The sequence below is a fragment of the Amphibalanus amphitrite genome, unplaced genomic scaffold, assembly GCF_019059575.1.
Source record: "Amphibalanus amphitrite isolate SeventyFive unplaced genomic scaffold, NRLGWU_Aamphi_draft 000115F_arrow, whole genome shotgun sequence".
Classification (NCBI taxonomy): Eukaryota; Metazoa; Arthropoda; class Thecostraca; order Balanomorpha; family Balanidae; genus Amphibalanus; species Amphibalanus amphitrite.
In genome coordinates this window covers 913,520-1,057,698 of record NW_024881610.1, presented here as the reverse complement: position 1 = coordinate 1,057,698, position 144,179 = coordinate 913,520, and the positions used below count along the sequence as shown (strand labels likewise).

The 144,179-nt window shown below is 49.1% G+C and overlaps 2 protein-coding genes across 6 annotated transcripts; one reads left to right on the top strand and one right to left on the bottom strand.

Annotated features, from left to right (window-relative positions):
• The first annotated feature begins 39,055 nt into the window (after positions 1–39,055).
• Positions 39,056–58,691, top strand: LOC122381165 (glucose-6-phosphate 1-dehydrogenase-like). Of its 4 annotated transcripts, none has more exons than XR_006256480.1 (13): positions 39,056–39,580; positions 40,612–40,709; positions 45,136–45,282; positions 45,627–45,844; positions 46,217–46,378; positions 46,559–46,684; positions 46,995–47,088; positions 47,298–47,423; positions 47,642–47,732; positions 47,990–48,195; positions 48,418–48,578; positions 48,950–49,586; positions 49,966–50,055. XR_006256480.1 is itself a non-coding variant. In XM_043365022.1 (13 exons), the coding sequence occupies exons 1-12, from the start codon at positions 39,451–39,453 to the stop codon at positions 49,050–49,052; spliced, it is 1,662 nt and encodes a 553-aa protein (XP_043220957.1). In that variant the 5' UTR covers positions 39,056–39,450; the 3' UTR covers positions 49,053–49,064; positions 58,661–58,691. The 4 variants fall into 4 exon arrangements, 1 of the variants encoding a protein (XP_043220957.1); XM_043365022.1 differs by lacking the exon at positions 49,966–50,055 and adding an exon at positions 58,661–58,691 and having other exon boundaries at positions 48,950–49,064; XR_006256481.1 differs by lacking the exon at positions 39,056–39,580 and adding an exon at positions 40,031–40,088.
• On the bottom strand, positions 53,472–143,791 carry LOC122381164 (cytokine receptor-like). 2 transcript variants are annotated; one of them, XM_043365020.1, is made up of 18 exons: positions 143,568–143,791; positions 129,624–129,837; positions 93,539–93,726; positions 93,057–93,201; positions 90,625–90,757; positions 81,757–81,965; positions 71,923–72,074; positions 68,955–69,144; positions 67,533–67,838; positions 65,443–65,591; positions 59,775–59,952; positions 58,578–58,724; positions 58,051–58,238; positions 57,405–57,663; positions 56,769–56,936; positions 55,936–56,369; positions 55,455–55,589; positions 53,472–55,218 (listed from the first exon to the last, which is right to left on the bottom strand). In XM_043365020.1, the coding sequence occupies exons 2-18, from the start codon at positions 129,721–129,723 to the stop codon at positions 54,469–54,471; spliced, it is 3,831 nt and encodes a 1,276-aa protein (XP_043220955.1). In that variant the 5' UTR covers positions 129,724–129,837; positions 143,568–143,791; the 3' UTR covers positions 53,472–54,468. The 2 variants fall into 2 exon arrangements, with proteins under 2 accessions (XP_043220955.1, XP_043220956.1); XM_043365021.1 differs by having other exon boundaries at positions 81,757–81,944; positions 143,568–143,775.
• Between the last annotated feature and the right edge of the window lie 388 nt (positions 143,792–144,179).

The following is a 144,179-nucleotide window of genomic DNA, read 5'->3' as shown; positions in this document are numbered from 1 at the left end:
CCTGCCTTGCGCTTGCCATACGTGCTGGATGCTAACGTCGCGGACGCCGTCGGCGAGGACGCCACGCTGGAGGATTTCTATGACCAACTGGGCCTGGACCCGCTGGACTTTCTCGCGGGGCTAAGCGCATCGCAAGGGCGCTCCTATGAGTCGTGCGACTCATGGGGAGACTGCGTTAACTTTACGAAATCGTTTGATTATGATGTCGGAGGGATGTGTCTCACCTCAAAGGCTGCATCATCTGGCTTTCATTTTAATTTGGTCCACAATTTAGCTTACGCATATGGTATTTCCGACTATATATTGACTTTCGACATCATACTTCATGGTCAGCCTGATTTCTACGGAGCCGCCTTCGCAGACGAAACTATCCTCTACTTATCGTCCGTTCAGAGAGGGATAAAGGTATCCATAAGAACTGACCGAAGAATCGAAGTAAATCTAAAACGGGATCCTTGCAATGACAATCCAAAATACAGCAAACGGCTGTGTGAGCGCCAATGTTACTTCAACTGGCTAAACTGCAGTGTCCTCGACTCAGTCGACCTCAGCAAGCCGCGCTGTCTGGCCGCCGACGGCTTATGGATCGACGAGCTGCAGCCGCTGTCGAAGTTTGTCGAAGCTGTGGATGGTCTCGACGCATGTCAGTGTCCGAAAGAGTGTGTGACGGACGAAATCCATATTTCTATGGCGCCCGACTACTACGTGGAGGAATTTGACAACATCACTAGCGTCACTCTGGAACCGTCTTCTACGATGAACATCCTTGAGACCTACGTCACATACACCTTCTCCGATTTGATGGCGGACACCGGCGGCTTCCTGGGCCTGCTGCTAGGCTCGTCGCTTCTCTCCGTGTGCGAGCTGCTTCCTCAGATGACAAAGTGGGCCTGCACCAAGTGCCGCGGTGAGCGCCAAGACCCCGAATATCGCCGAGCGCTGAGCTCAAAAAAGGACCGCGTCACGCTCCCTGCGTTGACCGCCCGTCGGGGAGGTGAAATTGTGGTGCGCATCTCGACGAGAGTGAGCGGAGCCAGTCAGCCAGTCCATTAGGTACTAGCAGCCGTTTTCACGACGGGCTGTCCGTCGAGTGCACCTAATTTGACCAAATCTGCACCTAATTTCTTTTACATAAAATATCTTCATTTTATGAATCTATTTCAGTGTTTTAATCGATGATACTCTTCGATAATATGACAAAGCACACATATAAACAATTAATGTAACCCTAGCTAATAGCTACTAAGAGACACACTGAACCTAACTTGATATAATATGCACCTAATCTGCACCAGATGTGCACCAAAAGTGTACCAGATGGCCGTCGTGAAAACGGCTGATATGTACGCTGCACAGTCTATCTTTAAAGTACCGCGCCACGGTGCGGCGGTGCCATCAAGCCCGGCAGACGGAGCGCTGCTAATGTTGAAAGTCACCGAAATCATTTGACTAGGTGTTCGATGAGGATGTTGGAGCAGAAGGTCTCCTTCTCCAGGAAGGAGAGGGCCAAGCCGAGTTTGTTCGCTGGGTCACTGGCCCACTTCCTTTCTCCGTGTATCGGTACTTTCAAGAGAGACCCCTCAGCATGCACATTATTTTTCTAATTCCCGTTTGTATTCACATTTATGTATAGATTAGCACGGTGCAAAGGTAATTTCGGCAGTTGGCAGAATGTCATTGTTTTCGAAGCCCAAACAAAGTTGCCTTCGGACAAAATAGCGAAGTCACTAGCTTGTCCGTGAACACTTTATTGATAAAAACTCGCAATTATCTGCGAAAGGTTTATTATGCAACGGAGGACAATCAGACATCAGTGATGGTTATTGATGTAGGGCAAAAGCTTGACCAGGAATTAGCTATAGGCTATTAGCTATAGAACCTATCCATATAAATGGAATGCACGGCCTCCTCATATCACTTAAACACTTTTAAACTATTTATTTGTGTATGTACCTGTACGACTGTACAGGTCTCGCGAGATTAAGCGGTAGGTTTTGCACTTTTACATTTCCGGTAATATCTCAGAAACTAATCGATCTACGATGAAGCCATTTTACACGATCATGGCCGGCTTGTTACCCAACAAGTCGATTGCATCTTCAACACTTAAAAGCTTAACACGCGCAGTGGAAGGGGGGGGGGCGGATTTCGCCCACCCCTCCTGTTTTTCGCCAATAACTCGCGCCGCAAGTACAATATCAATGTGAAATTTCGGCTACCTGTCCAGAATTGAATAGCGGATCTTCTCGTGCAAGAAGTAAGAAAATCGGTTCACAACTTTTCTAGTAATAGCGGTGTAAAGTCAAACATCGTGCCGCCGCGGCGGCGCGGCGGCGCGGCGGCCGGCGCTAGCCGTTACGCGCCGCCTGAATTGTAGACTGTGCCGGGGCGGGACGGTTCCGTCTTTACATCGCGCTCCTTACCGCTGATTATTTTAGATTCGCGTCAAATTCGGTGAGAAGACTGAGAATTGTACAGACAATCATATGGTCAAAGAATTTTGAAAATCGGCCGGTAACAACTTGAGTTATGAGTGTGTAAACACAAAATTGTGATTGCCGCGTTTCCCGCGTCGGCCGATGCCGCTTCAGCCGGCGACATCTTACCCTTAGCAGGCTTCTAACTGCCATATTTATTGTTGGATTGTCTAGAAATTCACCATACATACTCACAAATGTTTGCTCTTTCGTATAGTGAAAGTTTTAAAAAAATCGGCCGGTAACTTTTTGAGTTATCGGCGTGTAAACGCAAAAAAGTCGCTAATATGGCAGATTTGACCACATTTGACCTCATTTGACCTTGAAGATATTGACCTAGGGTCACGAAATTCACACACAATAGAGTTCCCCATTGCCCCCACCTACCCTCCAAATTTCGTCTTTCTAGCTCCAGTGGGAGCTGAGATCTTAGGGGGGGGGCGACATCCGCCCCCCCCTTCCACTGGGCGTAGTACTCGCAACCCTTCCACTGCGCGTGTTAAGACGACGACGATATAGCTTGAAGTACACTAAATTTTCTAGGTGCAAAACGTACCGCTAAAACCCACGAGACCTGTACCTGCAAAGCTCAGGCATGCGCAAATACGTCTATCCGATAGTTGAGCTTTTTATTTCAATAGTGATCACGAAAAAACTGTAAGTCTAATCTTTGATCGAAATGGATCCCTCTAATGAACATGGACTCGGGATCTATGATTTCGTATGATCTGGTGATCCTGTGTACGCGATGATAATACGCAACTACTATTGTGTGTACTTTAATTGTGAAGTTAAGTTATATTAGATCTCTAATAAATCCATTTAAAGATATATCTTTTTCAGCATATCTCAGCATGCCAAGATCCTTAGGGATCATATCTCTCGTCTATTTTTCCGTCGGCCCGACATCGGCGCCCAGCTCGCGGCTGATGGCCAGCCCGGCCAGAGCGGCCACGCGCAGCCGTGCCGGCGTCACCCGCAGCAGCTCGCAGAGAATGGCCACCGCCGCTCAGACAGACAGACAGACAGACAGACAGACAGACAGACAGACAGACAGACAGACAGACAGACAGACAGACAGACAGACAGACAGACAGACAGACAGACATTTGCGAAAAACCATGGGGGGCCCATCCGACCCCCCCCCTACACATGCGAGGGTTAACCCTCGCCCCGCTGGGGGAGGGGCAATTTGTCCCCCCTGTGGTTTTTCCTGAATAGCAAGAAAACGGCGGTTTCAGTACCTTAGCGGGCACTGAAACCGCCTCAAATTTTCAGTACCTTACCGGGCATCAATTTGACACCCCCACACAAAATTTCAAGTCTTAGGTCACCTTAGATCAGGAGTTATTGAGGTCAAACTGAGGTCATGTTCGAGCAAAAATGAGCAAAGATCATGAAATCTCGAAACGCTCACCAAAGCTGCAGTTACTTAGCAATTTCAAAGTTCTTTATATGGTCATGTAGTGGAAATACGGCGCTAAAAAATTGTTATCTCGGATTTTCAAAACCTTTGGATTTCGACCCCCAGAATTTCAAAAAAAATGATTTTTTTTTAGAAAAAAAGGCAAAACAATCCCAAAATTTGTTATTTTCGAAAAAAAAACGGAATATGTGTGATAGTCCCTAAGCTCTTCTATCTACAGACCAATTTTTAGATCGATACTTCTTTTTGGGCCAAGTTATAGCCAAAAAACTGTTCAAAATTAATGACGTAAAATTTTTGAACTCAATTTTTGACAACTCTAGGGCACGTAGCGCAAAACAAAGAACACCATTGAACTCCTCGTTACGAGCTGCATCGAATCAATACTCATGTTATGCAAAAATATCAACTTTGAAATTTGACCTAATTTGACCTGACCTTGACCTGACCTTGACTTGACCTTTAACAGAACATAATCTAAACTGACCCCAAAGGCTGCCTGACCCACATAATCGCATTTGACATAAAATGGACCATAAAACATGTATCACATTATATTTTCATTTTGTGACCCTCAATGACCTGACCTCTGTGACCTGACCTGGTATCAGTGACCTCAAATAGCAAAATATGTGTGTGACGAACAATATTGATATTCAACCGATGATATTCATTGAAATGTGTTTTACTGGATTTTACAACGCATTTCTTGAAATGCCTGTAAACGGTGAAAATTCGACTTTTGACCTGACCTGTGACGCCATCGGTTTGACCTAGGTCAATGAAATTAGGTCACAAGGTAGTTCCCTGTTGGGGCTATCCAACGCTGTTTGCCGCTTGTCGCTATGTTGCGTGGTTCTCGAGATCTTAGGGGGGGGAAATTACCCCCCCCCTAAGATCTTGAGAACCACGCAATAGAGCGACAAGCGGCAAACAGTGTTGGATAGCCCTACCTAACATGGAACTACCTTATGACCCAATTTCATTGACCTACTATGGACGTCAAACCCCTTGAGACCCCACTTTTTTGCGATAATTTGTAAATGCGTCAACTCTCGATGACAATATTCTGGCAATGTGTGTTTCAGAACCTGCCGAAACTTTTATTACAAAGGTATTTTGACGCCAAACGATTATAAAAGGTACTTCTCATTCACTCGTAATGTTAAATTTCACGGAACGTATCTGCTGTTTGGGTAGAGGCTACGCGCTCATGGGGCGGAGCCACGTAATGACGTCAGCGCTAAGCTCCGCCCTACCCCTCCGGCGCTCCTTGCCCGGCGACTGGTCACTCGCGTCTCTCGCTCCATTCAGGCTTGATAGTGGGCGGTAGCTGGTAGCGGTAGCGGGCGCTGGTAGATGGCATTTAGAGCAGATGGCGCTGGTGGCGGGGCTCGAGTGTGGCCGAGCGCAAGCCTCTCCCCGGGCCTGAATTGACCTTAGCATTACGAGTGAATGAGAAGTACCTTCCATAATCGTTTGGCGTCAAAATACCTTAGTAATAAAAGTTTCGGCAGGTTCTGAAACATACATTGCCAGAATATTGTCAACGAAAGTTGACGCATTTAAAAATTATCGCAAAAAAGTGGGGTCTCAAGGGGTTTGACGTTCATAGTAGGTCAAACTGATGACGGCACAGGTCAGATCATATGTCGAACTTTCACCGTTTACAGGCATCTCAAGAATTGCGTTGTAAAATCCAGTAAAATGCATTTCATTGAAAATCATCGATGGGAAAATGTTCGTCAAACACATATTTTGCTATTTGAGGTCACTGATACCAGGTCAGATCACAGAGGTCAGGTCACTGAGCGTCACAATTTGAAAATATCATGTATTTAGCCATGAAAATATCATTTATATGCCAAATACTATTATGTGGGTCAGGCAGCCTTTGGGATCAGTTAAGATTATGCTCCGGTGAAGGACAGGTCATGGTCAGGTCAAGGTCAGGTCAAATTAGGTCAAATTTCAAAGTTGATATTTTGCATTAAATGGGTATTGATTCGATACAGCTCGTCACGGGGAGTTCAAAGGTGGTTTTTGTTTTGCGTCACGTGGTCTAGAATTGCTAAAAATTGAGTTCAAATATATGACGTCATCAATTTTGAACAGTTTTTTCGCTATCACTTGGCCAAAAAAGGAGGTATCGATCTTAAATTTGGTATGTATAGAAGAGCGCAGGGACTATCACATATATTCCATTTTTTCGAAATTCGGAAAAACTGTGGATTTTTTGCGTTTTTCTAAAAAAAAAACCAATTTTTTTCATTTTTTTGTCAAAAACCCAAAATTTTGCAAATCCGAGATGACAGTTTTGTAGCGCTGTCTTTTGTGTACATGAACATATGAAAATTTTGAAATTGCTTAGTAACTGTAACTTTTGTGAGCGTTTCAAGATTTCATGTTTTTTGCTCATTTGTTGCTCGAACATGACCTCAGTTTGACCTCAATAACTCCTGACCTAAGGCGACATAAGACTTGCAATTTTGTGTGAAGGTGTCAAATTGATTTCTAGGAAGGTACTGAAAATTTAGCGGCGCTACGCGCCGCCGTTTTTTGCTGTTCAGGAAAAATCACAGGGGGGAGGGGCAAATTGCTCCCCTCCAGAGGGGCGAGGGTTAACCCTCGCCCATGTAGGGGGGTTGGTGCAGCCCCCCCCTGAGGTTTTTCTTAGCTACACGCCGAACCGTTTCAGATAGCCTGCTCAGATTTTCAGTACCCTCTGGGGCATCCTTTGCGCAACTTTTGGTATTTTTTGTCAAGGTCATGTCAGGTCACGGAGTTATGACGTCATAAAGGGAACAACCTCCGGCCAGATTTACGCTAGATTGGAGATTGCTTCACATTGGTATAAATGCCGACTGACCTGACACACTGATGGATTGTTTTAGAATCACAACTGGCTGATTTGACATTGGCACAATGTCCGTTGACATTTTGAAGGTAAGGTCAGTGACCTCGTTTGACCTGTAATGACTTCTTGCACTTGTATGCCTTTTCGGGGTATAATGATGCCCTGAATTCGAATTTGCTATCCATTTCAGGCATCGTCGGTTATTTCTTGTAGTTCATTTTGGGTCAGGGTCAGGTCAGTGAAGTCACACGCCTGACGTGACCCAATGCACAAATGACCTTGCAGACTTTTATGCTCGCAACGCATCATTTTTAGAGTTATGACATCGAAATACACACCAAACGATAGAGAATTAATCAAGGATCACGATAGTGAAGGTTTAAAGTCGATATCTCTTACCGTTTTGCCGCAATCGGCGCGGAAATCTGAAAGTTAGTTTTTTCCGAAAATCTGACCTTTGACCGGTCATAAGTAGGTCAAATGCTGACCTAGGACCAACAAATATACCACCAATCGCGAGACCTCGTTGAGAGCAATCCGTTGGTCTTTTCTGCTAAGCTCTACGACGCTCCGTTTTCAAACGCCAGGGGGGGGGGGGGTTGCACCAACCCCCAACCCCCTGCATGGGCGAAGGTGGCAAAACACCGTTTACGGGCGAGGGTTAAGAGATACCTAAGCATATTTGCTGTAGGTTTTGTATCTCAGTTTGCGTTTGCTGCCCTTATTAGCTGGCATATCTGTGTACTTACAAAAAGCAGTTTACCAACTTTTGAGTAGGTATAGGCAATAGGCATATTCACGAGTGTCAGACTGCTATTACTTTTTCTCGCATGCATGTTGTCAAACTAAGCCTTTGGGACAGCTGAATTATACATGAACAATAAGCACGGTAATTGGCAGTCTTTTGTTTTTTTTTTGTTTTACCGATGTTGCCTAGCAACGACAATCGCAATAAGGTACACCAGTGTAGCCTTCAGCCAAGCACACACACTTGGTCAGACTGGTGTGCTCCACGCCGGCACGCGATTCACACGACGACTGCTTGGTAAGCCAACAACACTTTCACTGTCTTTTGACACCGTATAATCTGTTTGGGCACAATAAAACCGGCAGGCGGTGGAACTCACGACCACTTTCCGCGCGGGGGGGGGGGGGGGGGGGGGTGGTGGCATTTTTTTACCCCCCCACCCCCCGTATCTCCAAAAGTACTGGACGGATCCGTAAAGTTCAAACGGCTTTAGATAGCCCTGTCGAATTTGCCTGACGAAACCTAATTTCATTGACCTTGGGGTCACCGTTGACGTCACAGGTCAGGTCAAAGATTAAATGTTTCACCGTTATAACATCGAGCAAAACGCATTTTGTCGAAAATCAGCGATAGGTCGTCATTTGCCTAGTACATTTGTTGCTATTGCCTGATAATACCAGGTCAGGTCACAGGTCAGGTCACCAAGGGTCAGCACATGAATCCAACTTTACTAGGGTTGTGCGATGCATGTTTTATGGCCATTTTTGCATTTCCATTTCAATGGTGTTGGTTATAAGACCATCAGGTACGGTTTAGGTCATTGTCTGGTGGAGGTCAGGTCAATCATCATCATCATTCATCATTCTTTATTATGCACCGCTTTTACAGCGACAAATACAAATATATAGGGGAAGTTGGGGGAACGCCGAATACTTTTTTTTTCTGACGCCCGTGGCACGCAAGGTAGACAACATAAGCTATTCTTGTTGGCGTCATTCGACAGGCCAGTCTTTTGCCTTTCAAACATACCAGGCGCATTTGATGAATTCGCATACCGTTAAGCGCACAAACTAAAAATATCAAAGAAGTGACTTTTTCGGCGTTGCCCCGGACTGCGGGGAAAGCCGAAAATGGGAGAAATGATCTACGGACGGGAATGCCGAAATTGATGTTTTGCTATTTTATCTCTAATTTTATCCAGAATTCGTCAAAGGTGACACGCGTTTTAAGAGCTTGAGGACGCTTGGTGCACACTGGAAGTTATAATTGTGTGATATAATAAGAAAAGGCCAGGTAAATCATTCCTTATGGTAACAGGCCGTTGTGTCGGTTAAAAGTGTAATTTGTGTGACTAAAAATACGCGTTGCTATTCTACAGCGGTAAAGTTCACGTAGCGTGCTTTAACGCGCGTAATTGCACGTTTTCGGCATTACCCCAGCCAGCCATACTTTCATTTGCAGGCCCATAACTTTCAACGTGCTGTATAAATTTCAAATAGGCAGCACACTTATGCAAAGACGTGCTGAAGATTACTTGACCGAATTGGCCAGACAAACGGTAGCATAATGAGTAGGAAATGCAGCTTCGAAGACGCATGTAGTACAAAGGAAACCTACCTTGAAAACGCTCTTGGCGCCCTCACAGCCGAAGTATTCCGAATGACGACTGGTAACAAACATGCGATAATTGGTAGTCACTTAAGCTTCAGAGCATCACTGACAGGTGGCATCCATGTCGTACGGTTTTCGAAATATCTCGAATTTCGGCTTTGCCCCAACTCATGGTGTGTCAAAAGTGGAAATAGCCGGTACGCCGTCTGGCAGCCCGGCAGCCCGCCGCCATAGGGAAATTCATGCTTTTTGTCGCTTTTTCGCTCCCTATGAGTCACTTGATCTAATTAGAGCTTAACTAGGAACGAGGTGGGTCACTTGGACGTATTCGGGAGCCGAATACGGTGTTTTGGAGCCAATACCTGGGAAACCCTGCCCGCCCAATGCGAGTTTTTAAGAGTCTGCATGCCCAAATTAACGTTAAGCGCGGCCGTTTTCGGTTGGTTTTCCCCGACCCTGTGGCGAAATCGCCTTATTTATTCAACCAGGGTGGGCTAATTCGCTTAACTAGGAATTAGGCGTTGAAGAGAATTATTCAAGGAATAGAGCTGTGCAAAAATATTTTTTTGTATTGTTAAAACTGTATCCGCCCTCGAACGATAAATATTGTTGACCCATCAGAAACACATCACCTGGAATGCGTTTGGACTTGGCTAGATCTAATATTAGCGAGTATCTGCTAATGCAGTTTCTTGGCTTACATAGAACGCACACAAGCATACATACTTCCTGCCCTTGGTTATTCCTCACTTGAATGAAAATTTTGCTATAATAACTATTCCAGGCAGTTAACAGGTTTTAGTGCAGTGCCAATTCGGAACCGTTCAGCGCCGCCAGTCTCCCAGGCGGCGCGTAACGGCTGCCGCCGGCCGCCGCGCCGCCGCTCTGGCAGGGTGTTTGACTTCATATCTCTGTTGCTAGAAAAGTTGTGGACCGATTTACTTGATTCTTGCATGAAAAGATCCGCCATTCAATTCTTAGCAGATAACGAAAATTTGACGTCAATTGCACGATCCGCTGCCCATATTGTGGTACTGCCATCTATTGACAAGGCTGGCGAACTAAAGCCGGGCGGCTATTTCCACTTTTGACACACCATGTCTGGCATTGCCCCAACTTCCCCTACATGTGTGTGTGATCACAAATGATGGGAGACTGAAAAGCTGGTATATCAGGTATAGGTGCTCAATGTGAGCACGCGAGGAGCCTCAATAGGCGCCTGGAGGCCTCACATGTTCCTTGAAGAACCAGCTGAATGCTATCCGCCAAGCCGTCCTCCAACCGCGAAGCCCGCACACGGTCAGGGTCCACCGGCCCGCCAGCCGTCAGCTCCATTACTGCTCGAAAGTCCCTGTTGTACATTTCAAACACTTGTAGGAGGAATGAGCCCTCAAGGTCTCTGCACTCAAAACTTTTTTACTACCTCCTGGAGGGTTCATTTTCATCAAACCAGCAAGATAAGAGTATATTGAAAGGGTAACTCTTTGCTACCATTATGTGCATAGTAACGGTACGTGGTTAATATGAACTTATTCGCCAGCAAAGAGTATTATTACCATGTAAATATCAATATTACTCTTGCGATCCAGAACATCACGAAAACTCTTTCCTTCTGGGTATCGTGACTCGTGTACAGATAGTCGTTTCATGCGTGGATCTTGTTTACCCTCGTGAAGATGATATTTGAAATGGAATCACTCAGCCAATCAGAAACGAGATCGGCCGTTTGCGGTTTGAAGGCCGCGCGCATCTGTCAGTTTTCGGCCGTTGGTCTCCGAGAGCGGATGTGAGCAGTGTCGGTGCCGCGCGGCGTGGCCGTTGGTGATTGTGCTTGTGTGTTGTTCATCGCCTATAGAGCCTCTGTGGACATTTTATTGTAAGTACCAATGTGCTAGAGCATTGCATGCCGTTGAGTGGTGCTAATTTGACCTGGTTAACAGGACCCCGTGCACGGCCACGTGGCCTAGGTTGTGAGTACGTACATTAATTTTGTTGTGATGCTACAGGTTTATGCATTTTGTTGGTGACTTTGAAAAAGCCTTGCACTGTAGTGATCCATGGTCTCATTATCTCATGCAGACGGGCGACCACCCAGGAACGCCGTCGCTCTCTTCAAATATTGTGCGCTGTGCCTTATCCAATATGAGGGCGCTGAATGTCTTGTATTCACATTCAAAGTGCATTCAAGTTGTATCGTGGTGTTTATTTACCGCTTGTGCATTGCTGAACGCTTCGTATAAATTCGTATGCATAAGTGAAGAGTCTCACAATGTTCATGGCTGGTGTGCCCCTCGTATTGTTTGTACGGAAGCCAAATATACATTGTTGCTCTTGAAGCATGTTTTTTTAGTTGGTGAGCTCCAGTTAACAGAAGCTTCGTGAAGCTTCTGAAGCAAGCGTCTGTGAGTCTGTTACCATCCTCTGGGGGGTTTACACTAAAGGAAAGAGTAAACATTACCATGTGACAAAGGGTAGGCCAGAAGAATATACTCTCTGTAGGAGGGTAAAGCACAGAGTAGATGATGCGTTACTCCCTAGAAAAGGGTTCCGTTTAAGATTTACCCTTTCAAAGAGTGTAACCCAAAAAATGTTACACTCTAGACAAGAGTAAATCAAAAGAGTTTACCATTCAGAAGATGGTAAAAAACGTCTGTGTGTCATGTTACCCCTCCCTGGCGAGTTTACTCTTCATGAAAGAGTAAAATTTACCATCTGGAAGGTGGTAAAAAACGTCTGTGTGTCAAGCTACCATGCTATGGCGGGTTTACCCTTCAGGAAATGGTAAAAAAGTTTTCAGTGTGGGGCACATGGCCAGCTTCGCTAGGGAGGTGATCATGGTCTGCTTTAAGCGGTGCTCCGCTACCATCGCTGACCTGAGAGCAGAGAATATTGCGCCTCTCAACAACTCTCGAACCGGCGCCAAACCAGCGGCCGTCAGGAGGGCAGAGTGATGTGCGAAGCGGGGCAGCCCGAATGCCACCTTCACACATTCGGCTTGATGGACCACCTTCACACACCACCTCGGATGGACGAAGAGGAGCTGTGCTACACCCGTACATCAAAGTAGGCAGGACAACAGCCTTCCATAGGTAAGCTTTGTCTTCCGGGCTTAAGCTTTTGGCCAGTATGCCAGATGGTGCTAGGCCATAAAAGGCAGCTCGAGCCCTTTTGAAACGCTGGTCGACGTGTCGGGAAGCCGTGGAGCGGGCGTCGAGCGTCACGCCGAGGTGCTGAGTGCTCGGAATAAGGCCGTGTTTGGAGCGGTTGGCCAGCTAGCTTCCACGTTGGTGACTGCGCCAGAAGCTCGCCACCGAAGACGATGGAGTGGCTTTTTGTCTTCTGATGGTCTGGATGGACGAATTCTAACGTTAGACTTTAATTCTAACGTTAATTCTAACGTTAGACGCCAGTCCCGCGCAAAGTCACAGACCTGGACCAACAGTGCACTGAGATGAGCGGCGTTCGTTGACAGCAGGAGCAGGTCATCAGCATAACACACTCCCGGCACGTGGTGCTGATGAAGGTAAGCGCCGTCGCCGCTGCGGTCCAGCGTCGCCAATAAAGGACGCAAGAACACATTCGCAGAGGTCGGCGAGAGGATAGCGCCTTGCCTGGTTCCTCGTAAAACCTCAAAGGTTTCGGAGATGGTGCTACCAAATGTAACTCTGGCGGATAGATGCCGTTGTCAGGTCAAAAAGGCCAAATTTAAAAGTTGATAGTTTTGCATAAAATGCGTATTGATTCGATGCAGCTCCTCACGGCGAGCCTAATGGTGGTCTTTGTTTTGCGCTAGATGATCTAGAACTGCTAAAAATGAGTTTGAAAATTTGACATCATCAATTTTAAACTTTTTTTTTGCTATAACTTGTCCAAAAAAGGGGTATCGATCTAAAATTTGGTATGTGAATAAAAGTTGGTAGGGGCTATCACATATATTCCGTTTTTTCGAAAATAATTTTTTTTCTAATTTTTGGGTTATTGAAGGTCGATTTTTGGGGGCAAAATTATAAAATCTCAAAATTTCGAGATAACAGTTTTTAACCCGCGCCGAGCCGGGGGGTTGTTTGAACACCCCCTGCGGTTTTTCGTAGATATCTCAACATGTGAAAATTTCAGACCCAGGTCGCCTTAGGTCAGGTCACCAGGTCACGCCAAGTGACCTCACCTCAGAAAAAATAATAATGCTCGTCATAGCTACACCAAGTGATAGATGGCCTTGAAACTTTCAGGGATTGATTAGAGCAACATAATCTATAAAATGTGTATCTCGGAATTTTGATATCGGTGACCTAAGGTCAGGTCAATTTTGCGGCCTCTCCATTATAAGTCAATGGGAGAAAATTGAAAAGCGTCTGTTTTGCACGAACGCTATTCTATACACTCTTAAACATCGAGATGTAGGTAAGATTGACACACTGAACTGGAAAATGGCAACTGTGACCCCTCGTTATGTCCCCGAGGTCATCTCAGGTCACGAACAGAATCTAATAGTTGTTCGCTAATAACTTCTGATAGAGGCGCGCTAGAGCGCTGAAAACGCCTTAGATGTGTTCGGCTCGACGTTGCGGATCGACTGATATGAAACATGACCTTTTCCGGTCAGGTCATGACCTTGACCTGAGATCAAATTCCAAGTTGACCTTTCAAGATAAAATTATAGTTCATTCGACGCGTCTGGACGAGAGGAACACGATGCTGGCAAAAGCAATGCCATTGCTCTTTTGAGTCAAAAGTTATTGCCAAATAACGCTTTTCGTAAAAACGGCTATTTTTGGAGTTTTGACCCTCGCCCCGTTGGGGGGGGGGCAATTTGGCCCTTCCTGTGGTTTTTCCTGAATAGCAAGAAAACGGCGGCGCGCAGCGCCGCCAAATTTTCAGTAGCTTCCTGGGCATCAATTTGACACCTTCACACCAAACTTCACACCAAGTCTTAGGTCACTTTATGTCAGGAGTTATTGAGGTCAACCTGAGGTCATGTTCGAGCAAAAATGAGCCAAAAATATGCAATCTTGAAACGCTCACCAAATCTACAGTTACCAAGCAATTTCAAAGTTCTTTATATGGTCTAGTAGACAAAAAGCAGCGCTACAAAACTGTTATCTAGGATTTTCAAAATTTTGGGTTTTTGACCCCAACAAAATCAAAAAAATATGTTTTTTTTTGAAAAACAAAAAAATCCAAAAAAAATCCGAATTTCGAAAACACCGGAATTAATGTGATAGTACCTGCGCTTTTATATATTACATACTGAATTTCAGATCGATATCTCGTTTTTTGGCCAAGTTATAGCGAAAAAACTTCAAAAATGATGACGTCAAATTTTTGAACTCAATTTTTAGCAAGTCTAGACCACGTAGGGCAAAACAAAGACCACCATTGAACTCCCCGTGACGAGCTGCATCGAATCGACACCCATTTTATGCAAAAATATCAACTTTGAAATTTGACCTAATTTGACCTGGCCTTGACCTGACCTTGACCTGACCTTGACCAAAACGTGACCTAAGCTGGCTCCAAAAGCTACCTGACCCACATAATCGCATTTTTCATGTAAAATGGACCATAAAACATGTATCACACGACACTTTCATATTGTGACCCCCCAGTAACCTGGCCTCTGTGACCTGACCTGGTATCAGTGACTCATCATCATTGACCTAGGTCAATGAAATTTGGTCACAAGGTAGTTCCCCGACGAGGCTATCAAACGCCGTTTGAATTTTTGAAAATCGGCCGGTAAATTTCCGAGATCTTGGGAGGGGGGCGAAACACCCCCCTCCCCCTACGGGTGGTAGGGTCCGCCGATAGCCCTATGGGGCGCGGGTTAAAAGTAGCACACGCCTGGTTCGTCATAAACGGTCTCAAACTTAACCCAAAGAAGACTGAGATCCTTCTTATGAAAGCGTGGCAGCGAAAAACACCAAACTTCTCGATTGATTTCAACGGCACCACCTTAGTCCCCTCAGACAAAGTTAAAATACTTCGTGTTATGGTAGACGCCCATCTCACATGGGAAGCGCACGTGTCACTTGTTGTGAGACGTTGCTACGCGACGTTGCGAGGCCTATCAAAAGAAACACACTGTCTTTCATATGATGTCAAAAATTATTGATCGAAACGCTAGTCTTCCCTCATATTATTTATTGCATCACTGTGTGGGGCGGTTGCGGTGTAACACAACAAAAACGTATTCAGAAGATTTTAAATTATTGCTCTCGCATTGTGCTCTCCGTTCGCAAATCGGAGCACGTCTCCCCATTACGTACAGAGCTAGAGTGGCCAATAGTCAACACACGTGTGCGCGAGAGGGACCTGTCCATGCTCCGACACCTTTTGAGCCATCAGCAGTCACCCCAATGCTTGCGCAACCAATTAAGATCTCGAACTTGTGTATCTGTTAGGGACACGCGAGGCACAGCCGCCGGACAACTGGAACTGCCGCGTGTCCGCACAGAGATGGCTAAGCGATTTTTTCAGCTACAGGGCGCTGTCGCTATGGAACGAGGCCTCGGCTAACGTGAGGGATGCCAGCGTAGCCAGTTTTAAGCGGAATGTGGAGAGCTGGCTGCAGACGCGAGGCCGTGCTCGACACTCGAATTGATTTTAGCATAGTTGTATACATCTTACTTCTTGTTCATTTTCGTCGTGTTTTATTCGCTTGCTTTTACTAGGTACCTTGTATTGACTCTTGATCATAAAAGCCATGCTATGGAGATCATACGAAATAAATGAATGAAATGAATGAATGAAAGTTCAGATAGCCAAATTGAACAGCATCTGGAGAAAACAAAGGCCGCGATAGTCAGTTGAACCTTTTTTCATGTTTTTGAGTGTTACAAACATACAGAACAGTACACCAGTATAACGCCTTTTGGGGCGACTAACGGAGCGAGCGAGAGGGTGAGCCTTGCACGTGCGAAATTTCGAGGGGGTACCTCCAGCTAACTTGTGCACGGCACCCTACTAACCGGTCTCTAGTAGAGCACTTCATGGGCCGGATTAATCCGTTATCCACGGATAAATCCGTGGACCGGATAGGATTGGATCCCAAATTTGGAAAAATAGAACGGATCTGGGCGGGCCGGATTTGGGGATTGAATGTTGAACACGGATCAGAACGGATAAAATAAAATTGTAGCATTCAATATTCATGTTAAGATTTAGGTAACTTAACTTGTTAGGCACTGCAGCAGAAGTATTAATTGATTTACATGAGATTTATAAGCATACCTTTGTGAGCTATAATAGTCTGTAAGGTATATGGCAGCACCAACCAATTTTTTAAATATAGATGGTCACAACACCAGTATAGCGCCTTATGGGGCGACTAACGGAGCGAGCGAGAGGGTGGGCCTTGCACGTGCGAAATTGCGAGGGGGTACCTCCAACTGACTTGTGCACGGCATCCTACTAACCGGTCTCTAGCGATGTGCCGAATTTGAGCACAATCGGCCCAGCCGTTCTCGAGATCTGGAAGCGGCACCCTGCACGTGCGCACGTGCAAAATGGGTCCCAACTGACTTGTGCACGGCACCCTACTAACTGCTCCGTAACCGTGTACCAAATTTGAGCGCAATCGGTCCAGCCGTTCTCGAGATCTGGAATCGACCCCTGCACGTGCGCACGTGCAGCAGCACCCCAACTCTGGCACATGGATATGCATTGCCAAGTGGGTGCCTACCTACTTGCCAACTTTCAGCGCAATCGGCCAAGTAGTTACCGAGATATTGCAACAATTACAAAAGTGACACCTCTTCGTTTTGCACGTGGCACGTGCATAAGGGGTCACCTACATGCATCGGGAATAGTCCAATACTTGGTAGAAGGAATGAAGCTACCCTACAAAAATTACCGCGTGTAAATCGGTCAAGTGGTTGCTGAGATATAAGCGTCGCAAAACCGTGACCACGGCCGGCCGGCCGGCCGGCCGGCCGCTCATACTCAGAAATTTCCGTTAATCTAAGGAAAGACTCCGCTCGCTTCGCTCGCTCCGTAATAAAATCTGCAGACTCAGCCATGTTCCTAACCGAGGAAGCGAGAACAAACGCCATGGCATCATATCCACCATGGCTCGCTGGTTCCTGAATAAGATACGAATCATGTAAAAAAATGTGTTAATAACTCACTTGTCCTGAGAACAGTCCCCATATAATATGTATAAAAACGATAATGCGTTCTCGAATTTTTCAATCTTCCAGACAGCATCAAACACTGCGCAAGGTTAGAAACACATGCGCAATAACAGATGCTTTTAACCAGCTGAATAAAACGCTGCAAAAAAAGTTTTAAACTTGGCGCAATGCCTCGTGGATGATTTTTTTAGAAATAAAAACGATCCAAGACGATATTAAATTCTGATGTTATCAACATTTTCAGTGTAAATGACGCCAAAAATATTTTCTTATCAGAAATTCAACTTAAAGGGTAAACGAATCAATATTACGTCATCAGCTCGCCTACTTCATAAAGAGAGAGCGGATCTTTAAAAAATCAATCCTTGCTTGCTTTTTTGCGCCACTATCGTCAATTTTGTCTGTGTATTGTGTTGTGTCGTCTTGTTGATACGACAAAATGCCGGTTTAACTCAAGATACCTATAAGAAACAGGTAGATCCGATGTTTGAAAGTAAAGCCCCAGTCACAAATTTGACGCACCTGTGACATTTCCTGACACCCACGTGACTATTGTATTAACTTTTGTGTTTTGCGATGTTTTGACCTTATTTAAAGTACTGAAAGCTCAAAATGTATGATTAATGTTGTTTAAAGCAGCATATTAATAATTATGATTGTTAATTATCGATAAGCTGCTTATAGCAGGTCACGTGATTGCTACCAGATTATGTGCTCAGAAAGCATCTTTTCAACTTCGATTTTGAACAATTTTTACCTCCTTTGAGGCCAAATGATGGACGGTTTGAGGCGCACGATGAAATGCTGAATCTATTGATGCCAAAATTTGTTCGTTTTTTGCATTTTTAGACTAGTATATCCTGGCTCAAACTTTGACCAGTTTGTGTGTAAACCCTATGGTGAAGGGAAAACTTCACGCCCAGCAGACCTCATTACAGTGCTGCCAAATCGTGTTTGGTGGGGGTCGGTTTAACTTATCTTCCTTTCATTTTAGGACCAAAGTCAGGCTCAAGGCTATTTAATACCTACCTTTTCCAGCTGGGTTTTCAGTGTCAAATTCTTTGTAGAGTGTGTCAGACCACATTCCAAGGCTAGTTTCCAAACAATGTGTTTTGAGGTGTTTTGATTCTGCCTTTTCCCATATAGAATGTTGCCAATGTCATGAAACTTTATTTATTCATTGTATTATACTTATTATTACCTACCATTTGACTTACTAATTGATTGTGGTTTTGCTATATGAATAAGTACTCTTCCTTTTATAGACCACAGTAGATTCTTAACAATTCTAATGATAGCCAATCTTGTGAAATGCTGAGGTCCATGACCATGTCAATGTGTTACCACCCCTATCCTTAGCAATGCAGCTTTTACCACAAAATGTATTTTGCAGTGGCTAAGATTGCTGTTATTACAATTTGATAGCTTCCTAGTGTCCAACGTTTGGATCTTATGGCTATGCTGATAGTCTCACAACCGGTTTGTAATGAAACGGATTATTATGGATATTTTTTGGATGTATGGCTGAGATACGGGCCATGGGCGGGCCGGATTTTGAAATTCAAAGAAACACGGATAATGGGCGGATCTGGATATGACTTGCCGGATATGGGCCCGGCCGGATCCTGAAAAGCCTATCCGTGAAGTGCTCTAGTCTCTAGCGATGTACCAAATTTGAGCACAATCGGCCCAGCCGTTCTCGAGATCTGGGAGCGGCACCCTGCACGTGCGCACGTGCAAAATGGGTCCCAACTGACTTTTGCATGGCACCCTTCTAACCGGTCCCTAACCACGTGCCAAATTTGAGCGCCATCGGTCCAGCCGTTCTCGAGATCTGGAATAGACCCCTGCACGTGCGCACGTGCAGCAGCACCCCAATTCTGGCACATGGATATGCATTGCCTAGTGGGTACCTACCTACATGCCAACTTTCAGCGCAATCGGCCAAGTAGTTACCGAGATATTGCAAGTTGCAACAATTACAAAAGCGACACCTCTTCGTTTTGCACGTGGCACGTGCATAAGGGGTCACCCACATGCATCGGGAATAGTCCAATACTTGGTAGAAGGAATGAAGCTACCCTACACAAATTACCACGTGTAAATCGGTCAAGTGGTTGCTGAGATATAAGCGTCGCAGAATCGTGACCACGGCCGGCCGGCCGGCCGCTCATACTCAGAAATTTCCGTTAATCTAAGGAAAGACTACGCTCGCTTCACTCGCTCCGTAAAAACATCACGGAACGTAATAAGCGCAATGTCCGGCGGTCTGCGTAGCACCACCGTTCTTGCGCCGTATTGCGCCTTATAAGGTTGTAAAACCATTATGAACGGCGACCCCCACACACCGCGGATCAGCATGGCGTGTCAAATGCATGATTATTCAGACACCAAAGATACCCCAAAGTCTACTTTTCTTGGCAGGTGTGTTCCCGGAGCGGCGGCTGCTTCGTCTGACGACGATGTGTCGGATTCCGAGCAGCGGCGAGCTGGCGGGCCACTTGGCCGTGCTTGTGCTGACAGTCACCTGGCTCGCCCTGACCGGCCTGAAGGTCGCCGAGTACATGAGTGAGCCGACCGCCACCAGGAACATGTGGAAGAACGTCTTCTACCTGCCGCCGTTCACCGTGTGCCCTGCCTCGCGCTTGCCATACTTGCTGGTCCCTAGCGTCACCGACGCTGCCGGCCAGGGCGCCACGCTGGAGGAACTCTATGACCAACTGGGACTGGACTTGAAGGACTTAATCGTTGGGCTCAACGTATCGGAAGGGCGCTCCTATGTGTCATGCGACTCATGGGGAGACTGCGTTAACTTTAAGAAATCGTTTGATTATGGAGTGGGAGGGATGTGTGCCACCTCGAAGGCTACATTTGTGAAAGGAATCCAGTTAAAATTGGCCCAAAATTCAGCTTACGGATATGGTATTTCTGATTATGCATTGACTTTCATCATCATATTTCATGGTCAGCCTGATTACTTCGGAGATTTCATCGATGCCAGCCAAGGCATGAGAATAATCTACTTATCATCCCTTCAGCGAGGGCTTAAGATGTCCATCAGAACTGACCGAAGAATCGAAGCAAATCTGAAACGGGATCCTTGCAATGACAATCCAACATACAGCAAACGGCTATGTGAGCGCCAATGTTACTTCAACTGGCTAAACTGCAGTGTCCTCGACGCAGTCGACCTCAGCAAGCCGCGCTGTCTGGCCGCCGATGGTTTATGGATTCAGCTACTGGATCCTCTGTCGAAATTCGCCGAAGCTGCGGATGGTATCGACGCCTGCCAGTGTCCGAAAGAGTGTGTGACTGACACAATCCATATTTCCATAGAACCAGACTACTACGTGGAGGAACATGACAACATCACTAGCATTTCTCTACTCCCGTCTACGACGATGAACATCCTTGAGACCTACGTCACATACACCTTCTCCGATTTGATGGCGGACATGGGCGGCTTCCTGGGCCTGCTGCTAGGCTCGTCGCTCCTCTCCGTGTGCCAGCTGCTTCCTCAGATGACCAAGTGGGCGTGCACCAAGTGCCGCGGTGAGCGCCAAGACCCCGAACATGGCTTGGCGCTGAACTCCAAGAAGGACCGCGTCGCCACTCAGGCGCTCCCTGCGCCGACCGATCGTCGCCGAGGTGATATTGTGGTGTGCATCTCGCCGAGAGTGGACGGAGCCAGTGAGCCAGTCAAGTACTAATATGTGTACACTGCACAGTCTCTCTTTAAAGGTAGTGTGCCACCTTCGAATGATTTCCCATTTTATTTTTCCTAGGATAAGAAGCGTCTGTTTTTACCTAATATCGCAAAAAAATCAAAAATGGGCCTAAAATAGTGCTTTTTTTCGCCTAAAAGTTTATCAGTTTTTCGATATGTATAACAACTGTAGTGGGCTGACCTGCAAACAGGCGTCGGCAACAATCACGAATGCGGCGCACATGTGACAATAAGCAAAGGTCATTATAGAGTTACGACGTACGGGAATGAGTTATCAGCTGTCTAATCGTGGACAACACAATGTCGAATTTAAACTGTAAGCCTGTATTGGTATTGTTTCTTTAATTTGGCCGTCGAACATCAATTTATGGTTTGAAATATTATTTTATGTAAAATAATTGATATGAAACAGCCGTCTCTAAAGTTATGACCCAATCTCACCACATGAAAGTGGCAGAAATGACAATGATCAGCTGACGCATTTTTCTTGGCCGAAGTCAGAGCGCGCGGCCCGATGCACCACCACCGCACCACAAAGTATGAGCAGAAGCCGCGCCCAAAGCCAGGGCCCCGGTAACGTGAGGTAGCCGAGTCGGGGCAGCGTGTGCTGACCCAAGCCGTGGCCGCGGCTTTGGGCGCGGTCTACCGCATCCCCGCGGGCAGCCCCAGGCTATCACATGACACCGGGAGGACGCACGGCCCCGGCTTGGGTCAGCGCACGCTGCCCCGACTCGGCTACCTCACGTTACCGGGGCCCTGGCTTTGGGCGCGGTCTACCGCACCACCTAACAGGCGTGTTCGAAACCGCAGGAGATGATGATGAACGGGTTTATCGAAACTTGATTGGATGAGCCTATCGGTAATAGCGATTTCAGTGTGTGCATTTATTGTTCATAGTGGTGTGAAATGTGGTTGGGGTACGACCGACAACCCGTCGGGGCGAATTTCGCACTGGGGTACTCAAAATTTGAAGAATTTAAGACGTTTCCATGAGTTTTGAAGGTATGGATAAGTTCTAAAAATCCGGTTCTCGTTATCTGGGCCATTAACTCCATACGGTCCAGGAAAGTTGGCACACTACCTTTAAAGTACCGCGCCAGGGTGCGGCGGTGCCATCAAGCCCGGCAGACGGAGCGCTGCTTATGTTGAAAGTCACCGAATCATTTGACTAGGTGTTGGATGAGGATGTTGGAGCAGAAGGTCTCCTTCTCCAGGAAGGAGAGGGCCAAGCCGAGTTTGTTCGCTGGGTCACTGCCCCACTTCCCTTCTCCGTGTATCGGTACCTACTTTCAACAGAGACCCCTCAGCATGCACATGGTCTCCCTAATTACCGCTTGCATTCACATTTATAGATTAGAACGGTGCAAAAGTAATTTCGGCAGTTGACAGAATGTCATTGGGTGCGTATTATTAAGGCCAGGGTTCATAATGTCCAGGGCACGATGTGTCCAGTGTTCGTTCAATATGGCCAGTGCCTTGAATTGGCCAGTGCTCATATTGTCCAGGGATTACATGGTCCAAATGTGGCCAACTGGCTGCAGATAGCGTAAATTCAAAGAGACCAGGGTTCATAATGTCCAGGGCACGATGTGTCCAGTGCTGGAAATGTCCAGGGTTCATAATGTCTAGGGCACGATGTGTCCAGTGTTCTAAATGGCCAGGGTTCATAATGTCCAGGGCACGATGTGTCCAGTGTTCAAAATGGCCAGTGCATTGAATGGGCCAGAGTTCATAGTGTATTACATAGTCCACCCAACCCAACCAAACCTAACCTAACCTAACCTAACCTAACCTAACCTAAGTTAATGATGTTTGCCTACCGGGGATAAGGAAATAGTTTCTCGCATGAATAGATTGCAAGCAATAGTAAATCAAATATTTTTAGGTTAAGCGGTTATGCATCAGGCTTCAGGCCGAACAGATACATAACCACTTCAGGCGTTCGGCCTGAAGCCAGATACATAACCACTTATCCTAAAAATACGAGGGGGCATCGAAAAGTTCTGATCATCACCATGAATTAGATGCGATAGAAATATGATTTTTTTTTACATGATGTTCATTACTCCTTCACAAGTCACCACACACGACCGCAAACTTATTGCATCGTTTCTTGAGCTGCCTCAGGCGGTCATTGTAGGACCTTCGCATTGTCCCGTAAATCACTGCTCCACCTCATCAATGACGTCATTTCTGGCCTTTAACCCGCGCGGGGCTGGGGTCTCCAGCCGAACGCGCGGGGCTGGGGGGGTAAATTTTACCCCCCCTGTTATCTCCCGAACTAATGGTCCGATTTGGAAAATTCAAACGCCAATCGAAAGATCTCATCACGAGCAACTAAAAACATGTACTTAATTTTAAGTTTGAGGTCAAGGTCAAGGTCAGGTCAAGGGTACAAATTGCAAGTTCCTACAGTATCGGCCTTGCAACGTAGTTGCCGAAGAATGGAGTCATGGACTGAGACTGATCGCCCAAAACGTGTTCTTAGGCTACCAAGACAATATTCGTTGCATGCAATATCATTCAGAGGTCAAGGTCAAGGTCAGGTCAGGTCAGGTCAGGTCACCAAAAACAAAATATAGAAAAGGGCATGTGCGACACATGTTTTATGGGTCATTTTACTTATATAATTCAATATGCACACTCAATAAGTGATATGGACCACCTCTGGATGAATTTCAGGTCGAGGTCAGGTCAAGGTCAGGCCAAGTGAGGTCAAATTTTGAAGTTGGTTGTTAAGGCCTAAAAAGGTGTCTCTCTGATGCAGTTTTTCACGGCGAATCGAATGGTGCTATTTTTGTTTCCGTACGAGGTCTAGAACTTCCAAAAAAGTCATTTTTCAAAATTTTTGTGTGTCGTGACGTCATACAATTTTGAATAACTCGCACGTTTTTGAACCGATTCTTCTCAAACTTGGTATGTAGGTGCACATAGACCACTTCTCTGACATATATTCCGGTTTTTTCGATACACTCAAAATTTTGGATTTTATAGCTATTTTCCCAAAAAAGTCAGTTTTTTGGGAAAAAATTGGGCCAAAATCCAAAATTTTCAAAAATCCGAGATAGCCAAAGCATAGAGATCTTATATACATATGTGTATAAGATCTCTATGAGCCAAAGTAGAATTACGTATATCCTTTTTTGTTACGTCTTGATTCCTTTAAAAATGAAGATGTTAGCGGCGTTTGAACTTTTGCCGTTTTTGAGGCGAAAATGGCGAACATGACGTCACTAAAACGTCAATTTCTCAAACATTTTCCGACGGATTTTGCTCAAATTTTCAGGGAACGTGTCAAATTGATGTAAGAAAAGGTACTGAAAGTTTGGTGGCGCTGCGCGCCGCCGTTTTTGAGATATTGCAAAAATTCGCGAGGGGGGGTAAAATTTACCCCCCCAGCCCCGCGCGGGTTAATCACCGGCCATACTGTGGATTCTTCATCTCCTGTAACAATCAAGAGTCAATTAATACCCGGTCAGGTGAATTTCTTAGCTGCGGTAGGATTTAATGTCCACATCATGTTGATTCTTAAATCGCAGCTCAGGACGAATGGGCGGGTGCGCTGTCGGTGCGGATAAAACATCTTTCTTGGGCTTTTTTGCGGCGATTCTGCTTGAGGCCATCTCGCAACTTCTTCAAAAGTGTGCAGTAGTGCTTGCTTATCATTATCCGACCATTATCAAGACAGTCAGTAATGACTATCCTACGCCAGATCCAGAACACTGATAGCATTGACCTTCTATGTCGGCTTCTGCATCCTCGCTTTTAAGGACACATGTGCCGTGCTTTAACCCGCGCCCCGTAGGGCTACCGGCGGACCCTACCACCCGTAGGGGGGGGGGGCCGTATCGGCCCCCCCCCCTAAGATCTCGGAAAGTTACCGGCCGATTTTCAAAATTCAAACGGCGTTCGATAGCCCCACCCGGGAACTACCTTGTGACCAAATTTCATTGACCTAGGTCAAACCGATGACGTCACAGGTCAGGTCAAAGGTCAGATTTTCACCGTTCACAGGCAATTCAAGAAATGTGCTGTGAAAGCGAGTAAATTGGTAATTTATTGAAAACCATCGATGGTACATTGTTCGTCAAACACATACTTTGCTATCTGAGGTCACTGATACCAGGTCAGGTCACAGCGAGGTCAGGTCACCGGGGGTCACAATATGAATGTGTCGTGTGATACATGTTTTATGGTCCATTTTACATGACAAATGCGATTATGTGGGTTAGGCAGCCTTTGGGGCCAGCCTAGGTCACGTTTTTGTGAAGGTCAGGTCAAGGTCAGGGCAAATTAGGTCAAATTTCAAAGTTGATATTTTTGCATAAAATGGGTATCGATTCGATGCAGCTTGTCACGGGGAGTCTAATGGTGGTCTTCGTTTTGCTCTACGAGTTCTAGAATTGCCAAAAATTGAGTTTGAAAATTTGACGTCATCATTTTTGAACAGTTTTTTCGCTATAACTTGGCCAAAAAACGAGGTATCGATCTGAAATTTGGTATGTAGATAGAAGACGGTAGGCACTATCACATATATTCCGGTTTTTTTCGAAACTCAAAAAACTTTTTGGATTTTTTGGCGAATATATCCAAAAAAATGCTTTTTTGATTTTTGGGGGTCCAAACTCAAAAATTTCAAATATTCGAGATAGCAGTTTTGTAGCCCTGTCAATTCTACACCTTTTATGTCCTGATCATTTTTCTGTATCTTCAAAGCTGTAGTCCTGACAGGTCTTCTCGCGAAGGTCTTTTTTCGGTCGAAAATGACAGAACATGACGTCACTCTGACGTCATTTGTGGCCAACCTATCATAGCCTCTGGAAAAATTTTTGGTCAGAATGTGTAAAATTGATGCCCGGAGGGGTCCTGAAAGTTTGGTGGCGATATCTCCAGCCGTTTAGGAGATATCGACCGAAAAGGACAGGGGGGGCCGTTTCGGCCCCCCCCCCTACGGGGCGCGGGTTAACCCTCGCCGGACCTATTGGTTTTCTACCTCGCCGTTTCGCCCCTGGTGGAGCTAGCGCGTCGCAGAAAAAACGAGCGTGTGCGCCGTTACGAGACACAGAGCTTGGTACCCGATTTTAAGGTCCTAGGTCAACCGGTGACCTCTGAGGTCAGGTCAAGTGCCCCAAGGTACGGTTCAGTTTTTGGTGAATAACTTCGCAAAAAACGGCCGCAGAGCGCCGATTTTGGCAGCATCGTGCTCGCCTCGCTCAGGCGCGTCGAATGGTATACTTCTTGTCCGGGTCAGGTCAACTTGGGGTGTTGACCTAAGGTCAAGGTCAGGTCAGCACCCCCAGGTCACGAAGTTGGTCGAAAGAGGTCATGTTGCATATCATTCGATTCGGCAGGTCTTCTTGAGTCCATTGGTGGCTTTCCCGACTCGCTAGCTCAATTTGATCAAGAGTTATTGACAAAAACTAATATGACCTTGATGACGTCATAAATGACGTCACGCAAGGTCAACATTGCAAAAGTGACGCATCTAACCTTGCAAGGAGTGCATCAAATCACGATTCTGTGTGCTTGAGATAGTTGGAGATCGTTCCCGGCGCCAGAATAGCAGTTTTCATTTTTCCCCATTAACTTATAATGGTGAGGTCACGAAAATGACCTGACCTCATATGACCTTTAGGAAAAATCCGATATATACAAGTTGTGAGACTCATAATGGATACTAGATCCTGCAAGTTTCATTTCCCTGTGACATCTCCTCTGGCAGTGAGGGCGTTGCGAAGTTGCGACATCTGAAGACCGTGCAGACTGCAGAGGTTCACTTATGACGTCATAGGTCAGTGACCTGACCTGACCCAAAAATGCGGTTGGTGTCAAAATATTCGGCTTGAATCAAAAGTCAGGTATGCCAAGTTTTAGCTCTTTATCGCCAGCGTGCTCGGAGCTATCGCGAAAAAAACCTATGGGGGCGGCACCCGCCCCCCCCCCCTCGGCCGGCGAGGGTTAACTTCTTGATCATCTTTTCGTCTCTGGATTACACACAATACACATAGACCCAGCATTCGTCACAAGTTATCAAACGATCGAAGATGTCTTCAATTTCCTAAAAAAAGCCTAGTTTTCGTTTCGAAAGGCCAAGACGCATTTTTCTCTTGAACAAAGTAGACACACGAACTTCTAAGCGGGCTGACTCCTTCATCGTCTGTACGAGTTCTCGTAGTTCTTCGCTGATAATATCTTCAGGCACTGCCAGCATCAAGACCTTTCTGTTGCACAATCATCTGAAAGGTCACACGACGATCTGTAAGGATGAGGTCCTCCACTTCCTTCACAGTTATCACCTTGTCAGTCACTGGTAGTCATTCACTTCTTGACTCCCCTGCAAGGGCCATGCAACCAACTTGAAAATTATTTCTTCATTTTCGGTAAGTGCATGAGATGGGCTTTCCTCGCCATAAACTATTTCACGTTCTTGATGTATTTTCTCAGTGTGATACCGTTTCAAATGTATTAGTTAGGTGACGGTTCGGTCCTCAATGGACCCAATACTCATCTTTTTTACTTCTTAGTCTCTCCTACATAAGATAAAACCACTTTTCATGATTTTCTTTGCGGGAACATTGTTCTTGAGAACCAAATAAAATACCTACCAAAAATCATCCAAATCGGTCTATATCTTCTATGTGATGATCCGAACTTTTCGATACCCCCTCGTATTTGATTTAACATTGCCTGTAATCTCTCCTAAGGCATAGCCTTCGGCACTGCACTGCTTCGCAATGAGCTGGTTCCGCGTTTTTTTTTTTACATAATGACGTCACTTTCAGTGACTATGTAATCCCTGGATATTATAAACTCTGGCCCATTCAAGGCACTGGCCATTTTGAACACTGGACACATCGCGCCCTGGACATTATGAACCCTGACAATTTCAAATGCTTGGCACATCGTGCCCTGGGCATTATGAACCATGGGCTCTTTGAATATACCCTATCTGCAGCCAGTTGGCCGGATTTGGACCATGCAATCCCTGCACATTATGAACTCTGGCCCATTCAAGGCACTGGCCATTTCGACACCGTGCATAACGTACCCTGGACATTATGAACCATGGCAAGAATGAATGCTCCCAATGTCATTGTTTTTGAAGCCCAAACAAAGTTGCCTTCGGACAAAATTACGAAGTCACTGGCTTGTCCGTGAACACTTTATAGATAAAAACTCTTTATATGCGAAGGCTTATTATGTAACGGAGGACAAACAGACATCAGTGATGGCTATTGATGTAAGACAAAAGCTTGACCAGGAATCAGCTATAGGTATCCGTTTGATTGGTATGCACGGCTTCCTCTTATCATTTTAAACACTTGTAAACTCTTTATTTGTCGACTTGTACGACTGTACGTCTAAAGCTCAGGCATGCACAAATGCGTCGATCCGATAGTTGAGTTTTTTTTATTTCAATGGTTATCACGAAAAACTGTAAGTCTAATCTTTGATCGAAATGGATCCCTCAAATGAGAATGGACTTGGGATCTATGATTTCGTATGATGTGGTGATCCTGTGTACGCGATGATGATACGCAACTACTATTGTGAGTACTTTACTTGTGAAGTTTAGTTATATTAGATCTCTAATAAATCCATTCAAAGATTCATCTTTGTCAGCATATCTTAGCATACCATGATCCTTAAGATTCGCTTCTATTTTTCCAGATTCATTTAGGTATCAGTCACGTTGCACATTGCACATTACCCATCTCTGCGATTCATAAGTTTGTTCTCAGCACATGAAATGCAGTACCTGGATCACATAAATATATATTTTGTACACCATTTGCTACAATAATAATTGCAAAACCCACTTGTGACGATGATTAGCCCCTGCAGGTGCGGGACCTTAATCAGTTTGGGCGTGTGACCTTGAAAAGGTCGGGTAATTAACCTCGATCAGCTCTGGTATTTACATAATTATTTGACTTTATTGAACAGCTCAAGTGTTTTACCAGAGACATTGAGCATTTCGGGTAGTTGACCTCAGTCGGCGCCTGAGCCGCGGCCAGGTCGATTTCGGCTCTGTCCCAGCCGTCGCTGGCACGGCGTGGTACCGCCCACCGCATCGGCACAGTGTGCCTTTCAATCTATTGTCCGACATTCCCCGAAAGCCACCACTATCGATCCGGTGTGCCAGCCGGCAGCCACTCGACTGGTGTCACGCGTGCTGTTCGTGGCATGGCCAGGGTGCCGACAGGCGAGCTAAATTAGTCGGGCCATCGCACGCAACAGTAAAGGGGCGCAGTTTTCCCTGGTGCTTTGGTCCAATAGTAGGCGTAAACATAAATTGATTGATTATATTGCGTCACAAGGCTATGCATTGAGCAGACAAATTTAGGGCAGGTGGCTTTGAAGAGCAATCAGGTAGGTGTTGTGCTTCGGGTTGTGTTCACAAAGAGACAAGCTAGCAGAGAAGAACGAGAAAGAGGAAGCAGCCGCGTCAGGCCGCATGGCGACAATCAGCTGTCAGCGGTCGGGGACAGGAGATCTGTTCCGATCGACGAACCAACAGACCCGCGGCAAACACAGCAGGCACAGTTTTCAAAGGAGGACACAGCGGACCCGAGACCACCAATGAAAACGCCAGGCGACAGGTGGGTTCACTGCTAATGACTTATTTGTTCTGTGATTTACTTAACCCTCGCCGGACCTATTGGTTTTCTACATACGCGCCGGCCGAGGGGGGGGGGGGGGGGCGGGTACGAACCCCCCTCGCCGTTTCGCCCCTGGTGGGGCTACCGCGTCGCAGAAAAAACGAGCGTGTGCGCCGTTACGAGACGCAGAGATTGGTACCCGATTTTAAGGTCCTAGGCCAACCGGTGCCCTCTGAGGTCAGGTCAAGTGCCCCAGGGTACGGTTCAGTTTTTGGTGAATAACTTCGCAAAAAAACGGCCGCAGAGCCGCGATTTTGGCAGCATCGTGTTCATCTCGCTCAGGCGCGTCGAATGATACACTTTTTGTCTGGGTCAGGTCAACTTGGGGTGTTGACCTCAGGTCAAGGTCAGGTCAGCACCCCCAGGTCACGAAGTTGGTCGAAAGAGGTCATGTCGCATATCATTCGATTCGGCAGGTCTTCCTGAGTCCATTGGTGGCTTTCCCGACTCGCTAGCTCAATTTGATCAAGAGTTATTGACGAAAAACTAATATGACCTTGATGACGTCATAAATGACGTCACGCAAGGTCAAAATTGCAAAAGTGACGCATCTAACCTTGCAAGGAGTGCATCAAATTACGATTATGTGTGCTTGAGATAGTTGGAGATCGTTGCCGGCGCCAGAATAGCAGTTTTCATTTTCCCCATTGACTTATAATGGTGAGGTCACGAAAATGACCTGACCTCATATGACCTTTAGGAAAAATCCGAGATATACAAGTTGTGAGACTCATGATGGTTACTAGATCCTGCAAGTTTCATTTCCTTGTGACATCTCCTCTGGCAGTGAGGGCGTTCGAAGTTGCGACATCGGAAGACCGTGCAGAGGTTCACTTATGACGTCATAGGTCAGTGATCTGACCTGACCCAAAAATGCGGATGGTGTCAAAAGATCCGGCTTGAATCAAAGGTCAGGTATGCCAAGTTTCAGCTCTCTATCGCCAGTGTGTTCGGAGCTATTGCGAAAAAAATCCCTATGGGGGGGGGGGCGGCACCCGCCCCCCCCTCGGCCGGCGAGGGTTAAAGTTTGTAGGTGGTAGATCAACTATTACTTATTACAACGAGCTAAACAAATAATAAATATGTAACTCTTGAACAATCGTTAAAATCCCACAAAAAATGATTTTGACGTGCATATCTCGTATGTAGTTACGTTGACTATTTATTTCAGATGTGTTCCGGCATGCAAAGTTGATGAGACTATTGCAAAAGGTTATCCGTTATCTACTGCCCATCATCAGCAATGACTTCAGGCAATGAACGAGGTTAGTAAGCATTGTCATACAGCATATCCTCCATTCCACAGCATTATCAAGTTTGGCGTGCTCCGTAAATGCAGCATAGGTACCTCCTCATTTTTAGCTTCATTCGATAGGTAGTATAATAAGTCAGGGTTTCATTGCCCCAAAACCATCTACTATTACTATCCTAGTCAGCATACGTGATGAGGGTGAATGTGTGAATGATTGCGGTGACTGTTGTCATATCCCATTCGATTTGTATATGTACAGTCTGTCTTAAAAGTACCGCGCAAAGTGACGGTGGATCCGTCGAGCCCGACTGAGGAAGGGCCTGCTAAATTTGGGTCACCGAAGCAATTGACATCCTCGTCCATTCCCTAGGTCAATTGGTCGGTGACTTTCAAATTAAAGCAGGCCCTTTCTCCGTCAGGCTTGATGGATCCACCGTCACTTTGCGCGCGGTACTTTAACACGCGCACTGCAGGGGGGGGGTTGTTTTCAACCCCCCCTGTGGTTTTTCGCAAATCGCGAGAAAACGGCGGCGCGTAGCGCCGCCAAATTTTGCATACCTGTTCTCCCAACTTTTGCACACCTTGAGTAAAAATTTTGACCCCAGGTGACCTATGGTCAGGTCACCAGGTCAGGTCAAGTGACCCTACCTCGAAACGTAAATTTCGAAGTTTGCAATCCCACCAAGCCCACAGTTGTTGAGATATGATCTTGAAACCCACAGGAAATAGTAAAGTCATCACGAGCTACAACTTGTATATCTCGGAATTTTTATATCGATGACCTAAGGTCAGGTCATTTTTGCGACCGGCCCATTATAAGTCAATGGGAGAAATTTCAACTTACTCTGAATGCCATCCTATGACTTCAATACGCTCAGGATCATAGTATTACAGGTCCCTGTTGGTGATTTCACCGAAACATATCACTTATGACCTTTGGAAGGTGATCTCCAGGTCATCTTAGGTCACCTGAGGTCACCAGCGGTTTTTCTTCAATAACTTGAGATTGAATAGAGATAGAGACTCCATTCGACGTTTATCGTGTTTTTCTCGTCAATGCGGATCGAATGATATGCAACATGACCTATTTCGGTCAGGTCATGACCTTGACCTGAGGTCAAATTTTCAACTTGACCTTTCGAGGTCATATTATATATCATTCGATGCGCCTTGACGAGCTAAGAACGATGGCGTTCGAATCGATCCTCTGTCTTGTGTGCAAGACAAGTTATTCAAGAAAAACTACCGCGAAATTCCTGTTGTGAAAATCGTAACATTTTGTCTTCGGTGACCTCTGGTGACCTCGTTTTTGACCTGACCCAAAAATGATCTTTGTATTTCTTGTAGATCTCATCTCAACCTATCCAACGCCGTTTACCGCTTGTCGCTACGTTGCGCCGTTTTTGAGATCTCAGGGGGGGTTGTTTTCAACCCCCCCCCCCCCCTGCAGTTCGTGTTCGGCTCAGACCCGCTGCAGTGCGCGTGTTAAGAGTTAAGACAGACTGTACAACGTCTTGGACATAGAATAGCCGTGTTTCCGCGGACATGTCTGTAATGTGAAATAAATAAATAAATAAATCTACCATAGGTGGTGCTATGCGTGTCACTGCGTGCGATTTACATCCACAACGAGCGCTGCCTTGATTGGAACGATCGGTCGTGCTGCGTACATTGAGTATGTTCAAACGAAATTTATTTAGGAGCGTTCATTTAAATCCAAATTCTCAATCATTGGTCATAACCTAGATGGACTTATGCATTAGAGACATAGATCAACTGAGCGTTCAAGTTCAACAGCGTTTATTTTGAATGACAGTGTCTCAAGGCATTAGTGAAAACTTATGCCATGAAAAAAAAAACGATTAGTTACTCACCCAGTTATGAAAATGATAACGTTCCCGGAGGGTCCTTTGCGAAAAAAGCTCGACCACGCTAATTGAAATTTCGAACTGCGAAGTTCCAGTGCAATGATAACCATAGTTGATAAGATAGTTATAACCAGTAAAACGCCTTTTGGGCGAAGAACGAGCGAGCGAGATAGTGAACCCTGCACGTGCGGAAGGGCGAGAGGGTACTTCCAACGGGCTTGCGCAAAGCACCCTGCTAACCGGTCGCTAGCGGTGTACCAAATTTGAACTAAATCGGCCCAGCCGTTCCTGAGATCTGGAAGCGGCATTCTGCACGTGCGCACGTGCAAACGGGGTCCAAAATGACTTTTGCACGGCACCCTACTAACTGGTCCCCAACCGTGTACCAAATTTGAGCGCAATCGGCCCAGCCGTTCTCGAGATCTGGAAGCGCCCCTTGCAACGTGCGCACGTGCAGTAGCACCTTAACCGTAACTGACATGGGAATGCATTGCCTGGTGGGTGCCTACCTGTATGCCAAGTTTCAGCGAAATCGCCCCAGTAATTACCGAGTTATTAAAATGGGAACAAATTTGACACCTCTTATTGTTGTATTTTGCACGTGCACTGGGGGTGACCCACATGCATCGAGAGTATCCTATTTTTGGTAGAAGGGATGCTGCTATCCTACAAAAATTACCGCAAGTCAATCGCCCAAGCGGCTGCTGAGATATGAGCCTCTCAAAATCACTACTTTTGCAAAACAGCTTGAACGCCCTTGACTTTTCACGTGGCACGTGCCACGACGGTCACTGAGGTGCATCAAAAGTAGTCAATTACGGGGTAGAAGGGATGGGGCTACCCAGCAAAAAAGACCGCAGGCCAATCGGTCCAGCGGTTGCTGAGATATAAGCCTCTCAAAAACGTTACAGGCCGGGCCGCTCATACTGAGATTTTCCCGTTATATTGAAAAGACTGGCTTCGCTCGCTGCGCTCGCTCGCTCGTAACCACTGATAAGTCGATATTCATTTGCATTCTTTTAACTTCATTCATCACTAGTGACGCTGGCAAATGACACTGAGGTCATTTGCTTTGGTGGTAACCGCAACATCTCGTACTTTACGCATAACGGCAAACGTCAAGGCTAGGCCATGTTAACCCTCGCCCGCACATGGGGGGGGGGGGGTTGCCACCCCCCCCCCCCAGGTAGTCTTTCTGCTCTGCACTCACTTTTTTAGAGCTAGAAGGCTGAGTTTTCGTATAGCTGCTCCTCTATCCTTTCTTGATGTCCACTGAAAATTTCAAGTTTCTGTGATTTTGGTTTCGGAGATATGACCTTGCTTTTCAGGTCATGTCATGACCCAAATGGCCAATTCTCAACATCTTGCGTTTGCCATGGGCCTTATGAGCTTTTGACACCCTGATTTCGGCCTTTTTTGCCAGTCTTACCTCCCACCTATCATGGAACATGTTGTTCGACGATGTACAGGGGGGGCATTCCACGATAGATCGTACCACTTTTTTCCAATTTGACACCCTCATCTCTCGGAATTTGACGAAAATTGGTCTCAGGGGTAATCAGGGGCTCTGAATCTACCTGTAACAATTTCAGGCTTATCAGATAAGTATTTTTTGAGTTATGGCGTATAACATTTTTTGGGTCTTGCTTTGCAGCGCTAAGTTTGGCGGGCTGTAACTCTAAGACTAAGATTCAAATGCCAAATGTTAGATAACATTGAACTTGCAATGAAACAGAGATTAATATGTATTTTGGAAATTTCGAAAAATACGCTATTTTTGATATATGACATCGAGTTTTCTTTCATTTGTATTTCTTGGACTTTGGGACCAAATTTTTTTGAATTTTTATTTCTTTAAAAAAATATTTAGCTCATTGTTAAGAAGTGTGCAAAAAATTAGGAAGGTGTTCTTTCTATAAATGTATTTATTTTACGTCACGATAACGGTTTCGAATAGTGATTTTGGGACGGGAGCTTACAAATGGCGTGGTAAAGCTGCCTAGTGACATCACGGGTTACTGAAATTTCAATTGAAGTCTTAGTCATCTGAAAAAATGAAAAGAGGGTTCATCCAACCCTCTTTCCTATAAGCGCGAGCGTGAAAAAGGCTGCTTGGTTCTGACATTGTTTTGGACGCCAATGACCATAGCTGTCCGAGATAAAAGTTACAGGACGCATACATGGTGTCCTCCAGAGGTCTCACAACTTATATATCTGGGAATTTTTGAAGGTCACATGAGTCACGTGACATCACTGTTATAAGTCAATGGGGAAATATAAAATCTGTTATTTTGGCGCCGATAATGATCTAAAACTATCTCACGTACATGGTATCGTGATTTCATGCACTCCTTGCAAAGTCCAATGCTTCACTTTTGCATTGTTAACCCTGCGTGACGTCATTTATGACGTCACTAGGGTCGTACGAGTTTTTCGTCAATAACTCCCGATCAAATTGAGCTAGAGAGTCGGAAAAGCCACCAATGGACTCGGGAAGACCTTCCGAATCAAATGATATGCCATATGCCCAGCCCAGCCCAGCTATGCCCTTTGCCCAGCTTCGTGACCTGAGGGGCTCTGACCTGACCTTGACCCGAGGTCAACTACTTAAGTTGACCTCACCCTAACAAAAAGTATACCATTCGACGCACCTGAGCTAGGCGAACACAATGATGCCAAAATCGCGGCTCTGCGGCAATTTTTTGCGAAGTTATTTACTAAAAACCGAACCCGTAACTTCAGTCACTTGACCTGACCTCAGACGCTACCGGTTGACCTGAGACCTTAAAATTGGGTACCAATCGCTGCGACTTGTAACGGCACACACGTTCGTTTTTTCCGCGAGGCTCTACCTCTATTAGAAGCAAAACGGCGTGCTGGGGTCGTATCAACCCCTCCGAAACCCATTTTGTTTGCGGGAAAATGAGGAACTTATAGAAAGAACACCTTTCTAATTTTTTGCATGTCGATTTGCAATGACATGAAGTTTATTTTGAAAAAATAAAAATGTGAAAAATTTTGGTCCCAAAAGTCATTAGAGGCAAATGAAAAAAGATTAAGGTTTTTGTTCAACAATCAAAATTTTTCTTTAGAATTTTTAAAAAGTAATATCAATTTTTGGTTCATCGCAAGCTTAGTGTTGTTTCCCGTTTGTTGGTTGCATAACCCGTTCTTGAGTTATAGGCCATCAAACTCACCGTTACAAACCGAAGTTAAAAAATGTAATGCAATATAACTCAAAAAGTTTTGATCTGAGAAGTCTGATATTTTGCCAGGCGTCTTTGGGGCCTATGATTACCCCTAGGACCGATTTTCATTGAAATCTGAGAGATGAGGGTGACGGGCCTGGTACGATCTATCGTGGAATGCCCCAGGGGTCAAGGTCAGGGTCAAGGTCAACCTAGGTCATCTAAGATAATTGCGTTTTAGGCAAGCTGAATTTACTTTTTTCTAAGTTTTTTGACTGCATTTTGGTAAAAGCTTCTCAGATCATGATTTCATGCAATATGGACCCAAAAACAATCGGTGCACACATCAGTATACACACAGACACACACAGACATACAAACACATATAATTGACCTTGACCTAACTTGACCTGAAATGACCTCAGCAGCAAAATTTTGGTCGGGTAGTGCGACAAAGAGGTTCTAGCTGGCTTGGCACCAGAAAACAGCATCGTCATCGGTATTTGATACGCAGCACACTTGATATCCAACGGTGACCCAAAACAGCAACATTTTTTAGTTTGACCTGACCTGGAAGGTCAATGACTGACCTGAGAAGGTAAAACTGGGTATCATTGGATTCGTCTCTTCCCAAAGAATCTTTTTGGTCTTTACTGCTAAGCTTTATCTCCAACAGGAACGAAATGGCGCGGGGGGGGGTGGCAACCCCCCCCCCCCATGTGCGTTCTAGGATGGGAAAATGGCATGTGCGGGCGAGGGTTAATGATAAATTTTCACATGTTATTTTTGTCTGACTCAATGCAAGGGAGCCGTAGTGTAATTAGCAGTTTTCTGTCTGCAAAAACATCGTGTTATTGTTATGTGTCGTTTACTTTATAATAATTTCCCCGGGGTCGGAGCGACCGAGCTGTTTTTTACGTTCAGGTGTAATAGGCCATCAGGGGTAGCACCGTGTGTGCTGGTCAGGCACCATTGGGACATCGACGCCTACATTGACGCCTACTGGGTATTATGGCTAATCAGAATAACGCGTTTTCTTTAGAGATGTCAATCGAATACCAACTTTTTGGTATACCGATACCAAACCGATACCAACTTGGTATTTGGTATTTAAATCGTAATATGGATGGTATTTTGTTGGTTTCATGAACCCACAGTAATGTATAAAAGGTTAAGAAATCGGTAAAAAGTTGGTATTTCCCTCATGTTCCCAAGTTGGTTTGGTTTCGGTATTTCCCCGTGGCTTTGGTTGGTATTTGGTTTGGTATCGGTATTCCGATTTTCCATAATTGACATTACTAGTTTACCTACTTCCAAACACCTTGCAGTCGTAAATGAAACCAAACCTAACCAGTTTCGATTACTGACATTTTTTTAACCTTCGCCCCAGTGCAGTGGGGGGGGGGGGGCATATGTTACCACCCTGTCGCGTTTTTTGCGTGTGAATAAAAACCGCGGCGCGTAGCGCCGCGCCGCTTGGGGTAACTTTTGGTACATCAATTTTGGACAATTTTTGAAATTTTTGACCCCAGGTCATGTCAGGTCAGGTCACCAGGTCAAGTTAACTGACCAAGCCTAAAAAAAAGTTTGCAATCATGTCCAGCCTGCAGTGTTTGTCAGAAAGGTTTGAAACTTGTTGGATTGCATGCTGTTATGGGCGCCTACAATTTGTATATCTCGGACTTTTATATCCGTGACCTAAGGTCAGGTCAGTGGCGTGACCTTTCCATTACAAGTCAATGAAGAAAAATGAAAATGCCTCTAGATCCGTGTGTACGCATAGGAACAGTCCAAATATTTCAGAATCACAATTATTTGGACCACCCGTGATGACCAAGGTGTCATTTTTGCTGATAGCCTCTAGAAAGGTCATCCGAGGTCATTTGAGGCTACAAACATATTTTTGCCAATAACTCGCGATTGGAAAGAGATAGAACGCTGGGGATGGTCTCATTGTGTTGATCTTGTTGAGACGCATCGACTGATATGCAACATGACCTTTTCTGGTCAGGTCATGACCTTGACCTGAGGTCAAATTTTTAAGTTGACCTTTCAAGGTCAAATTATAGGTCATCGCCGGTCCCGTAGCTCAGTTGGTAGAGCGTTGGACTCCGCGTGGTGAGAGCACGCGTTCCCGGTTACAACAGTCCGGGTTCGAAGCGCGACGGGCGCTTGACATTTATGGGCCTCCTGACAGGTATGGTTGCGGTTGGTGGCAGGCCGTAGCCAGGTGAAGTCAGTGAGGGGACCGGCCGTGCGCGGCTATGTGCGCACGTTAAACTTTGGACTCTAAATTCTGCCATAGAACTGGAATTGCGCGATCGGAGGGTAGAGGGCAGGGTCAACGCAACAAGCTTCGCTTAGCGGTGGCTCTGTCCTTGTGAATCCTTCCCATCAAAAGATTCGGACTAAATTTATTTAAAAAAAATTCGACGCGTCTCGGCGAGAGGAACACGATTCTGGCAATACAAAAGTCGTGACATTTATTAGTAGAAAGTTATTGTCGAAAAACACTTTTCGTAAAAAACAGCTATTTTTGGAGTTTTTGCCCTCTGGAGGCTAAACCGTTGAGCAGAGGTTAATTTTAATAATGACCTTATCAAAAGAAGAGTTCAAAAGCTATCGATTGCTATTCCATGCGTTTTTTTAGCTACCATAGTTCCTGAGATAACGGAATGTTTTCTGAAAAATATAATGATAATTGGCAAATTTTGACCTTTGATGACCTCTGGTGACCCCAATATTGCTCTAAGATGAAAAATGACTGAAATACTTTCAAACGTACGCATTGAGAGCTATCGACTGCTTTTTACCGCGTCTTTCTAGCGATCATAGTTTTTGAGTTAGAGGTGGGTGGTAACATATGCCCCCCCCCCCCCACTAGGGCGAAGTTGGCTGAGACCGCCACTGGAGCGCGGGTTAACATGCATCAGACCACGCCATTCGGATCTCCGCCCGCCGCTGGTAGTGACCGTGCAATAGAGGCAGCGCCCCCCCCCCCGGAGGAGGGGGGGGGGGGCGCCAGCTGACGATCTATTTCCGCCGCGCACCTTCTGAGCGCCGAGAGAAGGTATTTCTGTCTGCGCCCAACCCTCTCCGTCAGAGGGCACCGGCACTGGACAGAGAGGGTGTGGGGAGCGGCGCGGTGTACCTCTGTCTGCCGGCACTGGACAGAGAGGGTGTGGGGAGCGGCGCGGTGTACCTGTCTGCCGGCGCTGCAGACAGAGAGCGGTGTGGGGAGCGGCGCGGTGTACCTCTGTCTGCCGGCGCTGGACAGAGAGGGTGTGGGGAGCGGCGCGGTGTACCTCTGACTGCCGGCGCTGCAGACAGAGAGCGGTGTGGGGAGCGGCGCGGTGTACCTCTGTCTGCCGGCGCTGCAGACAGAGAGCGATGTGCAGACGCCGGCGGTGATCGCGTGTCGGGTGACGGCACTGTGGTGCTCTGGTGTCCGGTGTACGGCCGTAGTGCTGGTTACTGGTGTGGTGCAGCGTGACCGCTACCATGGCAACTCCTTATGGGGACGGTGGTGCTGCGAAATGCACCACTGACTCGTCAAAGTCAAAGTGTGTCAAAACTAATCAGTGGTGCCTCGAACTGGCCTCCTCGGACGGCGACACCTGCGCCGCACCAGGTATGCATAATATAGCAACTATACCAGCCAAAGCTGACGCGTGAAACGACCACAATACTTTATCAGCTTCATCATTGTAGTTAAAATACCCCTCGTGCCTCCATTAATTGCCTATACCTACAGGTGCATTGCCTTGAATTATAGTTGAATAATTTGCCCTCATTGGGACTACGAATAGCTTGCTATTTTCTTTTTCAAATTTCACTCCAGTATACTATTGTACCAGCCACCAGGTATGGCTGCCAATAAGCAGTGCTGTAAAACAAAGTTAACAAAGTTTTTTTTTTACAAATTTTACGAAGCTTTGCTGTAAAACGAAGTTCCGTAACAAGACCTGTACTAACAACGCTACAAATGAACTAATTGTTGCTTCCGCTGGCAAAAACTAATTGGCAACTAATTTTCGCTCACCTCCTGACCGCATTTCCTGCAGCCGAGGAGGCATTTCGGAGGATGCTGATGCGGGAGGTAGAGGACACAGGGACGGACCTCCCAAACCGCCCTGACAGTCAGTGCCTAGTTCGAGTCTGGTTCCTAAATGTTGCACTGAACTCGGCATGGCCAGGTCGCACTGAACACATCACTGAAGACAGTCGAATGCACAGCGCAAATTGGAGCATGCATGGAGATGAAAGATGATAAGTTGTTTCCATCATGTTTTGAAATTCGAAGCACTGATCACAGAGCAAAACAGTGCTCGCATAGTGCAATGCTATTTCAAACTGCAGTTTAGTTTGGCAAAAACGCTGAGTAAAATACCAATGGAGCATATTCTGTAGAATTTGCACCTGTTTGCAACGTGCATGTTCTATGTCCCTTGCCTTCACTATTGACAGGGTAAATACAATATACTAATTTTGAACATGGCCTAATTCGCCACATTTCCCATTGCTATAGGTAAGCACGAAACTCAATGCATGAGCCACGTTACACTCGCACCCATCAAGCGCAAACAATGTTGTGGATATCAACTGAGCGTGTCTTTGAGCGCTGTACGGGCCGTATATATCCGTATCACGTTCCGTCCGCAGCCGCAGAGTCGACACTGGACCTGCTTCGACACAGTTTGGAGGCCGAGCGAGGGCTAGGAGTCAGCGCTCCACACGTGTTTGTCATCATGGGAGCGTCGGTAAGAATTGCGAAGAGCTGCCACCGGTTTGTGTGGTGGAGTGAGGTTAACATTAACCCGCGAATGACTGGGGTATTTTCCATAACGCGAGTGACTGAGGGGGCTCTCCAGAGCCCCCCCCCCCCCTCCTATATCTCCGACACTACTGGGCCGATCGTCAAAATTCAAACGGCGTCTGATAGCCTTGGAAAAACTGTCAAGCGAAACCTATTTTCATTGGCCTCGAGGTCACCGATGACGTCACAAGTCAGGTCAAAGTGAAAGTTATAGGTGTTTTTGCTTGTTTACAATTTAGGCTCTGGCCGCCGGCTGACAAGTCCGATCAGGCTCATTTTTGGTTTACGCACTCCTTGATATATGCCTTAGATACCCTGGGGGTAACAAACTTTTAATTCGAATTTTTCAGGTCAAGGCCAGGTCATCCTAGGTCACGAAAATTGTATATCATGTATCGGTCACGTGACGCATGTTTTATGGTCTATTTTACACGCTGATTTCGAAAATAATGTCGTCTGTGTCATTTGAGGTAATTTTCAGCTGCATTTACCGGAGGTCAGGTCAATTTCAGGTCAGAAAAGGTCAAATTTTAGAAATTAATTTTTCAACAAAAAAGGTGCCTATCAGATGCAGTTTGAGCTAAGGAACACGATGGTGTCATTTTTATTGCAGTACGATGTCAAAAACGTACTGAAAAAATACTTTGGAAAATAATTGTAAAATTTTGACAATAATGCGAATAACTTGGCTATTTTTGAAGATATTGCGCTACAACTTGCTAGAGAAATTCATCAGTGTGTGTTCCATCACATATATTCCGTTTATTTGCGAAAAAGCAAAAACTTTTTGAAAAAAAAATCAGAAAATATTTTTTTTGTAATAGTAAAGACATTTTTCAAAATTTTCAAAATTTCGAAAATTCGAGATAGCAGTTCCATAGCTACGTGTATTTGTAGTCCACTGATGCAAAGAAATTGGATCTGGCTTAACCCTCGCCCGCACATGCCATTTTCCCATCCTAGAACGCACATGGGGGGGGGGGGGTTGTCACCCCCGCGCAATTTCGTTCCTGTTGGAGATAGAACTTAGCGGTAAAGACCAAAAAGATTCTTTGGGGGAAAAGACGAATCCAATGATACCCAGTTTTACCTTCTCAGATCAGTCGTTGACCTTCCAGGTCAGGTCAAACTAAAAAATGTTGTGTGCTGTCAAGTGCGCTGCTATCATATACCTACCGATGACGATGCCGTTTTCTGGTGCCAAGCCAGCTAGAACCTCTTTGTCACACTACCCGACCAGGTTTTTGCTGCTGAGGTCATTTCAGGTCAAGTTAGGTCAAGGTCAATATCATGTGTTTGTATGTCTGTGTGTGTCTGTGTGTATACTGATTTGTGCACCGATTGTTTATGTGTCCATATTACATGAAGTCACGATCTGAGAAGCTTTTACCAAAAATGCAGTCAAAGAACTTCACAAAAAGTAAATTCAGCTTGCCTAAAACGCAATTATCTTAGATGACCTAGGTTGACCTTGACCCTGACCTTGACATCTGTACATCGTCGAACAACATGTTCCATGATAGGTGGGAGGTAGGACTGGCAAAAAAGGTCGAAATCAAGGTGTCAAAAGCTCACAAGGCCCATAGCCAACGCAAGATGTTGAGAATTGGCCATTTGGGTCATGACATGACCTGAAAAACCAGGTCATATCTCCGAAACCAAAAATCACAGAAACTTGAAATGTTCAGTGGACATTAACCCGCGCACCGACGGGGGGGCGGATATCCCCCTGAGGTTTTTCGCGGACAGCGGGAAAACCACGGCGCGTAGCGCCGCGAAATTTGGTAGGACTATTTTCTCATCAATTTTACACATGGTGTGCAAGTTTGAACCTCCTAGCTTTTAAGGTCAGGTCAACAGGTCACTTTGAATGAGCCAACCTCAAGTCACTTTTTTGCAACTTTGTCACCGTGCCAGAGCTACAGTAGATCAAGATGTCGATTATGTCGAAGGCCTTTGAAAGTCGCAGGATGTTATTAGGTCATTAGTAGCTACAATGTTTATATCTCGGAATTTTGATGTCGGTGACCTAAGGTCAGGTCAATTTCGCGACCTCCCCATTATAAGTCAATGGGGGAAAAATCAACTCCCTGTTTTTACCACTAAAACGGGTCGGAATGGTCCCATATACCATACATGGCTTCATATACGATCAACCTTCACTACCTTAACCCGCGCCCAGATGGGGTCTGCCGAGCAACGCGGTCTGATGGGGGGGGGGGCATTTTGGCCCCCCCCTCAGATCTCGAGAACCACGCAGCATAGCGACAAGCGGTAAACGGTGTTGGATAGCCCCAACAGGGAACTACCTTGTGACCCAATTTCATTGACCTCGGTCAAACCGATGACGTCACAGGTCAGGTCAAAGGTCGAATTTTCACCGTTTACAGGCATTTCAAGAAATGCGTTGTAAAATCGTGTAAAATGCATTTCATTGAAAATCATCGATGGGGAAATGTTCTTCAAACACATATTTTGCTATTTGAGGTCACTGATACCAGGTCAGGTCACAGAGGTCAGGTCACTGGGGGGTCACAATATGAAAGTGTCGTATGATACATTTTTTATGGTCCATTTTACATGACAAATGCGATTATGTGGGTCAGATAGACTTTAGGGCCAGCTTAGGTCACGTTTTGGTCAAGGTCAGGTCAAGGTCAGGTCAAGGTCAGGTCAAATTAGGTCAAATTTCAAAGTTGATATTTTTGCATAAAATGGGTATCGATTCGATGCAGCTCGTCACGGGGAGTTCAATGGTGGTCTCTGTTTTGCGCTAAGAGGTCTAGAATTGCTAAAAATTGAGTTCAAAAATTTGACGTCATCAATTTTTAACAGTTTTTTCGCTATAACTTGGCCAAAAAAAGAGCTATCGATCTAAAATTTGGTATGTATATCGAAGAGCGCAGGGACTATCACATATATTCCGTTTTTTTTCGAAATTCGAAAAAAATTTGGAAATTTTTTGAGTTTTTCTAAAAAAATCAATTTTTTTGATTTTTTGGGGTCAAAATCCAAAAATTTCAAAAATCCGAGATAGCAGTTTTGTAGCGCCGTTTTTTCGCTACACAACCACATAAAGAACTTTAAAATTGCTTGTGAACTGTAGAATTGGTGAGCGTTTCAAGATGTCATGTTTTTTGCTCATTTTTTCTCGAACATGACCTCAGTTTGACCTCAATAACTCCTGACCTGAGGTGACCTGTGACTTGAAATTTTGTGTGAAGGTGTCAAATTGATGTCCGGTAAGGTACCCAAAATTTGGCGGCGCTGCGCGCCGCCGTTTTCTCGCTATTTAGGAAAAACCACAGGGGGGGGCCAAAATGGCCCCCCCCCATCAGGGCGCGGGTTAAAGCCTGTTTTGCTGTTGGGCAGCTGTAAGGTCATGTGACGTTATCAAAAGTCACCCAAGGTTTTTTGTCAATAACTCCGTACAGGAACAAGATGCAGCCGCGCGGATGGTCTCATTGTGTTCAGCTCGTCAAGACGCATCGAATGATATACATGATGACCTCGAGGTCACGTGACCTGAGGTCAACCTTTGACCTTGACCTTTCGAGGTCAACATGTATATCATTCGATGCGGATTGACGAGAGGATCACGATGATGCCCTTAGTTTGTTACTATCTTGACTAATTCGAAAGTTATTCGAGAAAAACTCTCTCCATATCTGTGTAGCGCCGCCATTTTGACTTTTCGAACCCTGTGACGTCATCTTTGACCTGACCTGAAAATGACCTTTAAAAAAATTGTAGACCTTGTCCGTGCGTATCCGATGCCGTTTACCGCTTGTCGCTATCTTGCTTCGTTCTCGAGATCTCAGGGGGGCGGTCATCCGCCCCCCCCCCCCGTCAGTGCGAAGTTGGCGCAGACCCCCGTCGGTGCGCGGGTTAAGAATGGATAGAGAAGCAGCTATACGAAAAATCAGCCTTCTAGCTCTAAAAATGTTGAGTGCAGAGCAGAAAGACTACCTGAGGGGGGGATGGTGGCACCCCCCCCCCCCCCATGTGCGGGCGAGGGTAAAAAACTAAGCTCTTGAGAGCGTTTGCCGTAATTCAATATTTTGCATCAAAATCGGCCGACATGACGTCACTCTGACGTCATTTCCGGCAAAAACATGGTAGCTAGAAAGTTGAAGTTTTAACACAAGGTGTCAAATTGATGTTGCTGAGGGTACTGCAAGTTTCGTGTTGATTCGTGAAACGGCTTAGAATATATTGCTGAAAAACGGGAGGGGGGCTTTGTAGAGCCCCCCACCCCCCAGTCATGCGCGGGTTAAGAGATATTGTTATAGCTATGCAAACTTGCTTTTTATGTATGTTAAGTGCTGCTTGAGCTGGGTACAAAATGTGAAAAGAAAACTTCTTTCCAGGGTGATTTAGCCAAGAAGAAAATCTATCCTGCCATCTGGTGGCTTTTCCGAGATAAGCTGCTACCAGAAAACACAAGCATTGTTGGCTATGCGCGGTCAAAACTCAAGGTCAGCGACATCCGAGAGAAATGCGACAAATTCATGAAGGTGAGCCAGGCTTAGAAGTTCTGCAAGAAGTTATGCAGGTGTACAGGCAGATTCATAAGTGGGGACGCAACATTAAACATAGTTTGGTTATTGCATGGCTGCTCAGACACAGGAACAACGTAAATGCGCGTTACAAACGGATTAGGGGACGATGCTCTACACATTACTCCCTTATTATGCGCATTTGTCCGATTGCATATGCTCTTAATATCAACTGTCTGCATAAGAAACATTTATCTAGCTATAACTAGCTCACTAGCTATACTAGTGAGCGTTACTAGTTTTTTTATAACTAGTTACGTGTCGAAATGAGCAACGTCTCAAACTATTTTCCCCTCTGCCAGGTGCGCTCTGAAGACCGGGAGCGGTACGAGCAGTTCTGGTCTGTCAATCAGTACGTCTCGGGCGCGTACGACGACCCTGCGGCGTTCGATGCGCTCAGTGAGGCCATCTCGGCGCTGGAAACAGAAGCCACCGGAAATCGTCTGTTCTACCTGGCGCTCCCGCCGTCCGTGTTTGGTGACGTCACCAGCGGCATAGCGCGCCACTGTATGGCCACAAAGTAAGCGATCCAGCATAAATTCCATCAAGGAGTGGGAGTAAAGTTTTTTTGTTTACAACAGCTCCGATATTTTTAACACAAACGATGGTGCTAGGTGCCAGTTTAGGTAAAAGGTCACTCTCTGACATATTTTTTTGTTCATCTTTGTGCCTTTTTGTCGAGCCGGCCCCCCGAAAGAATGGCATGGTTTTGGGATGACAATGCAGCATACCGACTTACACATAGGCTGATCATTAGCAGTGACAATAGGCAATTGACAGTGTTCCCAAACGCGCGACTCTTTTTTCAATATCAAGTGTAGGTAGGCACCTTCCTAAAATAAACCGTCGAAATGCAATTCCTGCACTGATAGCAGCGCTATTTCCTCGGCAGCCCGGGCTGGAGCCGTATCATTGTGGAGAAGCCATTCGGACGCGACGCGGCCAGCTCGGCCCAACTGTCTGCCCACCTCTCGTCTCTGTTTACCGAGTCACAGATCTACCGGATCGACCACTACCTGGGCAAGGAGATGGTGCAGAACCTGATGACCCTGAGGTGAGACTCGAAGACTAGTGATAATACTGGCTGAATTTCCAGCATTACATGCTTTACCGTGCGTTAAATGCTTTAAAACGCTATTAAAAAGTCAAAGCAATCATGCATGTGTTTCAAAAAGGTGTTAGGCCGGCATTAATTTGCAGAGAGCTGACCGTCAGCTCGATGTTTGTCGTGCAGATTTGGTAACGTGCTATTCGAGCCCACGTGGAACCGGAACCACCTGGCCTGCGTCACTATCACGTTCAAGGAGCCTTTCGGAACCAAGGGACGTGGCGGCTATTTCGACCAGTTCGGAATCATCAGGTAATTAGAACAGCACAACACCATATCAGTATCCTGGGTGAGATCCATTAACAGGAGATAAAAAAGAACATTAGACATCGGCTAAAGGACTGAAGTTGTTAAATGTTATGATTCTGAAAAATAGTTGTCACAAAAATATGATTCTAAAAACGTCATTCTGTCTTTCACCGAAACCAAACCAGATAAGTCAAAAGACAAAAAAAAAAAAACGATTATGCGTGTGTTGCTGGCTTCCCAATTTCGTTGAATACATAAAATGTCCTCGCTGTCCACGCACGTCTTACGGCCAGTGTCGACGGCTCCGTTTCAGGGATGTGATGCAGAACCACCTGCTGCAGATCCTCTGCCTCGTTGCGATGGAGAAGCCGTGCTCCACGGCCGCCCCCGATATCCGCGACGAAAAGGTCACATCACCTCTAATTTTATAATATTGTTTGAAACCATCAATCAATGTGCAAGCAATGTTTTTGCAACGCTTTCCATTTAAATACATTATTCGTCTATCCACTATTCTGGGGTGTTAAAAAACTTCCCTATATCCGTCACAAAACCATAGGATGCACCTCGATTTTCATATGTCACGTGCCTATTCTATCCTGTATTTCATGTACAGGTCAAAGTGCTCAAGTGCACCCGCCAGCTCGGCCTGGAGGACGTCGTTCTTGGCCAGTATGTGGGTGACCCTCACGGTGACGGCGACGCCAGACAGGGGTACCTGGACGACCCGACCGTGCCCAAGGTGCGTTATTAGCGCGGTCCCCTGTTAGATATCTGATTCCCAAAGGACATAATTATGACCATTCGCGTGCACTGAACAAATACCATGGCACGCTACTTAATCGACTCCGTAATGATGGCCCTCAGAGTATTGATGTATTGATCCTGCCAATGGAATAATGATTCAGACATTACCGCTCACCTCGTTCTGACGTTGTCCCTGTCCGTGAATTGTAACAGGACTCTGTGACGCCTACATTCGCGGCAGCCGTCCTGCGCATCGACAACGAACGCTGGGAGGGGGTGCCGTTCATCCTCCGCTGCGGAAAAGGTCGGTCGTGAAGAAGACGAAGCACACTGAGAAGCAAGGAATCTAATCAGCCGTTTTGGATATTTAGCGATGCTTATTCTTTTGCGAGATTTTGTTGTGAATGTATTGTGATGACACTATATGACAAGATGTTTGACTTACAATATTAATACCAAAACCGTACGTGAAGCCCCACAGTATCTGAGAAGTGACAAACGAAGGAATATCGGTACATGACCCCTCCAATCGACTACGGTGACCGTTTCTTTCCACGGCAGCGCTGAACGAGCGGAAGGCCGAGGTTCGCCTGCAGTACCGCGACGTGGCCGGCGACATATTCCGCGGACAGGTGCACCGGAACGAGCTGGTCATCCGGCTGCAGCCCGGCGAGGCCGTCTACGTCAAAATGATGACCAAGCGGCCCGGCATGACGTTCGACATGGAGGAGACCGAGCTGGACCTCACCTACTCTGCACGCTATAAGGTGAGCTGCAGTGGACACTAATGGTAGCCGAAAGGAAAAAAAAGTCAAATGGCAAACAAGAATAATGATTGACAGCTTCATCGTGCAGTTTTCTTTGAATATACTTAGACGCCTTTGTGGCCCAACAAACCAAAACAATGTAGTTCTCCTTACCAAAGCTTGCCTATTTTCGTCTGAACCAATGAGTCTGTACGTGGCTGACGAGCTGCACCGTCGCTGCAGGATCTGAAGCTGCCGGACGCGTACGAGCGCCTACTTCTGGATGTGTTCTGCGGCGCTCAGATGCATTTTGTGCGCTCTGACGAGCTGGAGCACGCCTGGAGGATATTTACACCCCTGCTGCACGTCATAGATGAACAGAAACCCAAACCAGTGCCGTACAGGTATGCGCAAAGGAATACGATCTGTGACTCCAATTGTTCACGTTTAACCTTGCAACGCTACGGATGCCATCAACCAAAATAAACCTATCGAATGGAAGCGTGCCTTATTTGGGTACATATTTCATTAAATATGAATTCTTTTTTCAAGTCACAAATAAAATGGGGTAATGATTTGCAAAGCGATTTGGACTGGAATTTACTGGAATGTTGTGATGTTGTGTAAATAAAGTTTAAAATATTGAAAAAAAATAAATATGAATTCTTAAGTGACCTATCTTGTAAAGCTTGAACACGACACTAGGGCGCCAGCTCCGGTCACCAGCTACGGTTTACTCCTGTACCTAATACACAGTCACGCTTTGTTTCTGCAGGTATGGTTCCCGCGGACCAGCAGAGGCCGATGAACTGAGCCGGGGACTCGGATTCCGCTACACGGGAAGCTACTCGTGGAAAGGTGACGACGCACACCTATAGTCCACACAGCCGGTAAACATGGACGCTGCAGCCTGTAGTTTTGACACCCAGTGGGGATACTGTCACAGTTCGCAGGACTTACGTGTCTCTGTTATTGAGGCAGACACACGATTAAGTGATGTCACCACGGTCTGGTATACGGTAGAGCCACTGCCGTCTCTAGCATGTACCGGTGCCCAATCATATAGCGGAGGGAACAAGCCTTCTACAACAGTATTACATCCACAGATGGCCGGTGGAACCAATTATTTCTGTGCATGCATGTTGACCATTTATGGGAACTCAGCAAACCAAACACGTGGTTTGACTCAATGATATGCCATTGGATACACTTGAAAACGCACCCACATGAATTGACGATCTTGTAGCCACATGTATATTGTGTACCGAATTGTTCAATAATTGTAACCGTTTTTTATACGTTATTGGCGCAACTAGTGACATTGATGTAACTTTTTATTGACTTCGTCCCCAACGGTGCAGATCCCGCTGATAATCGTATTTGTAATCCGCTGTGGACACTTCCCTCATCGATGTACAGCCCTCTGCAAACTGCGTGGTAGGTATTCTTTGTTCGACAAAACTGATAATAACTGAAAGGCTATGTTATCAGTCGGTCGGATCTCATTGCATATAGATGCGCCATGCTCCACTCCTTCGATTGGTTCTATCACCGAACAAAGTATACGCCTAGTGTAGCAACAAAATGCAAAAGTTTGTTTTGGGGGCAAATATAAACTTGCGTGTGTTGCTGCCAAACTAGATGGAAAATGTATACCAAAATAAGCCCAATCTAAGGTGCGGAGTCTCACGCGTATTGCTGTTACGATTTCCGAGTGACCGTTAGCATAGTATTCGCGTTATTCGCGGTTTTGTCGAAAAAAGAATACCTACCACGCAGTTTGCAGAGGGCTGTACCTGTATGGGTCCCATTCACAAGACAATATATGGCTGTCAGACGTTTTCACGTTGGTGAAAATAAAATAATAATGTAACAGACAAAGCAGCAGTTTATTGAAATTGGTTCTGGTAATTATGATCCTAGAACAGAGTGATGCCCGATATGAGAAGAATCGGAAGCAGTTATTCTACAAGGCTCGTTCGCATCAGATAAGTCGTACGTAACTGAGAGGTCGTAATAAAATGCGGCATGTAAACAATGGAAAATGCACGGAAATGCGAAAACATTTAACAGGCATATTCTCCATGGTAACGGCATCGATGACGGCATCGATCGTCTTTGTTCAGGGCTGAACAAAGACGAATATGGCTCCCTATTCGTCACTCACTATTTCCTTCGACTAGCACTCAAACTAAATCAGCTCGCTATCTACAATATGCCGCTTCTGCAGCCAACGGCAGCCCTCTATGGAAGCATGTCAAGGCTCTGCTTCACTATCTCCGAGAAAGGAACCCTGCTGCGTGAATGGGCAAGTTCAAAATGGTGGGCTGTGCTTTCCACAGACTGTCTGGTGCCACTCAGGCACCTGTGCTTTGCGACATGGACCTCCTGTGGGACGACCCGCCTCGTCGGGTCCTCATCCTGAGACAGACTTTGAGTGTCTCGAGGATCCTTCGGCACTTGCAGCATAAATACGAGAGTAACATGACACAGGATACCAGCGATGAAGAATGTAACAAGTGCTCCATCTTTTTCCGTTTTAACACACAGCTCTCCAGAGACATTGTCACGGCCGTTCACCAGGGCCGACTTACCCTGTCCTGTGATGCCTCTCTGGCCGCTAGAAGTGACGTTTGACGGCAGCTCTGCAGCGCCGCCTAGCGGCTCGTTGGCCAGTTGGCGGTGTCTCAGCAGCCGTCCCCTGGAACTGAAGCACAGCCGGCACCGTCCGCATGTGTGCAGACCGTGCTCCAGCAGCACGTGCTGCCTCAGCGCCGGGAAGCGGGGCTCCTCCAGACCACAGATGGAGCACATGTCGTGCACGGGCCGCCGGGAGGTCAGCCGGCGCGCCAGCCCCGGGTCCGGGTCCGGGTCCGGGCAGACCGGCGCGTGGCTCCTGAGCAGCAGACTGTCGGGTCGGATATTCACCGGACCGTCCGGCCAGGGTCTGACAGCGGTGCCCTTTCTCGGCCGACCCCGAGGGCGCAGGGACTTGATAGGCACAGGGGAACCGAGGGAGTCCTTTTGGGCCTTTTGCGATCCTCTGTTCTTCACCCGTTTTCCGATGCTGCTAGCCTTCTGAACCTCGTCAGCCCTTTTCCATGATTTCTTGGAAGCACGAGTTTTCTTCGTGCTGCCTGTTTTCACTTTACCTTGCTTACCTCTACATTCCGGGCTCTTTGACAGCGCCTGTTTCATTGAAGTCACCTGCCTGTCACACTCGATCTTGTTCTTCAGTCCTTTTCGACCCCGCCCTCGATTAGCCGTTTCACTGGCACAGCAAACACATGAAGCACCGGGCGACAGCCTTCGGGACGACAAAGGTGACGTCATCAGTGACGTCAGACGCTGAGACTTGCGTCTGACTGAAGTGGCTTCTTCTTCAGTGCCGGTGACTCTAAATGCTCTTTTTGGGGGTCCAGATCGACCAAAAGAGGTTGCTAATTTGTTTATAGCTGTCTTCTTTGATCCGACCGACTGAGCTGTTCCTGTGCTATGGCTTTGGTTTTGAGCTCGTTTTGAATACGACGATACCTTCGAATCATTAGTGTTTAGACTTTTGGCGTTAACAGCAGCTGCACGAGATTTTGAGCGTGTGGTCATCACTGGAGCACGCAATTCTGCAACAGCATTACGTGCGGAATGCACCTGATTTTTGGTGAGTCGTGGTGTTGCTTGACGTACATTTGAAGCGCCATTTCTGCGCGATTCTCGCCGAGACGAGCCGGACCGAGCTTGGATCTGTTTCGCGGACTCCTGTTTCTTCGGAGGCATTTTCACTTTTCGCAATAAACTCGGCAGAGTCCGACACGTAATCAGTGAGTCTAGTGCCGCTCTACGAGCCAACAAGACCATCGGTTGTAACCACCGTCCGAATTCAGTAACAGTTACCCTTTTCTGCGCAGTCACAATGTCTACTCTCCCCTGCGATCGCACAGGCTGAGGGCGCCAATCGACACCACAGATAAAACACGATTGTCCTGATCACACTGATCTGGTGTAGATGATCGCTGTCCGCCACTGCAGGTCAATCTCAGTTGTCCTCAGCTGTGCAAACAACATTCGGCAGAATCGGCACCTCCACCACAAATGCACTCAGCAGCCCGCACTCTCAAACACAGCTCACTGCTACCTCTACCGAACAGAGACTGGTCAGAGTGCGCCGCTGACTGACGCCCAGGGCTCGGTCGACACACAGCGCCCCGGGGGAACCTGAGCCGACATCTGACACCGATCGGCCGGCCGACGCCACGGTCCGCGGCTCGAGAGACAACGGGTAGGGGAGGGGAGAGGAGAGGGAGACAGTAGGACAGCTGGGGCAAGCGAGACATGTCATTCCTTGATTAGATTACTGCTATGCTAACAGTTCACGGAGAGTATATGCGTCCAGTAAACCACAGTCTACGGATAAGACAGTTGAAGTGATCAGCGTGTGTAGTGTGGGTATTGTTTGTCTCAATATATATGCTTCCTCTTTGTCTGCCTTCAGTAATCAAAACGACTGGGTAAAAACATGCTCCGAAAACATTCACGTTGAAACACTCAGCCCGCCGGGCCCCGGACCCCTCTCCCAGGCCGACGATCGGCCGGGGGTGTGCTGCGGCACAGCATGCACACAGGCGCTTACAGCTAGCGCCATCTATCATCAGGAATGTAAGTGCAGTGCTTACGCCAGCGGCTGTGCATTGCGGTACAGCATACCTGCAGGCGTTGACAACTAGCGACATCTATGCTTAGGAATGTAAGCGTAGTGCCTACGTCAGCCGTCATGTACTGCGGCACAGCATAACTGCAGTCTGCAGGTGTTTACAGCTAGCGGCATCTGTGAGCCAGAATATAGGAGTTAGTTTGTGTTTCCTACGTCAGCAGCCGTGTATTGCGGTACAGCGTAACTGCAGGCGTCGACAGCTAGCGTCATCTATGAGCTAGAATGTAAGTAGCGAACGTTCTCGTATGGTTGGAAGCAGAAATAGTTGATGTTGATTGTTGATTATAACTGATTTGATGTTGAGTCTTAAATAATAAGACTAATGCTTAAGACTTACTTCAGGTATTTGCTGTTCTTTTAACTATCTATATTTTCTATTTTAAGTTTAAAAACTGAGTGTTCCATCCAAATTATAGGGTATTTTCTGTTATCGTCTAAAATATCGCTTTGTACCTGATATCAAAAACTGGTTTGGTTGCGCAACAGTTTCACCAAGCGAGGGTGCAGCAAGCTCCTGCTTCCTTTAAACAGTCGAGCTAAATGAAACAGCATGTTTACGGTGGAGGTACTCATTCCCTCACAGAAGCGAACCAGAGCCATGTCATTTATTGCGTCTGCACGCCACATTTTGGACCAGTATCGCTCGCGCACAGAGCAGGTAACAGTCATGTTTTCTCCCAGCACTCCATCGCGCCCCTCTCCCCCTCCCTGGCCAGGCGCGGACAGCCAGGCGCCGGCCAGAGCCGCGCTCCGGACGCCATTTTGATTATCGTCAGAGCCCCGCCGGGGCGGGTGAGATCCCCACATCCCAGCCGGTCCCCAGGCGCACCCACCACTCCTTCCGCTAGCTAGCATATCACATCCTCAGACCATAAGGCGGCGTTGAGCAAACGGTAACGGTCGGGCCGCCGCGCGGCGGCGTCTCGTGACCTCACGACTCGCTGCCGCACGGCGCCGGAATGTCTCTTATGGAGACCGACTTGGTGCCCAAATAGCAAACTGCCAGCGCGCACGGAAGACACAACGGGTCGGGCCGCCAGCGCCGGCGGCCGACTGAATAAAACAAATGGTAAACTGCATAGTACCTAAACACACACAGTGGTAACGGTGGCAAACAGATCAGCATATCTCCGAATTACCCGGGCTAAAAGCCGAAGGCACCACTGAGAAATCCAACAGCCCAGCCGGCCAACCGACTAGCGACTAATAAAACATCTATAGCCAACTAGCACTCTCAGGACGGTGAGCCCGCGCTGCCCCCGTCTTGCTAAGGTCATGTCGTGTCGCTACATCAAACGCCATACCACCGCAAAATGCAAAAGATTCTGATTCAAGACATATCACATAACGGTCTCCATTTAACACAGGCGTGCGCCAATAAATTCAAACCACAGCGGTCATTGCACTTTTCGCCACACACTCCTCCCGAATTCACTCTATTTTCACTCATACCTCATATCCGCCGAGACGCCGTTCCCTGGAGGGCCGGCAGCACCCTGATTTGATATTGTCTCTGATCGAGAGAGTCGCGCGCGCGTAGCGTTCTTTGTACTGACGGGCCGAGCGGCGGCCGGCGGCCGGCGGTCTCACACCATCGACACATTCGGGCCCAGGTCCGCCGCAGCCTGGTGTTGTGTCACTACCCGACAGTACGGCTCGCGCGCCGACACCACGGTGGCCAGTTTTTTGGGCGACAGCACCGGCTCGGCGCTGTCACTCTCGTCGTCGGGTGACGCGTCGGCGGCGCTCATGTCGCGCAGCTCGATGCCCGCCGGCTGCAGTTTGTCGTGGGTCACATAGGCGCTGGAGCGCGCCGGCTGCGCGGCCGGGGTGTAGCTCTGACTCGGCTGTACCGTGTACGGCTCGCAGTCCTCTGCTGACAGCCCGGCCAGCACGTACGGCGGGAACCCGGCCGCAGAGGACGCCGGCGGTGTCGGTCCGAGCGCCACGTACGGCTGCTCCGGCGGCGGCACCTTCTCGGCAGGCGGCGGCGGCGGCGGCAGCGCCTCATCCGACGTCATGCTGACGTAGCCGGCGCTAGAGCGCAGCCCCACCCGGCTGTAGGGCAGCGAAGGGCCCTGCACGGCCGCAGAGGCCGAGCTGAGGTCCGGCTCGGAGCGGCTCACCTGGGCCGGCTCGCCGGAGTCCTTGGGCAGCGCCGACACGCCGCCGCCGGCCAGCAGTGACTGGATGGCCGTGGCGTCCACGTACGGCGAGAACTGGGGGTAGACGGGCGCTCCGGACGGCGGCGAGCCCGGCCCACCGGCCTGCACGTACGGCGCCAGGTGCGGCGAGCCGGCCGGCCACGGCAGCCGCTCGTAGGTCGGCGAGCCCACCTGCAGCGAACGGGGCGCCGTCAGTCACCAAATCCACTCACCGTCAGCTATACATGACATCAAACCTTTCAGGGATAATTCGATGAATGGAAATACACCAACATAATCGGTCAGAACCTAAGCAAGCTAAAGTTACAACCCGATGCACTTGAGTGAAAAGAGTTCTCGCAAAAAAAAACACATTGTTTGAAGTTACACCCTCTAGCGCTTCCATCACCCCCGATGACGCTCCATACCTTTTCGGACTCGGCCCCGGAGTCCGTGTAGTTGGTGGCGCCTGACGAGCAGCTGTTACTATCAGTAGCCGTGGACGGCAGAGTGTCCTCAGAGAGACCCGTCGTGCCCACCGGCACCGCCTCCTCCTGCAGCAGCTGGTAAAACACACACACACACACAACACGCTGTCAGCAGCAGCCAGAAAAACCCGGCCAAACCCAAACACAGACGGCAGCACTGACAGCCGGTGTAAAAACACGATGGATAGTGCCCACAGCCACAAACGTTCATGGTGAGAAAGATGTTGACAAAACAGCGTTAACGTGATCGGTGACCTGGTTTGCAGGTCGCAACCTCTTTTTGTAGCCTGCTCTCCTTGTTTTTGTTTGACCGACGTTTGTTTACACGTTTCTGTTATCTCGTATTATGCATGGCCATCCACCCGGTCTGTTTTACTCGTTCCTCTCTCACCCTCCGCTCTCTTTCCCTCCCCACTCTCACCGGTCGTCCAGAGGTGCCTCCGCTCTCGCCAGTCTGGCTGACGAGCCGTCCGTAGCCGGCCGACACCGGGCCGGAACGTGTGTCCGAGCTCCGGAACCCGTGCAGCCCCTTGTCGGGCCGCTCCAAACCCGATGGTAGGTTCACGCCGATGTCCCTCATCTTGACCCACTTGCGTTTAGTGCGACTGCAGAGGCAGAAGACGAGCACGGCCAGCGCCATCAGCAGGAGACCCCCAGCCACCAGGCCGAGCACGGCAGCCAGCGGCCACTCGGAGGTCAGCACGCAGTTCTGTTCCGCCGGCTCCGACCACGCTCCCAGCAGGACCTCTCCAGATGGCAGCACCGTGCCAGCGCGCACCCAGAATAGATGTCGCTGCGAGCGGGCGCCCGAGCGACAGGCATGCGCCAGCTGCTCCTCCGCCTCCAATTGATCACCTGTTAGCAGCAAATCACGGGTGGAGACAGGTCAGGGAAGTGGTCCAACAGCAGCTCGTGACGAGAGATGGCTGCTAGCTTTCCCGAGGTGATCGTCCAGTGGTTTATGAGCCGGTAGTTCAGGCTGGTTACCCATGAAATACACGCCATGATTTATAGACTGATGGCTGTCTTGGCAAACTCGTTTCCTGAATTCCATATTTGTCAAGCCAGATCGCCCGTTCACGATCCACCCCATCAAAAGACCAATGAAAAATGTAAAGATAAGACACTGAACGCAAAAATACCGAAGCTGATGAATTAACTGCCATCAGGCACTTACATAAAGGCGCCCTTTTTAATCAGATAAATGATTCCGCGTCGGCTCACAATGCCGCTAAGTCCGCACAGTGCGCTCACCGGTCATCTCCGTGTCCGGCTGCGTGTAGTTGACGCCATCCACCTCCGACACAGTGCGTAGATAGTAGACGAGCTGCGGTCCTCCCGGCTCCAGCGGCGGCCGCCAGCGGACCAGCACCGCAGAGGTGTTCAGAAGGCGAGTACGCAGAGGCTCCATCTCACCGGGTACTGGTCGGACACAGAGGGGGAGGTGATGTCACCAGGGGGCGACAGGAAGGGTCACGTCAAGCTGAACGAGGGCGAGGCAGTCTTAGCTGCCTCGCCCTCCTTCAGCTTGCTCGGGTTATTGAAGACTAACAGGAAAAAGACAAACGATAAACGGCATCTCATATAGGAAGGTGATCTTGCACCACAATCCAGTAATATACATATTTTGAGCCATAATTCTACATTATATTTTTACTTTGTCCACAATCGTCTGTGGTTGTCGGGTGATCATTATGTGATGGTTAATACATTTCGTGTTGAGCGGATCGTGGCCATGTGAACTGTGGATTTTGTATGCGTTCTGCTCTACACGTAGGCAGTTGATCGCTTTAAAGACGATGCTGTGCCGATGCCGGCCCGTATGGATGGGCTAATGCTTAAATAAAATTGTTCCGTGTCCTAAATATGTTCCCATGTTGTGTCACTCACCGCCGGTCAGTGTTCGGCCAGTGACGGGCTCCGTGGGACGGCTGCAGCCCACTGACATCCAGATCATGTTGCACGCGCGCACCGTCAACTCATACTCGGTGAACGGCCGCAGCGCGGTGACCGTCACCGAGGTGACGTTGGCCGTCACGTTCACCGTCACGCCGCCCGTGACGCGCACCTCGTACCGGCGCATGGGGCCGTTGGGCCACAGAGGCGGCCGCCAGGAAACCGTTAGGCTGGTGTTGGTCGCTGCTGCCACCTGTTGGAGGAAAACGGAACTGCACATTAACATATTTAGCTGATAATTCGTGCAGAAGCCACACACTATCACACAAGCTGAGATGTGAAAACAGTCCACCTTGGCATCTGCTGCCGATTATGAAAAAAGGCACCTGCTGCTATCAATCATAAGAAGAAAAAAAAACGGTTCCCTGGATAGCCGTTGAGGGATGCGACTTACAGACAACATTTAGCCGGGAAATAGAAAACGGAAAAAAATATCGGGCGACTTGCAATATAAAGGCTCACTTTCGAATGTGACTTCGGTGTTTTCTTTTCTTTTTACAGCACGGATCAAATCAGCTAAAAACAAACAAAAAACAGAAGACGGCCGCATAATCGTCTGGTGCGGCCCGCGCCACCTTACCTCCACGCCCAGAGGCGGCTCGGGCCTGTCCTGGAGCGTCTGGGCCACCTGAGGCAGGCTGCGGGGACCCTGTTTGCCATCCTCCGCCAGTTGGGCCAGGGAGACCCGGTACTTTGTGTACGGCCGGAGCCCGGTCAGCTGCACACTGGATGGACTGGTGCGGTTCACCTCGCGAGTCGTCTCCTCTCCTGGGGAGGCACCGAGAGACAGACAGAGTGAGACATGTAAAGGACACAGCTGCAAGATATAGTGCAGCTCCTTAGAAACATAAATACACCCAAATATATGATGTCCTAAGCAAGGAATGCAAATAGCACCGACGGTTCAGACAAAATTAATACGAGAATATCATATATGACTTTTCAATGTAATTTATCGGGAAGACAAACAAGTTTAAAGATTGTCCTCGATGGGAACGAGTGCAGAACATTATAAGAAAGCCTCGATTTACGGACTATATGAGAAAAAAACACAACTGCCCTGCTGCTAGTCTTCCCTCAGACCCTGCAGAAGACGAGATCGCTCACCTTGACACCTGCTGCCGATCATGCGACAGAAGATGACTACCACGCGTGACACGGTCACCTGACTGGCACAGTCTTCATTCCAGGAGAGTGTGACTGAGCGAGCCGAGACCGTCCGGACGGACAGGCCCTGGATGACCTGGTCACCGTCTGTGGAGCAGCGGGTCAACAGGTCAGAGGAGGTCAACAATAGGTCAAGAAAAGGTCAACGGAAGGTCAGACAGCGGGTCGACAGAAGGTCAGAGAAGGTCACTGGAAGGTCAACAGCAGGTCAGACAGTGGGTCAACAGCAGGTAAACAGCAGGTAGTGCAGCGTGTTGACTTGGATCACCTGACCACCGCCTGAATGCGGAGGGTCATCAACTATTCAATATCGTCGCCCGGCTGGCAATAAATGGAATACAAACGACATGTCAGAAGGCGCGGCTACAAGTACCATGTGTTTAGTGTGTAGCCAGGCGATGGACGGTGCTATTCGTATCGATCGTCTGCCTCCGTGTGAGTAAACATGCGCCCTGAGGTCTGTCGTCCCCCATCGAAGGCTGTATTTAATCGACCCGTACCTTCTGTAAGATAGGCTAATACAAATTTAGCAGGTTCGTTGCACATGCTGGCGTTGTTTAGCTAAACTCTGCAACTGCAGCTGTGTAGCTAAATCTGTGTGCTATAATATCCGTTCATCACTACGTCACTCCTACGCCGTTCATGTTGTGCACTGGTGCACTATCAGCAAATCTCTCGGGTGAGCACGGACATATCCACCCCTTTCCACCACTTTCCCACTCACTCGGTGACATATTGCCGCAGGCAGGGCTGTAACTATAATCCGCTTACAACGTACTACCCTTCGTACACCAGTGGGGTTGATTCACTCTACTCAGCATCGTTTACAAATGATACAGATTACCTACAGTTTGCTACCCGTAAGGACCGTGTGATGTGTCATCAGCCAATAATTCTACTCCGCCGTAATAGACACTCGATGACAAGTGACAATACTGCCTTCTAGCACATGAGCGTCCTTTGGCTCTCATACCATTTCCATTCGTTTTAAAACTTCATATTTGGCCTGCCTTTACAATCCTTTCATCACCCTGTCGTGCTCTTTATGTTTCCATATTTCGTGTCACCTCTCACCCCGACAGCCCCTCCCTCTCTCCCCACCTCTCCCCACCCCTCCCCACTCTCCCCCGGACTGACCTCGGCTGAAGGGGATGGAGCAGCGTGACCACACCATTCCACTGCTGCTGGGCGGCAGCCCCGTCTCGTTGTTGGCCGCGAAGTTGGCAGACACGGCGAACTGATACTCGGTTCCAAACGGTAGTGAAATGTTGTGCTGTCGAGTGTCGCCCGACACACGCCACAGGTGCAGCTGTCCCTGTGGGCCAACAGGGACCAGAGGTCAGCGGGTCACAGGGTCAAAGTGTCATAGGTTCAACAGAGGTCCCAGAGGCTACAGGAACCGTAAAGGTTATAGGATCACATACACCGAGCTACAATGCTTCATGTAGTGTCCGATACTAGCCATTGCCAACTCTGAAAAAGCAACTTTGTAGTCGCTGAAGGGCGATACGCAACAATACTGACATATGTGCGAAAGGTGGGTAAAAGGAACATTAGATATAAACAGGGAACGATAAATTACAGAGTTCAAATGCATGATAGTAAAAATATTGATGTGTGATTTATGGGCATAATTATGGTGAGGGTACACAAACTACATCAGATCAGTAGAGACAAACGTTACTGGCTCCAGTCATGTTCACTGATCTGGCATGCATATGCACCGTCCAGGGATGTACGATTTAATTTTAGTGCTCAACAAATCGCATGAGCAAGGCAATCCTTAACAAAACCGCTATTTAGAAAACTGGCAAATGTTAAGATGTATTATCTTGCAGGCACCGCGGGCATGCAGATGAGATTAGGTATGAGTTCCGCCTTCTCAACAATGAACCTGCTAGCATGGGCAACTTCTTACTGCAAGGACGTTGATATTTGAAAATTAGTGACTTTCACAATGCCGAGCTGCATGCCATTCCAAAAGAGTTTCCTCAACTCATCAGCTAAATCAGTTCAACCAGCCAATCATCATCATCATCATAGTTTATTAGGCACCAAAGTTGGCAAGAAAGTAAGAAAAAAAAGGCACACACAAAACATCACACAAAGCATGACAGTGGGTGAGCAGGGGCCACACATTGATGTCGCAGGCGACACTCACTCCCGCTCCGGGCATGTCAATAGCCGGAGCAGGCGGCGAGATACTTGGTCCCGGCGACTCATCAGGAAGGCAAGCGAGTCAGCTAGGCCATCGGGAGCCCGTTGGGGGTAGATACGGTCGCTGCACGGCCGCCCTGCTGCCACCCCGAGGAGTGCAGAAAGGTTGCAGTCACACATCTCATGAAGCTGTATCAGTAATGAGCCCACTAGCTCAGTCGGGCACATAGCCAGCTTGGTGATTCCTGACAGCAGCGCCTGCTGCAGCCGGTGCTCTGAGCGCATCGCATCTTTCAAAGTGCGGAAACACGCTGCCCGCAGCAGTTCATGTGCTGGTTGGATGTCGGCAGCAGCGAGAAGCGCCGAATGGTGGGCGGAGCGAGGCAGGCCAAGAACCACCTTGATGGAAGTCGCTTGAGCGGAACAGAGGATCGTCATGTCCCTTGCATTGAGCGGGGCGGCCACGCAGCCATATGTGAGCGCCGGTTGAATGATAGTCTTCCACAAGAAGCACTTGTCGGCTGGGCAGAGGCCGGACGTCAGCATACCAGCAGGCGCGAGACCGTACAGGCTGGCACGAGCTCGAGACGCGCGGTGCTGGACGTGTGGCGCCGCAGATAAACTCCCATCCAGTACGACACCGAGGTGCTCGGACTGCTGGCGGGTGGAGAGCTGCTGGCCCGACAGGCTCCATCTTGGCACTTCGGATAGAAGCTCGGCGCCGAAGACCATGCAGTGGCTTTTGGTGCGGACGGGCTCCGGGTGGACGAACTCCAGCCTCCAGGTCTTCGCAAAGTCATCAACCACATCTAGTAGAGTGCTGAGGTTTCTGGCATTGGTGGACAGGAGTAGCAGATCATCGGCATAGCAGACAGCTGGCACGTGGTGACCATATAGGTCAGCACCGAGATCGCTTACGTCCAAGGCGGCTACGAGCGGGTGTAGGTAGGCGTTGGCTAGGATAGGCGAGAGAATAGCACCTTGCCTGGTGCCCCGGCGGATCCTGAATGAGTCGGATATGGCACCGTCAAAGGCAATGTGAGCCTGAAGTCGGCGGTACCAGGCAAGCATGAGCAGCCATGAGTTCGGACGAAGGTGTTGCGCCAGACGGTGGAATAGCCCGTCATGCCAGATCTTATCAAAACACTTCCTGGCGTCCAAGTTTGCCGCGTAAACTGGCAGATCTCGTTGTCGGCACCACTGAATGGTCTCGAGGGCCAATATGGATGCTTCGCTGGTGCCTCGCTGTTTCACGAATCCCAGCTGAAGGTCGTGCGGACAGAAACTGGCCTCAAGTTCATCCAGCAACAGCATCTCCAGCAGCTTCGACGTGCACGATGTCAGGCTAATAGGCCGGTAGTTGTCCAGATTGTTTGGATCAAGCTGGGATTTCTTCAGAAGAGGCACTACCACGCTCTCTGCAAATGTGGCCGGCACATTGCACGAAGACAAACAGGCCGATAGAAGCTGGGCCAGTGCCGATAGCAGGGGAGGAGAACAGCCATAGATGAGGTGTTCCGCCGTCACGCCGTCCGCACCCGGTACCTTGCGCAGAGGGAGGCGGCGCAACAGGTCGGCAACTTGACTCACGGTGACCGTCCGAGTGGTGGCCAGAGTGGAATAGCGTCGCGCCCTTTCTTCGACTGCAGCAGCAATCTGAGCCTGCTCAGAGTCTAGCAGGGAGGGCTCGTCCGCGTGCACCGCCTCGAAATGTCTTCCGAACTCGCTGGCAGTGCGACCACCCCCAGGAGGGAGAGGGCCGCGCCGAGAGCGCTGAACCCGTCGCCAGAAGGCGTTGGTGTTCCCATTGCGCTTGAGTTGGTGCAACAGACGGGCCTCTTGCTGCACGGGGGCTAAGGCTGCTGTGCGGCGAGCTTTCCGGTACTCTCTTCTAGCTGACTGGTAGCAGGAGTAGACCGTCGAATGAAGAGGTCGACCACAGCTGGTCCAGACATGGAGCCAGAAGATACCAATCATTTCACCAATAACTCAAGAAACTCAAGATTACCAACCGATATTTATTAGGGGAGAGTGGGGAAAGATGCCCAGGGTTTGACTATGTCATATATTATTCGAAAATGACGATCGGAAAGCCAAAACTTGAAGTTTCAACGGAAGCCGACATCATTTTTCTCCAAAAATATCACTCTTTCGTGCCTGAAATATGATAACTTTTTTTGCTATTAAGCATTTTCCTGAAGAAGTGAAAGGGGGCATCTTACCCCACAGGGTGGGAAAGACGCCCCCTGGGGTTGGGTAAGATTGCCCCCTGCACTATAAGTGACATAAATAGGCACGTAAACCGCCTGAACGAATCAGTAGTCCCTTCGAGCCTGCAGTAGGCACCAAACGTCATCGTTTGTTTGTTTTGTTGGGTTAGGCCCTTTCGGTCGACAAGACCATTGCAGAGCCGGAAGGATGATAGGAATTGGGGGGAGACATTGGTCTGGGCAGGCACCCTAGAGAGTCGCCGGGGCTGAGCCCATCCATAGGACAGGCCGACCAGCCCCCCAAGCACTCTCTGCACCCGGCTACGGGGTGCAGCTCCCTCGGGAGCAGCGGTGCCGCTCCAAGGGAGCAGCCCGCATGAGATAAAGTTGCCTGTCCAGCCCGGAAGGGGGTTGTGGCGTGGAGGAGAAGGATTTCAGTATCCTGAGGATAGAAGCACGGATAGGTGTCTCGCGTCATCGTAAGGGCCCTCAAAAGTAGTCGTAAGGGGCTTCAGAGGTCATCGTTAGGGCCATCATAGTCCAGCGTGGCCAAACAAGCCTCCGTGGTGGCGTTCGGAGACCACTGTGGGCCCTTATAGGTCTTTATAATGCTTGAGGGCCCTCGAGTCCATCGTGGGGACCTCAGATGCCAGCGCGGCCCGTGGAGCCAACGTGGGAGCCCTCAAAGGATGTCGTGAGGGGCCCTGGAACCAATAATGGGGCCCACAGAGGCCGTCGTGAGGGCTCTCAGAGTCAGGTGCCGCCCAAAAAGTCGCTGTGCGGGCCGAAAGACCGGCATGGGGAGCACCCGACCGTACTGGACTCTCAATAGTCCCAGATCGGCTTTTGTCTCTCATCACAAGTATGTAATAAATGATTTGACGGGCTGCTTGGAGGACAGCCTACGGATTTAGGGGGGGGGGGGCGTCTTTCCCCATCAGGACAGGGGGCATCTTACCCCAAGGTACCGAAGTAACATTAAATCAGCACCATTTGTTAGCCATAAAACTACACCCTGAAACAAACTGTTTGGGACACAGTACATGCATGTTAATGTATCACGACTATAGCAAGGGACGCAAAAATTAGCTACCTTCTTTGATATTTACAATGTTTTGACGCCAACATATTTTTTGAAAGCAGCAAATAAAAAACATGCAATCACCAGCCAGCCGTTGCCCAACTGAGCTTCGCAAATTTTTGTGCAGTTAACAAGGCAGGCTTCCGCTTTACGCTAAGAGCATTAATTTCCAGGTTCGATTCTTTGTTTCCCCGCTAGAGGGGGTGGGGCGTCTTTCCCACCCTGGGCATCTTACCCCACTCTCCCCTACCAGTGCCAGGTGTAAAAGTAATTTTAAAATAAATATCGGTTGGTAATCTTGAGTTTCTTGAGTTGTCGTTATCCAACTGTCATGGATACTTTACATTTCACCAATATAATAAATCAATAAAACGAAGCGAGCAAAAATCTAATGCAAGACATTATTTGCCACATAACATATGATGTGGTATACCTACATATGATGTAGGTATGCCAATTTTATATTCGTGAGATTTTGGCTCCAGTTGAACTAAGAGGCAATCAGCATTGCCTTTTCTAAAGTCAACAGACTTTCCCAAGCTGGGCTGCTGACACCGCCTTGTCAGTGGCTCTGAAAGCCGCGGGTTATTGGGTACGGAAGACGTCACAGACTGGGGAACAATGCCCCGGCCCGCTCTGTCCGACGTGTTTCCAAGCAGAATGAAATTGACCAGGGTTGCCGATTTCGCCAGACAGGCGCCATTTTCGGAGCTGGGCCAGTTAATCTAGCGGAGCGGGCGTCGACATGTAGCGCCCCCTCCCCTGCGACCCCCGGGGGGCGAGTGCGCTTAGTAGGCTCTCTCTAATGGAAATCGCGGCTATATTGCTGTTAGCACTTCGGTACCCAGACCCAGTGGCACTCCAACGGCGCCACTGAAATGGCGACCAACTTTGAACTCGAACGTGAAGAGTTCAGCAGTTTCGAGAAGAAAATGTGCAAAAGGTCATCGCTTGATTCATTCATCATTTTATATGGCTGCATTAAAAGTAGCATTACCCCCTGCCCAAAACCCATTTCAGAACACTACCACACTAGCAATAGATCGATTGCAGGTTTCTGAAAGCACAGCATGTTCATTTAATGTGCCCAGCATGCCTGCGTGCTTGGGTCAATGTTATGCGGTACAGCATAAAATCAGGCGCTCACTACTACTGCCATCTATGAGCTAGGATCTAAGTAAATGCGTGAAATGCTGGCGAATCCAAACTCGGACAGAGAAAAGGCTACCCTAAATTATAACTTTGATGGAGAGAACAAAGCACCTTTGTTTGAAATAAAAGGAGTAACCAGGCAGCATACATCACCATTATTTCTCCCTCTGTTCCTCTCGTCTTGACTCTTTTCCAATATTCCCACCTGGCACTGGTAGGGCTGGTCGGAGCGATGCTCGCAGGCAAACAGGGTGAAGCTGTCGGGTGTCCTGTCGCCTGCGGTGTGCTGCCAGAAGAGCTGATACTGACCGGGACCGGAGATCCTCAGCGTCACGGAGTGGGGCGGCGCACCCACTGCGGAGAGAGGTGGGGGTTAGTAGAATAAAGGCCACGGTAACAGAGGGGCAGGTCAGGTTAACAAAAGGGAGGTCACATCAACAGAGGGGCAAATCAGGCCAACAGACGGCCAGGAAAGGTAGCTAAAAAGGAAGGCCAAGTTATCGAAAGGGAATGTCGGATCAACATATAAGAATGCCCCATCACCAAAGGGACAAGTCCCGTATATAAGGATGCCTAAAATGGGCGGTGAGCTAATTCAGTCGATCATTTAGGACTGTAGAGGGAAGTTTAGGGCGAAACAGGCCAAGTCATTAGAGTAAGATATTATGGGAGGTAAGTAGAGTAAGCAGACACATAACAATGACCAGTAAATCATATCGCCTCTTCGCATATGTCCTACATTTACCTGCAACGTGTATGAGTTACTGCCATAGGATGCTGCATCCAACCACCATATTCAGAGCTTATGGCTAATGCAACGAATAGTTGTAGCCACCCAACCATGCCCCCAGCTTCAGCGTTACATAATGGGGCCCTTTGTCATTTTACCGGTAAGCTTCCTATGTACAGAATAGGGAATAAACAACAAATGGGTGCAGCAGCCTGTAGTAGGAAAAATGATCCAAAGCAGGCAAACAAAACACTGGCTTAGCAGTGCATGAGGGACGAACACAAACAATTGTCTCAGCCTTGCAAGTGGGCATGATGACGCCACCTGTTGGACAACATGAGAATGCTGTCGCCACTTTTACAGACGCAGGGTTCACGTGGGGAAAAGAAGCTTCCGTTTACCTTCCACGGAGCTGCAGCTCCTGGCTTATAAGCAGCCGGGAATGTTCTGTCCCGGAGCTCACTACAGGCCCCTTCGGTCACGAGCTACGCAGCAAGGACAGGACACCCTGGCACGGAGGGACAGCCCGCCGCACTGTCTGTGCATCAGAGCGTCGTGCAAGCTGAATAGTGCGACACAAAGCCGTTTACGACCAAAAAGGAGCAATCAAACAATAACATTAAATTTATGACTGACGTAATCCTGCAAAAGGTATGTTTTGAGCGCATGTATTACAAACAAGCGTGATCTCCAGGGACTTGAAGAGAGAACGGTGCATGTTTCTGGGTTTTCCAACATTATAACTCATTAACGATCTGTAAGTTCCACTCTTACGTTTGTTACATTTGAAACGTGCCGCGGACTTAGTGGTAAAAGGCAGAACTAACTATGATACAAATATCTCAATGACAAGCGTCATCAGACCATAGCTGTGAGCAACACGTTGAGCTCTGTCACTCGATGAAATGCAGTCACAGCCTCCACGAATCAATACAGGTCAACGTAAATGTGTGGGGAAAATAGGCAAAATAGAAACATGCTAATAAATGAAGATAAAAATGGTATGGTTAGCGGTGATGTATCTCGCATTTTTATTCGTTGGATCGAGTCTACAAAGCACACAACAGCGCTCCGTAATCTACCGCCGTCTAGTAAAACTGGGTACCAAATACTGGCGTGTTCTAGGAACCTGGTAGTTACATCAAGGCTGGAGCTTTCCACGGAGCAATGCCATGATGACTTCCGGGAAATAAATCTAGCGTTCCTCGCTCCGAGATATATCGTCCTGCCCCACAATATTGCAGTCACACCTTCACCGAAAAGCTACGACCGTGCTCCTCCCCAAGCGGCCTGCAAGTACCTCACGCCGTTTACAGTACCTATCTCATCTTTCATGACCTGAAAAGCTCTGCTCGAAATCCTCTGCTGATGCCAGGCGGATTGAGTTAATTTATCGGAAACGGGTGCCTAATTTCCTCACTCTATTTATTATTTAATTGGTCACCGGTTGTTTATCTAATGATCAAATTCAAAACAAATATTTACCGTACAAAAAAAAAAATGTTCAAGTCGTTTAACATAGCGTTTAATTCAACCTCATTAAAATCAACGAATTTCCAGCTCACCTTTCCTCTGCTCTGGCACGGTCAGAGTGGCCGTCTGTGACGAGCGGCCCACGGCGTTACAGGAGGCCAACAGGAACATCGTGGCGCCGCTGCTCACTCCGGAAAAGCGCGCGTACGCGTCCGTGGTCATGGTGGGCACCATGGATCGTCCGGTCGGCCCGGTGGCCGTCACGCAGTAGCTGAAGTTGGCGCCGTTCTTCTGCCACGGCTCGATTTGGCGCCAGTAGACGAGCACGGTGCGCGAGTCGGTACTGGCGCCGATCAGCTGAAACGAGCCTTGGTCCACCGCCGGGGCTGCGTCCGGAACTGAGGGCGGGCAGACAGGCAGCTGTTGTGATAATGCAGATTAGATGTGCCGAATGGGCTATGAAGAGTAGGGCGAATGACACAGGCGATATGCAAGTGTTACATACAAGGTTTTAAAGAAAAATAATGGGTTATTTACAGGCCAGCCATGGTTTTGAGTAAAATATGGGTTTTTAGACTGTCACAACTAAATAATTTATGAGAAGATAGCTTAAACTTAGCATCACTTTTTTATTACTTGTCAGTCTGCATGACACTCTTTGTGATTATTAGCTAGCAAAACGCTGAGATCCCATTAGTGACATTTGTGTCAACCAGCTGTGCCATTTTATGTATTTCTTCTATTGAAGATCGTGTCGACAATTTCAGCTGTGAGAATGGCGACAGAGCTGGTTGACTGTGGTTGTCAGAAATTTGTGGTGGCACGCTCAGGCTCGGCCGTGGCGGTAATAAAGGCATCTATCAGCTATGGGAACGGTGACAGCGTGTGTGTCATCTAGTCATGGTAAACGTGTAAGCAATACATCAGTGAAATTCTAACGTAAATCGTGCCGCAATGTGGGCATTGAAGTTATGTAAGCTGATCATGAGCTGCTCATTTCGTGACACGTGAACTGCTTCAACGAGAAAGCACGCTTGTCATTCCAGATTGGATGGGATAATGCCCTTTCCATCTATTGTTTTGGGCCAGCAAATCCATCATTAGCGCTATAATGGTACCGAGAACTTTGTTTGTCCACACATACATTTGCGCTAGTGCCTGGTAGCATGTCGGACTAGGCATGAATTGAACACCGTGAGCTTATTCAACAGCATTATATAACACATCCAGCTGCAAGCTGCCTGGCTAATCCAAAGCACTACAGCCTACAGAAACTATAGTTGAAGTGTCAAAATGAAATAAAATAATTTGGATGTAAAACAGCAAAATATTTTTGAAATATTTATATGAAAATTACAAATACAATCCATGCAGTGTCAAAAAAGTGTGGGAAGGAGCCGACTAGCACTCCCAGCACGCCATGAAAAACCGATAGCAGGGCCAAGCGCCCAGCTTAATTCTCCCGTCTCGCCCTGGTGGCACCTCTGCGCCCCGTCCCTCTGCCCCGCACTCACCAGTGGGCAGAGTCCTCACGTCCAGCGTGGTCGGCTCCGACCACAGGTCCTCGCTCTCGGCCAGACTGGAGCGCATCCTCACAGAGAAGTGGTACAGCGTGTACGGTCTGAGACCGGTGACCAGCAGTGGCCGCGGCAAGGAGAGCTCCTGGTCACTGGGCATGGCGCTCATTGACGAGGCGTTCACCGACTGCAGACAGAGGGGGAGGGCGTGAGAGAAGAGAGAGAGAGAGAGAGAGAGAGAGAGAGAGAGGGGAGAGGGCGTGAGATGGGGTATTGGAGGGTCGGGTCATGGGGTAACTGGGAGATGAATCAGTAGATTGAAAGAACGCGATGAAAGCTGAAAACAATAAGGCAGCAATATCAAAGCCAGAGAAATGAAATAAATGTATTGCTGTTCGCTGTTGATTAAGGTGAAAATAAACATAAAACACAAATTTTACTAGGCATGCTACTATAACTTAACTTAACATATAAGTGAGTTGTGCTATGTTTGTATAACAATTTAAGATTCACCGCACGGAGTCGAGATCTTGCGACAAGTCTGAAATAAATCAAAGCAAACTGAGCCCATAGTAGACTCATAAGTCGATCAGACGTCCTATCAATGTTCATGTCGTATTGCTAGATATCATATTGAAATGTCGAGGTCGTGTCATGGGGACTGAGGAGGAATTTGTCGCGTCGATTAAATAGGAGAGGCAATAAAAATGGCTTTTTATTTTCATCTAAATACGGAAAAATCCGTTTCCGTCACTGACACGTTCCTGTCGAGACGTACAGTTCATGGCAAGCCGTGAGAATAGTGCGAACAGTCAGATATTTCCTCAGATAAGACCTGCTTGCATGCTGAAACGAGTTTTAATAAAGAGATAATGACGCTTTAAGACCAGCAAACAGGCAAAACTTGAACAGTGGACTAACATTATTAGGTCTTGATGGTAAATATGATCATTTATAAGTCAAAACGTTTATTATAGCTTCGGGTAAAAGTCAATCATAACTTCATTCCAATAACGTTCCTAAAAATAAGTATGACGCTGCAGCTGCGGCACTTGGTGTTAATGAATGATCATCCTTAATTGATTGTTCACTGTCATGTCTATATGTCATACTGCACGTGCCACGACCTTCAATTTTCATCACCACATGCAACGTGGGAAAGTGTATACGGATTTGCGTGTGACTCAGGTCGAGAGCTCGTAACTAACCTTGTTTTTCTGTCACGGCGGTGTTGGAAGTTACCTTAACTGCTATACTTATACAAGAGAAAGCAAACGGGATCCGACAATCTATTTATAAGAGCCTCACTGAAAACTTATGTCATAACTTGTGTTATGATTAATATTTGTAGCTGGCCCATTGGTTGCCAAACCTACTATGGCCGATGAGAGGATAAATATAAGTTAAGGTAGTTAAAAATACAGGACATTAGCTTCAGCCACTCTTATCGGTGATTTCTATGACGAAATTTCTACGAAGCAGCATCAAAACATAATTCTCCATTTAACCTCAGCGTGAAAATCCCGAAAAAAATGCAAAACGTGACTCCTAAGCATCGTTTTTTAAACCAATTGTATTACACCCGCAAGGAACTGCTGCGAAAGCCAAATGCGTGACATTCACAAACGACATTACACCGGAGAGATGGATTGAACGCGTTACAGCAATGTGCAGCCCGGGAGCAGCCGTCTGAGAAGACCTCGTGCCAGCGCCAAACCTCCCGAAGATCATCCACAGGTTACTGGCACAGTTTAGTCAGAATACCACTCTGATAGATCGTGCTGTAGTTTCCGCTCCTTTGTATGTTTTTGTAGCGTGTGTTGTTAATAGCAGCACACTAAATGAATGTTGAAGTACAATGTCATGCCTATGTCACAGTGGATTGCTCAATGTGATTGATATACTTCACCGAAATCAAATAATTGTTTCGATGTCATTCCAATAAGGTTTACAGTTAATCATCGGATAACGAGTAGTACCCATCTTGGTATCATTGTGTGCAGCCGGCGAGACCTGCAGTGACCGGTCCTCGGCTCTGGGCCGGGGGGCGTACATACGCCGGAGCGGCCGCCTCTCCGTGCCGAATAAGGAAGTTGGTGAGCCGATACAATCGGCGGCAGCCGCACCTTCCTGAGCCCCCCTGGTGGGGGGGGGGGGGGGGGCTCGACCAATCCCTGCCATAAGCCGCCCTAAGACTCTGATGACGTGAAGATTTATGAGCCGCAGACAGGTCATTAGCGGGGTAGCCGCGCCAGCGCAGCGCCCCTGAAATTGCACTGCTCGCCGCGGCCACAGGCCAGCCCCGTGAGCGCCCCTCAATCGGCCGGTGAGGACACAGCAGAAGGGACGGGGAGAGGGTGTGGAGGAGCAGCGGAGCGGCGGGCAGAGGGGTGTGGAGGAGCAGTCTGCCCACATGACAAGCTCCTTGGCCGCGCTCCCGTGCGCCGGCCCCCGGCTGAAGTAAGCCACCGGACCAGTAGGCCGACTGTGGTTAATCACGCCTACTTCACCACCGGCTTACACGGCAGGAATGTGGCTGCGGGTACCTCAACATATGGAAGGATCAGCGCGAGTGATGCAAGGAGCTTCTGCATGCATGGCGGCGTGGATTATTCACCCCACATTGGACAGTGTCTTTTATTTGGCTAGTTCCGCTAAGAAGCTTTTTATCGACGGTCTCATAATTCATAAGCCACCTGTAGCTGGTTTAGCATATGCAAAGAACTAGCGTTGACCGTTCATTCATTTTTCTCGGGCAAGGCAAGCTTTATTTTGTTAGCCTAGCGGCGAGCCGGTACTTAACTTGACCGTAAAACGTTACTCATACTCCACAGAAGAGAGCGGTCCATTGTCCTAGGCCGATGCAGGAGCTTAGAGCTAATCTCTGCGACTGTCACATGTTAGCAATAGGTGCAATAGCCTTTACCTATAGTCAGCGACTCGCTGACCCTTGTTGACCGTTTACCTGCGGCTGGGGGTCCCACGGCGATGTGTAGGTGACCTCGAAGTCGAGCGGCCGCGGGAAACTGTCCATGGGCCAGCCGACCTCCGTTTCCAGCAGCACTGAACTGGTGGTGACCTCTGCGCTGCTGACTCGCTCCGGAGCCGCCGGCAGAACTGTGGGAGCACCGGGACACGTCAGATGAAGTGAACGTGGAATGGTTGTGTGCTAATACTGGACACGGGAGTCGCCTGTAGTAAATAGAGCCACTGAATGAAAGGTGAGTGCTTAGTAAGGATAAGTAGAATACTTGCTGCGTCATTGGCATACTGTAGTGGTGATCGATCCGTAGAGACTATATTCGCTTGTGACTGGTCAGAGCGCATCAACTACTAAGCGGAACAAGTCTTGGCCCTGCGCCCTCTCGGCCGTCGTACAGCCTAAAACTTGCTCTGTATGTATTTGATAAAAGGACTTGTGTTGCCGACAAACTAGGCAAATGTCGCGCCGCTGATGCCGAGACGAGCCGCCGCCGCGCCGCCCGTCACCCCGCCTCGCCGGTCCCGCCGCCGAGCCGGGCCGCCGCCCGCCCAGCGGCCACCTGTCGCCGCGCATAGCTTTTTTCTGAGACAGAAGCAATGGGCCGTATCGACGCCGCGAACGGCGTCCCCCTGTGACCCTGCGACCCGGCTGACCTGTCACCTGTTCCGAATGGGGCCGGCGGGGCCCTGGGCCTGGGAACTGGAAGGGTGTGTGAGGGGACGCGGCGTGCCGGCCGCCTTTTTTGTGCTCTGCGTCACGACCCCTGTATCGAGTGACATTTTGGCCACGTATTTGAACCGATACCGGGCTCTGCTCGGTCTCACTTCACTGTTAGTCGCCGACGAGTTCACTTCGCTCTCAAACGCGGACGGCGGCGCTCTGCTGCCGCTCGAGTCTAACTTTTCTAACTACTGTGTCTGTGCTGTACTGCTGCCATCTCGCCGTCTTCGGTCAATAGCGAACTCTTCTATTTAGAAGACTGTGTTTAAGTGGTGGTGGTGTGAGTGAAACCGAAGTGGCGAGTGGAGGAAAGGAGAGCGGCGCGCAGCTCACAGTTCTCACGGTGGCCGGGTCTACTCACTATTCCTATCAATCCTCTGTCATCCTACATTATATGCATGCCGCGAGGTGTGCTCCTTATGCGCTCTGAGACGGGCGCTGTCGAACGACCCAACACGCATGCCGCGAGGTGTGCACCTTATGCGCTCTGAGACGTGCGCTGTTGAACGACCCAACATGCATGCCGCGGGGTGTGCTCCTTATGCGCTCTGAGACGGGCGCTGTTGAACAACCCAACATGCATGCCGCGAGGTGTGCTCCTTATGCGCTCTGAGACGGGCGCTGTTGAACCTTTGATCCGTAAATTATTCATCCGTGTTTATTTATTTACCGATTAGATACTTCCCTTCTTCATTATTCGTTCACTGCCTCTATTAATCCTACATCCTCTCACAATTCCCCCCGGCCGCCAACCCGAATGCTGCGAGACGTAACAAACACTATACAGTCCACACAAGAAAGCCAGAGACGTCCGCAACATTCGCTGGTCCTCCGGGCCGGATGGTATCAGCTAAGAAAGTAAGAAGTCTAGAAGAGAATGTACAATAAGTCGATACTGTGCGTGAACAACCGTCCGTGACGTCGATAAGTTCTGCTCCCACCGTGTCAGTCGAGTTGAGAAGTATCGTGGACCGATGGAAGACGCGATGGAGACGGAGCACCAGGAGACGACGCCTGAGAATTGCGAGCCTGCAGGGCAAGAGGAGACGGAGACGGAGAACCGGGAGACGATGCTAGAGAACTGCGACCCTGCAGGAGGAGAGGATGGAGATATCACCGCTGAACGGAAAGCATTAAAGCTTCATCGCGGTCGCAAGGCAGCCATGTTCACACGCTCGTGTAACAGGGCTGACGCGCAAATAGCGCGGCGAGCCAGTGAGGAGGAATTGAAGAAGCGGCTCGAGACGCTGCACACAACGCTGGACGCCTTCATGGATGCAAATGAGGAGTTTGTAGAGAAGTTGCAAGATGTGAGCGAGCTGGAAGAAGCGGAGGAGTACGCCACAAGAATGACAGCGCGGCACGCCGAAACGGTCGCAAGAATTGAAGAGGCGATAACTCGCCCATCAGCGAGCCGCTCAGCGTCACGCACAGGAATGCTCCCCCTACCATCGGTGCAACTTGAGGAAGGAAGCAAAGTGTGCGGGTCTCATATATCACGAGGCTCAAAGGCTTCAGCCACTTTCAAGGAGGCTGAAATCACCGCGGAATTGAAAGCTCTCGAACTAAAGCATCTCAAAGCAAGGAAAGAAAGAGAACGAGAGATGAGAAGACAGGAAGATATGCTGGAAGAAGCAAGGAAAGAAAGAGAACGAGCGATGGAAGAAGCAAGGAAAGAAAGAGAACGAGAGATGAGAAAACAAGAAGATTTGCTGGAAGAAAGGGCTCTAGAAGAGGAAGTGGAACGTGCGACTTTGAAGGCGCGTCTCTGGAGGGCCGCTGGCAACGAGTTGGAGTGGGAACGAAGACACGACTTTGAAGATGAGGTCGCTGTGGAAGTGGCGCCTAGTCGTCAAAACAACACCGGATGCGGCCGCGGGAAGGGAAACGAGCAAGAGCAAGAACGCGTGATCAGTGGTTTGGGAGAGCTCCGGCGCGAGCCGCCGCCACCGAAAGCTACTAGTACCTCTTCGATAGCCAACCAGCCGAGAACTGCCAACCAGGACCCAACCAGCTGGGTGACAGCGTTGGGTTCCGAGCGGCGATGTGACGTCCCGGGCCCATCAGCGTTCGTGAAAAGTATACCACGTCTGACGCTGCCTACCTTCCGAGGCAGCCCTCAGGAGTGGCCTCGCTGGATCGGCCTATTTAAGGCTCTCGTCCACGACCAGCCGTCTCTATCGGACTCAGAGCGAATGGCTCACTTGCAGAACGCAGTAGAAGGGCCGGCAGCCCAAGCTATTGAAGGCATGCTGTTCAATGGCAGCCTCTACCTGGAAGCTCTGAGAACCCTACAAGAAAGATTTGGGAGAGAAGAAGACATCATCCAAAGTCAGTTGAGGAAAATCTTCACTTCCAACCCACCAGCTCTCACGGATCTTCCAGCAATGGAAAAGTTCTACGCCATCGTTCATAACACAGTGACCATCCTACAGAATCTTGGCTATTCAAGCGATCTGTCCAGTAGTGAGAACCTCAGGAGGGTGGTGGAGAAGCTGCCGAATGAGCTGGCCCGAGAATGGGGTCGTGAAGTGTTTCGGCTACGGCCAGAACGACCCACTCTGAAGACCTTCAGCGAATGGCTTCAGGTGCAAGTCAGCATCCTCAGCTTCTCGGCAGTTCAGTCTGGAACGTCGGAACGGAATGCAGCCGGCACGCAGCGTGAAGGAGCGGTGCGGAGGACAGCGCTCGCGACTGGAGCGACTCATGGAGCTGGAGAAGTGGAACCACATTCGCTGCCACCCTGTCTGGTGTGCGGCGATAATCACAGGGTGGCTGACTGCCCGTCATTCAAGAAGAAAACATTGGAAGCGAGAATGGAGATGGTGTACGAGAACGGCCTTTGCTTCTCATGTCTGAGGAAGGGCCACTGGACCAGGAGATGCAGATCCTCTCGGAAATGCGGAGTGGAGGGCTGCAAGCTCACTCATCATCCAATGCTACACAGAAGCTCAGGATACGCGAGACCCGAGGACGGAAGCTCAAGGGAAGAAGACTCTCCGAGCGGATCAGCAACGGCTGCGGCACCATATCCGCAAGCTAAATGCAACTCGCCGTTTGTAGCAGCCTCCCTCAGCAATGAGACCGACACACTGCTGCAGGTCGTTCGGGTTCGCGTCCACGGAGCGACCAAATCAAAGGACGTGCTGGCGTTGCTAGATACCGGAGCGCAAACGTCACTGTGCAGCGCTGACGTCCTGCAGGAGTTGGGCATCACCGGGGACCTTCGCCAGCTCTGCATCCAAAATGTGGAGGGAAGCGGAGCTCAGAAACCATCTGAACGCGTTACCCTGACGGTCAGCGCGCTCGGCGATGGTGTGAAGAGAGGGTACATCGAAATCCCTGAAGCCTGGGCTGTACCATCACTGAATGTGACTGCCCCAACGGTATCTCACCGCCAACTCAGGCAATGCAAACATCTCCGTGGACTAGCACTTCCGCAGTATGATGGCGGTGAAGTGAAACTGCTGCTCGGAGGGAACGTGCTGGAAGCCGTTCTCCAACAGGAAGTACGAGTGGGTCGTTCCAACCAGCCAGCAGCTATAAGAACCGGGTTTGGATGGGCACTGGCTGGTTCCATATCAGCAGTGGAGCCAAGCAGCCTGCGCCAGGTTATGTTCCTGCAACGCAACGCCCAGAGCAGCGACGACGAGCTAGCAACCACCGTGAAGGACTGGTGCACGGAGGCCTTTGGGACCAAGTACGACGAGCCTGTAAAACAGTCCCGGGAGGATGATCGTGCGCTGTCAATCCTGAAAGGCAAAACAAAAGAGCCGCCGGACAGGTATGAAACAGGCATGCTGCGGAAGGAAGACCGGGTGGAGCTCCCCGACAACGGACGGATCGCAATGAAACGGCTCGAAGCCACGGAACGAAGACTCAAACGCAACGACGACCTGACCAGAAAGGAGCAGTGCCGTCACGTGTCAGGAACGCTGAATCCTGTAGACGACTGCTCAAGAGAGCTGGCCGCGTCCGAGCTATCGCCAGACTGCAATCGGCTCCGCGGCCGCGGTCTTCTGTGGCAAGATGAGGAAAACCGGCTATCAAAGCAAGACGCAAGCCCGCTCAGACCAGGACAAGAGGCAGTGAAGGAAGAGAACTTCGTGGGACTCACAACCCAACGACAGCCCGTGCTACCAGACGCCATGAAGAGCTCGTGCTGGCTCAAGTACCGTCGAGCGGCGGCCTGTGTGAGACGTTTCACTCACAACACAGCCATATGCGCCTCAGACGATGAAACGCGTCTCAGCGGGCCTCTCAGTGCCCAAGAACTCAGGGATGCCGGAATCTGGATACTCAAACGGTTGCAGAGGACAAGCTATCCGGAGGAAACCCACAGTCGGGCGCTGGGGAACGAGCTACCTGGGAAGAGTGATCTGCTTCCGCTCTCACCACACCACGACGCAAGGCGAGGGAGACCATCAGTCAGACTCTCCGATAACGGCGCCAACCTCGTGGGAGGCTGTCTCGAGCTAAAGGCGGAGCTGCAAGCCATGGAAAGGGAGATCGCAGGAAAGCTCATTGTCTTCGAACTTGACCGGCTCTTCAACCTCCCGGCTGCTAGCCACATGGGGGGAGTGTGGGGCAGAATTGTGCGATCGGTGAAGAACACTCGGAAGAAGGTGGTGGGTCCACAGGTGCTCACAGACGAAGCGCTTGTGACGGTGCCCACTGAAGTTGAGCACATGGTCGACAATCGACCCTTGATCCACGTCAGCTCGGAGCCGCCAGACCAAGAAGTTCTGACGCAAAATAATTTTCTGCTTGGTGGCGCTTCGAGGCATCTCGCGCCAGGGCTCGTGAAAGACAGACATGTGCAGCCGACACCGATGGAAGCATGTCCAAGCTGTGGCGGAACATGTGTGGAAGAAGTGGACAAGAGAGTACGTGCGGACTCTCATCCAGAGAAGCAAGTGGCGCAAGGAGCAGAGAAACCTGCAAGTTGGGGACTTAGTGCTGATGGCAGACCCAAACATGTTTCGGGGCTCATGCCCGTTGGCCCGCATCTGCCGCGTGTTGCCGGCAGCGGGTGGCAGAGTCCGGTCTGCCGAGCTTCAAACGGCTATCGCGAAACTGTACACGCGACCAGCCACCAAGATCTGCTTCTGAGAAGAGGAATGCAAGTGAATCTGTGCAGACGGGGAGAAGGAGGATGTCGAGAAGATGAAGGAAGACGAAGAAGGAGGAAGACGATGAAGTAGAGGACCACAAGTGAATTGAAGCTGAGAACGAGACGAATCGAGAGGAGAAAAGTCAACGCATGGCGAACGAGCGCCGTGTTGGTCGGCCTGGTCTGGCTTGGCTTATTCGCTCGGCAAATGTCTGATGTCCATGTGTGCCGCTTACTAGTGAGTAGTCATAGGAATAGCGTGTGAGAAGTTTGTCGGTCATTTGTGTGTGTTCGGAACGTACGACCGAACACAGGGGGGAGTGATGTTGCCGACAAACTAGGCAAATGTCGCGCCGCTGATGCCGAGACGAGCCGCCGCCGCGCCGCCCGTCACCCCGCCTCGCCGGTCCCGCCGCCGAGCCGGGCCGCCGCCCGCCCAGCGGCCACCTGTCGCCGCGCATAGCTTTTTTCTGAGACAGAAGCAATGGGCCGTATCGACGCCGCGAACGGCGTCCCCCTGTGACCCTGCGACCCGGCTGACCTGTCACCTGTTCCGAATGGGGCCGGCGGGGCCCTGGGCCTGGGAACTGGAAGGGTGTGTGAGGGGACGCGGCGTGCCGGCCGCCTTTTTTGTGCTCTGCGTCACGACCCCTGTATCGAGTGACATTTTGGCCACGTATTTGAACCGATACCGGGCTCTGCTCGGTCTCACTTCACTGTTAGTCGCCGACGAGTTCACTTCGCTCTCAAACGCGGACGGCGGCGCTCTGCTGCCGCTCGAGTCTAACTTTTCTAACTACTGTGTCTGTGCTGTACTGCTGCCATCTCGCCGTCTTCGGTCAATAGCGAACTCTTCTATTTAGAAGACTGTGTTTAAGTGGTGGTGGTGTGAGTGAAACCGAAGTGGCGAGTGGAGGAAAGGAGAGCGGCGCGCAGCTCACAGTTCTCACGGTGGCCGGGTCTACTCACTATTCCTATCAATCCTCTGTCATCCTACATTATATGCATGCCGCGAGGTGTGCTCCTTATGCGCTCTGAGACGGGCGCTGTCGAACGACCCAACACGCATGCCGCGAGGTGTGCACCTTATGCGCTCTGAGACGTGCGCTGTTGAACGACCCAACATGCATGCCGCGGGGTGTGCTCCTTATGCGCTCTGAGACGGGCGCTGTTGAACAACCCAACATGCATGCCGCGAGGTGTGCTCCTTATGCGCTCTGAGACGGGCGCTGTTGAACCTTTGATCCGTAAATTATTCATCCGTGTTTATTTATTTACCGATTAGATACTTCCCTTCTTCATTATTCGTTCACTGCCTCTATTAATCCTACATCCTCTCACAATTCCCCCCGGCCGCCAACCCGAATGCTGCGAGACGTAACAAACACTATACAGTCCACACAAGAAAGCCAGAGACGTCCGCAACATGTGTTGCAAATTGTGATTTAGATTCACGGCACTATGTCTTCATTGGACCTGGAATGATGTATGTGGTGATTTGTTCATTATGCAAGTGTAATTAAAATCAACGGGAAACAAAATTAGGCTGTAACTCACTGGCAGTAGTGCTCACATGTATACTGTACGATGTTACCGGCACATGGAAATGACTTCTACAGCAATGTGGTCAAGGGCGATGATGACTACAATTGCTGAAACGTAATTCTGCTGTCGGTGAAAATGAAATGGATATGGAAATATGTTGATGATACGAGGAGCTATAGGCATTGAAGATGCATCACGAAAAGCATACAGTAAATCATTAATAAGACAAAGTCATAAGACAGTAAATTAGTCATATAGAGGAAAATACGGTCTATGTCTTGGTTGATGTTTTATTTGTGAGCACTGAGCACCATCTACCCCAAACATCAATCACATCGCACCGTGCCCACGGGTGTCGGCAGGGAAATAGCCGCTCCCCGGCCAATTGGCGTAGGCAGGCCGGTTCCCGGACTAATTTTGCTAACGGTGCCGGTCACGGTGCCCAAGGGACGCCCGTGGTAACCCATGCCGAACGCAGCCTAGTCGGCTGGTCATGTGAAACACGCCGGGAGCCGGGCCAGGCCCTCTGTGACATCAGCAAGTGGGAATGGATAGCGGTTTAGTTGAGAGTGTGAAATGCGTCAAAGTATTAAACCATCGATCGATAAATATTGAGTTTACTGCAAGAAGGTACAACAAAGCGAAATAAAGAGAAAAGGGTAAAATGTGCCCAACATGGTATGTTTTAGGTCGAGGAAATCTGTGACATTTATCCGATGCTTGTAGTGCCAGATGGTGTCGGATTTTTTCGTTACCTGAGGCAGGTGTACTAGAAAGGACGCCAAAACCTAAGAAAAATGATGATATCGAAGCCACAGTACAGACCGACACAGGACCACAATGGGGGAATCCACGTCCGATTCGTGGAAAAGACCCTATTGGTGCGTCATAGCCCACGCGCGAGAACATGGTAAAACGTGTTTAACTACGCCGATTGTGTTTTCAACTTATCATGCCAATCAAAAACAGAAAACAGGGCTCAACACTCAGCTTCTTTATCAGAGCGAGGCAAGAAGAATACAAGACGTACGTCTAAGAGCTCTTGCACGGATTGCTGTCAAAAGTATTGTGATGCATTACGTGCTTATCATATCCGTAAAATAGTAGTGTTTGGGCTCGCCTACAGGAAAATTGGATATGGCTCAGTACACCCATGTCGCTGATCTTTACACATTACTAAAATATATTTCCTGGTGGATCAAAATAGCCAACAAACCGTTACCGATGCACTTTAAGGCGAGGCTGTCGAAAATAATGGATTAATACCAGTGAATAACGTCAAGTGCGTATAGTTGCCAAATATAGCAAAAATCGTCCAGAACAACCTACTAATTCAAGACAACAAAAAGGACACGAATAGAAAAGGAAATGTTTTCGTTCAAAGAAATCGTGCAGACTTTTACTTGAAGTACCTACTGTGTTAATATGTTACTGATTGGCCTCCAATGGGTACGTGATGACTTATGATTAAAATCTATAAAACACACGCAGACCGCAGTAACACACAACACACTGCACGTATTTATTGTTACATAGTTATGGCATATGAAGATGATTTTATAGGAGATGACCTTATGGCTAGGAAATGGAACAAAATAAATATAACTTGCGCCGTTTCAACAATTAAAACTATTATCTTTATAGTTGCCGTACTAATTCAAAATTATTCCAGGAGGCAGACCGACGTGGAACTGTTTGAGAGGTCGCGGCTTACATAACACCTCCTTTGGGAGGCGCGGTTTCAGCTGCAGAGCGGTGTCTTTGACGGCCGCTGGTGTCTGTTTACTCGTCCCCCATGTTCTGCACGGTCCGCCCTCCCCGGACCGAACCGATCAGATCCGAGCGGCTCCGTAATCCCCAGACAAATCGGCGCTCTCACATTTCACAGCCTTGGTCAACCCCCGGCACATGACCGTGATAAACTTGTCATGAGTGAGATATGAATCACGTGAGTCACTCAAACACATTCCTGTCATCGAGAAACTGAGAGCAACCGGTACACTAACGTTAAACAGTCTGGAGACGGATCTCGTCCGGTTATACATACGAGTACAAGAGCGGGGCGGATAAACATCCAGGAAAATAGGTTTATCAGAAGGAATCAATCGTCAATCGGCATTAACTACTGATCATTTGGAACCGAACAAGACTAGGAAGGAGTTCAGGAAGTCAATTACAGCGTAGCTGACTCGATATTCACCAACAGTAGCCGACAAGAACATCAAAAATCGATCCAATGAGAAGGGAAAAGCAGGATTGTCAGAAGCACTACACAGCATCAGGCACCCTGTGACTCTTCCTGCTCCATTTCCTTCCTTTCCTCGCATCAACGCCCCCTCGTCCACATTCCCTGGCACTCCCTAATAACGAACAGCCCCCAGAGCAGCCCCCGTTGCACCACTCGGACACCCGTTGAACGCCCCCGCCGCACCACTCACCTATGGCGAAGTTGTTGACCAGGCCGAGCCACTGAAGTCGCGTGCCCAGTGCGTTGGTGATGTTCATGGTGAAGTTGTAGTAGGTGGCGCCGGTGCGGTAGACGGGCTGCGTCTTCTCGGTGATGGAGCAGGTCGTCCGGTACTCAGGCAGCTCGTAGTCGTAGAGCGGACAGCGCACCCACTGCTCTCTGGGCGGCGAGTCCAGCGGGCTGCACGTCAGCGGCGCAGACGTGCAGACGTGCAGACGTGCAGAGAGAGGGAGAGACGGCACGCCGTCAGACAGAGCAGGCAAGAAGACGCGACAGTCGTGCACACAAGAGGTGAAGGTGCTTGACACAGAAGAACGGAGAACTTGTTTAATGCAGTCGTTTAACATGCATCGCATAAGATAAGATTAATAATGCGATTGGATTAAATGCAATGAAGCATCTCTAATCACCAGAAAACATCTAAATGTCAGCAAAGGTAATCATAGAGATAGAATATATAAGAAACAACAATAACTTCCGTGGAGCTGGAAATTGCACATTTCAACTATGAAAGACACACAAGACAAAATTCACTGGCAATATAATTAATAAATGTAATCACTAAGGAATGAAATGTTTTGTTCATGTGGGACGTTCTTGTAAGAAGACATTGTTTCATGTAGTTACACACAAATTATGCATAGTCATGAGTCTAGGGCATAAAGAAACTAATGCTGTTCAGAAACTTAGAAGATAACACAATCGAATCATCTTTGAGTTTCAAAGATGGCACTATGTAGATAACTTATACATAATACGCTAAGGCTTGCAAGATGCATTGCATTGGCATAACAAAGCCATTTGGTATGTGCAATGCTTCACCATTCCACCACTCCAAAGTGATTTGAGACGACTTTCATGACCGCACAGTGCTGCATACATGCGCGACCCCTCGTGACGTCAGCTTCACATCTCGTGACGTCACCAGTGGCACGCCAGACCTACACCAAGGCACTTAGCTGGCCGGCCGAGTACACGGCATTGATATGCGGATAGTGTCTTCAGAGACCATGGATGTATCATGAGCCGCTCCCATCAGCCCCGGGATGGCCGCTCCGAGCGAAGGATATGGGGTGTGTCTGATGCTAATAGGATGTGCGATAGTTGGTTAATCACAAAGCCTCCTGCTGGAGGATTCGGTCACGGTATTGGCGTAGCCGAAATCAACTCGTTGGCCTGACTGTATGGATATTTCACAACCCGCATTATGTAAGATGGGCCACTCTCCCGGCCCTCAATCAGCCAATAGACCGTCGACAAACCATCAGTAAATTTGGCAAAGCCGTGATGAGGCGGAACATCTCCAGATAAGGAGTCACAAATCTTCTCGAAGCTGTCGCCAGCACGGCAGTGCGATCGAAGGCCCGGCCGGCACACGGACTCCTCTATAGTGTCACTGGCAGTCGGTGAGAGAGTGCTCAAAGACAGGCTGAAACAGCCCACCGTTTTAGATGAATAGGGAACTGAGAAGTGCAAGCAAGTCTTCAATTGGGAACTGAAAAGTGGAAACATACCTTCCGCCATGTCAATTTTTGGTACCTACTTTTTATAAGTTCGACCTCGGACCTACCCTCAGTCATTTCTGGTGTTCACAGTACACAAATCACCACATCTAAACCACCAGAGCAGCGCCAATGGCATCAGTCCGTGACAGAAAACATTACCATGGGACACCATCCGTGACACTTTCGGGAATGGCACGGAAAAGGGACCATCCCACCGCCGGGTCACGCCTCTCCATGGCCCGAGATACCGCCCTTGTGACCGGCAGATACCTCTCCGTGACCGGCAGATACCTCTCTGTGACCGGCAGATACCGCTCTGTGACCGGCAGTTACCATCTGGAACTAGTTCACGCCGGTTCTCAGCTGCGCCGTGTGAGAGTACACACTTGTGTCCACAGCTGGCCCGCGCTGACACAGCCGGAGGTGCCTCCCTGTTCGCGGGATACGGACACTGCTTCTCGGTAGGTGCTCGAAATCCCGCGACCTTGGAGGTAGGTATACACCGAGTCCTTGAGTCCAGAGAGCGAGCTCATTCACATCGGTAGTGTGATGTATTGGGCCACATCAACGTTTTTATCGTCAGTCTCTCTCTCTCTCTCTCTCTCTCTCTCTCTCTCTCTCTCTCTCTCTCTCTCTCTCTCTCTCTCTCTCTCTCTCTCTCTCTCTCTCTCTCTCTCTCTCTCTCTCTCTCTCTCTCTCTCTCTCTCTCTCTCTCTCTCTCTCTCTCTCTCTCTCTCTCTCTCTCTCTCTCTCTCTCTCTCTCTCTCTCTCTCTCTCTCTCTCTCTCTCTCTCTCTCTCTCTCTCTCTCTCTCTCTCTCTCTCTCTCTCTCTCTCTCTCTCTCTCTCTCTCTCTCTCTCTCTCTCTCCTCTCTCTCTCTCTCTCTCTCTCTCTCTCTCTCTCTCTCTCTCTCTCTCTCTCTCTCTCTCTCTCTCTCTCTCTCTCTCTCTCTCTCTCTCTCTCTCTCTCTCTCTCTCTCTCTTCCACACTCTCTCCCTTCCTTCCTACCTCTCTCCCACTTTTCTCTTCACCCCTCTCCTCTCTTGTCCTTTACTCACCGCCTCATAGTTATCACCTCCTTTCCTCCTCTCCACCGTACCTTCACCCTCCCTATTAACTCCCTCTCTCCACCTCTCCTTGTGTGACGTCATCACCTCAGCTCATCAGATACCCGTCCATCCGGGCCAGTTTTCGGTCCAGGCAGGTTCGGCTGATCCCGGGGCGGCAGGCCGAACTATCCTTGAAAGCGAAGTGACCGGGTTCACCCAGTGGCACCTGCACACCTTCAGACAGGCGCCTGTCATCGGCGTCGGCTCGATGTCTCGTCTCGGCACACCGGGATTAGCTTTCATCCGACCGGTGGCCACGGCTCATCTAACGGAAAACGGCAGACGAAGGCCTGAGGCAGGCGGCGAGGAGCAAAAAAAGGGGAGACAATGGAGCGCAGTCCTGACACAATGTCGCAACCTCAAAGCTGGGATTGGCGAGTGGCTAATAAGGTGGTGAGAGATAGCTGAAACAAGTCAAGCAACTATTTACAAAACATGAGATGAATTCAGATGCTTGACTACCAGCTGACTAATGGACTGCTTGTTCTGCGTATGCTGAACGGTAGCCGTGAGGTATGTACAAGTCGCTGACTAGAAAGTGACAGCGGTGAGGTCCGTCGGGCGAACAGCTAATCAAGTGAGGAAAAGTGGTTAGGAGGCTGTCGCCGGCACAGGCCATTTTGAGTCCTTCGACGGCACAAAGGGGGGGGGGGGTGGAACGACCCCCTCGCGTTTGGCCCCTGATCGAGTTAGAGCTTCGCGGAAAAAACGAGCGTGTTGCCCGTCACGAGAGGAAGCCAATGATACCCAATTTTAAGGTCGTAGGTCATCGGTTGACCTTCCAGGTCAGGTCAATGACCCAAAAATCGGTAATATCGGGACCTGATAGAAAGTCGTAAAGTGTGGCTGCTAAGGTGTTTGCTAAGGGGTTTTCCGGGGTGTTGATCACGAATATCGTGTTAGTTTTGATCACAGATGATGTCGTTAAGCGTTTAGACCAGGTCGGGTCAGGTCAGATCAGGTCAACCGGTAGGGGTCGTGACGGGCATTCGTAGTACCTGTCATCCGCCTCTGACAGCTTCGTAACATGTTACGAAGGCAGCAAAACTACTTCGTAAATGTTCAATTGGTTGCTAAATTCGAATTCAGCTCCAAAAACTAGCCTAGAAACATGTAAAACACGAAAAAGTGAGCCGAGGTCACCAAAGGTCAATGACCTGACCTGACCTTCAGGTGACCTTAACACCCATCCTAATGCATGGGAGCAACATCAACTCACATGTTTGAACGTTTGAAACCACGAAAAACTTGCAAACCCGCGGCTAATGCGAGCCGACATACGCCGAATCGCGATTCCGGCCAAACATGGTCTCGGAAAAGAGGTCACAGGTCAAAGGTCATTTGGGTCAGGGTCATAAAATTTTCAGGGTAGGTGTAAAATTGATCAATGCGAACGTACTGAAAGTTTTGTTGCCCGATCAACCGCTTTTTACGCGAGTTATTCGCGAAAAACCTTAGGGGGGTTGCATCAACATCCCCCCCCCCTGTGCCGGCGAGGGCTAACAGCCACTCCGGACAGCCCCTCTGCCTGTCCTAACAGACCCTCTGCTACCTCCACCAGACCCGCTGCCACTCCCGACAGGCCCGCTGCCGGCGGACAGAACCGATCGATGTCGACAGGGGGCCACGACCCGGCGACTGGCCGCTGTCCGACGTCGGCACCGTCAGAGAGCCGGAGCCACTCGGTCCGACGGACGGCGCGGACCGCTTCACTCGAGCTACCCAGACGCCAGAAATGCGGACCTCGCTGTCCGACAGACCAACAAGCCGGTTCCGAATTTTCAGTGATGTGATGCACAAGGCCACATTTACACGAAAATGACAGTCTAACAATGGGTGAGACCAGCTTGGCGTGAGGCTTCCACAACCACATGCTGTGAAACCACAACTTCGAGCACGTGATTTGTGGGTTCAGAAAGTAAAATGCAGCATCAGTTTTCGTTTAGGACTGATGCTACTGATATGAGGTTAAATATATATATAATCATGGCATATGGAGTAACAGTTAATCATCCTGCGAATCAATTTTTCAGAAATAGCATATAAACCTATAGCTTTTGAGCTGGTTAAAGCAAAGTTATATAACAGATTCCTGCAAGTGAAACATCTTCGAATATGAGCCTATCACACGGTCACACTGACATTCCTTAATTAACCTCTCTGGGATTACTAACTAACCTCTCTGGGATTACTAACAGCAATCATCTAGTGTTCACTAAAACTTGGAGTGGATGTCTCACATGCCAATTAACAGCACCTGCCGTTAGTATGCTAACGGTACAGGGAGGGCGACTGAGAATCAGTGATAACGTATATGTGCTGCCACGCTGTAGACTATGAGTCTTCATCTATAATTGAAATCCGTTCATGGAAGACACAGGCCACCTGAATTGTCAACACTTTTCTATTCGTATCGTACTCGTAGATGCAGACATTTACGGTGCACCCAGACAGAATCGGGCGAAAATCTGGCAACGGCTCTCGGCGCCGCTGCACGGCTAGGTCGCTTTCAAAAGTCCCGTGAGCAATCATGATAGCCTGCGAGATAGCTGGATAAAAATAGACCTGCAACAATGTCGCCTGGACATCGCCGAAAATGCTGAGCGCCTGACTGCTCACGGCTCCGCGGTCACCCTGTCACACCGGTTTGCGTTTTTAACGCGGCTTGGTGGCGGGCCAGCAGGCAGGCTCGGCCGCAAGAAGTGCTCCTCAGTCGTCAGACTGAGCACATACCAACCTCACATATCGGATGGATTCAGAAACAAGTAACTATCAATTAACCAGACAGCCACAATACCGATAAACAAATCGCTGAAGCCTGAAGAAGCTCTGCGAGAAAATTGACCCACGTAATGGTTGCCGGAATGTGCGCGTGGGCGATCACATTCTCAGAAAGGGGAGGCTCCGCGACGACACCATGAAAGAAATCCTCGGAACTTGGACGCCATTTGGCTCCGTGAATAGTACAACTGCGCACCGAAATTCATTCGAGGAGTTGCCTGCATGGCACTGCAGAGACACCAAGCTGCCGCGCCTGAAGCCGCTCATTACCCAGCACCCATGGCACACTGGTGTATATCAGCTCAACGTTGTGGTGAGCGTTTTACACTTGACCTACAGCTCTTCAGCACGTGTTCAGGTCTGAGGCTGGTGAACAGCAGCGGCAGAGGCCGTCGTTTCGGTTTCTGAAGTCGAAACTGGACGTGCCGTGCTCTACAGAAAAGACGTCAATTTCAAGTTCAGGCCGCGTGTTATTAGCTCCGATCTCTCGGTAGAATGATTTGCATGCTATCTGAAGAGCTGGGGACTGTTTCGCCAATTGCTTCCAGGAAGTCGGCGATTTTCACGGCTTCAAACGTTCAGATTATGGTTCAAACGCTCAATGGTGTCAATCGTGCTTTGTTTCGAGTAGTTGGAGCTGGTTTCAAATACATTATTGATTTCTGACCCCATTGTTTCGAGGCGGTAGGGACCTGCTTAATGCATGCTAGGAGACAGTGCAGGACGCCCAACTCGCTGAAGTGAAAGCTGTAGGATTATATTGGTGCAATTAGATACAATATTTTTGCTGTTTTGCAATTTTTTTTCAACTATTACCAATCGGTAGTGGAAGTTAAAGGTGCCAATTTCTTGGGTGAATTACATAAAAAAATATTGGATCTCGTTTATAGGTCACAAGAAATCCCACAGTAACGATCCGATAAGCCCAGCCCGAAACAGGAAAGCTAGACATGTCCAACGCTACAGCAAACCACAAATACACCCCAATCCGCGCACGAAATTGGGTGGCTCCTCCGGTCCCAAGAGTCTCACCAGCGAGTCTCTGAGGTCAATTTGAAAACCGGCCAGCCGGGGCTATTTTTCGCTGTTTGGCGGCCGTCTTTGGACAGCGTGGTCGGTCGGGCACACCTCTGTAACAGGACCAGGTGTCCGGAGTTGGACTCTGTGTCCCGACGACCGGACAGCGGCCGTGCAGCCCAGAATGACGGGTCGTGACCGCAGCGACTGTCACCGACTGTCAGCGCCAACTGTCACCCGGACCAGAGCTGGTCTAGACGGGACGGGACGATGACTGGTGCAGTCATAGAAGCTGTCTAGCTGCAACACTAGTGTCAGAGGGCATGAGTAGCCTTTTGTCACGACGTCAAAGACGAGTGGCCTCAACAAGACTCGGATCCGGCCCGCCACTGACACGAGCCTTTCGTTGGGTGACCTGGCGAGTCCGCCTCCAAAGGGTTCACTCCGCGGGAGGTCAAACATCACTGACAACCGGCGATTGATGCAAACATCAGAGATCGGACATCTCAGCTACGGCAAGGAAGCACTTATGTAAGCAGTGTCGTCGGTCTCAGTCGAGGCTAAGGCGTAAAAAAGAGCGGCAAAAACTTTTACGACAATGGATTAATTGGAATAAAAACGCGTCAGAAAGCAGCATGTCAGACCGCTTTGGAGGTGTTAGAGGAAAAACTCGCTGGACTACCTAGGCATTCGTCTGGAAAAATGCCTACAAATCAGGATCAAACAATTAGTTTAGAAAAACAATTAAATTGAGGTAAATATAAAAAGAGTCGGCTTGCACTCAAATAAGGAACAAGGTATTCCGGATGGTTGTCTTTAAGTGTTCGAAATTGATGAATCGCAACAAGATAGGTACATCAAAATGATCTTCATCACGTGATGCAACGGCAGCCCTGGCTAGGCTATATATTGAAAAATGCCTTTACTTTAGGGTTGATTTGTATCATGTTCGCCGCAGTGATCATATTAAAACATAGGAATTGTTCCCAGTTTTCCTCTCACGGAATCCCTTGATAATTGATTTTATCGTGAGATATAGCCTGCAGCACAAAGCTAAATGGCAGCATCACATCGGAATCGTGACGTTAGCCTATTTTCGCACTCGTTGTCAAATCCAATTAGGGTGATTTGGGCGGAGCGGGCGGCGCGAAATCGACCATCAGGTTAGCCGCAAACGTGCCACCGCAGTTAACGGGTCGTGAGCTCCGGGCACTGACAGCTCGCGGACAGTGAACAGTGGACCACCCCCCCCCCCCCCACTCCCAATGGGTCGAGCCGTGACCCGTTTAGGGGGTGACGGCTGCCGTACATCCGCCCTTTACAGTGATACCATGATAAGGGTCACAACGTTTCATCGACAGGTGCTTGCACAGTGAAGGAATCCTATGGATGAAACGGTGGCTAGGAGGGTTGGCTAAAGACGAAAGGTTTAGGGACCGGGTCAATTAGAAATATTTTGTCTCTCATTCCAAAAGAAGGGTACCATTTCAAGCTGGTCTAATACACCTGACGTGAGCGCCGAGTGGTTACCGCCTCCAGGTATACCAATCCCCCGTGACCGTGCAGAGAACGACCCCAGCTACCAATCTTCCCGGCCTCGCGGGGAGCATTACACAAAGTTAAACTGCATCTGAGCCGTCTCAGCAATTTATGCCCGGACACGAGCGAATATTTTAACAAACGGCGTCCCGGGCAATGCCGGGTGTCTGGAGGGCGAGACGCTGGTCAGCGGGGGGCGCTAACCACACCCAGAGGGTCCAGCTCATCTCCGAAATGGCCGGCCGAGGCAGCCACCATCCATCGGCTGAGGGCCTGCAGGGTGGGACTGGCCGAGGGGCAGTGGCAGGGGCAGCCACCATCCATCGGCGGTATGTCTGCAGGGTGGGACTGGCCGCGGCCGCCTACCGATTACTACTGACACAGATGGAGCTGATCCTGCACACAACAGAGCCGGCTCTCCCTCTCAGAGTCCCGGCCCGGGCGTCCGGAGGCTCATCGGCACACAACAAGGCATATTTGCCCGCCACGTGTCTAAATAGAGCGCCACAGAACAAAACTGCAGTCTCTTTCGGAATGACTGAAGTGCTGGCAAAAAGGATATTCATCAGACACATTTCATTTTCTATCCAATGCGTTAAAAATGTGCTTTCGTAAGATGTCGAGAAGAATAACAATTTCATTTTTACTCATTCCCCATACCAGTTTCTTTTTTCAAATTCTTAGATGAGCCACACTGTGTTTATATCATACATATATGTTTCATCACCGCCTTCCATGCATCAGCAAATGCAGCACCACTTATTCTATAGCTAACTACGGTGAATTTTTGATGAGAAAATGCAGGTGATTTGGGAAAGAGTACTTCGAAAAAAAGTGATAAGGATTACTGAGTTTCAATGAAAAGTAAGATAGCTGGCTCAACACTCACCCATAGGACGGTTTCAGCAAGTACTGCAGCTGGTACTGTGACTTGATGGCGTTGTACTGCAGCTTCCACTTGCAGGTGATGTTGTTCCAGTTGTTGACGATGCAGCTGAAGTTCTTCACATCGAGCGGAGGATCTGGTGGGCAGACAGAAGTGTCAGACGGATGCAGACATCACAGTGTCAAATAGCCCCAAACCTCCCCACGGCGTGGTCTGCGGAGTCGGTGGCATGCAGCGGATTATACCGGTACATGATGGAAGGATATGCCATGGCCAAGGTGTTTTGGCGGACCATGCATGACGCAAGCACCGTGCAGACTGAACGGCATGTCAGCACAGACATATCGTGTCAACACCAGAGACCAGTGGGAAAACAAATCAAATCAATCGAGCATCCCAGAGATGTGACGCTAGACCATGTAATTCGTCCAACGTGCTGTAAGTCCTCTTGCAACAAGACATGATTCGGTGGCACAACGAGGATCAAGAAAACTCCTCTCACAGCCTGAGCCACTGTCAGAGAAACATCTCACAATTTTTCGCTCATTCCTCCCAAACATCTCTCCATTTCGGACGTGACACAATTTCATCACGGCGGCGACTTTCCAAACCGGTTTTCCGACGGCGGCCCGTCCGGCCCGTCGGGTCCGGCAGTAGCGGCGGTGGCGGCGGCGGCGGCAGAGTGACCTTGGCATGGCGACACCAGTGGGGTACTGCGCGGGGCAGCGGTCCCGCCGGCCGGTCTACACAGGGAACTCTATCTGACACTGCTCGCGAGAACAAAACCAATGGTACGGCTGTCCGCTGCATTGTTGTAAAGGACTTAGCCGGCTCAGTCATTGAGCATGTAGAATGCCGACCTGAGGGATTTTGACCTAGGCTTACAGTTAACTCTTTTACGTTTAAATCCATAATTGACTCAACAAGATCATATTTTCGGTAGTAGTTAGCTTCTGCTAAAGCTTGTAAGCATAAGCCCATTCGTTTTGTTGAGGTCATTCGCTCGGCGAACCTGCGCTGAACGATGAGGGATTTTTAAGACGTCAATTTTTACTTGCCACACTATTGCAATAAATTATTTTAGGCATGTTTCAAATCTTTAAATATTGCCGTGATCAGTCCCGAAATAAAAGTTCCGAACATGGTTCGGTTATATAACGCGTTGCTTCACCATGACAGCTGGCACTTCTGGATAAGCCCGCAAAAATTAGCAAACTTTTGAACTTCACCATAGACCTCTGTACACCACCGTGTACAGAGGTCTATGACTTCTCAAATGATTTACACGAATCACGTGCGTCTCACTCCATACAGTGGAGCTCTGCCGCTTGGTTCAAAGGTCGCATGTGTAATGACTTCCCTGTCCCGTCTGCCCGATAAGATTTCTGCGTCTGATAGCTATGGACCGCCCACTCCGATTGGGAACAGGTGCATTTAAGATAGCAGTTAAATCACGGAGCTGTGATTTGTGCGATAAATAGACGCTGACGAACGTTCACGACTTCACGAAGCTCCGAACATTATTGACAGTCCTTGGTGACGTTATGCCAAATACCGGCGAAATCTATTCAGTCATAACATATTCGCCACCTGTGTACCGTTTCGTTAGACACGATGCAAGGCCAGATACAGACCTGAAGCGAACTATTGTTAGTCGGGTCAGGGGAGGACAATGGGCGAGAGAACATTTGTCATGAATTCCAAACTGGCTGTCGAGCAAGTCTGGCACAACTCTTACTTCCTTACCAGGCGACAAAGCCAGCGACTAACAAACATTTTAACGTTCATTCCGTTACTCATTGCAGACATAAAATTTCAGGAATACGGCTCATGCATTTCTTGGCAAGCGTACTGCATTTTACTGCAAGAGCAACGAATTTCCCACAAAAAGGACATAATTGCCACGCAGCTATACCAACTCAGAACATGGAATCATGTCTCGAGTGGATGCAAGTTATATAACGCCATGCAAACGCCACCAATCCGTTTTGATACCATTATTGTTTCCCAATCCTGAGGCGGAACCATAAACTAGAAGGTAAGGTATTCAGGTATTCGCCCGCCTGGTTCAGAGATATCATCCTATACTCTGCTGCCATGCGAGTGAATACGTCCCCAGCAGCCTTATTGTGGCGGCTTCCCTTCACCATCACATACTGACATCCACCGTCGTCACATCATATACCCATCAATCGGCGTCATTTGGAGCTTAGAATGTCATACTGCCCACACTCTGCATTACAACATCGTCATCACATCCATCACATCACATCTATCAATCTGTGTCAGTGGAGCTATGTACTGTCACACCCACAAGTAACTCCGTTTAACGGTGACACTCACATCCGACATTGACAGTGACACAGCCGACATTGAAAATGACACTCACATCCGACATTGACAGTGACACAGCCGACATTGAAAGTGACACTCACATCCGACATTGACGGAGCTGGAGCAGAGTGTGATGTCCCTCCTGCCGACGGGGCTGTCCGGACCGCTCCTCAGACGGCACGAGTAGGTGTAATGGACGGCAGTCTCCAGACGGTCCTCAATCACCAGAGTCGTCGAGTTGTACCTCTGTCGACAGAGAAAATTCCGGAATGAGAGTTATATAACGTTAGCGGAGTTAGTGTCGGGAATACGTGAAGGCTGGCATGGCAATGGACATTCCCGGTTACATAAACAACTGTATTATAGCCAAATTACTATGCCTAATTATACATAAACTCGGTACTTGTGCAATGGAAACAGAGACACATACAACATGTCATTGGTTTAGATTTTAAAGTTGCCAGATGAGATAAATTGGTATAGTTATAGTTGGGTTTGTCTAAGGGCTGGCTGAAAAGCTCCAGAGCTAGATGACACCATAAATGACCTTATCATCCCCGCTATCGCCACCCCTGCCACAGACCTTGGCCTGGGAGTCGGGCACGACCACGCTGAAGGCCTGTTTGGCCTCGCCCGTGCCGCCGGTGAAATCCCTGGTGAAGTAGAGATCCTCGGCAGTCCGGCCCTCCGTCCGAGGGTGGCTGGGGTCCACGTAACACGCCACCCGAAACTTTTGGTTCGGCTCGGTGTTCACTTCTATCGGAGCTGTCTCTGTGGAAACGGAACGAATAAGACAGTCAAACGCGAGGTACGATAGCAAACTAATGGTCCTGACTCCTGAGTACTCGTAGATCATACAGTTCTAGATCAGCGGTGTGAAGCTTAGATCAGGCAGACCAATGACAGCACGATTAGAGACGCCTTATCGTCCTCTGCCACAGTGGGTTGGATGGCCGCAGTTGCAGTGTCGTTGGTCGTGTTATTGGTTTTTGCATTAGGTCAGAGCGAACTGAAGGCTGTGACTGAGGCGATCCATATCCGGTGTGTATGAGAGCGCGTATAGTGTTCGATATCGTATTGCAGTCTTCCTCGTTGATTGTGCTGCTTTGGCCAATGGCCATGACCTGCCGCAAGAAAATCTGCTTATCGCGAGCTCATATTTTCCTTTGTCAAAAAGCGTGTGAACTTATCTTAAGAGTTTCATGACGAAGAGCCTTGGAGAGGTCACACGCGCGTTTAGGTGCGGTGGTGATAAGATGGATTAAAAATGAAAAGATTTCACAGTTCACATGGCGGCTATGCAGAGCACAAAGTTTCTGAGCACGATGTCGCGGCGCTGAGTTGTCTGGCGACCCGTTTTGTACCTTTTATTATGAGCTGGAAACTCAGCTGTCAGCAGACTACGGTTCTGATACGCCGAAATATAGTGATAGTTCAGATAGCTGCCGAGGTTTTACCCGTTGGCAGCGTTCGGAGAATTGCTCGGACTTGTATGAGCGATTCACCGGAGTTCCAGGAGCGAGTCTAATCAATGGCATTAGTGTCGACCGCCGCTGATGCTTGGACAGCTATTCCACTCGCAGGCAGGAGACTGAGTTCATTCATGCAATAGCAAAGGTAAACTTAAATTGAAATAGCTGAACTTTAATCCTTAGCTTCAAAATTTTCTATAAAAAACATTAATATAGTGCATCAATATTAACCAAACATTCGTCTAAATATTCCAATTTGTAGCGTATCTCCTCAGCACACTTGCAGTGCTGATCTCACCAAGTGGCATCCAGAGGGTTTGCACGCTCACATTAAAACGGGCGTGCCCCGGCCCGGTGAGCTCATGGACAGACCGCTTCCCGTAACGACACGTGCAGGCCCACGCGCTAAGTGGGGATCACGCCAACTTCAGTCAAAATATGTCGGCGCCCGTAAAAATAGTCGGCAAGGAATACAATGGGGCCCTGATTGTGCGATATCTGTAGTGGGTTTCCGCGACACCGGTCCACCAAAGGAAACACACTCGAGTCACGCTGGTCGCTCGAGCGCTGGCCGGTTGGCCTGCTCGCAGTCTGCAAATTGCAGACTGTCACATGACTTGAGACTGGGGCTGGCCGAGTGGTCACGTGACGTCGCCGCCACCTGGTTTGATGATCACGTGGACCAGCACTCCAGATGGCCAGGTGATCACGTGATTTTTGTGTCTGTGTCGTGTATGTGCTGACTGGAAAAATGCACGATTCTTTCGCTAACCACTCCCTCTTCCTTGTTCACTGTTCATCAGGCGCTCATGTTGGGCCGTGTGAGGTCAAAGTATAAGGATGACTTTATATCATTGCTGGATCATGTCCTGAAGATGTTCTGAGCACTACAGTTAGGATTATAATAAGTCACAGCGCTAAAAACGTTTGACAATAAAGCTTGATGAACGTCCAGGTCTTCGAGGGCATTGATATTTTTTAGATTTTCATCAAATTTCTAAACCTGTTTCGGTGGAAAAGATGATCGAGCCAAAAATTCCAGCAACCTTCTCACTTACAGACACAATCCCCGTGTCTCCACAGCAAGGTGTGGCCGTCCCGCACCAACACGTTACACAGGAGGTTGCTCCTGACCACAGCCATCTGTCCTTGATTCGCGGACCGATCTCCCGCCAGGTCCGCTAAGCCGACACCGGTGACGCGGCATCAGTCTTCATTAATCGACCAGATAACCGGCTGAATTTGCCGGCTACGCTGCCAGACATGGCGCCGTGCGGAGTTTCCGGATTAGCGCGATGGCGACTGCCGATAAAACGTGTATGATTAGCTGAGATTACTGTGTACCGCTGCACTGCTGCCCATGAAAGCCGCTTACTAACAACGTGCTGACTGCTTAAATTCTCGTCGGATAAATCGGCGACAGCTTCCAAAGGAAAAATGAATTACAGTGGATAAATATAGCCTTGAAAATAAGATCGGTTGGGTCTGAGCCTGTCAAAAAAGTAAATTTGCACATGTTATTTGCCAATGAATGTTACTGGATGCACTAAAATATAAAATATATCATTTTAAATCGCATGAACAAGATACTTTCATTCCTGCCCAATCACGTCAGCGTCTATGCATGACCGGTAATTTTGCAATATAAGTGAATGCATGATACTGGCCTCTTTCTTTCGCCAAAAAAGCACACCTTTTCATTTCTGTAAGCACGCGCTAGGCAATAACTTCATCACGTCCATTTTCAGCCAAAACCAAACAGCACAATAACTGTTGTAATTCGGTTTTCACCGTCCTTCCCTTAGCATCTAAACAACACGGTTCACACAGTGACCCATATACCCAGACAGGGTGAGGGGGAGGGGAGGGACACCCGACCACCCGCCAGATCCGCCGTCATCCGAAAATTGGCCGCCATCACCGCGGCGCGGTGCACCACTCTCCGATAAGACATGCGAGCGTTTGCACACATGGGTGAACGCAGCGGTCCGCGGGCCGCCCAAAGGGACAGTCTGCAGGCCGCCACAGAGTGGGCGCTTCGGTGCAACAGGTTCCGCGAAACCCCGGATCCGATCTCTGATGAATGAAGTGCCCTCAGAGTTGCCTTCAGTTTCAGTTTCAGTTTATCGTTTTGTTTGAGTTCAAAGGAGCATCGTATCATCCGATAGCGGGCAACACTAACGTAAACTGAAATTATATGAGTGAAGCGTTTCATATTTAGAACATTTCAATACTGAATATAGCAAAAACTCATCGACGGCCTTGAAGTTAAACCAGTTTTGCTAAGACATCCAACGCGCACGACAATTATGCCGTTCTCCCAGAATCTCACAAACTGCGCACTTCTCTGTTGTATCGGACAGACACACAACCGCCATGGCCGCCTCCCCAGTCCCCACATAACACTGTGCGGACCGCAGTAGCTCCCCCTCCCTGAGAACTATCCACCCTTTACGACCCGGCCCGGTCCCTTACGGCCAATCAAGCGCCTGCAACTGACCATCATCGTCAGCAGCGGCCGGCGGACGACAAAATGGCTGCCCGCCTGCAGCCGGGGGGCACCTCCTGACGCCTCGACCAGTGAGTGCACAGGTGTGGCTGCACTGCGGGTCGGGTGGGCGGGCCGCCAGGAGCCCCGCGGCGCCTCCCGCGCACACGTGCACAGCGCAGCGCCACGTGCGACACGTGGTGGCCCACCGACACGGCACCGCGGCCGCCACGAGCTCAGCGGACTGCCCAGCAGCGCTAACGTCTCATGTTCACAGACCCGACAGAAGCGAAACAGGAAACCGGTGCGTGCGGCCATTTTGTGGGGCGGCGGCGGAGGCGTGGTGACCTGACGGTAACCGACATGTGAACAGTGTCGCCGACTGCGAAAGGTCGCTGTCGCCGCTACCATCGCCATCGCCACCGCCACCGTTATCGCTCCATCACCACCGCTCCATCGCTCCACTTCCGTCCTCGCTTCACTCCCCCGCCAGTGGTCACGGATGAATGACTGATTGACTAAAGAGCGGCACACAAAGTGGCTCGAAAGCTGCTCAGGAGATTGACATCACACGGATGTCTTAGTAGCTCTCCCATGGCCCAGATAAAGCTCACACAGACATCAGTGGCTCATCGACAGAAACAAAAGTAAAACAGAACAAATGATAAAAATAAAAACATACACTAATGTAGTCAACGTATTCTGTGGTCATCTAGAAAATAAAACTGAGGCCAGTTTTACCAACAGAAAAATAGCAGCCCGGCGCAATTTTTCTGTCAAAAACCAGCCGACGAGTTTCACCAACCAGGCGAAAAAACATCCGCCGGCGTGAAAAAGTATCAGCCAGAAAAATAGCCAACGAGTTTCACCAACGGCAAATGCGGCATTAATGGAGTGTTTATCTGCGCCATTATATGTAGAAAAACAGCCCAAAAAATAGACAGGCGACCCCGTCTATTTTTTTGATGTCGTGTTGGAATAATTGGCCTCATTTGTTGCGAACTATCGTGATTTGCGCTTCTCAGTTGATATAATAATTTAGTATCATTCATAGCCAATTTGTAAAGCATCTGGGCTTCAAGATTAGAAGAGGAATACTGATGATATTGCGTAAAGAAAGAGCCTTTGTCACCAGGCAGGACCAAAAGAAACCAACAAGACGGGTGTTTGGTGTTGCGGTGTTAGTTTTTTCCTTTAATATTATCTTTTTGCTACAAGCACCCAACAGCAAGATGATAGAGCATTAACTAGTGGTCAGCTTACAAGTTCATTGCTCGGACGGAAGTGGAAAATAATGATGGAAGGTCATTTTCGAAAATTGAAGGTGCTTGAAGAAATGCTGGAAGGAGAGGCAGAGAGGGTAGGCTCATTGGACTCAAGATTTTAAATAAATATGTCACTGTTTTCACATATTCAGCTACATTTGACATGGCAAGGCGCCAGCTACTGATACCACTACTACTTTTGGGTGGAACTTGCTTGAGCTGTGCGGAATAGGGAAGGTGCATTGACATTGCTAACACCGAATTGGCAAGATTTTCAAGATAAATGACAATAAATTTTTAAAAAGAAATTGAAAATCATGAAAGAAATGTATAAAGGCTTGTTTTTGAAGCAAAACGTGCAAAGTTTGTATGGTTGCGAACCCGAACAAACTTGCTGTCATAAGATTGTGCCACTGAACTCAGCAAGTCATGCTGCCAATATTGAAGGGAAAGAAAATAATAGTAATGTTGTAAAGTGTAAATGAATCCATAACTGTTGTGTGTGCACTGTGCTGATATTGAATGCATGTGTTTCTTGCATGCTTGAGTCATGCAGGGATCATGTTAAAACTGGCTGTAAGTATTGTGAGTTAGTTTTGGAAAATTGTGGAGGCACCAGGCAAATTGCGGCCAAAATGTTATTTGTTCACCTCAGCGCTGAACTTTCTGCACACAGAGTTTTCAGATCATGCGCCGAAATGTTCATGCAGCAGCCCGTCCGTTACACTGGTCATGTTGACAGTGACAAGGATTTTTTCCCAGTCTCATGTTGAAATACAATAATAATTCACTTAGCTTGATTTAGCTTATGTTTTTCATGCCAGTTCCTAGAATAAAGCAACAAATATTTTCTGTCATGTGAGAAATATAATGACAATATGCACAATTGCAGGCTGTGGCATGTTGTGAGGTCTTTCCTTGTTTATTGCTGAGGTTTTTCCAGTCTCTGCTGCAAAAACGGTGGTGAATCCACCGTCGTCCGACGGTTTCGATGACGCTAATCATCGGCGAGTGTTGCTGTGATGGCCGACTGAGCGCACAGCGGCAGCCGCCGTCGCCAATAACGACAGTGAGGACACCTCCGAGTCGGACGGAGACGCCGCCGCTGACGATTTCACCGTGCTGGACGAGGTGGAGCGCTCGAGCCGACAGGCCGTGCACCGCGTGCGCTGCCCGACTGGCTGGCGCACCCGCAGCCGATTGGCGACCGGCGGCCGGCGCCGGCCAATCTGCCGGCGCTCTGCCCCGAGCTGCGCGCCCGGCTGGCCGCCGAGGGCATCGAACAGGTGTTCCTGGTGCAGGTGACCGACCGTGCTGCCCGAGCTGCTGGCGGCCACAGAGTCGCCGCTGCCACCGGCCGACCTCTGCGTCTCGGCGCCGGCCGGCCGCGGTACGACGCTGGCGTTTGTGCTGCCGGTAGTGCAGGCGCGGCGCCGGCCGCCGAGTGCGCGCGCTAGCTGTGCTACCCACACAGGCGCTGCCCACTCAGGTGCCCGCCGTGTTCCGCCAGTACGACGCCGACACGCCGCTCTGCGTCCGGCTGCTTGGTGGAGACACAGTGGCACGAGGGGGCGCCAACTGGTGGCGGTGGGGCCGCGCGGCCCGGTCTCCCTGGCTGATCGTGGTGAGCACTCCCGGCTGGCTGATGGATCACATAACCAGCGCCGAGGGCTTCTCGCTAGCGCACCTGCGCTACCTGGTGATCGACGAAGCCGACCGGGTGATCGAGATGGCCGAGACGGGGTGGCTGAAAGCGGTGGAGCGGGTGGCGGCGGCCACGGCCCGCCGCCCTGCATCGCCGGCCGGCTGACGGCCGCCGCCGTCTGCGCGCCTCACCTGCCGCTGCAGAAGCTGCCGTTCTTGGCCACCCTGTCACAGAACCCGGAGGCCGGAGAAGCTGGAGCGAATGTCGCTGTTCCAGCCGCGACTGCTGGCGGCTGGCACGGCGGCCGCCGCCGTCGCACTGCCCGGTTAGTTCGTCGGCAGGTTCACCACGCCGGCCGAGCTGAGCGAGTCGTTCAACGTGGTGGCGCCGCAGCCGCTGAAGCCGCTGGTGATGCCCCATTTGCTCCGACAGCCCGACTGGCGACGCTCGCTCGTGTTGGTCAACTGGAACGAGGTGGCGCACCAGCTGGGGCTACCGCTGTCTGTGCTGGGCGCGCGCGTGACTGAGTTCTGTGGGTTAGTGCCGGCGTGCCGGCGGCGGCGCGCGCTAGGTGAGATGGCCGCGCTGGTGTGCTCGAGGCTATAGCGCGCGGTATTGACGTGGACGCCGTGGACGCGGTCGTGTCGTACGACATCCCGGCGCTGTTGAAGACGTACACTGCGTGCGTCGGACGGCGCGCATCTGCCGGGCCGGCCAGGCGGTCAAGCTAATGTTGGAGCGGCAGCGCAGCCATTTCCAGCGGCTGATGGTGCAGGCGGGCAAGGCGGGCGGCTTGGTGCGGGAGACGCTGGCGCTGCTGGACGAGCTACGAGCTGCGCCAGTACGAGGCGACCTACGTCAGTGGATTTCCACACTAGCTTCTAGTGGATCGCTGTTGTTTTTTATGCCAATTGCTCATGATTTATTTACATTTTAGAAATATTGCAATGAATAGGTGTATGCCTTGTCATCAGCCTAGAAAAGTTAAAGTAAGTAAAGCGTTTTAGTTGCATAATGTATATTTGTTCATGAACACGGATTTAACATGTCCTAACTCCCAAATATTTCGATATTAGACCAGAGTTACAAACCAATCGAAAGGCTTAGACGATCATTTGGGGCGTAGCCAGACGGCTCGGCTGGGTGTGAAAGCCGGCGACCAAGGTGGTCACCACCCGATCATAATGCAGAGCGGTCTCCGTCGGACGATTGTGTCCGCGCGCTACGAATGATCTCGGCACACGCGGAGGAGTTCGGCAGGACTCTCCACTGAGCGGTACTGGGCGCAGTCGAACGACGGTCGACGACGCTAGCGCAGGTATTGTTAATTTGTTACGACTTACGAGCTGGACCAGTGTAGCGGGCCCGGAGCGAATATTCTTTGCTGTGTGGCGTTCCTTCTTCCCGACCGGGCCCGGCAAACGGAGCCTGCATATCGGCTAAAACCACCTAGCCGGGCAGTCTGACATCCACCTCGCCGAAGCGGAGCGAGCGACCACCCTCAGCCCTGCAATGACCGCGGTGCAGCAGTTAATCTGGGTAGGTATTTTCCTAAGGTAAGACACTCGCCTTGGCACAATGCTTTATATAGGCCTTGGCGAGTTCGTTAGCCCTCTTACTCCCGCTAGAAGGTGCTAATGCAGTGCACGCGAAGCCGCCTCGTAGCACCGCAGTTCAATCGCTCGGCTGCGGAACTGTCCGTCGTCCGTCCAGCTTCAGGTGGCGTCTCTGGGAGCAATGTTGACCGCTTCTTTGCCGCTCTTTTGAAAGCTAGGAAAGAGGTGCGGCTCCCGGATCTGTCGGGAGCGGGACTCATAGGCGGCGGAACGGGTAGGGCACCGGGGCACCGTGCCCCCCTTTGATCTTGACATTTTAATATAAGCCCTATGGGCGTTGCATGGAAAGAATGGGACCAAAAGTCGGCAGTGCCCCCTTAATTAAAGGTGTTCCGCTGCCACTGGAGTGGTCCCATCTAGTCCCCACCTCATAGGTGGAGGTCCACACATTGCGTTCTCGGTCTACACGATGATTTTCTACAAGGTGCGACTAAAAACAGACAAAAAGGTACATAACAAGTTGAAGGTATTGTAAAAATTAATATAATAGGCTGACAGGGAAAAAGATCCATCTTAAATTTGCCTTAAATGCAAGCTTCCTTACGTCACCTTTATGAATGACGTGCCTACGTTTACAATTTGGTAGTTTTATATTGTATTGGCTTTTGCTGGGCACCAGAATGTTAATATAGATATGAAAGTTTATAATGCTCTACTTTGTTGTTATTACTCTTGAAAATAATGTAATAATTTACGATTATAATATTTCGAAATGTATGTAGCATTTTCATTAGAAATCACGCTTCAATTTGATTGAAAACATGCTTTAAATGATTTATTAACCTCCTTGACATATCGTAATTTGATATCGTAACAGAATATCAGCTGACTACCGGCGACAAATAATTTCCGTCCGAAGTCGGCTGGAATTTTTTGTTGGTGAAACTCGTGGCTGTGTGGCGTCTATTTTTTCGGCTGGATATTTTATTTCGGCGGCCGGCTGGTATTTTTTGGTAAAACTTGCCTCTGAACTATATATGTATGTATAAAGCGTAAAAACGGATTGACGTTATTTAAAAAAAGGACCAGTCTTATAATGTCGGTAAAAACACTATGTAGAGCGTCTTTGGAAAATCCCAATATTCGAGTTCCCGTTCAACTAAGGGCGGTTATTACTCCACAGGCCGAGCCTGTCTTTCAGGAACACACACACACACATGACACACACACACAAACACTCCACACAAGTGGCAAGAGAATATAGGGCATCATCACGTCACTCAAATCGGCGCCTACGCACTTCCACATCAGCGTATACTGAACGCAGCTGTGTAGCCAGCAGTCCGGGGAACTAAGGACGAATGTGTTTTATTGATTTACTGATTAGTATTGTACTTATATCTCTGTCCCCGATCAGACCACATCGTGAAGACCAAGAGGACGCCTTGACGGGTGCCCTGATAGGAGGACGCTCTATGGTGGATCCTAGGAACATTTCTGTTCCATTTCATTCATTTTATCACAGCATTATCGATGCATTACGTAAGCAAGTTAATTTCGGTGCCTCAGATCACTGCCTGAAAACCCTGTATTTTTCTGGCTTGGCATATGCATTCACGGAACGTTCTAAAAAGCGCCAAAGCTGGTGACAACTGGTCGCACATGTGGATGTGTGTGCCCTGGCACATGAGACGGACCGTGGAGCCCCGATACAGGTGTGTGGCCGCCTTAATTGAGGTCGATGGATCGGGGATAATAACGCCTCGCCGCGCCGGCTCAGTGGCGAAAGCCACTGTTGGCTTTACGACAGGCCAAGAAGGATGGATATACAAATGGACAATCGGCAGGCACTGGACAGACGTACTGAGAAGCGGACGACCACGAGCGGCCGGCCAAAGCGGCCATACACAAACTGACCGACAGACAGACAGACAGACAGACAGACAGACAGACAGACAGACAGACAGACAGACAGACAGACAGGCAGGCAGGCAGGCAGGCAGGCAGACAAACAAGCAAATCCTATGACCACCAAACCACTGAAGATTGCGCGAACTGTCGTTTTACGATCCCTTACTAATCCCTGTCGGCTACACACCCATACAAGATAACCAATCGAAGAGCTGCATCTCTGCCGAGCTCAATGTCAGTGGTATTTCGCTGTCCGGATGTTTATCAAAGTCCAGCAGAGCGCCAGCTAACGGTCCCTGAGAGGGCTGCTAGTGCGTCATGTGCAGCCAAAGCTGGCTTTCATCAGAGTAAGAAGTCGCGGAGACAGAAAATGTGTCACCGTCAGAAGAGTAAGATCGCAAACATAACGGTCAGACATTTAGAGCATGAAGATCTTTTTCAAAGTTCCTGCTGCGTAAACTTTTGCAACGCTTTTCATTGCATTTCTATGCATCTTATCATCCCTCGACCCTCACTTACATATAGGTAGTTTGAATTATTGCAGTAGAGAAACTGCAGCTTACATTTATGTATTGATTATGCAATGATTTATAATGACTTATAAGTCATAGGTAGATGCCCAGTAAACTATGTGTCACGAAGCCGTGGACGCGGCCATTTTGAGACGGCCACGGCCGATGGCGTACAGTATGTCTAAAAAGAATGTACCGTCGCCACTACGTGGCGCTGGTGTCGCGAGCCGGTAGTTGGCTGAATCCGCACCAGACCACACATTCCCAAGCGCTATAGGTGACAGCTGCGCAGCGGCCGGTAGTAGCGTAAGCCCGAACCTTCGTGACACGACCCCGGGGGGGGGGGGAGAGGGAGGGGAGCGGGCGGGGCAGCGGGTGTAGGGAGGGGTGCTCCAGCAAGCTGGCAGTTGTCGCGGCCAAAGGTCAAGGGGTCACACACCAAGCGAACGGACGCTGATGTGGGTTCGTGGGGATCATGAACTTGTGTGTGGTAGGTGCGTCTTGCGATGCACGTGTGATGCGCCAGGTCTAAGCCAAAGGATTCAGGGGAGAGCTGAAGAAAAACACCTGGTCAACTACGGCGAATAATGGTGCTGAAAAAATGGAAAGTATGGGTCAATGCAAGCCTTCATGACTATAAGCAACTTTTCTGAGGACGCAAAGGCCAGCATTGAATAACGATATCCGGATCGAAATTAGCAATGATTTATAATTACATGCCGAACTAATAGCGCTGCAAAACCCTCCTAGTAAATTGTCAAGTCGGATTATACCCACTTGAATTAAACTATCCTAAATAAAATTGTTAATTAACTTTCTAACACTGACGTTCTTTATCATACGATAAGTATGGGGTTAACCAAGATTCAGCATCTTCTGCGTTCAAACAATCACCTGTAAGGCTAGAACATTAATGGCCAGGTAAAAACATGGTCGGGATTTGATTAACCGGATTATAAGTCGATTTTTTTAAAGTCGGGATTTGATAAGTCGGATTTTTTTACGCCAACCGCATTTTTAAGTCAAGTCAGGTCACTGATCTATGACGTCATAAATGAGCAGTCCTAAAATGAACTGTGTGAAACTGTCCTAAACTGTCCTAAAATGAACATTTTAGGACTGTGTGCACAGTCCTAAAATGTTCCAATTTCGCAACACCCTCAGTGCAGAGCTTTCATAGGGAGATGAAACTTACAGGATCTTATGGTGTGATCGAGAGGTCTCACAACTTGTATAAATGTATATCTCGGATTTTCTGAAGGGTCGCCGGAGATCAGGTCGGTCTCTCACCATTCAGGGGAGGGGGAATATGGAAATTGCTAGTTTGGTCCGGAAATGATATACAACTATCTCAAATTCTCAAGCACACGGAATCGTGATTTCATGCGCTCCCTGCAAGGTCTGATGCTTCAATTTTGCTTTGTTGATCTTGCGTGACGTCATTTATCACGTAACTAAGGCTATCAGTTTTTCGTCAATAACTCCCGATCAACTAAAGCTACCGAGTCGATAAAGAATGGACATGAAAAGACCTGCCGAATCGATTGATATGCAATATGACCTCCTTTGACCAGCTTCGTGACCTGACAGGCTGTGACCTGACCTTGACCCGAGGTTAACACCTTAACTCTCGCCCGTATTGGTGTTTTTCCAGCCGCAAACGTATAAGGGGGGGGGGTCCGTTGGTCCCCCCTTGCCGTTTCGCCCCTGATCGAGCTAGAGCTTCGCGGAAAAAAACGAGCGTGTTGGCCGTGACGAGAGGAAGTCGATGATAACCAATTTTAAGGTCCTAGGACATCGGTTGACTTTCCAGGTCAGGTCAATGACCCAAAAGTCGGGAAAATCGGGACCTGTTAGAAAGTCGTAAAGCGTGGCTGCTATGGGGTTTTCGGGGTGCTGATCACGAATATCATGTTAGTTTTGATCACAATTCACAGATGATGTCTTCATGCATTTAGGCCAGGTCGGGTCAGGTCAGGTCAGGTCAGGTCAACCAGTAAGGGTAATAGTAGGTGGCAACCGCCTCTGACAGTTTCGCAACATGTTACGAGGGCACCAAAACTACTTCGTAAATGTTCATATGGCTGCTAAATTCGAATTCAGCTCCTAAAACTGGCCTAGAAACATGTAAAACTCGAAAAAGTGAACCGAGGTCATCAAAGGTCAATGACCTGACCTGGCTTTCCGGTGACCTTGACACCCACCCTAATGCATGGAAGCAACATCATATCCCATGTTTGAACGCTTAAAACCACGAAAAGACTGCAAACGCGCCGCTAATGCGAGCCGACATACGCCGAATCGCGATTCCGGCCAAACATGGTCTCGAAAAGTAGGTCGTAGGTCAAAGGTCATTAAGGTCAAGGTCATGACAATTTCAGGGTGGGTGTAAAATTGATTAACGCGAGGGTACTGAACGTTTCGTCACGATCGGTCGCTTTTTACGCGAGTTATTCGCGAAAAACCGAGGGAGGGGGTCCGTTCGACCCCCTCCCTCTATACGGGCGAGGGTTAAGTTGATCTCACCCAAAGAAAAAGTATACCATTCGACACGCCTGAGCTAGACAAACACGATGCTGCTAAAATCGCGGATCTGCGATCATTTTTAACGAAGTTATTTACCAAAAACCGAACCTGTGCCTTGGGCCACTTGACCTGACTTCCGAAGTCATTGGCTGACCCTGGTCCTTAAATCGGAGACCAATCGCTGCATTTCGTAACGACGCACACGATCGTTTCTTTCGTGAGGCTCTAGCTCAATTAGGGGCGAATCGGCGAAGGGGGTTGTTTCCTCACTTCCAACCCCCAACGCCCCCTCGGTATTCAGAAAACCTGAAGGTCCGGTGAGGGTTAAAACGTTTCTCCTGAACGAGGAAGAAATGTAAAAGTCAAAGCTCTATAGACGTCCTGTAAAAGTGGCCATAATAATAAATTCGTTAGAAATAAGATGCTTTTTAAACGACTTCCTCATATAAAATCGGGTGCTGGCCGCTGGGACCAATCTTATAAACGCTTTAGAATGGACAGGGCGTCACTGGCTAAAGTTTGGGTGCAGAAAACGGCTATTACCTAAATGCAAAATGGTTTTCATGCATTTCAGTCAATTGTATATTGTCGGTCTCAGTGGCCGAGCTAAAAAAATCGGTAGTGTTTTGCATCTTTTACGCCCTAAGAAACTACACCATCTATCGAAGTGGGCGGGCTTATTTCAATGGGAGGGCGCATTATGCACGAATCGTGTGCTTTCGTTTGTTTTGGACTGTATTTTACCACATCCACTGCTAGTATCACTATAAATATTATCTAATGCCGTGAATACGACAGCATTCCATTTATAAGATTGGGCCAATGGAGTCGCGCCCCGCGAGCTCGGTTTTCCGCTGGGCCGCTACAGGCCAGGAAGTCAGTCTTCGCCTGAGGGCAGGACAAAGGTCAGCGAGGGAGCGCGGGGTCAGCCAGGTATCGCCCAGTGCCGAGCGGATGCCGCTGCCTCCCCTCTCTTCCCCTTTTCTCCCCTCCCCACCTCGGTATAGATGGGGAGAGACCGAACTGCCAATGACATGCGAGCGGTCAAGGCCGCTCGCGCGGCAGCGACCCTGGCGGCCGGTTGCCGCAACTGGGATTCAGCCAAGTTACCGATTCGCCTCCTGTGGGAGAGCCAAACCAGGGGACATACTTTTTAGATATACTGTACAGCCCAGCATGGTTCAGGGAAAACACGCATCACGAGCTGAAACCAGTACCGATGGGCGGCGACTTATGGTGTCGGATGGACACTTTTCTGCGGTGTTGGAATTTCCGTGCGATTTATAGTTAGATATTTTGACAGGTCGCGAATGGAGCATAACGGCACATCGCAATAAAACTGTAATCACGATGTGATCAAAACTGAAAACATGGCTCAGAGACTGCGTTCACGTGACAAAAATGGACGCATTTTGCTCATTCTAAAGGCATCGTCTGCCATCAGTCATGTCCAATGCCAGTAGACATTTTACATTTTGCCATTAAATCATGAAATCAGTTTGTGTCCAATAAGGATTTATATTGATGTCTCATGAAAAATACCAAATTTACATCCACCAAAACTGAAGCAGCCAAGCACATGCTGGAACACAACGTCCCAGCCATCCGCGTGGATGTTGCGACCGCATGCAGTTGAATTCATATGTCATTCTTGTCGCAGCCCATGTGTATGTAAATATGCGGCATGAGACTCCCAAATCCCAATCATGATTATCAGCTACGAAGTAGGCTGGAGTGAATAGTGGCGCAGTTCTCAGCCGTGACGTCACTCAGCTGCAGCGAGCGAATTCTAAACAATACCTACTTCAGAGGTCCCCGATCTAGCCATTTATTATAGTGTACCACAAAGATTCGCATTACGCTGAAAGTGGGCAGCCTGACAATAATGACACCGAAATCCGTGACGTCACTGACAGCGGGCGGTGATGGCATCACTGGCAGTGGACCGCTCGGGCCCCAGCAGCGCTGCCGTACCCCTTCCTCCCCTATTGGGCAGCTGTGGCGGATCAGCCGTTAGTTTTTTTTTCACACCAGCGTCACGACTGGTCGGCCGTGCAGCACGACCGTTGGATCTCGGCGTGTCATGTGCGGCGAATAACACACTCTGAGCGGGTCGGAGCGCGGGATCTCACAGCGCACAGGAGCGGCCTGGCCCCGAGGTGCCACCAGGAGTGATGTTGGACAGATAGGACGTGACTCGTTAGTCGTGGCTCGACGGCCCCGCTCTCAGCGCTGGGAGTCGGGTGGCGGCGGTCGGCCTGACGTACTGATCGGGATTCTGCACGCGCCCCGGTCTGCAGTCCAGCCAGCTTAACCCTCGCCCGCACATGCCATTTTCCCATCCTAGAACGCACATGGGGGGGGGGGGTGGTTGCCACCCCCCCCGCGCCATTTCGTTCCTGTTGGAGATAGAGCTTAGCAGTAAAGACCAAAAAGATTCTTTGGGAAGAGACGAATCCAATGATACCCAGTTTTACCTTCTCAGGTCAGTCATTGACCTTCCAGGTCAGGTCAAACTAAAAAATGTTGCTGTTTTGGGTCACCGTTGGATATCAAGTGCGCTGCTTATCAAATACCGATGACGATGCTGTTTTCTGGTGCCAAGCCAGCTAGAACCTCTTTGTCACACTATCCGACCAGAATTTTGCTGCTGAGGTCATTTCAGGTCAAGTTAGGTCAAGGTCAATTATATGTGTTTGTATGTCTGTGTGTGTCTGTGTGTATACTGATGTGTGCATCGATTGTTTTTGGGTCCATATCACATGAAATCATGATCTGAGAAGCTTTTACCAAAAATGCAGTCAAAAAACTTCACAAAAAGTAAATTCAGCTTGCCTAAAACGCAATTATCTTAGATGACCTAGGTTGACCTTGACCCTGACCTTGACCCCTGTACATCGTCGAACAACATGTTCCATGATAGGTGGGAGGTAAGACTGGCAAAAAAGGCCGAAATTAGGGTGTCAAAAGCTCACAAGGCCCATGGCAAACGCAAGATGTTGAGAATTGGCCATTTGGGTCATGACATGACCTGAAAAACAAGGTCATATCTCCGAAACCAAAAATCACAGAAACTTGAAATTTTCAGTGGACATCAAGAAAGGATAGACGAGCAGCTATACGAAAAATCAGCCTTCTAGCTCTAAAAATGTTGAGTGCAGAGCAGAAAGACTGCCTGGGGGGGGGGGTGGCAACCACCCCCCCATGTGCGGGCGAGGGTTAACATCGTCCCTGGGAATCTGCTGCGACCAGAAAAAAGTAGCAGAAACTGCTTTCCTAGACGGGAATATTATACAATAGACAAGCCATGCCCAACCTTTTCGCAGCCGTTACTGCACGATCAAAAGATGCCAAATTGATTTAACAAATGATGATGATGTTCTTGCTTTTGAAATGAATGATCATTTCAAAAGCAAGCCATACCCTGCGCATCGTTCTTTTAAGGCACAAAGCCTAGCAGGATCATTCCTTCACCCATCGAGTTTCTCGCGATTTTTTCATCTCCTGGATCCCGTTGCTCAGCGGTCTCCGAGTGACCAATGAATTGCGAAACAGCTCACCAACCCGTTGCGACGCCTCATCAGCAATGTAAAGCTCGGTTCCCGTCGGTCAGTGGCGCCCATCTGTATATCAGGCGTCGGCAGCGGCCTTTGGCCGGCCCCTACCCATGTAAACGCCTGTTTAATGGAATCCAAAGACAGATGCACATCGCTTCACGTACAGAAAGAAGCCTGACAGCAGGCAGGTACTATAATCGGTCGCAAATTGAATCAGTTTGTGATTACACTCGACAAATGCGTCAATGCGCAGCGAATGCGCATGTTGCATCTTATGCATAACAGCAATAAGTTCCTGGGAGCGCAAATGAAGCTCCGATGAATAATTGATTTTCCTTGTAATGATAATTCACGCTAGTTTCACTATATACATACATATATGATCATCGCATAAGTTCGAATATTCTGCATTTGATCGCCTGTTACAGAAACTTTCCGCAGGCTCGTCACGAAGTCACTGCTCGGTCAAAGGTCAACATAAACAGAGCACAGACCTCTCCACAGAAGACTAACCCAGAATCCCTCGGTCTAGCTCTTCGCGCACGTGTCGTTACATACGAGCGAACCAGATATCGCTGGTAAGAACTCCTGCTTAATTATCCAGCTTACAGAGCCCCATACTTATTGGCCGAAATTCAACTCATAGCGGCGACGCGGCTATGGAAGGTTAGGACCCTGCCAGGGCGCCACCGAACGTGACCGTGGCTAATCGCCCCGTCGACAGACGCAGGGCAGCCCTCGGAGGGGTGTCTGGGAGGGCGCGGGCCGCGGGACCGCCGGGCCGTCGACTGGAGTGGCACGAACGGCAGTCGTCGACGGCGACGGGCGGCGAAAGGGTCGTAGAGTGAGCTAGAAGTTTCTAGAGCGTCGAAAGAGTGTAGCGTAACTGCAAAAAGTGTCTCAGTGAATAGTGATCACCACAGTTCGTCCACAAGGCAGTCAGAAGTCTCAAGAAAGAAAAAAGTTCACCGACGGCGGGCGCGTGACGGCCGCCCGTACCCAGGGCAGCGTCCAGCGCACAGTGTGTCCAAACACCAGTTTAGCGCGAATTAATTCCCAGCGCTGCTCGGATCCGTTGAAAATGGTTCCCTGGTTTCAAAATTGACACTTAAACCTATGTGAGACCTTTTACGATGCATTATAAATGCTTGCTGACATATAATGGCATAGTTCCGCCTCTAAAAGTAAGGAGAACTAGCTTACGACGGGTGATGTGCTTACCAGGCCAGGGCTGTGAAGTCGATGGAGTTACTCCGACTCCGACTACGGCTTTCAAAAGTCAATTTCAACTCTGACTCCGGGCAAAACTGTCGACTTTTACGATCGACTCGGACTCTGACTCCGCAGCCATGGCAAGTCCACGCAGTCGATGGATTTTCGGTGACTCAGACTACGAGTCTTGGTCCGGATTCCAAAATCGATTCCGATTCCGACTCTGACTGGGGTCAGAACTGTTAACTCCGAACGACTCCGACTCTGATTACGAAATCCTGGAATTTAACCGCAAATAAGAGGCATAAAATTGTGGGTCCCAGCAATGATGGGCATGTTAGGAGGAGGAATCGTTTACGAAATTCCCATCATTACTCTGGTAAATTCTTATGATTGTCCAAAGTTTGCTTGAAAAAAATCAACATCTAATTATGTTTCTGTGTGAATGTTCCTGGTGAAGCAAATGAATCGGTAGATGGTTGCTGAAATACACGCACCGATAGGACTGAACCTCAGCAATGGGAGTAAAAACAAAGACTTACACCATAAGCACCTTCATGTCATTAACCCTCGCCCGTATTGGTGTTTTGCTAGCCGCGAACGTAGGTCGGGTCAGGTCAGGTCAGGCCAACCAGTCCTGCCGAGTATTCATAATTAATAGGTGTCAACCGCCAGTGACAGCTTCGTTGCATGTTACGAAGGCACCAAAACTTCTTCCTAAATGTTCAAATGGTTACTAAATTCGAAATCAGCTCTAAAAACTAGCCTGGAAGCATGTAAAACTAAAAAAGGTGAACCGAGGTCATCAAAGGTCATTGAACTGACCTGACCTTCAAGTGATCTTGACACCGACCATAATGCATGGGACCAACATCATAATATCACATGTTTAGACGCTTGAAACCACGAAAAGACTGCTAACGCGCGGCTAATGCAAGCAAACATACGCCCAATCGCGCTTCCGGCCAAACATGGTCTCGAGAAATAGGTCACAGGTCAAAGGTCATTGGGGTCAGGGTCGTGAAATTTAATGGGTAGGTGTAAAATTGATAAACTCGAGGGTACTAAAAGTTTCGTCGCGATCGGCCGCTTTTTACATGAGCTTTTTGCGAAAAACCGAGAGGGGTCCTTTCGACCCCCACCCTCACCCCCTATATGGGCGAGGGTTGAAAAAAATGTCAAGATTTATTCATTGGCGACCGTATTCTGCAATATAACAAGTCAGAAATACAGCGGTTGAGCCATCCGCGTAACGTTACGGAGCCGCCGCCGCGCCCACCCTGTAGCCGGACCTCCCCGGGCGGGCCAACCCGATACGTTCAAAGCTGAGCCAAGGGCCGGGGGGCAGGTTGGGGCAGGGTTTCTTGAATGGGTCATGTCCAGAAGAGTGTGGCGAATCTTCTCATGGTAGATTTGGCGTGGAGTTTTTTGGCCATTTTCTTATATCTCTACGTTTTTAAGATGGACAGTGTTTTCAGGGGATGTTTGAAAAGGTCATTTTCAAATGAGCATAACTCATCGGTTAGTCCAAGGATACCTATAGAATTCGGGTATACTATCAAATATAGGCTCAGTAGTCATATGCCACTCCAATTATTTCCAAACCTTTCCGACAATTACGCCAAAATGTGTTGTAAACATGACGCGGGTTTTCGACGATTTCAGCACAGCCGGGACCGGCATTGCGTATGTCCACTTTAGCTAGCTTTTCGAACACCGAAAGAAAGTCATTGAACCAAAGTATTGTGATATTGACATACTTTGGACAATTTCCTATCGACTGATAGTTATAAAAAGTCAAAATTCCAAAATTCGTTTTTTTGATTAAATTCGCGCTAATCTGGTGTTTGGCCACACTGTGCAGCGGCCAGGTCCGGCCAGCCAGCGTTCGCTCCGCTGCCCACTACATTTCACTACAGTGACAGAGCGGGGACCGCAACTGCTGCAGAGGATTGCGGGTCCGGCACACTAACGCTGACCCGGCAGGTGAGGAGTATCGAGCACGTCTCGGGTGGCACCTACCACAGCGGGGAGTGGTTGGCATGGCAATACGGCGGTATCACGGAATCATACCGACGCGCGCCTATTCCGAGGTGTACTCAGCGCAGCCGTCTACGTAATCGTGCAGGGAGACGCGTAACACGGTATGCCCGTCATGCAGGGCCGTGCTATATGGTACCGTCACGCGCACTATGCGTGCTTGGTCTGCGCTGACTCCGCGGACAACCTGCTGTCGTGGCAAAGTAGCCCTACTACACGCAGCACTCAACGGCTGCCAGCGCACTGCGCCATCTAGCACCACGGCTTCCGTGCTAGGCTCGGCCCCGGCGGACATTAGGTCCGCCGCCGACGCCTCGGCCCTCTGCAACTCAGGCACATACATCGGTCTGCCGCCGACGCATCGGCTACTCTGCAACGCGATACATCAGGTCCGCCGCCGACGCCTCGGCCCCTCCGCAACACGGCAAGAACATGTACCGGGTCCGCCGCCGACGCCTGGGACCCTCTGCAATACGGCAATAACTCATACCAACACGGTAAGAACACACAACGGGTCCGCCGCCGACGCCTCGGCCACACTGCATCTCATCCTCATACATCGGTCCGCCGCCGACGCCTCGGCCATTCTGCAACACGGAATGCACATACATCGGTCCGCCGCCGACGCCTCGGCCATTCTGCAACACAGAATGCACATACATCGGTCCGCCGCCGACGCCTCGGCCCTCTGCAACACGGTAATAACTCATACCAGCACGGTAAGAACACACAACGGGTCCACCGCCGCTGCATCTCATCCACATACATCGGTCCGCCGCCGACGCCTCGGCCATTCTGCAACACGGAATGCACATACATCGGTCCGCCGCCGACGCCTCGGCCCCTCTGCAACACGGTAATAACTCATACTCACACTGTATACTGCATCTCATCCACATACATCGGTCCGCCGCCGACGCCTCGGCCATTCGGCAACACGGAATGCACATACATCGGTCCGCCGCCGACGCCTCGGCCATTCTGCAACACGGAATGCACATACATCGGTCCGCCGCCGACGCCTCGGCCATTCTGCAACACAGAATGCACTTACATCGGTCCGCCGCCGACGCCTCGGCCCTCTGCAACACGGTAATGACTCATACCAGCACGGTAAGAACACACAACGGGTCCGCCGCCGACGCCTCAGCCACACTGCATCTCATCCACATACATCGGTCCGCCGCCGACGCCTCGGCCATTCTGAAACACAGAATGCACATACATCGGTCCGCCGCCGACGCCTCGGCCCTCTGCAACACGGTAATAACTGATACCAGCACGGTAAGAACACACAACGGGCCCGCCGCCAACGTCTCGGCCACACTGCATCTCAGCCACATACATCGGTCCGCCGCCGACGCCTCGGCCACTCTGCAACTCAGGCACATACATCGGTCCGCCGCCGACGCCTCGGCCCCTCTGCAACACGGTAATAACTCATACCAACACCGCATACTGCATCTCATCCACATACATCGGTCCGCCGCCGACGCCTCGGCCATTCTGCAACACGGAATGCACATACATCGGTCCGCCGCCGACGCCTCGGCCATTCTGCAACACGGAATGCACATACATCGGTCCGCCGCCGACGCCTCGGCCACTCTGCAACTCAGGCACATACATCGGTCCGCCGCCGACGCCTCGGCCCTCTGCAACACGGTAATAACTCATACCAACACACGGTAAGAACACATAACGGGTCTGTTACGAACAAAGCATACATGTATTATAGGTAATAGCCGGCTTTTGTTGATATGGTGGCGCCCGAGGCTAACGAGTTCGTGCAGCACGTGTTTTATTTCATTTCAAAATGTAGGACAAACATCAAAATGTGTTGTGTGTGGTCAAAAATGTAGGCATTGTGTTGAATGTTTTAATTTTGAAGAGGCATATCTTTAAATACAATGCATCGGCCTCAAAAGTGATTTTTAAGTTTATAATAGGGTCCACCGCCGGAACTTCGGCCACACTGCATCTCACCCACATACATCGGTCCGCCGCCGACGCCTCGGCCATTCTGCAACACGGAATGCACATACATCGGTCCGCCGCCGACGCCTCGGCCATCTGCAACACGGAATGCACATACATCGGTCCGCCGCCGACGCCTCGGCCATTCTGCAACACAGAATGCACATACATCGGTCCGCCGCCGACGCCTCGGCCCTCTGCAACGCAAGCACATACATCGGTCCGCCGCCGACGCCTCGGCCCTCTGCAACACGGTAATAACTCATACCAACACGGTAAGAACACATAACGGGTCCACCGCCGGAACCTCGGCCACACTGCATCTCATCCACATACATCGGTCCGCCGCCGACGCCTCGGCCATTCTGCAACACGGAATGCACATACATCGGTCCGCCGCCGACGCCTCGGCCCTCTGCAACACGGTAATAACTGATACTAACACTGCATACTGCATCTCACCCACATACATCGGTCCGCCGCCGACGCCTCGGCCATTCTGCAACACAGAATGCACTTACATCGGTCCGCCGCCGACGCCTCGGCCCTCTGCAACACGGTAATAACTCATACCAACACGGTAAGAACACATAACGGGTCCGCCATCGACGCCTCGGCCACACTGCATCTCATTCACATACATCGGTCCGCCGCCGACGCCTCGGCCATTCCGCAACACGGAATGCACATACATCGGTCCGCCGCCGACGCCCCGGCCATTCTGCAACACGGAATGCACATACATCAGTCCGCCGCCAACGTCCCGGCCCTCTGCAACTCAGGCACATACATCGGTCTGCCGCCGACGCATCGGCTACTCTGCAACGCGATACATCAGGTCCGCCGCCGACGCCTCGGCCCCTCCGCAACACGGCAAGAACATGTACCGGGTCCGCCGCCGACGCCTGGGACCCTCTGCAATACGGCAATAACTCATACCAACACGGTAAGAACACACAACGGGTCCGCCGCCGACGCCTCGGCCACACTGCATCTCATCCTCATACATCGGTCCGCCGCCGACGCCTCGGCCATTCTGCAACACGGAATGCACATACATCGGTCCGCCGCCGACGCCTCGGCCATTCTGCAACACAGAATGCACATACATCGGTCCGCCGCCGACGCCTCGGCCCTCTGCAACACGGTAATAACTCATACCAGCACGGTAAGAACACACAACGGGTCCACCGCCGCTGCATCTCATCCACATACATCGGTCCGCCGCCGACGCCTCGGCCATTCTGCAACACGGAATGCACATACATCGGTCCGCCGCCGACGCCTCGGCCCCTCTGCAACACGGTAATAACTCATACTCACACTGTATACTGCATCTCATCCACATACATCGGTCCGCCGCCGACGCCTCGGCCATTCGGCAACACGGAATGCACATACATCGGTCCGCCGCCGACGCCTCGGCCATTCTGCAACACGGAATGCACATACATCGGTCCGCCGCCGACGCCTCGGCCATTCTGCAACACAGAATGCACTTACATCGGTCCGCCGCCGACGCCTCGGCCCTCTGCAACACGGTAATGACTCATACCAGCACGGTAAGAACACACAACGGGTCCGCCGCCGACGCCTCAGCCACACTGCATCTCATCCACATACATCGGTCCGCCGCCGACGCCTCGGCCATTCTGAAACACAGAATGCACATACATCGGTCCGCCGCCGACGCCTCGGCCCTCTGCAACACGGTAATAACTGATACCAGCACGGTAAGAACACACAACGGGCCCGCCGCCAACGTCTCGGCCACACTGCATCTCAGCCACATACATCGGTCCGCCGCCGACGCCTCGGCCACTCTGCAACTCAGGCACATACATCGGTCCGCCGCCGACGCCTCGGCCCCTCTGCAACACGGTAATAACTCATACCAACACCGCATACTGCATCTCATCCACATACATCGGTCCGCCGCCGACGCCTCGGCCATTCTGCAACACGGAATGCACATACATCGGTCCGCCGCCGACGCCTCGGCCATTCTGCAACACGGAATGCACATACATCGGTCCGCCGCCGACGCCTCGGCCACTCTGCAACTCAGGCACATACATCGGTCCGCCGCCGACGCCTCGGCCCTCTGCAACACGGTAATAACTCATACCAACACACGGTAAGAACACATAACGGGTCTGTTACGAACAAAGCATACATGTATTATAGGTAATAGCCGGCTTTTGTTGATATGGTGGCGCCCGAGGCTAACGAGTTCGTGCAGCACGTGTTTTATTTCATTTCAAAATGTAGGACAAACATCAAAATGTGTTGTGTGTGGTCAAAAATGTAGGCATTGTGTTGAATGTTTTAATTTTGAAGAGGCATATCTTTAAATACAATGCATCGGCCTCAAAAGTGATTTTTAAGTTTATAATAGGGTCCACCGCCGGAACTTCGGCCACACTGCATCTCACCCACATACATCGGTCCGCCGCCGACGCCTCGGCCATTCTGCAACACGGAATGCACATACATCGGTCCGCCGCCGACGCCTCGGCCATCTGCAACACGGAATGCACATACATCGGTCCGCCGCCGACGCCTCGGCCATTCTGCAACACAGAATGCACATACATCGGTCCGCCGCCGACGCCTCGGCCCTCTGCAACGCAAGCACATACATCGGTCCGCCGCCGACGCCTCGGCCCTCTGCAACACGGTAATAACTCATACCAACACGGTAAGAACACATAACGGGTCCACCGCCGGAACCTCGGCCACACTGCATCTCATCCACATACATCGGTCCGCCGCCGACGCCTCGGCCATTCTGCAACACGGAATGCACATACATCGGTCCGCCGCCGACGCCTCGGCCCTCTGCAACACGGTAATAACTGATACTAACACTGCATACTGCATCTCACCCACATACATCGGTCCGCCGCCGACGCCTCGGCCATTCTGCAACACAGAATGCACTTACATCGGTCCGCCGCCGACGCCTCGGCCCTCTGCAACACGGTAATAACTCATACCAACACGGTAAGAACACATAACGGGTCCGCCATCGACGCCTCGGCCACACTGCATCTCATTCACATACATCGGTCCGCCGCCGACGCCTCGGCCATTCCGCAACACGGAATGCACATACATCGGTCCGCCGCCGACGCCCCGGCCATTCTGCAACACGGAATGCACATACATCAGTCCGCCGCCAACGTCCCGGCCCTCTGCAACACGGTAATGACTCATACCTGGTCTGCCGCCAACGCCTCGGCAATACCGACTCCAGGGCAAACGCCCCACGGCCTGGGGCAAGTAGCCCCTTACTCTAGACTAAAGATTTAACGTGGTAGTTGGCTAAATGTTATATGAGAGGTCCGTTAGACCTCGGGAGGCACGACACTGAAATTAGCACATTCCATCCTATCAGGTGTGCAGCTATGACACTATTGTATGAGCAGGTTTCCCACCTGCCTCATAAGGCCAATTAATAAATTATTGCAATGCTTATGTTAACAAAATACTTCTTTTGCCTTCCAGTCGCTGAGAAAAATGCATACAAAGGCATAGAAACTTACTGTTCGCCAGCTATCAAACATTAGAAAAGGGGGTAGTCCGAACAACACATGAGGTAAAACGCCCGATGGGGTTTTTGCCCCGCGACGTAGAACCTTGCCAGTTCGGAGAACATCGGCGAGGCGTCTTACCCCGGCCGTGCGACTTGCTCCGGTCTACACTATCTCAGCAATTTGATACTTTACATCTGGTCCGCCGCCGACGCCTCGGCCACTGTTCAACTTGACATGTAAGTACACATGATCCGTAGCCGACGCCTCGGTTTCTCAGCAGCTCGATATTTACACCTGGTCGGCCGCCGACGCCTCAGCAACCCTGCAACTCGAAGACATGGTCCGCCGCCGACCTCCCGGCTACTCTGCAACTCAACATTATGCACTCGGTCCGCCGTCAACGCCCCGACTGCTCTGCAACTCGACATCCTACTTCCGGTCGGCCGCCGACGCCTCGTCCACTCTGCAACTGGACAGACATACACCTTGGTGCATTTGGCGTTTTGTAGGGGCTATCCTACCCTATAAACGAGCCGACGCGAGTGGTTCCGGCCACTGACAGCCAACTGGGGAGAATGACCGGTGAGATGGCGCGGGCATCGGGGTCCTAATCAACTCATAGCGGCGACGCGGCTATGGAAGGTTAGGACCCTGCCAGGGCGCCACCGAACGTGACCGTGGCTAATCGCCCCGTCGACAGACGCAGGGCAGCCCTCGGAGGGGTGTCTGGGAGGGCGCGGGCCGCGGGACCGCCGGGCCGTCGACTGGAGTGGCACGAACGGCAGTCGTCGACGGCGACGGGCGGCGAAAGGGTCGTAGAGTGAGCTAGAAGTTTCCCACCCACCCTCACCAATTAAAAGATGCGATCTTAAAATAAGGCGTTTTGTAGGGGCTATCCTACCCTATAAACGAGCCGACGCGAGTGGTTCCGGCCACTGACAGCCAACTGGGGAGAATGACCGGTGAGATGGCGCGGGCATCGGGGTCCTAAAGTTTTATGAGGGGCGTCACAGAGCACAGCATAGCAGGCTATTTCCATGTATGTTCGCAATAAAAACACCATTTTGCCACTACATGACCGGCCAGTCCTGCCGAGGTTTTCAGCTCTAAAAACCGCTACGTGCCACCGTTCTTTCCGCACATTATTCGCTGAGGACAAGTGGCTTCTTCAGTCACATGAGCTCCAAATCAGCCTCGTCTTTCCCCGACTACGGCGAAGGAGCATAAAGTCTCCGTTTATAGCCACGGAGACCAGTTTGCCATGAGACCGGCCGGCCTCACCCTCGACGGTGTTAACTAGCGTGCAGCGTCATCAGCAGTATTTTGACTGTGGCGAGTTTTTACAATGAACAGGATACAAGGGTGGCCTAAGCGGATTGAAGCCGGCCACAAGTGGCACTCAAGGCTCACCACTCACTATGTTTGTGAAGAGGGAAACATTGGGGTGGTCGCGCAAAGAGGAGATATATTTGGCAACCCTAGTACGAGGGACTAGGGGGACATGGAATTCATTCGCCACTTCATGATCAAGTTACAGAACAGAACGTGTCGATGACAAAGAGAACAAAGATATCTATCCAAATTTTTTGCTAAATGAATAAATAGCATGGCAAAGTTAAGGTGATTTAATTATAAGAAAGAAAACGCAATAGCGTTTAATGCAGTCTCTCCTACAGGCATATCTATGGCAATTGGAATCTCTTGCAGTGTGTCGGTTACCATACTGCAGCGGAACCCGGCTTTGCATATACCCCTACATCAGATGGTGACAGCCGAGCCACACGCAAAATTTACTGTGGTGAAAGCTGAATGAGCAGAATCCCTTCACGCAGGGTGCGGTATTGTCTTACAGAATCTGCTGCAGCAAGCCGTGGTATTTTCACAGATACACAGTAGGCCGATAGTGCATATGGATCAGCACCCTGATGGGCGATGGCCCACTTCATATGGCGGTAATGGCTATATGAAATTAAAGTGAATATCGAATGCTGTAGCCAGTGCTCTTCCATTGTCAGCACTCGGCAAAAAAAGGTCCAGGCACGGTGAAAGTGGAGGACACTTGACCTTTGCGAAATTCTGACCGTAATAAAACCTATGACCCTATATAATAGGTGCAGGTATCAATGTTGCTACAAGACAAAAAATAAAAATGGCCATCTCTAATTTCTACATTTTTTAACTATGAGCAAACATCAAATACTCATCAATAACCCGGTTTACATAGCATATTTGACGAGGCTCTAGCTCGTTAATTTGGCGATAATTTCGATGCAGTGGTCCTCAAATATTTAGAGGGGATCATTTTGTAAATTGTTCAGCACCATTGGCATCTTTGCAACATCACGGACGGAGATATAAGCTTGCAACAAACCCTATGTAAACCCGTCTAATAATCCATTCCACCTCCCTAATTTCGTCTGTCCGCTGTGGCGCCATGACTACGGCCTGACAACGGACGACGCTAGTCCATCTGGTGACCCCTCGACCTTCCGCTGACAGCCAGCGTAGGTGAGGCCGGTCCGGACGGCCTTGGTCGCAGGTGCAGCCGGCGGCGACACGCCACACGTGGAACTCGGCCCGGCGGAGCGCCATTACGATCTGCCCACCTACCGACCGATCGTATAGACTAGAAGGTAGCGGTATAGAAGGTAGCTGTGACTGATCTCACGGTGGTAGAGGTAAATGCGTTGTGGTGGAGGAAGCTCAGACATGGCCACTCCGAGTGGTTTGGAATGGAAGCGCTAGTTTCCACACTCAAGTGCTCAGCCCACCGCGAGTCGTTTACATTCTACGATGACAACAGACCTCAACATTTCGTTCCCTGTCCAAGAGTGTTTCACAACAACGTGCCGAACATCAGCTGGAAAACACCCGTTCAGTATGAATACACCAACAGTATCGCCTTAGAAACACCTATCCTTGACATCATCATCCAGACCGCGCCGGTCGGCTGACGTATCTGCGTCTGCAGTACTGCACGGCGCACGGCGCACAAAAAGACACCCAGGCGCGTCCGGTGCACTGCTAACCCGTCCGGCCGGCTGGGTCGCTCGCCGCCGGCTGATCCGGCGATAAATCTCAGCTGTGACGTGCGTGTGGGTCTGGAGACGCCTCTGTCGTCCCGTTCGGCAGCTGTGGTCGCTGCAACTGCTCGTCTGCGTGCAACGGCACTGGCCGAACCGGTACGGAACAGGTCGCCGGGACTGGAAGATGGGCAGCGGGCAGCAGGTGGGAAACGGAGGGTGATAGGCAGATGGGATTGGGAGTGGGTGGGCAGTCGGCGAGTGTTAGGAGCGAGGAGGGTATCCTGCTGATGATTCCCCTGAGAGATCTCAAGTTCAGAGACCATCTTTTGCATCAGCATGGTGCATGCTTTTCTAAAGCGAGACGGCGCTCGCCATGCCTTCCGCTGGCATAAGTAGGAACACCCTAGCAGCCCGTTATGTCGAGGGCTTCCCCTAGCCCTTCCTCTCAGCGAGCCCGCTCGCGTGTCCTGCCAGAGGCCGAGGTCACCGATCGGCGCAAAGCTGCGGAGAAGTTGGCCGGGCAGGGCTCCGTCCGACCTCCCCAAGGTCTCTGTCCTGAGCGTCCGGCGCCTTCAATTTCCTGGGTCCTCCATGTGCGCACCTCTCGCTGCCTACCAACGAACGCCCCGGGCTCTGACCGACAGACAGCGACCACGGACAACTTCCGCTTAACGGACCCCCTGACGGTCAGCACAAGTTACTGCGATCCTAACGGTATAAGTCACGGGGGACTGAAGTAACAGACATCACACCCTCTCTGCAGCCGACTGGGCAGCCGGCAGCGGGCCTCTGGGCGCGTCCGCCGCCCCACGGAGTCCGCCCGGCCTCTCGGCGGCTGAAGGGGCGTTCGGCCGATATCGGCACCACAGTACAGCTGTAGTGTATACAGAGAGAGTTCTGGGAACAACGCCACAGCCGCAGCGCTCCGAGACGCCTGCTTGCTGTCCCCGGCCCCGGCCGGTATTTATGTATATGCGGCAAGACAGACCGCCGGGAGGACAGGCCCAGAGACAGATCCCGTCACCGCAGCGGTCAGGGAGGGAGCGATAGACTGCTGGACGGACTAACACGAGCTGAGTGATGTAGTGAGCCGCTAACTAACACCGCTTGGACACGTGTTGTGAGCTTGTTTGCAAATGTTTGACACGGTGAATGAGTGTGTTGAAGGAGACGTAAGTAAATGCGACACCCTCAAATTTGTCACACTAGGCTTTGCATACATGACTGTTTATTTAGGATAAACTTTGATCGAACTGATAAAAGACGAAAGTAATGTTGCAACATCAAAGCGACGTACAAAAAAAAAAACACCTGTCATTCTGCATATTTCTAATATCAGCCGCAACATAAAAATGTGTAGAAGACTGAAGACATAACTCATAATCGGTCCTTAAGCATTCCATTTCAATTTCTTCTGCTAACGCAGTGATGGATAACTGTTCTTGAATCACTGATCATGTTCTACAGCCTAAGTTGGCGCCCAGCAGCACGAAAAATCCAACTTGTGTCGCAGCGGAAGCCAATCGAAGCGCAGCAATATGGAGTAGGTGAGTAGGGTCGCAATTAGGTACAGGACGGCAATTATTTATTATGACTCGGTCAATGAACATCAAAATAGCGGTGTCGCATCGCTTTGGCGCAGGACCGTTACCTGAGCACCGGTAAATGTCCTCGGGTCGTGCGTACTACCATTTGATAAGCTCCCACGCTCTGATGACTATGGCGCTTGTAGGGGAGACAGAGAATAAGCAGAAGGCGGAGAGGAATGGAGGCGGAAGGCAGAGCGGAATGGAGGCGGAAAGCGGAGTGGAATGGAAGAGGAAGGCGGACCGGACTAGGGAGAAGGCAGTGGCAGTCGAGGCAGTCAGTAGCGGATAAGACGAGACCAGACCCACCGTGTGCTACAAGACCAGACCCGCAGCGTGATATAGACCAGACCCGCCTGGTCTGATCATCATCCGCTGTTTTCCCAAACCGCCCACAGTTCGGCTCGCTTTCATATCTCCAAATGATGGTCAGAACAGTACACTGTCGCAGACTGCAGGGTGGCAATAACGTCTCAGAAAACAGGCCGACATGCTGCTGATATTGTTTCGATAAACATGATGTGCGTTAACATACTTTTGCCGTATGCATTGGGACACCAAGACCGAATATTATTAGTTAGATAGCCATGACCGATCACCATGTATAAAAAACGAGCCTAAAACGAATAATCTACTGAGCAGCAATCTAAATAACACGTAGAACAGCTGTGAATTTGTTAACCTGTTTTACATGCATGATCATTACTTCAACAAGGTGCATACGGTGACTGCTAAGTGATAACAAAAGGTTTCATAAAACTGACTTATAATTTTAAGATTCAGGTATAAAAGCGTCGTACATGATACGTCTTAGCAAGCACCTGAATTCCTTAGATTTTAGCGCACATGTCCAACGTCGCCTATTTTTAACATTCCAGAGCGCTTATCCAGGACGTGACACTCGTTTAAGTGATTGCATCGCACACTAAAATGTGCCTGCTCTGTCCGAAAAGGAACTCGTCCTCTGCGTATCAGCATTATACTCGGATTCAGGATGAGTGTATCGCACACGAGGGGCGGAGGGTTGAAGTAAAATGGATAAATCAGTATGAACGAATTGCACGACTCCTTCTCCCATCTATACCTTAGGCATTTCGAGTGAAAAAAATGAAGTTTTTTTTTAGTAATATCGTATCATAACCGACTGAGATTTTAATTTGCTACAAAACGAATTTAACAATAGAACGCACGTTTTACATTTTATGAAGGTTTTCTGCAGCAGTATGACAGCCGCTGCAGCGCACGACATGAGGTCTCCTGCGGGCGGCGGCGCGACGGCTCCTGTGTGACACGCCAGGCACAGGCTGTCGCCAAATCTCGCCCGGTGGCCTTGCTTGTATGAGGAAAATCCTCGCGCTTTCTGATGAAGCGGGTCACCTCCTAAAAAGGGCGCGCCGGCGCCGGAGCCGGCCGGCCAAGCCTCCGTAAAGCCTTGGTCACAGCCGTCATCCGGTGTGGGAATGGAGGGGAAGAGAAACGGGGCCATGGAAGGTGTATTGTGGACAAACTTAAGTTAAAATTAAATACGGATGTGCACATGCACCTCTGTAACTTCTTGGATTTTTCGATATTTCCATCTATGTCCTGTCTTCCGACAGGCAGCATTTCATTTCATCAGAAACTGGTTTCAGAAAAAGAGAACGAATTTCACTTTTCTTCTAACGCCACCATAGCATGTTACTTCACACAAAAAAGCGTTATGAATCTTCAACCGCCCATGGGTGGTAAGAGGGGACGTCATGGGTGGCGTTTTGGGAACGGCGCGCGTCTGAGATCGACCCGACCTACCACCACCTGTCGTCGCCCGCTACCTCCTCCGGCTGACGAACAGTAGCAGGACGGAGGGACGCGTCCGACCAGCGCGTGGCTGCTACCTGGCTCCGATCGGCTGATACGGTCCGCTCTGGCCGGCCGACTGTCTAGTGTCTACCGGAGGGGTCAGCGACTGCTGCAGCGCCTCCTCCGCAGCCAGTCGGGTATATAGGGCCTTGGCCAGTCGGCGGAACACGGCGGAATGCGGCCGGCGGAACGCGCTCACGGCTCATTCCGCCGCAGTGACCACGCACTGGGAATCAGAGGACCAGTGCCCAAATAATTGGGGGAATATAGACAGACGCTCTAGCCCGGCTGAACACAAAGGCGTGGGCGAATAGCGTGAGAATCAGAGGCGGTGAACGGTAGAAGAGAACGGGTTCGTCGCTACACGCTCTCCGCTCGACCGGTGTTCGAGTTAAAAAAAAAAAAACAGAGTTCGATGACTGATAATAACGTCACTGAATGAAGGAAAAAGACAGCTCCGTATCGTCTACAGAGGAGTTGTCACCCTGAAGGCTAGCCAGGGCTGCAGGATCTGGGCACGCAGACCGCAAGCTGCTCAAACTGTTTACATTGAAGATTCATAAGCCGCATTCTGTCGAGGCAGCGAATCAGTGACACTTAGTCTTGCGAGTCTGACCGGTAAAGAGGCTGTTTTCAACCAGCTTTGATCGTGGACATCAATGCCATATAACCGTGAACATTCGCCCTCTGGAACACAACTTGGGATCTGTGCACCAGTACTGGTTTTCACCTTGAACTCTGACCTTGAAAATTAACAAAAATTAACCATTTTTAGGACGGCAGTGTCGCGACTAGAATAGTGTTGTGACTGTGCTGTCTTCAAAGGAACCTTCGATAGTTAGGAGGATATAATGCAATAGAGAGCATATAGCGAGCAATCGTTCAGTACTCAAAATCGTATAAATATCACCATTTCCAGAGCATATTTGTGCTCGGTCATGCGCAGGGTGGCATGAGGTGCCCATTCAATCGGATCACGAAGTCGGTAAGCGATATTCACCGGGTCGTCCATCACCTTCACTGTCTATTCGAGAAGGCACCGCCGCCCAACTTCTACCATCCATTACGGCGGCTCAAATCTTCCCGTCCGCCGTCCGCCAGTGGCCTATCTAGCAAGTCAGCCAAGGGCAGCAGCGACAGCTCCAAGCCTCGCCGCGCAGAGCTGCCAAGCTCTCATACTCGACAAGCGAGCTGTGAGATTAGAGATTCACTCGACCAGGCGAGGCGAGCCTGAGCGTGGCTAAAAATGGCGAGCTTGGGACTTCTGGAGCCGGGTCTGGGTTTGATTGGGGCAGTCCATGGCCGTCTGGGGAGAACCAGTTCCGCAGCCCGCCTAAAGCAGCTGTCGGTCTGTCGGTCCGTCGGTCCGTCGGTCTGTCGGTCTGCCGGTCCGTCGGTCCGTCGGTCCGTCGGTCGGCTGCCGTTCTCTGTCAGTGTCAGAGTCGTGCCAGTTGTGTGACAGCCGTCACAAGCCACCCGGCTACGCTGCCGGCTGTCACGTTCCGCAGTTATGTAATCGAGCCCAGTATCCCGGGCTAACGGACAGCATCCTGAATGGTTGTCCTCAGTGCTGGGCTAAGTAGGACGCCATTTGAGGCCGAAACGGAGGCGGGGTTCGATGTTTTCCTTTTCAAATCTCTTTTCTTTTCTTGCTGTTCTGCGTAACGGTTTGTGCAACCGAATTTTAAACTTCAAAATGGGGTAAGATTTGAGCTTGGCGAAGAATGTGCTACCTGTCAACTATTTGCCGCTTACTTAGTTTATTTACAAGAAATACGCAATGTTATCTCCAACACCAGTCACCATTGTTACTTACAGCGGTGCGGCTAGTGAGAGATCTTGGGAGAGGATTTGGCCGTAGGAAGGTTTTGACAACACTGGCTTGAGTTCAGCTGCAGAACACGGCTATTAAATGCAAAATGATTTAACTGTTACGCGACACGATGGCTCAGAAATCAAGAATTTATTAAATCTGATGTCAACCAATATCAAACAAGATTAAACAAAAGCTAGGAATTTTTGAAAAAGAAAAGAAAATAGACTGTCCTTGATTTTTCTGCGTCACAAGTGGCCGGTGAATAGTACGAACGCTCTCGGAATAAAGCTCAGGTGGTTGCCAACAGCTGAATTGATCAGTGCCTTTTCGATGGAGACAAAGAACCAGGTTGGGAAAATACGATTTCCTCTATAAATAGGTCCCCTCAGCACATCTGGTATGGGCGAGGCTCAATGTGTGAAATGCATGCGGGCGTATTCAAACGAAGAACATTTGGTACTTCCCGGGTGCGTCTGCCGGCACTGGCATGTGTGCTATAAAATCGGCCAGACCCTTCTCGTTGGTTTTCTGCGGATTACGAATACCTGATGAACGGTTTGATCCTCCCTGCGACTTGTAAATTATATGCGTCGCAGAAGGGCTCTCGTCAGTCGTCACAGAATAGACAGTGGATTGAATCACTTAACTTGGTACTGCCGTCTGCCAGTCTGTCATTCGTTTTATGTGCATCCCGTCGGGCACGTTCGTTCGCTGCTTATACTTTCTATATACTTTGACGTTAATCAGTTATTTGTTCACATATTGCGGAATAATAACGATCAAATATCATCTCTATTTCACACCGCTCGATTTCAGTAGTTGGCATATGATCATTCGTGAAACATACAGTGGCCATATTGTATGGTTCCCTTGCCTCACGCCTCTGGAAATGTCCAAGGTCGGAAGATAATTCCAGTAAAAGAACTATGCCGCCGGCGAGGCTCCAACACCCTGGCGTCCAAGGACGGGTTTGGACGCGTAGTTTGAGTTATGCGTGGATGGTTAGAGACTATTTGCAATTGGCGAAAGACGGTGGTCCTAGCCTTTACTCCAATACCAATATGTTTTTAGCTTAGTAGAGATCGGCACACAAGCGGTTGTTTCCCGGAGTCCTTAAAAGTTGGTGGGGTCAATGAATAATTCGTTGATGATGTTTATTCTATGAGTGATTGAACTCCAGGTGTCATCAACTCAGCGGTTAAACAGAATATTAACGAGCTAAGAACTATGACTTCAAAAATATCGTAAGTTTTGGCCGTTCTAAAACTTTGTTTGAATAAAGTTGCACAAAAGTCGACACAAATAGCTTCTGTATTTAATTTGAATACTTATTGACCATTAGAACTTCATTGAAGTTTGTATGATGTTGTAAGTGTGTTAGATATGCATTATTCTGCCATTTGCATGACGAGCTATTCCTGCCGTCGCTCCGTAGGCGATATTCACCATCAGACTACCTTCTATTCGGCCTGCGAACGGTACACTCCTGCCGGCATCGGCCCTCCTTACTGCTGTGAGTCGAAACTGCTGTAATTTACCGTTGGACACGGAGCTGTAATTTAGCACCGTTAGGCCGCCAGCGCAGTCTGCTGGTCGGTCAGCGGTCCTGGTTCAGGACCGTCACATGTGGGGTAGGACACTGTGGTCATCAGACTGGTAGTAGAAACTGCCGCTGAGTTTAAATGCAGGAAGTAGGTAACTATTTCTGCCTCTAATGCTTTCAATGTATATACTCGTATAGTGCTGCTGATACTAATGACAGTAGGAGGCAAAGTCAAAAGTGGACGTTTGGGAGGACTCGTAGCCACGTCACTCGAAATGATGTGAGTGATTCGTAAACAATGAGCATAGGTTTGTGGCCCCTAAGCCAATTGCTATGTTTTTTACTCTCTTATTCAGTGGTGTGCAAGTCGGTAAGGAGGTGTATGAACTTTGATTTGTAGATGAAGTAATAAAATGCATGTGTGGTGTAGATTGTACATGCCAAGTGGCATGGGTGGGGAACTAAAGATCAAGGATGTTATATTAATGGCATTACTGCAAGGTGCCACTCCCACGTATTCGGACGGAAGTCTCAACTGGTGTTTACAATACAGCTCGGTCGTAGTTTAAGGAAAAGTCCTCAGAAATTATATCGCTCGGCCCCGATCATCCTCTCCTAGTGCTACACTCCAGGTTCGCTGTTGTTTCGGAAGTTCTGCTTTCGGCTATGTCTCGTTTTGCTTCCACCGCTCCGCCCTATATCTTAGATATGTTTCATTTGAGTTCTATTTGCCTCTTTATGTTAACTCGCATTCTGATATGTTTGCTCGTGTTCCGCTCTTTGCCTGCTCATGTTCCTCTGAGTGTTCCCGGTACTCCTTTGAGTGTTCCCCAGTGTTCTCTGAGTGTTCCTCCAGTGTCCCTCGGTGGACTTCAGAGTGTTCCGTAGTGTTCCTTTGATTGTTCCCCAGTCTTCTCTGAGTGTTCCCCGGTGTTTCCTGGCGGACCTCTGAGTGTTTCCCGTGTTTCCTGGCGGATCTCTGAGTGTTCCCCGTGTTTCCTGGCGGATCTCTGAGTGTTCCCCGTGTTTCCTGGCGGATCTCTGAGTGTTCCCTGGTGTTGTCTGGCGGACCTCTGAGTGTTCCCGGTGTTCCTCTGTGTGTTCTCCGGTGTTCCTCTGCGTGTCCCCGGCCGTGTGACGGCGCCCCGTCGGACTCACCTCCCGGGTCACCCTCCTGTAGACAGTTGAGGCCGAACACGGACCTCGCAGTCACCGCTAACAGCAGCAGTGCCGACGGCAGACACGGCCGGCGACCCATGACGTCACTCTGACGTCACCACTGTCACTCAGTCACCGCAGTCACTGCTGGGTCACTGCCAGGTCACTGTCACCGTGTCACCACCGGACCACTACTGGGTCAGTCCGCGCCTCCCTGCCGACAGAGGGGGAAAGGTTAGCGCACTGCAGGAGGGAAATGCACACAGCACAAACAAATCCAAAAGGCATCGCTTGGAGTCAGGTGCCACTATAGTACCAACGCCTCCCTCGGCTGAAAAGGAAAACCAAAGAACTGCAAATTACCTTTTCCGTTCAAGTCGCATGTTACGACTGAATAGGAAGGGCAAAGTGACGACGATACCTAAACTAGCTAAAGCAGCTGAAGCCTGACATGTCACTTGGGTGTTTCGCTGTCTTTTAGGCAGCTACCGCTATGCTCAGCAGACGGATCAAGATAAAAATACATAGTCCAGACAACTAATTACAATCAAAGTATCTTTCGATCAAGGTAAAAATCGGGGCCCTGAATATATGGCAGCGGACCTGGACTATGCAGCGAGCCAGACATCCGTGCCGGCAAACTCTGTCGGAATTTATCGCAACAGGAAAACAATCCGTTGCGCATCATCAAACACCGACTGGGACATATCAGCGCGGCCAGCGCCGGCATGCAATGACGTCCTGCATCGAAATGAGGTATTTCGGGCCCATTGTCTGGCTGCCAGGGCACCGTGTGCAGCTCGCCTTATCGACAGAAAAACGCGTGTCCAGCCCCAACAGACTGGACCGGTCCCCAGCGTTGGTAGAACGGTCCGCAGCACTGGCGCCCTGAGATCGCTCGGTTCGGTTCTTCAGCAGCCCGTGTCGACAAAACCAGCGGCAAAACCAGAGAGTCGGAGGGGCCATAGAGATCGGCGTCACATCTCTGGTCACCGGCTGACAGGAGAGACTGGTCGTGTCCAAATAAGTCATACACACACAGGAGACCGCTATGTGTCTTGAGGAGATTCCTCACCTCGTGGTCCAGTTCTGCACTACCACCGTGTGCGTCTGGTAGAGAAACTGTGGCCGTTGATAGCACTTATCAGCATAGATACACCGAAAGCCTCACTGATCCCATATCCTACATGACGTAAGGAAAAAGGACGTTAATTCGACTGTCCTCCATCATGGAAGAGATAATGTTGCCACTCCTACTCGTACATGCATGTTCAAAGCTGTTTAATATTCATCCTGACGTACGGCTAACCTGTTTTCGGGTGATCACTCATCAATGACTTATTTGTCTCCCATTCTAACGGCATGTGCGAATACGTCATCCCAGGTCACGATGAAGCTAAAGGTTGACTGACAATTTACTGACACCACCTTAAATTAGATGAGAGCGCACTTGGCATTGCCTATACCATTTGTGATGCCTACTTTTGATGATCAAATTCAACCATTATCTTCTGGCGTTGGAGTGCATCTTGGTGATCAGCGGTTATAGATACGATATAGGTACTGGCAAAGAGATCCGATGGAAAAGCAGTTGAATTTCAAAAGCACATCTTAGCGCATTTGTCAGACGCAAACGTTGTTCATGCATCACACATTAATTGCTGTCATTTAGCAACATTGAAGTTTATATACTTCCTTTCGCTGTGCTCCTGAGCATACCCCTACCTGTGGTGTTGGGGCTAGTTTACACAGGACTCCACCACTCTTATATCATGGAAAAAGCAGGAGTCTGAGCCACAACATAAACATGGCTTATTTACGTGTCTTTTCTCACCCCGTTCGGTATGTTCCCATTGTTACGCTGGAAATTCATGTTGTTGTCCGTTGTCAAACGTGCTGTTGTCTGCAAAAGTATTCGGATTGACTACCAACTAACATTGTAATGCCAAGCAAACGGAAATCCCTAATTAACCCGGCAGTTGCTGGGGTATTTCGTCACCCACCGTTTGCTGGGGGGGGGGGGGGGCGTTAAACGCCCCCAGCCGATAACTCGAGAACCAATAGGCGCAGCGAAACGCACGAGGCGGCAAACGAAAGAACGCGACGAGACGCTTCAGATGAGTACTTCAAAGTTGAATTTTGAGGTCACAGGTCGGGTCAAGGTCAGGTCAAACACCTGAAATCGGGCTTTCAGTGGCATTGACTTCAGGACTTCGCAATGGGCGCCTCTCGTCATAAACTCTGTCAAAACGGTGCACAATCCATCATATAAGGCCTACAAGAGTGTCAGCTCCATGTAGGGGTCAGTCAAGCATAGGTCAGGGTCAAGGTCAGGTCAACCGGGAAGGCACATATCCCCGAAAATCAAAACTGATATTCGCAGCCTGTGACACATGTTTAATGGGTAATTTGGGGCGTAGAACACGATGGTGACATTTATTTTATCATATGTGTACGTGTTTGGCCCAAAAAGTTCAATTTAAGAAATTCATGTATCATGGTCGTGAAGTAGTCACGAGAAATTGCCAAGATTCAGTTCAAGATTTTGGAAAATTCGGAACGATAATCAATAATCGAAGATAGCCATTTGATTGTTCATGGCATTGGCAGTCTAATGGCGTTTACGGCATGTCTGTATGTCTATTCTGTGATTTTATATGATTTTTTGAACATATGCCGTTTTTGGTCGAAAACTCAGAAATCATGACGTCACTAAAACCTCGATATCTCAAAAATTTCCGACCGATTTTTTTTTAAACTTTGTCACAATAATCTTCAATCAATTCCCTACAGGTACCCAAAATTTGGCGCGCCTGCGGCGCACCGTTTTTATGCTATGGCCCGGCGAAAAAAGTGGGGGCGTTTAACGCCCCCCCCCCAGCAACTCGCGGGTTAATGGGACAAAACCTCAAGCCTTTTTTCTTAGGCAGGCAGTGAAACCTAGCAGTAGCAGTGCATTGAAAATAGTAATGTTCGGTAGCCGTCCACGGTGCTCGCAGATTCACTGTGCATTGTGCATGATGACCGTGAGCTGCTGCTTGCTTATGAGTATGACACCGTGAGAAGCGTAAATAACACAACGGTGACAGAGCATATCACTCATAGTGACCTATAGCTGAATGAATATTTGTTCAGGAAAGATGGGATCTTTAACCATTTCGACAATTGCCCTAAAAATCTTTGAATGTTGAATTTCTTTCATTTCACTGATGATACTGTTGGTGTTTGATAGCATATGTTTCAAACACATGAATTGATTTGTGGATACATGAGAGATGGCGGTATATGGTCCTTACTCCTAAGATGACGTTTTCAGCACTCATTCCTTATGGAAGACATAATTTGCAGCCAGGTCATTGGCATGGCATACCAAACCTGAGTCCCTCTCCATCGGATAATTGGAGGACAGGTCAGTCCACTGACACCGAGCTCGAACTGAGCGGCGGCGGGCCTGACCTGGGCATGGCGGCAGAATGGTCGAGAGTGTGAGACTTTCGGTATTCATTACGCGCCGCCATCACCTCGTCAGAATTCATCCAGCGCTGAGCATTAATTACGGCCCTGATGGCCCCCGCCGGTTATTGCATTTGTAAATGGCGTACGAAAGCCGCAGGCGCGTGCTCTATAGGTCAAGGCTTACGAAATGTGCCAGAGACAAAGCATGGTGTCAAAAACTATTTGTCTTGCTAGCCTCCATGTCGATAAAGAAGCGAACATAAAATGAATGCAAAGCAAATATTCATGGCTTAAAAGCAATTCACTATAACAAATGATAAATGATAAGCAATCATCAGTACTGGTACATAACTATCGACATAAACTATCGACACAATAACATACGCATAAAAACGAATGTTCACATATGTAAACAAAAAATGTACTGCACCACAACCGTGGGGAAAATAAAACACCACAACTGGGAAATGAATAGATTGCAGACTTTGACAAGCCATCATAGACTACATGACCTTTTCCATAACAGAGCTTCTCAACAATGGGAATAATGGATAATGGAAAGCAGCGACTGGCTGTTTCTAACATGAAATGGAAAGCATTGAACGATTAAATTCGACTGTAGAGCTTATGAAAAGAACAACAAAGAACTATAGCTTTTTCCAAATACATAAAAATGTTCTCTTTTAAATTTGAAAAGTTTTCCAACCGCCTGAGTATAATAACTCCAACGTCATTGCATGCCGTCTGTGAGGAGCGGTGACTGATTGGTTGCGCAGTCAACCGACAAATCCTCAGAATTCAGACATAAAAATGATTCACGACATTACCTCCGTGTTTGTAGTGGGTGGTGACAATGGAACTTTGCAATGGCTCGCCCGCCCGGCTGTTCAAGTGAAAAGTCGTTGGGCTAGGCTGTTACGGCCTCCCAAAAGATGGGTTCGTGTTTAAGCTTCAATGCTACGGGTTATTATCAGGTGCTTAAATGGTCGGATCCTGTGTCACTTAGCGCAGGCTTTGGAGGGGGAACACATCAAAGGGCGAAACCAACTGATTTTTACAGCTCGTCCAGTAAACAACAACATGCTCGGCAGCCGGGCTGGGTGATTAGAAGGACAACTACTCATGAAGTATCCAATGAACTTGTATTGCGGAGTTCTTTAGCGCCCGTGTCGTCTTGGTTATTCACGCAAATGTTAGCGGAAATGTCTGGTACAAGCCGCAAAGCGGACTCGTGCGCCTTTGAAACACGGTGTGAGGTGAGCTGCGACTATGATTGTGGTAAGGCAATAACACATACCAGCAGGCAATAGAACAAACACAGCTGGAATCATCTTCTCTCCTTTACCAATTACGACTAAAGTGAACGGAGATTGAAAGGGAAGAAGTTTAAATAAGTCCTGTTAATTAATATTATAAACAAAATTAGCAAACAAATTCCACGTAAATGCGTTGTTACACTGACCCGACACAAACACTGAACGTTGCTGATTACACTGTAAAAAATATTGACGAGCTATGTGTCAAAACAAGGGTCTCGAAACAGTCACCAGGTTGTCAATGCTTCCGGTACCTACCACTTGACCAGTTACCGCTTAGTTAGCTTACAGGCTGAAAACTATCCAGATCGTTATGATCCGGTACACTGTAAACCAAATTGACAAGTCTTGTGTAATATAACCAATCATCTCTTGGTATGTTTACCAACTGATACTTTTCAAACAAGCCGTTGTCTGGTGCATTGCTTGTCAGGTGACAACTACGAGTCAATAGTTACTATGCACACCAACTTCTCAGTATCCAGACCAACTCTACATTTGTTTCAACGTTTGTTTCTTAACCAGTTTTGGAAACTTGTTGCCGCATGGTTATTTAACCGGCGCCTAACTTGTACTGGTCAGCTGGTCAGCATACACATGGTCAGCTGCGCCCGTGACGTCAGACTTGGCGGACCAATCAGCGGTCGCCGTCCGGCCCCGGCGCGGCGGTTTCAAACCGTTCAAACCAGCAGTTGTCGCGCGGCCGCCGTGCAGCATGGATCAGCGACGAGGGCTGTTCCAGCATTTGTGCAGTAAAAAGTGAAATCTGTGAACTGTGGTGTTCGTGCTGTGAGTGAGGCCCGCTCTGGCCTGCGGGACGCACTAATCGTGCCTATACCCGCGGTCGAGACGCCTCCCTTCCCCTGCGCGCGCAATGTAAGTGGGCCAGACCTTTGCATGCACATGTGAGCAGATGTTTTGCGGTCGGTGTTTTTTTATATATAAATACATTTATTTGCCTTTAATTCAACTCTTTGTATTTTTAACTTAACTGATGGACATATATGGGCTGTAAAAGCTAATCTGGTTGGCGATCATGCTTTATTCGAATTATCTGCGTGATCGTGCAACTGCCATGATTGTTATGGTCAATGTGGAAATATTCGTCATACGGGCATGTTATACTTCTGGCTTGATGCGATGCACAAAACCATGTTCTTCCACATACGCAGCAGTTCTTGCTTCAAAGACTTATATGCTGACGGTGCGCGATAGGTATACCTTATACCTCATGCATTTACCACATCCATTCGAAAATATGCACTTGGAATTGTCTCCAGTCAATAGTATTAATTACATACTACGTGATGTAGGTACGTGACCGTAATAAATACTAATGATTCCAGAAACTTCCGAATGGATGTGGTGTATGCATTCATCGATTATATAACCCATCAGTATTTCGTTTCTTGTCAGCGCAAGCCTTTGAGCAATAACTGATGCCAGTCATGATTTTGTGCACCACTTCCAGCCAAAAAATGACCTGTCCGTATAGAAAATATTTCCTGAATCAGTATCGTGGCAATTGAAAACGAACGCGAATCGTAAGTTCTTAAGGTTATCAACGCAAACAAAGCGATTGTAAGAAAGAACAAGTTCGAACTGAGCGTTAGTACACTTACTTGTTGACAATTTGTAAACTAGCAATGCCCAGTCAAAGGCTAGTTCATCAACAAACCAGGGGTTGTTGAACCGACAAGGAAACGGCTATGCCTATCCAGATGTTGGTAGGTTCACAAGGCCCAGACTAGTACTCAACAAGGTGACGCCTATGCGAATTGGAACCAAACTTGTAGACAAACTGTTAGTTTGTTGGCCAACACGCCTGGGGTTGGTGAATCGACAAGGTGACGCCTATGCGAATTGGAACCAAACTTGTAGACAAACTGTTAGTTTGTTGGCCAACAAGCCTGGGGCTGGTGAATCGACAAGGTGACGCCTATGCGAATTGGAACCAAACTTGTAGACAAACTGTTAGTTTGTTAGCCAACAAGCCTGGGGCTGGTGAATCGACAAGGTGACGCCTATGCGAATTGGAACCAAACTTGTAACAAGGAGCCAACTTGTAGATTTGGTTTACAGTGTATTGTAATGATACCCTAGGTGTACCTTTGTTTTGAAGTGCTGAATTAACTATCAAGGTTGTTTGACGTTTGTTTTCGCCTCAATCCGAAACGAGGAAGACCCTCATCAAATTATTAGGTGAAAGCCAGCCTCAGGATGATCAAAATACTAGGGGTAGTTTTGTCATAGTAATCTGTGAAGGGTGAGGAACAAGCCGTAGCAATGCACTCGTCACTAAACCAGCCTGAGATTATTCGCCAGGTAGCTGCTGCGTTTCCCTACTTGCTGAATCATGTTAGCAACTTTCCATTTCCAGACACTTTTTACGGCAAATAAATTGTTGGGTTATTTGGAAGGTGAATGACAATTTTATTTCTATAAGTCAATACATTTGTATTTCCGATTGCCCTTAAACTTTTTTTTAATCGTTTGCGGTAGGTTTTTATTGTTCGCAATAAAGTTGCGCACCTGTGAATCCTTCACATAATGCGTTCCCGGCTTCCCGGCGCCAGTTGCGCTGTGCCGTGCCGCGTTCGGTCGGGGGTGCGAGCGTCTGTGAAGTGCGAGTGTTTATCACTGGGCAAACCTGTATCGTTTCCATTTGTGCAGTGTCTAGTTATGAAGAATTGCTTGCCGATATATGACCTGCAGTGATCGACGTTCTGATTCAATAACTTGCTATAAGCCATTATTCTCAACCAAATCGCGCAGAGACGTTTGTAAAGTTGTCGAGGGGGGAGGGGGAACAAGAGCGATTTTAAATGAATTGCTCTCCATGCAGTGCAATAGGACTTAGGTTTAATTTTTCGAAAGTTGTGGAGCCGCCCCCGGTGTCCGGCCTGGCCAACTCTCTCAAGAACCGACAGCTAACGGAACACTGAAGTTTCACTACGACGATTTCCGCCAAAGTTATGAAGAAAAGGCAAGTGCAAGAAGTATAAAACTTCTCTTGGTAATCAAAACTTAGGTTTGGCAAATTCCAAACCCTAAGTCACTACAACTGTGGATATAAATAAGCTGGTTATTGACGGCCAAGCTCTGGCCAATCTGAGGTTCAGAGCTATCATCAAGTTCATGAGGCAGCTGCGGTTGGGTGGCTCACGGGCTCCATTGCATAGGCTCAGACAGGTACTCTACAAAATGTCTTCTGTGTTCTTAGGTTCAGATCTATCGATAGGTATGTGCATGCTTCTGATTCGATTGATAACTGTAAACGGGCGCTGGAAGTGAAAGGTTCGCTTGATATACGAAAGGTGCATTGCAAGAAAGCACACTATTTCAGAAATACACTTTCATTTTATCTTGAGCGTTTTTGGAATGGGCCGGATGAATTCGTCATCAAACTGGTAAGGGATTTCGTTTGAAGACCACCGATATTTAATATTATGATGGTCTTCAAACGAATTTGCTGGCAAATTCGATGACTGGATTGGGCGGCGTAGGATCTGCTGGTCAACTGACTATGGGTTGATTAGGGCCTAGTTGGGCCCCTAGTTTTGACCTAGTTTGAGCTTCATTCGTTAAATAGGAACAAGACGATGCTTCTTTTGACCATCGTCACTAAACAAGCCGCCCTCGTTTTGACATTGTTTTTCGTTATTATTGTTACTAGGTACTTTGTTATCATACACAGCATTAACGAGGACCTGCTTCCAAAACAAGGCAGAAACGCTCCAGATATTTTTGGGACGTGGTAAAAACTAACCGACACCTGGTAACTGTCATCTGACAAACACAAAACAAGCCAGGGGCTCGCAGCGTGTGTCAAAAGTAGGATGCAAAACTAGTCTGTACCCCCGACATTTAGCGTTGAGAATCATTTGACGAGGGGCTAGTCAATATTTTTTACAGTGTAGTGGGTGAGTCCGCTGGTACGCAGCCCACACATAAAACAAATATGTACATCACAGTGTTACCCTTACGAACCAGTCATCATGAACACTCCGCTCTCCCTCTCTCTCGTCGGAATGCCCGGGTGACAGCCACAAGCCGGACCCCGCCTGCAGCCAGCCATGAATTCCCCCAATGCTAATCCGAGCGTCATGCCAGCCCACAGTGGCAGGGTGTGTCCGCCGCTCTAAAACAGGAGCGCTCTCTGAAACTGAGTCCGTGGTGGCGCATAATGCACGGAACTGTGCACTTTTGCAAGAAATATTTGCCGAAAGCCAGGCGTTCAAATAAATGTGCAAAGTTTGCTGACATATGAAATAATGTAAAAACAGCGCTCTGCTGGGGACGAATGCAGATCTATATTGGGCTGCACTTGCGCAGTTTGCAGTAAATAATTTCACATGCCATTGTTTGAAAATTATATCGTTCTTTTCATGTAAAAACCAAGTAAAAACACCCTGGTAAAAACCACAAAATCAGCCGCCCCAGTCTTTGTTTGTAGTGCTCCCATCGTTCGACGTTCAGAGCCAGCGCACTATCAGACTGATGGCGACGGCTTTTTCCATCGTTCCAGTCCTCAGTTCAGTGAGAATATCCAGATCAGCCCCTGCCTTATCCAAACTGACATATGGGAGACACACATTATTTAGTCTGCTCTCCCTCCGAGGCCATGCACACTGGACAGTGGACAGTGTACAGGCGGGATGAAGTGAACGGGAGAGGCTGGGATCCGTAGAAGACCAATAAATGTCTCACTGTCTTGAACAGTCACCGTGACGTGGTTTGGAGAATAAGCCTGCTCACTGCTCAGTGCTTCACTGCTTAGTGCTTCTCATGTGCTGTGTTGCCGGTGGCCGTTCAGCTCAGGCAATGATGGCATGACAGTCCTTTATGGGAATGGAAGAAAATGTTGCTAAGCTGAACAAAGGCAACAGTATACCTTTCGTGAGCGAAATGTGCAAATCGAGAAAAGTGAAAACGAAAAGACACAACTTAGAGCAGGCAACACCAGAAGCTCGGCGCTGCACTGGTCGGCGGTCGCTACTGACACTTTACAAGGTGACAGTCATTGTGATTACAGTATCGTGAATGTTGGACGCGCTATTGACAGATTGACAGGCAGTGGACGATGTCGGACCATGCTAGCCGGACGCGGGAGCGGACATAAATGTTTCTCAGCCAGACACACTGTGCCACAGTCGCAGCTTCAATCACTTCAGAGGCACATGTCACAGCCATGCAGTGGCTCTTTCAAGGTCACAGACACAGCTCACACTTAGGTACAGACACATAAATGGCAGACGCTTGGCAGTCGATCGATTGGTCAAGGTCATTAAACAGAACGATTATTAATGGTGAAGCGAGAAAAGCTGAAGCATCGATTCGAATGTTAATGAACCGAGGCGCTCAATGAAAAGCGGGCTGCGGACCGTAGACAAAGATAGGAGAGCGGCGAAAACTATACGTTTAAGGTAGATGGCACACTTCCCGCTGTCAAAGAGTTAACATTAAACAAGGGCTGTGATTGTGGACTGTTGCGTCCGTATCACTATCGACCAGGACGATTAGAAATGTAGGAGACATTGGCTAAGAAGAATAGACCCCATTCCAGGCCCACCATTGTCTCAAAATTCCAATTATGACAAACCTTTCGCTCAGCTGTGATACGAACTGAAAACTATATTCGCATCTTAGGCAGATCTACTCTGTTATGAACTGTGCATTAGGGAGATCCGCCGTGGTATGATGAGTACCTATGTTATAGACAGATCCACCGCCGTATGAGAGCAGAATTACTGACCACTCTGTGGTTACGCTACTGCCGTCGGACCAGATGTTTATTGTTTGCGTTTCAGACGCCGATATGAGATCTGTGACGTCACTGATGGTCTGCACAGCCGCCCCTCTGTTTATGACGCTGCATTGTGGGTTGTGCAATCGACAGAGTCGGAGACATGCGCACTGATTCGAGGAGACATCCATTCATCCTTATTGTTCACCAACGCTGCTGCCGTGAACCTGTAGTAAAATACACGCGCTGACAAACAGCAGTAGTGAATAGCCATTGCCATCCAATAAAAGCTTGTAAAAAAGCTATAACCCTGCTTGATTTCTGGAAGCTTATCACAGGGCAAGAATTATTCACTAGGCCCGGGCCCGATACATGAAACGTGATTATTGCCAGCGCAATTGGTTCCAGAACCGCCCGCGAAGCGTGCAGGGAAGGTATGTCTGTGCCAATAATCATCTTTATGACAGCCGGGCGGGCCACAATACTACGTGGTATGGCCGGAAAATTGGCCGCGCTGCCAGCTGACCACTCGCCTGCTGATTGAGGCGTCAGGCTAAAGGGTACAGCCGTGAGCCGTAGCAGGCAACGGCAGATTGTAAACGCGACTTTCGTAGAAGTCCGTGGTGCAGACATCAATCATCTTTGACCGTAACCTACACCTTGACTCGGCTGTTACTTTGATCTAAATAAATATTCAAAGCCGTCACACTATTGAGGCACACCGATTGTCGGAAAAGCCGCGCGACGTCGGCAGCCTTCGCGGCATCCCACGAACGGTGAGCGGCTGGTGTTTGGGGCACTGTCCACAAAACCAGTTCTTCGGAACATTCAGCGCGTCCACCGCACCAAAAGTGGAACTCGACCGGTCACGTGACTGTCGACGGTAGGAGCTCGACCGGTCACGTGACCGGTGTGTGTCACGTGACCGCGCTGGGAACGGCGGCAGGAAGGACGGTGTCGCAGCCGGCGGCGGAGCACGGCCGATGGGAGGACGGCAGCCGTGCCAGTCGATCGGCGTGCTGACCGAGCGTGTCCAGAGCTAATGGTGATCCAACGGCAACACGATGATGCCAGAAAGTGGGTCTGGAGGTCGCCGCGCACTGCACTGTGTGCCGTATCCGTATGGCGTAAATTAGGTGCTTACCAAGGTGTGTCAACAAGTCAAACTCGGGATGGGTGTGCAGTATTATAAATGGGGAATATTTGTTTCTGGTCCCTAAAAAGCTGTTTCTGGCACCTAATTGCTGATCAGCCCCAAAATGCTTATTCGACCCTAATATCTGAATCTGGCACCTAATTGCTTCCACACAGCCTAAAGTTGCCAGATCGTCTAGTTGAACTCCGTATTTGCTGTTTGCTGATTCAGCACCAAAACCAAAACATCCAGCACCTATTTTATTCCAAGTTTGCCTACCTAATTCGCGTAATCTTCCTGATTTTATGTATCCTAACAACATGAACGTTGCATTCGGTGATGTCAAGTGCCATTTTCGCCAGTGGAGATAATGATTAATGCCATTTCTAGCCAAAAGAGAATCACTAGCCAGCTATGGTGCAGCATAGCAAGACGCTCCTATACCAGCCCGCTATGTAGAGACTAGAGATTATTGCACCCTCAGCCATTTTAACGTGAAAAGTTTGGATCCGTCACTTCCAGCCAGGCTCTCAGGTCATAAACTGGAGTAAAGCAAAATGTCAACTCTGAACAGACATGCCACGCAACCGGCCCTCTTTTCAATATTATTAGCTTTCTGCAATCATCGTCTGACTCCATCTCGATCAAACGCAGCATCCGGTTTCTACAGGGGCGTTTGACTGACCGGCCACACAATAACCAAAAACAAAATCAAAGCTTCATGCACACATATGACATAAGTAAGAAACGGATGAAAAAGGCACAACCACGGCACAACTCTGCGCGGCAAACAACGGACAATGTCCCACGCAAGATCCCGCCTTTCTTCAGCGGCCTTGAACGGAATGAAAACATCACATTTCTTTTTTGGAGCTATTTGATGACGTCAAAAAATACAATACCCGTTTTAATGGTCAAAATCGAGACAATTACTCACAAAAATGTTTCACTTTAAGCATTACAAATAAATACTTTTAAATATTTAAATGACATTGTTTTTTCAAACAAATCAATATTATTTGCTTACTTAAACGTCATATACAATGCTGAGATCACTACGGGGCTGTCTTAGAGTGTAGCTGCACTGGCCACTGGCAACCTTTAGGCTAGACTCCAGGGGTCATTATACCAGAACAACATGATTCTACCAGCCAGTAGATCATTTTTCTACTAGATTGGTGCTAGGCTCATTATTTAGGTGCCAGATTCAGAAAAAAGAGTAAGGCGTACCCATGAATAGGTGCCAGAAACAGCTAATTAAGGTCATTTTCCATGATTGGTGCTGGTATCCACCAGATAGGTGCTGAGGACCAAGTTTGGGGCGAGTCAGCTTTTAGGTGCCAGAAATAGCTTTTCTGGGACGCAATTAAATGGCGTCCATTATAAATAAAGCTTAATGTTTCCTTTAAATGAATATGCATTTGAAGTAGAGCTCTGCTACACTTTCCTCCACTTTGAAATTCAATAGACACAGGAGCTGCGTTCTCTCAGAGGTGACCATTATTTCTCTAAACGAGCATAACAGTTTTTATTACCAGAGTCGTCAGAAAACAAATGACCCCAAATTTGTTACCCTCTGTCTCTCTGCCTTATTGACTATGGAGTGAGAAGCAAACACAATAATCATACAATTACCTATGGTGAAACGGTTTTCTGGGATAACAGTTGTTAAGGCTCTTGTGCCAAAATATTTTTAGGGGAGTGAGGTTACCTATGATAAGGTGTCCCAGCAGACAACATTAACTGGCCGCGTGATCAAAAGTCCTTGACACGGTACCTCTCTCCTTCCCTCACACTTCCTCTTTCCTCTCCCTCTCTCTCTCTCTCCCTCTCTCTCTCTCTCTCTCTCTCTCTCTCTCTCTCTCTCTCTCTCTCTCTCCCTCTCTCCTCAGGTGGGTGGAGGGGGAGGCGGAGCGGGGGCGGGGTGGGACGATCAGCCGAACGTCTGCTCAGCCACCTGTCGTCAGAGACAGAGACAACGACAGGCCATCGCTGACCACACGCAGACAGACACTGTCGAAACGGTGCTACCAGTCCAGATCGCGGCAACAGCTGATATAGGGCGCAAAGAAGTGTTTATTTACCAGCTGACATGTGGTGTTTGACGGATCGCACACTGTTCCAAAGTGTCGATTGTGTTGCGTTGAGTGGAAGTGCACTGAATAACGCAGAAATCGGGGAGTCGTCAGAAAACAAATGAGCCCAAATTTGTTACCCTCTGTCTCTCTGTCTTATTGACTATGGAGTGAGAGGCAAACACACACTGTTCCAACTGTCAAAAGGAAACTTACCTTATACATTATATCCAAATCCGGGCGTAATGTCACGTCTATCGCAGTTCCCACTCACGGCAACACAGCACACTTGTCTGTAGCGGTCGCTGGTTTCACCTGTGTTCAGCACACCATACGCGCCACACTGTATAATTCCACGGAGCCGGACTGGCCACAGGTCCTCTCACCTCCCTGACCACCCGACCGGTCCCTTCCGACAGCCGGCGGCGCACGACCCGTCTGACGGCCCAGTCCGGCCGCGCGGCCAGTCCGGCTGGGTAGGGGGCGCCACGTGCCTGACCGCGGCGGCAGCGGCAGCGGCCGGGGTCGCCGGCGGCCGGCCGGACCGGCACAGCGCGGCGCAGCGATTTGCTGACAGCGATGTCACTCACTCAGACGAATTGCGTCGATGTGTAAATCGTGTGGGAGGGCTGGGCCGTCAGTCATAGGAGGGATTTACGGAACTTTGATGGTAATTGGTCGATTTAGGTCTTATAACTATTTTACTGCTTCCTATTTGTGATTGATGTTGTACCTACATTAATGTGCATTGCTGTAGTTCAATGTAGCAAATTTATAAAGCTTTGAGCAAAAAAGAAAAACTGGGAATTTCATTTGCCGCGAATCCCC

Excerpts from the sequence above, each read along its gene's own strand:
- LOC122381164 (XM_043365020.1), bottom strand. The coding sequence starts at position 129,723 with ATGGGTCGCCGGCCGTGTCTGCCGTCGGCACTGCTGCTGTTAGCGGTG. Across the intron at positions 93,202-93,538 it reads TGCCCGACTCCCAGGCCAAG|AGGTACAACTCGACGACTCT; the intron begins GTCTGTGGCAGG and ends CTCTGTCGACAG. Across the intron at positions 81,966-90,624 it reads TTGCTGAAACCGTCCTATGG|CCCGCTGGACTCGCCGCCCA; the intron begins GTGAGTGTTGAG and ends GCTGACGTGCAG.
- LOC122381165 (XM_043365022.1), top strand. The coding sequence starts at position 39,451 with ATGGCAACTCCTTATGGGGACGGTGGTGCTGCGAAATGCACCACTGAC. Across the intron at positions 45,283-45,626 it reads AATGCGACAAATTCATGAAG|GTGCGCTCTGAAGACCGGGA; the intron begins GTGAGCCAGGCT and ends CCCCTCTGCCAG. Across the intron at positions 48,579-48,949 it reads CCCAAACCAGTGCCGTACAG|GTATGGTTCCCGCGGACCAG; the intron begins GTATGCGCAAAG and ends TTGTTTCTGCAG.